This window comes from Papaver somniferum, chromosome 2, assembly GCF_003573695.1.
Source record: "Papaver somniferum cultivar HN1 chromosome 2, ASM357369v1, whole genome shotgun sequence".
In the NCBI taxonomy this organism is placed as follows: Eukaryota; Viridiplantae; Streptophyta; class Magnoliopsida; order Ranunculales; family Papaveraceae; genus Papaver; species Papaver somniferum.
The window spans coordinates 126,902,994-127,029,145 of NC_039359.1; the positions used below are offsets into that span (position 1 = coordinate 126,902,994).

The following is a 126,152-nucleotide window of genomic DNA, read 5'->3' on the forward strand; positions in this document are numbered from 1 at the left end:
CTTTCAAATCAGGGTTTGCAATCAATGTTAGCTTGGTAACAAAGCATTCAATATTCACCGTTAGATGAAAACGTGATTTAGATTCAAGCTAATATCTTTCAACCGTTAGATCGAAAACTAGCTTGTTACACACAAATGAAATGCACGTTTCTAGGCTTATGTAACCGTACCCAAACTTGTACATTTGTTGGTTCAACAATAGTCAACCAAATGGTTAGCCATATGATCACTTTCATCTGAACCATATTCTTCTTTACCATAACTAGTTTAAGTGACTCAAATGAACTAGTTAGAGAGTTGTTCAATTGCAAGGAAATCTTATGTAACTACACAAGACACAATCGAAGCAAAAACGATTTGATTCACTCGAATCGGTTCATGAACTATATATCCATGGTTTGGAATTTGCATTCCTTAGTTTATATAAGAATAAGTTCACAAACATCGTTTTTAGATATAACTGTTTGTGGGTGAAAACCGTTTCTGCTGATTTCAGTAATTTCGTGTGAGTGTGGGTGAGAAACAAATCTAAACCCAAAACAATGTACTGCACGGAAGTACTTTTGATTCGAGAGATCAATCTGTACAATCCTGTCCTAAACCAAGAAATGGCCGTTCCAGGCTTGCTTCGGTCACAAAGTGAAGGAGAAGGGTTGGTCTTAGGGAGGGAAGCGAAGGAAGTGTTGAGGCCAGAATAGTTGATTCTGGAAGTGTGGGTGTTTTGCGACTTGTATCCGAAAGTTGAACTGGCGAGCTGAACGTAAATCTACCAGGTGATTTCTGGATGTGTATTGTTCTCCTGACCAAAAACTTGTTGTTTGGTGGAAATAGGTGAAATCTATTTATACAAGTCGTAATAAAACGTACCCTGGCCTCGTAAGAAGTGGAAGCGGTTGAGTGGTGGAAAAGTGGTAACGGGTAACGCCTGGAATTGATGTTTCCATAATGAAGATGCGTTTCACCACTTATTTCTTGCCATTACTAACCGCCTCACTCTTATGACACTTTCTTGTAACGGGAGTATTGCACGCCGCACGCTGTAAACCGCCAGACCAATACCTGATGAACATCCCCCAGTTTGTGACATGTTTTGATGTCTCGAATGTTTCATTGGAAAACGTGTAGCATGTTGATATGTGCGGAAAGTTAAGATAGAGAAGCTTGCCGGTTCAGTGACGACCTTCGACGGCCGAGATTTTTCATCTCAGGAGGAAGGGTAGCCGTTGATCGCGGGTACCTTCCGTTTGGCGGCCACTGGCGTGGCCGTGGTGCTGGCATGGCTTGCGCATGCCTTTGGCGTGGCCAAATTAGGGTTTGACACAAACCATGGAATTTGGCGTCGCGGCCAAAAGTTTCCACATGCTTGGTGGCGAACTTGTACGGCTGAGATCCACACCTCAGGAGGAAGGGTAGCCATTGATTATGGATACCTTCCGTTGGTGGCCAGAGGCGTGGTAGCGTCGCTGGCATGCGCGTCTGGCATGCGCGTCTGGTAAGCGCGTCTGGCATGCGCGTCTGGTAAGCGCGTTTGACATGCGTGTCTGGCATGTGCGGCATGCGCGTGCGACATGCTGGCGTTTTTGGGAAGCTGGCGTGTTTTGGGAAGCCAACTTAGTATCGAGACCTTTTTGAGGCCGTGGCAGGTTTGAAGCGACCTGATTGGTCGACGGGAAGAGGGCCGGCATGCTAGGGAGCGTCCGCACTTTTAGCGCGATGTGGCGGATTTGGTTTCCTAGCTTGTTTAAGCATGGTTTCGACCAACAGGGTACAATATACTACGCGGGGCGCGAATACCTAATTTGCAAACTAGTTGGGTTTATGAGTTCTTTTCGAGTTATCACAATAATTAGATGGATTTTGTATGCTGCCACACAAAATCTTTATCTACAGAATGCAGTGTGCTTTCTGTCTGAGCATTTCATGCAATGGCCTTAACTTTGGTACTTGGAGGTTCATGCTACTCCGTTGCGAGTGAACATAAATCCGTCATGCCATACTGATTAAGGGTTCTGCTGGTGAACATAACACAGGAAAGTACTCAGTGAGTCTCGTATTGGCCAGGTGCCGAAATTTACAGAGTGTTATGGATAAAAGTGTATTGAGCGGATCAATAAATATGTCGGTGGAGAGGTTAGTACTCGCAACACCGCTTCCTCGCAGAGTGACGTCACATATGATGCAAGGTTTTACGATTTTAACCCTAAGCTAAAAACCACCATCAACAATAACCTACTCAAGTTTGCGGACTGGGTTCGCGGACTTAAGTTCCCGGACGGAGTTCACAAACTCCAGCAGAAATTCTCGGGATAAGAACTTCCGCCAGTTCGCGGACTTGTCTCACGCCACCATGCCGGTTCTCTTGATCAACAAAGTTCGTAAACTTCGGTTCAAGGAATAAGGACTTATACATATATGTGTTACCACAACAATGCTTATATCCTCCATTGGTTATATAATCTAAACTCTCATTTCAATCATTGGAACATTCTTAGAGGACGTTGATATTCTATAGTTGTTATCCACAAACTATTTTTCGTCAAAGTAAGCAATTTCCAAAGTGGTTGAAACTTGTCATGACTTTCGTCACTAGGTAAAGATGAACTTGGTTAAAGCGAAAGCTTACCAGTACATATTTCGATAAATAGATAGGCGAGATAAACTCGGCTGGAAATAGCAAATGTGTATAATCTAAGTCTATATAGGAAAACGACTTTTGTCTCAAGATAGGAGATAAATATACTTTTGAGTGATAGATAAGTTCAAGTCTCCACATACCTTTTAGTCGATGAAGATCCACCGGTTCCTTGAGTATTCCTTCGTCTTGTATGATGATCGCCATGGAGTTCTTGAGCTCCACTACACTTTCTATCCTAGTCCGAGACCTTAGCTATAGTAGACTATAAATCAAGACTTATAGTTTTGATCACTAACATTGACAAACATGCTTGAGATAGCAACCCATGCGAGTTCGACCGAGCAATGATCTAACAATATGTAAAGCACCATAATTTAGTTTTGTCTAATTCCGACCAATATCTAATTGTATAACCGAAATCCCTCTTGGGAAACTCAATATTATCTAACACTTAACTAATATATGTTTCCATAGATATGTTTTGCTTGATGATAAAACAAAAATATACATTCGAAAATCTCAAAAAGATTCTCAAATATTTCGGTTTGAGATCTCACATTGAGTCAAGGAATATCTTTGAACAATTAATAAATAACATTTCAGCACTTGTTTAAATTACTCGTTATGTCGACACCTTGAACTTTTCCATTTAGCAAACCCAATTTCTAAAATCACACAAATCATAAAGTTTTCGTGACTAAAGAAATCAGTTTTGCATGGTGGGATCGGTTCTACCATGACTCCGAATGTAGGTAGGGATCGGTTCTACCACGATTCCCAATATAGGTAGGGATCGGTTCTACCTTGAATCCCAATATAGGTATGGATCGGTTCTACCTTGGTTCTCTATATAGGTTAGGGTTGGTCCAACCTTAGATCTTCAGTGAAAATCAGACCATCAATTCTATTGCTTTCTTTCAACTACGAAATAAGTTCGTAAATCACTTCCTTAAACTCATGTAGTTAAATATAGTGTTTCTAGATATGAATCAAACCTAAGTTTACTACGTTGAAATTAATAAGTTTAAAAGATAAGGAATATACTTCGTAAATAAGTATAGCTAAGTTGCAAAGCAACTTGTACATTCTTCCTTGACACTTTGATCATAATAAGATGAATAAGTTTCTAATATTAGAGTTTCATGTATATAACTTCGCATGTTATGTTTTCAATCAAAACGACTTGAAAGTAATGATATTGAAATGGAAACAAGTCAAGTCTTGTATTACTAACCTCAAGTAGAAAGATGATGTCTTCGTTGATGTCAATATGTCTTCGGAATCTTAAGGTCTTCAAAGTAATACTTGTATGTCTCAACATTTCTAGACTTCCTAGTCTAACCTAATGAAGTTGACTTAAGTAGTTCTAATCAAGCAACTCTTGAGTTTTGATACTAAAATATGACAACCAACCTTGACATACCAATACTTGGAAGGTTCAACCGAGCAATGCTCTAACAAGAAGACATCGGTTACTTATTATTTAGGACTTAGAATTTAATTGTGATACCTATGATACACTAAATTTAAATCCTCGTGAAGCTAAACACATAATTGGGCGGGATATTTGGATCTTCAGTTCCACAAAGGACTCAAAGTTGCGAGCAACCGGCTACTAACGCGGACAAATGAGTGAAAATATAATTACCGTAGATGATGTGTCTATTTTAATTTTTTTTTTTTTGAAGAATCGAAATCTGTTGTTTTACATATGTTGTTTTTTCCACTTCTTCTCACTAAAACACGAGGGACTATTTTTTTTTAAAGAATACGAGAATTATACGATTATAAACAGGAATAGAAGCAAAAACCTAGTTTTACCGTTGTAATAAATCAGGAAAATATCCTAATACATACCAAAATGTTAGCTCACTCTTAACTAACTCGAACTACCATACATTTCAACTACTAACACTTGTCAGTTTATTTATAGTCAGTTGTGTCTCTTCTCTAACACCCCAGCAAGTCCAAGGCCGAAATAAGAGACACGTTGAGATGGTGACGCAACAATGAAGGTAAAAAGTACACTACCAACTTTTTCGGAAACCTACATGGACAAAACCAATGCAATCACAAGTAGGTCAAAGCAAAGACCTTTGAATAAGATTGCATATAGAGTTTTTACCTTTCTCTTCAACAATCAATATGTTTAGACCAAAGGTCTGTGAACCTGATTGTGTAGAAGATTTTTCGGACGATCTCAAAATCAATATTCAAGATCAATCTAATCGTATTAAAATTAAGAGGATCCGAATTCTAGCAAGTATGAAACTTGCAATCTATCTTTCAGGATGAGAATTTAACAAGAACGAGTCTTGTTTTTTATCTCAATTAATAAGGACTTAAACTATCTAGATTGGTTACGTACTACTTGCGTTATTATAATTATAAAGGTAAAAAAAATATAATGGGGAAAAAAGAAAAATACAAGATACCAGAAATTTCGTTAGCGAGGAAAATTTCACCTGCAAAAAACCTCGGGACCTCGTCGAGCTTTTAACGCCATACTGTATTAAACTATTGCAGACACTAGCCTACTATCAGACTTCCAAAATGGAATGTAGTTGACACCGAATTCATCATCCAAGAAATTCACTACAGTCGTGTTCCTTACGCGTCTTGAGCCTCATATGATTCGGGAAATTGATTTCCTTAGATGACGTCCTTTACATCCTAAGAATTGCTTCAACCCCAGTGAAGACTTTTGATACCCATCTTCCTCTAACATACAATCCTATTTGATTTCCATTTTTATTTTCCAATCTAGGTTTGGAAATCTGTTTGTAGTAGACAAAGTCCATCAAATCTCACAATTCCGGAATACTTACACTCAGTTGGTTGAGAATCCTGAATTACTAACCACCTCTCAAGAACAATTCAAACAAATCAACGAAGAGTTTAGATATCTATATTAAGGAATCACAAAGTCTGGGACGAAGAGAACTTTGTGATTTTTATCTATCTTGTTCCTGATATGAGATTATGAAAACCTCACGGATCAATAAGAACATGATTCGGATACACGAAATATCAGGTAAAAGATAGTCTGAACGGGCTTCATGAATCCCTAAGTGGAGTCTTTAAAGTTGTAACCTATGTTTCTTAGAGTAAACCTAGGTTTTAGAGTACAACTATAGCTTTGAAACTAGAACACAAGAGTTCTAAAAATTGAGAAATCATACTGCAAGAGTCTTTTTATTTATAGGTTTTCAAAGGTCCAGGTAGCTTTCAATTAAACCTAGTGTAGCTTAGAATTCAAGCAAACACTTTCTCAGTTTAGATGAAATCTTATTAGGGATTCATGTAAGCATGTCAGAAGTTCTCCTTGAAATTACACATAAGAATAAGCATCATGGTCTAGGATTATGGAACTGTGCATAATAATGGTTCATAGTGGCTTTGTATCTTTTGAAGTCAACTTACAAGCACGTAGTGGTGGTCAATAACACTCAAGACTTAATCATTGATCCACAAACACAAAGTGATTTAGTGAATATATGTATTTGAAGTGTCTATGAAATATCTAACAAAAGCAAACATTATCATATATAATAGTTCGTATAATTCTGCTAATCTTGGAACTGGATTGGTTTGGTAACCACTGACAGTTCGTGAATTCAGGCCACAAGGTTTTGCAGACCTTGGAAGTTCGCAAAAGTCAGGCCATAAGGGTTTGCAAACCTTCGCAGTTCACGAAAGTCAGATGGTAGGGTTTGCAGACCAGGTTTGCGAACCAACCTCATTATCGAACTCATATATAAAGGGTCCAATACAATATTCAAAATTAAGAATTACTTTGGAAAAACATACAAGTATGTATACCTATCACCAAACAGTTCTTTTTCTCGCATAATTGTTTTGAAACATTCCCAATAGCTATATATAGTGTGCGATGTTGCTTGGGCGATTTCCAAAGGATCAACTTGAAACAAAAATAGTTCTTGAACAACAAATTATATTTAACTAAGATTATTAAGGATCTATCAATATCCATCGCTTGAATCATATTTTGAGAGTTTAACCAAGACAAGCTTGAACTTAAAATTTCTTCTTTGCAATATTAAATTTACTAAAATCATACGACATAGTCTCATAAGATAAAATAGTGAATGTAGTGAGTGAATAGGATATGCCAGTCTTAACATACCTCTTTGGATGACGCTCTCGCAAGTATCTTCGTTTGTTCTTCAATCTTGAATTTTCAAGGGTTATTCAGTGATGTTTGATACACAATTGTAATCCTAGTTCTAGACTTGGATTTAGTAGACTAGAAATCAAGAAATGGTTTTTTACATATAACTTTGAGTCTTTGACAATAAGCTTGAGATAGCAAAACTTGTGAGTTCAGCCGAGCATGCTCTAACAGATTTCCGCAATTTGAAAAATAGGTTGGTCGTGAGGTAAGTTGCTCCCGTATTTTCACAAAACAAAAAAGGAATTCAGGGAGAATAAATTTCAAATCTAACATCAAGATCAATTTAGATGGTGTATTTGCCAGAACTCGAACTCTGCTTTATTGTTAGATCGGGAAATAATCTTTTGCATCTTAAAGCACCATGAAATGAGATTAGGAATATATATATATATATATATATTTCTACTCCACTATTTTATCGTTTATCCATTTTTAGAGCATTGCTCGTGTTAGAGCACTGCTCGGTCGAACTCGCAAGCGTTGCTATCTCAAGCTTGTTTGTCAAGTTTAGGTGATCAAAACTATAAGTCTTGATTTCTAGTTTACTTATAGCTATGTCTCGGATTAGGATAAAATGTGTAGTTGAGATTTAGAATTCACGGCGTTCATCGATTGAAGACGAAGATCTACTGAGAAGAGCTTGGAGGAACTTCATCAACAAAAGGTATGTGGAAAGTAAAACTTATCTATCACTCAGAAGTCTATTCTATCCTATCTCCTATTCAGACTAAGTCGTATAAATATTATAGACTTTATATTATACAAATTTGATATTTCGAGCTGAGTTTAACTCGCTTATATCTTTCTCGAAATATGTGTTGAAAAGATTTTTGCTTTAACTACGTTTATCATTATTCTTGACGAGTTTAGTTGTAAACGATTTATTTGTTGGAAACTAAACAATGAGTCAAAATATGATCATGTGAAAATTGCCTTAAAACATCTTATATGATTTGTGTGAGACAATCATTTGATATAGACTCAAAATGTTTCGTACTGATCATTAGATCACTTGAAAATTACTTATAAGCTAATAGTTTGTGTGAGACAACGATTACCGTCTTCTAAGGATGTTTCAATGATTGACATGGGAGTTTAGAACAAATAACCATTGTCTGGATATAGCACAGTATGCATACCAGTATGCAAAATGTTGTAGTGTGATTCAGGTCTGGGAACCAAGTATGCATACCAGTATGCGAACGTTTTTTACTGTTAAAGTCCAGGAACCAAGTTTGCATACCCGTTTGCAAACAGTTTCACCTGAGTTGCAGTCCGGTACGACAGTATGCATACCCATTTGCAAACTGTCGGATAAGCCAAATGTCCGGAACTTAAGTTTGCATACCCGTTTGCAAACTAAGTTGGTTTAAGTTCTAAAATCGGTTAGGTATGATGTCATACTCATGAACTAATAAATATATATATATATATTAAGGAATACAATCTTTGCAAATTGTGGCTTAATGTTCATGAATCGATTGTCTTGAATCAAATCCGATTTTGTTACAATTGTGTCTTGTATACTTCTATGAGAATATAAATAATTGAACAACTCTATGAGTAATGCAATTAGATTTATTTGATTATCATTTGATCTAGAAGAGTTAGATGAATGTTGAAAAAGCGGGGGTCTAACAACCACACCCAATATTTCGCTTAGCAATCTGTATGGACTAACTCCAATATATTTTCAAGAGAATCAACTAGCAGTCAGACCCAATCTTTAAAAAAAGTGTATCCAAGAGTTATATCTCTCTTTCTCAATTCAATCTGCAATCAAACAAATAGGAATTTGCGAACCCGATTGAATATAAGAAATAACTTTGACAATATCAAAAACCAATATCCAACTGTCAGTCAATTTAATCAACAACCAAAGGTTGGATTCGCAATTGATTGAACTTAAGCATAACATGTGATATTTCAAATATATAAACAAATATAATGCGGAAAATAAATGACACAGACACACCAGAAATTTTGTTAACAAGGAAACCGCAAATGTAGAAAAATCTCGGAACCTAGTCCAGATTTAAACACCACACTGTATTAAGCCGCTACAGACACTAGCCTACTCCAAGTTAACTTCGGAATGGAATGTAGTTGAGCCCTAACCAATCTCACACTGATCAAGGTACAGTCGCGTTCCTCACGCATCTAGAACCACGTCGGATTCTACGCACTTGATTCCCTTAGCGGATATCACCCACAACTAAGAGTTGCTACGACCCAAAGTCGAAGACTTGATGAACCAATCTGTCTCACACTGAAAAGTCTATTGAATAGATAAATCCGTCTTTTAATAAATCAGGGTGAACAGGAACCAATTGATACACCAGACTTATATTCCTGAAGAAAAGCCTAGTAATATCAATCACCTCACAATGATCTTAATTGTATGATAGCGAAACAAGATATTGTGGAATCAGAAACGATGAGACGAAGATGTTTATGACTACTTTTTATCTTGCCTATCGGAGATTAAATCTCGACCAAATCTTAGAGAAGATAATACTCAATCAAGATAGAAAACAACAAGATCAGAACACGCAACTACAGAGAAAATAGTTGGGTCTGGCTTCACAATCCCAATGAAGTCTTCAAGTCGTTAACCTACCGGGTTTTGGAAAAACCTAATGTTAAAGGAGAATCGACTCTAGCCGCAACTAGTATCACACATGAGGTGTGGGGATTATGTTTCCCAGTTGCTAGAGTTCTCCCTTATATAATCTTCAAATCAGGGTTTGCAATCAATGTTACCTTGGTAACAAAGCATTAAATATTCACCGTTATATGAAAACCTGATTAGACTCAAGCCAATATCTTTCAACCGTTAGATCGAACTTAGCTTGTTACACACAAATGAAAATTGTCTTCATTTATATATGAGTAACCGTACTAAACATGTACACCTTGTTGGCTCTACAATAGTTAACCGTAGTTTCCATATGAACACTTTCATATCAACCATATTCATATCAACCATAACTAGTTCAAATGACTCAAATGAAACTAGTTCTAGTTGTTCAATTGTTTATATTCTTATAGAAGTATACAAGACACAATTTAAGCAAAATCGATTTTGATTCACTCGAATCAATCCATGAACATCATAGCCACGGTTTTCAAAAGATTGCATTCCTTTATATAGAAATGTATTAGTTCATGAACAAGCCGATTTTAGAACATAATTGTAGCGCCTTCTAAGCTAGCAAGTGATTAATCCAAGAGATTAGCTAAATAAAGAGGCACTAAGAATCTAAATCATTTACTTAAACATTAAATTTAGAACTCTGCTACAAAAACTTAATCCAAAACTAGCCCCGCTCAGAAATATATATATATACAAGGATTCCTCTCAGATGATACATATACAATAGTCATTTGGTTTACAAATAAAATATACAACATAATAAACATAGCAGAAGTTAATTAACTAGCGAACTCAACCCTTGAAGCTTTCGCTGGCAACTCTGAGCTGTCACTGAAACTGAAAGTGGGAATGGGTGAGCACATCATCCCTAAAAGGGGTTCCCAGTAGGAATAACATTTAACTTTCAAGTAATCATCGCAAGATTTGGAAAACAATGATGTTTTCCCAAATATTAAAAAGTGACCAAGTCACTGAAATAAACAAACATGTATATGGAAAAACACCTTCTTCAAACAATGTATACTATTCGTGCTAACCACACTCATTAGCTATTGATATCACCAAGACCATGATGACCCACTCTAAGCAATAAAAGCTGAATTCATGTAGGTATAAATATGAAGGAGCGTATCATATATACCACAATTGGAAATTCTCATTCCCCATAACAATTCATAATGACAAACAAAGCATTCCAAGTCCTTTCCAAATCATGGAAAGATTCACAGAATCAACAGAATTATCATAATGCAATTTAAACAAAACATGGAATGCACAACTAGACAATGCATGAATTTGATAAACATAAATCTTTGTAAAAGAAAACATCGATGGTTACAAGAGAGTCAAATGTATTCCCACCTCTTTTGATGACAAGCCACGCCTACCTCGAGATCCACGATCCACTGGTTCATCCTTTAAATCGATCGTTCTTAATAGACTAACCGTTAATCACACAAGAAGTCTAAGAATCTAGCCAAAAGGCTCACACAAGAATCATACAAGTCTATCTAATGGTTCTAAGCCCATTTATGACCTTACACCTTTTCATTCTCTGTCTTTAGCATAGCTAAGGTTTACTAATTCAATTGGGTTGGTCCTATAGCCCAATAGCTAAGTCTTATGAATATCTACAACATTGTAGAAGGAATTAATGTCGATTCAGACCATAACGGTCCAATTCATGTTCACTAGGAACACTGGCTATAAGCCCAAGTTCACTAAGTAGGCCCATTAACTAAAGTCCAGTCCATCTGAGTCAACTAACGGTCACTAATGGCCAAAAGAGTCAACTGACGGTCAACATATATTCAAAGTCATGTCCACTTGTCAAGGTCCTGGTCAAAAGGTCAACTAAGTTAAACTGATTTGACTCAGTCACATAGTCCGAGTAAGCTAAACAAAACGAGTCAGACTGAATAAGTTCAGTCAGACAGGCATAAGGTTCATGCCTGAGCCACAAGCACAAGCCAAAGATTCTACCACACCTGCAACTCTAATCCTAGTTCAATTTTACCAACCTGATTCTATCATTGATCATTATATAAATAAATTCACTATAACAGAATTCTACAATTCACAACTGAAACTAAGTTTACCTGCAAAAGCAGTATCAAGCTTTCCCCTAAAGATTCATTCAACACCTTCATCTAACCCTCATTCCCAATTTCAAATCATTCTTAAAACATACAACCCAACCGAACTCAGCTTATACGAATACAAACTCCAATTCCCAGTTCCAGTTCCAATTCCACAAATACACAAACAACATCACTATATCTGCAACTACAGTTCCATGAAATTGAACAACATTACCACCAACTCATTATATATGTACCAGTTCCATTGCTTACAATTCAACACACTCCAAAATATGAATTTCAATTTCATTACATAATCATCAACATCCATAGCACCACTTCAATTCCTCCACTAACAGTTCTCTGGCATTCTTATTAACATTAACTCCACCAGCACAAACTGAATCTGCAGTTCCACCAGAATCACAACTTACACCACCATCCATACACATTCATTCATATAACCCATTTCTCAACACAACCACCTTCATACCCACAATTATTAAACCATTCATCTTACTTCAGTTGCATTACATAACACAGATAACACCACCATCTCCAATTACCACTATCAGATCAAATATACACGCAATCCAGTCCGCTGAACCTGTAACTCAATCACACTGCAACTTCAATTGAGATCATACTCAATCCAATAATCACAGTTACTCATATTCATCTCTTGAAATCACTCATCATACAGGCCATAACAACAACAACAACAACAACAACACCTTCCTTAAACTCAATTTCTCAATTCAGATATACATAAATTCATCCCAAGTAATTCTGCACTTCAATGACCCATTCTAAAACAATCTCAATTCCTGCGTCTCAATTATTATGCCAATTAACAATCTTATAAACTCAAAATTGAACAGAAAGCTTTACTCAATTAACTAAGAAAAACCATTACCTCTGATTAGTTATACTCAAGCAATTGAACTTGATTCAGTAACACATCACCTTTTCATTTTTAATTCATCAGTTCATCACAACCAATTCTTAACTCAAGACTTCTATAATTCGAACCAAGAACAACAACCCACTTCTTCATATCAACAGAACTCATTTCCAAACAATCTTCTAAATCCTCACTTACATCGACTCAAGAACCCTAATTCCATTTAACATAAATCTATCTTCTCAATTTATCACCACAACAACTTCAGAAGTCTCAATTAAACAAACCCATCTTACAATTTTATCTAAATCTTCTCAATCTTTTCCTAATTCGAATTCTAATACAACATGCACAAAACCTAATTATCAAACTCAAATTACTCTTCGAGATAACACTAAAAATCCAATTAAACATCAACCCAATTGTTCTTAGTCCTTCATTATCACTATATTATCATCAATTCTACGCACCCTAACTTCAAAAACCCGATTTTCAATTTATAACAACTCAATCTTCTCCAACATCAATATCATATCTCTCAGTTCACCGACAGTCACTACATGATCTTTCTCCCCTTGTTTCGATCTCAAATTCATCAATTTGGTTCACAAACCATCAGAGAATGAAGAACAGAGGAAGAACAGAAGAAAAAAGAAGAAATAACGAGAAGAAAGAAGTATATGAAAGAAGAAGAAAATACAGAAGAATTTTATCTTCTCGATCGGGTGAAGATAAGATCAAGGATGATACTATTTCACCCACTCTCTTCGCTAAGGGAACTCCAGGTCGGTCTATTTGTGAAAATACTATTTTTCCCTTCAAACCAATCGGATGATTACTTCTTCGTCTGGTATCTGATTGACACGTTCGAGTAGCCTAATTCGCATAACTTTTCGATATCTATTCAACGGTACTAGTTTTGTATCTAGATCGTTGTTAGATTAATTAATATTAATTATCGTTCGCGTTAAACTAATCGAGTTATTATCGGCTAATTCGACACTTGACCGGTCTAACAGTGTTGACAAGCTTGCGGTTCTTTACATTCTCCCCACCTTATTCATTTTCGTCCTCGAAAATCAAACCATCCTTCTGGTTTTCAGAAACTTCCCACCTTATAGAATAATCTCATCTCTTGTCTAAACGCAGACGACATAAAACAAAGCACAAACCTATATGGCTCTACAACTAAAATACAAAATTTGTAGCTCTAGCTTAAATTACGCTGATTTAAGTTCTATCAAATTGGGAAGTCTAAGTTTCTTACACTAATTTATGTAATGCAAAACTATAGATTTTAGTCTTTAACCTGTCTACACAAGTTTATATTTTGTAACATATGTGTCTCTAACTACAAGGAAGAATCCTCCGGATCTGAATGCAGTTGCCCTGCCAAGGTTGGCCAAGCCCAACAATGTCTTCCTACAAACAGAGAAAACACAACCTTCACTATTCCCCAGTACCGGATTAACTAAGTATTAATTTATTAAGATCAATTAGTCTCTAGACTTTCATCGTAATTGGTGTAAGTCTGATAAATTTACTACGTAAAATATATAAATAGTTCACATCATTTTAAGCAATTTAATCATCAAAACTTATTTTTATTTATCATTATTATTGTTATTTATTTATTTTAATGAACTCGGATTTTTTTTAATTCCAAATGAAACAATATTATTATAACTAAATAATTTTTAAATTCATGTATGATTTAAAAATAACTGAATGTTATAATTATTATCCAAATATTACTGTTATTATTTCCAATGTATCTATTTCTTTACTTCGTCGTATGACTTGGTATAAGTAAATATCCGCTAACAATTTCTCATAGTTGTTTGGTATTAATATTCTATTATATTATTATTATCAACTATATTATCTCAAAAATTATTACACATCAACGACAACATCGGTGAAAGGCAAACGAGCGACAGGCTGAGTGCCTACACCCTTTTGAATAACAATGCCTAACCATAAAAGTAATTATATTTATTATTATTATTATGATTGTTATTATTATTTTTTATTATTTTTGATTATTATTACTATTATTATTATTATATTTATTTCTTATTTCTTAGACCGATAAAAGTTAATCGTAACTAATCGTAATGCAATTTCAATTTTATTATTAATACTAAATTTGATTTGATCTAACTTTATTTTCTTAAATTTATATTATTGTTAAATAATCATTAAGTTGTACTGTTAATAAAATTTACATTTTGCTATTACTATCCTATAATTATTATCCAAATGATATTTACAATAACTCTAAATTTTATAGTAAAATATTATAGTTTAATTTTATAATAGTGATGGTCGAACTATTATTCTAACTACTCTTACAAATATTATTGAGTCCCAAAATATTATTAACATTTACGTATTTATAAATTGTTGATCCTATATATAAGTCGAAGTGCTCCATAACTTTCTATGTGATTTTCAAGATTTATCAATAATACTAATCTCACTATTTCTCTAGTGTTGGATTGTGTACGTGCTAGACTAATTATTCTCTAATCTTTACTAGCTCAAGTTATTGGTGTACCCTACAATTTTTACTTCATTACATAAACAACCAACCAAACAAACAAATCAATCAGTCAATAAATCTTTTAATTACTGATACATTTTAGTTATTAAGATTTATCTCACAAACCCAACCCAGTTCTAAACTAATCTAGTTCATTAACTGGCACTGGCTATTTCTATCCTTTTCCCATATAAGATCTAATAATGAGCTCTGATACCAACACTGTAGCGCCCCCTAAGCTAGCAGCTGATTAATCCAAGAGATTAGCTAAATAAAGAGGCACTAAGAATCTAAATCATTTACTTAAACATTCAACTTAGAAATGTGCTACAAAAACTTAACCCAAAACTAGTCCCACTCAGAAATATATATATATACAAGGATTCCTCTAAGATGATACATATACAATAGTCATTTGGTTTACAAATAAAATACACAACATAATAAACATGGCACAAGTTAATCAACTAGCGAACTCAACCCTTGAAGCTTTCGCTGCGCAACTCTGACCTGTCACTGAAACTGAAAGTGGGAATGGGTGAGCACATCATCCCTAAAAGGGATGCCCAGTAGGAATAACATTTAACTTTCAAGTAATCATGGCAAGATTTGGAAAACAATAATGTTTTCCCAAACATTAAAAAATGACCAAGTCATTTAAATAAACAAACATGTATATGGACAAACTCCTTCTTCAAACAATGTATAATATTCGTGCTAACCACACTCATTAGCTATTGATATCACCAAGACCATGATGACCCACTCTAAGCAATAAAAGTTGAATTCACCATAATTGGAAATTCTCATTCCCCATAACAATTCATAATAACAAACAAAGCATTACAAGTCCTTTCCAAATCGTGGAAAGATTCACAGAATCAACAGAATTATCATAATGCAATTTAAACAAAGCATGGAATGCACAACTAGACAATGCATGAATTTGATAAACATAAATCATTGTAAAAGAAAACATCAATGGTTACAAGAGAGTCAAATGTATTCCCACCTCTTTTGATGACAAGCCACGCCTACCTCGAGATCCACGATCCACTGGTTCATCCTTTGAATCGATCGTTGTTAATAGACTAACTGTTAATCACACAAGAAGTCTAAGAATCTAGCCAAAAGATTCACACAAGAATCATGCAAGTGTATCTAATGGTTCTAAGCCCATTTATGACCTTACACCTTTTCATTCTCTGTCTTTAGCATAACTAAGGTTTACTAATTCAATTGGGTTGGTCATATAGTCCTAAGTCTTATGAATATCTACAACATTGTAGAAGGAATTAATGTCAATTCAGACCATAAGGGTCCAATTCATGTTAATTAGGAACACTGGCTATAAGCCCAAGTTCACTAAGTAAGCTCATTAACTAAAGTCCAGTCCATATTAGTTAACTAACGGTCACTAATGGTCAAAATAATCAACCGACGGTCAACATCCATTCAAAGTCAAGTCCACTTGTCAAGGTCAAGGTCCTGGTCAAAAGGTCAACTTGTTAAACTGATTTGACTCGGTCACATAGTCTAAGTAAGCTAAACAAAACGAGTCAGACTGAATAAGTTCAGTCAGACAAGCATAAGGTTCAGGCCTGAGCCACAAGCACAAGCCAAAGATTCTACCACACCTGCAACTCTAATCCTAGTTCAATTTCACCAACCTGATTCTATCATTGATCATTATATAAATAAATTCACTATAACAGAATTCCACAATTCACAACTGAAACTAAGTTTACCTGCAAAAGCAGTATCAAGCTGTCCCCTAAAGATTCACTCAACACCTTCATCTAACCCTCATTCCCAATTTCAAATCATTCTCAAAACATACAACCCAACTCAGCTTATACGAGTAAAAACTCCAATTCCCAGTTCCAATTCCACAAATACACAAACAACATCACTATATCTGCAACTGTAGTTCCATCAACTTTAACAACATTACCACCAACTCATTATATATGCACCAGTTCCATTGCTTACAATTCAACACACTCCAAAATATGAATTTTAATTTCGTTAACATAATCATCAACATCCATAGCACCACTTCAATTCCTCCACTAACAGTTCTCTGGCATTCTTATTAACATTAACTCCACCAGCACAAACTGAATCTGCAGTTCCACCAGAATCACAACTTACACCACCATCCATACACATTCGTTCCTGTAACCCATCTCTCAACACAACCACCTGCATACCCACAATTATTAAACCATTCATCTTACTTCGGTTACATTACATAATACAGATAACACCACCATCTCCAATTACCACTATCAGATCAAATATACACGTGATCCAGTCCCCTGAACCTGTAACTCAATCACACTGCAACTTCAATTGAGATCATACTCAATCCAAAAATCACAGTTACTCATATCCATCTCTTGAAATCACTCATCATACAGGCCATAACAACAACAACAACAACAACAACACCTTCCTTAAACTCAATTTCTCAATTCAGATATACATAAATTCATCCCAACTAATTCTGCACTTCAATGACCCATTCTAAAACAATCTCAATTCCTGCGTCTCAATTATTATGCCAATTAACAATCTTATAAACTCGAAATTGAACAGAAAGCTTTACTCAATTAACTAAGAAAAACCATTACCTCTGATTAGTTCTACTCAAGCAATTGAACTTGATTCAGCAACACATCACCTTTTCATCTGTAATTCATCAGTTCATCACAACCAATTCTTAACTCAAGACTTCTATAATTCGAACCAAGAACAACAACCCATTTCTTCATATCAACAGAACTCATTTCAAAACAATCTTCTAAATCCTCACTTACATCGACTCAAGAACCCTAATTCCATTTAACATAAATCTATCTTGTCAATTTATCACCACAACACTTCAGAAGTCTCAATTAAACAAACCCATCTTACAATTTTATCTAAATCTTCTCAATCTTTGCCTAATTCGAATTCCAATACAACATGCAGAAACCCTAATTATCAAACTCAAATTACTTTTCAAGATAACACTACAAATCCAATTAAACAACAACCAATTGTTCTTAATCCTTCATTATCACTATATCATCATCAATTCTACGCACCCTAACTTCAGAAACCCGATTTTCAATTTATAACAACAACTCAATCTTCTCCAACATCAATATCATATCTCTCAGTTCACCAGCAGTCACTACATGATCTTTCTCCCCTTGTTTCGATCTCAAATTCATCAATTTGATTCACAAACCATCAGAGAATGAAGAACAGAGGAAGATCAGAAGAAAGAAGAAGAAATAACGAGAAGAAAGAAGTATAGGAAAGAAGAAGAAAATACAGAAGAGTTTTATCTTCTCGATCGGGTGAAGATAAGATCAAGGATGATACTATCGCACCCACTCTGTTCGCTAAGGGAACTCCGGGTCGGTCAATTTGTGAAAATACTATTTTGCCCTTCAAACCAATCTGGTGATTACTTCTTCGTCTGGTATCTGATTGACACGTTCGAGTAGCCTAATTCGCATAACTTTTCGATATCTATTCAACGGTACTAGTTTCGTATCTAGATCGTTGTTATATTAATTGCTATTAATTATCGTTCGTGTTAAATTAATCGAGTTATTATCGGCTAATTCGACACTTGACCGGTCTAATAACGTTGACAAGCTTGCGGGTCTTTACATTCTCACCACATTATTCATTTTCGTCCTCGAAAATCAAACCATCCTTCTGGTTTTCAGAAACTTCCCATCTTATAGAATAATCACATCTCTTGTCTAAACGCAGACGACATAAAACAAAGCACAAACCTATATGGCTCTACAACTAAAATATAAAATTTATAGGTTCAATTACGCTGATTTATGTTCTATCAAATTGAGAAGTCTAAGTTTCTTACAATAATTTATATAATGCAAAACTATAGATTTTAGTCTTTAAGCTGTCTATACAAGTTTCTATTTTGTAACATATGTGTCTCTAACTACAGGGAAGAATCCTTCGGATCTTTCTAGGTGAAATTGTATCTATAAGTTTACTAAAGAATTAAACCAAACTTCTATGATCGGTCATCTCTGAATGCAGTTGTCCTGTCAAGGTTGGCCAAGCCAACAATGCCTTCCTACGAACAGAGAAAACACAACCTTCACTATTCCCCAGTGCTGGATTAACTAAGTATTAATTTATTAAGATCAATTAATCTCTAGACTTTAATCGTAATTGGTGTAAGTAAGATAAATTTACTTCGTAAAATATATAAATAGTTCACATCATTTTAAGCAATTTAATCATCAAAACTTATTTTTATTTATCATTATTATTGTTATTTATTTATTTTAATGAACTCGGATTTTTTTTAATTCCAAATGAAACTATATTATTATAACTAAATAATTTTTAAATTCATGTATTATTTAAAAATCACTGAATGCTATAATTATTATCCACATGTTGTTGTTATTATTTCCACTGTATCTATTTCTTTATTTCGTCATATGACTTGGTCTATGTAAATATCCGCTAACATTTTCTCATAGTTGTTTGGTATTAATATTTTATTATTATTATTATTTCTTATTTCTTAGACCGATAAAAGTTAATCGTAACTAATCATAATGCCAAGTTTAATTTTATTATTAATACTAAATTTGATTTGATCTAACTTTATTTTCTTAAATTTATATTATTGTTAAATAATCGTTAAGTTGTACTGTTAATAACATTTACATTTTGCTATTACTATCCTATAATTATTATCCAAATGATATTTACAATAACTCTAAATTTTATAGTAAAATATTATAGTTTAATTTTATAATAGTGATGGTCGAACTATTATTCTAACTACTCTTACAAATATTATTGAGTCCCAAAATATTATTAACATTTACGTATTTATAAACTGTTGATCCTACATATAAGTCGAAGTGCTCCATAACTTTCTATGTGATTTTCAAGATTTATCAATGATACTAATCTCACTATTTCTCTAGTATTGGATTGTGTACGTGCTAGACTAATTATTCTCTAATCTTTACTAGCTAAAGTTATTGGTGTACCCTACAATTTTTACTTCATTATATAAACAAACAACCAAACAAACAAACAAATCAATCAGTCAATAAATCTTTTAATTACTGATAGCTTTTAGTTATTAAGTTTTATCTCACAATCCTAACCCAGTTCTAAGTAATCTAGTTCACTAACTGGCACTGGCTATATCTATCCTTTCCCATATAAGATCTAATAATGAGCTCTGATACCAACACTGTAGTGCCCCTAAGCTAGCAGCTGATTAATCCAAGAGATTAGCTAAATAAAGAGGCACTAAGAATCTAAATCATTTACTCAAACATTCAATTTAGAAATCTGCTATAAAAACTTAACCCTAAACTAGCCCCGCTCAGAAATATATATATATATAAGGATTCCTCTCAGATGATACATATACAATAGTCATTTGTTTACAAATAAAATATACAACATAATAAACATAACAGAAGTTAATCAACTAGCGAACTCAACCCTTGAAGCTTTCGCGGCGCAACTCTGAGCTGTCACTGAAACTGAAAGTGGGAATGGGTGAGTACATCATCCCTAAAAGGGATGCCCAGTAGGAATAACATTTAACTTTCAAGTAATCATGGCAAGATTTGGAAAACAATAATGTTCTCCCAAACATTAAAAAGTGACCAAGTCACTGAAGGAACTATCGACTCTTTCTCTTTCCTCTTTTTCCTATCTACACCGACCAAAAAAAAAACTTCATCTGCTTTCTTTGAATCTTGATTGATTTGGTACTTTATGGATTAAATTAAGTAAGATTCATATGTAACAACTGTAATTAGTTATGAATAGGTTTTCTTTTACGGTGGATTTGCTCCTTTCATGATTAATCGATCAGTTGGTGCACCTCTTTCTAGATCTATGGTCTGGGTCTGTTAGTTGGTGGTTTCTTGGGGATTTTAGTTTGATTCTTCATGATTATGTTGTTGGGTTGCTGTTTGTTGTGTTTTTCCCTTGGTTGTTCGGTGATTTCAGCTTCCGGTGATGGTGATGTCTGTTGTGTTGCTGTTAGTTTCTTCTGCTGGAGATGATGATTTCCGGTGGTGGTGATGGCTTCTGGGGTTTGTATGTTGTTGGCCATGGGGGTGTTGCTTTGACCACCGTCTTGTTGGTATGGGATCTGTTTTTGATGTATTGGAATTGCTGGTGGTGTTTATTTTTGATGGTTGTTGTTTTGGAAGTGATCTGGTTATCTAGCTGATATTTCTCCAGTGAAATTGATGATTCTCCGTTCTATTGGTAGGGAAGATGGTGGCTAGGGTTTTTCCCGGGTCGAGTCGGGTTGGGTTATGGATGGACCGGTTCCTCTGCTGATCCATGGTCCTTCTCTGGTTTGGGCTTTTACTGATTGGCCTTCCCATCGGTGGCGATATTTTTATGTTGGAGGATTTGTATGTTGGCTTTCTTACCGTTTCTACTTTGCAGTTTGTAAACCATTGATGGTTTGCTCTCCATTAATGTTGTTGTCTCCACTGGTTTCTGTGGAATCTGTCTTCAGAGTCGGTTCCTTATGTATCGGTCTAGCTTCTTTAGTTGTCTACAATATGGATGCTAGTCGTCCTTTAGGATTTGTTCCGAGGTTTCCAATTAGTATGGATTTCCAATTAGTATTCAGTAGAAGCTTGTCGGTTTATGGGTCACCGTTTCAGCAACGGGTTTACTCTGTTTTGGGGTCCTGTAACGTTGCTCGTTAGAGCTTTCGTTTAATGAAATATACCCCCTTGTTAAAAAAAAACCAAGTCACTGAAATAAACAAACATGTATATGGACAAACTCCTTCTTCAAATAATGTATAATATTCGTGCTAACCACACTCAGTAGCTATTCATATCACCAAGACCATGATGACCCACTCTAAGCAATAAAAGCTGAATTCATGTAGGTATAAATATGAAGGAGCCTATCCTATATACCACAATTGGAAATTCTCATTCCCTATAATAATTCATAATGACAAACAAAGAATTACAAGTCCTTTCCAAATCGTGGAAAGATTCACAGAATCAACAGAATTATCATAATGCAATTTAAACAAAGTATGGAATGCACAACTAGACAATGCATGAGTTTGATAAACATAAATCTTTGTAAAAGAAAACATCAATGGTTACAAGAGAGTCAAATGTATTCCCACCTCTTTTGATGACAAGCTACGCCTACCTCGAGATCCACGATCCACTGGTTCATCCTTTGAATCAATCGTGGTTAATAGACTAACTGTTAATCACACAAGAAGTCTAAGAATCTATCCAAAAGGCTCACAAAAGAATCATACAAGTCTCTAATTGTTCTAAGCCCATTTATGACCTTACACCTTTTTATTCTCTGTCTTTAGCATAACTAAGGTTTACTAATTCAATTGGGTTGGTCCTATAGTCCAATAGCTAAGTCTTATGAATATCTACAACATTGTAGAAGGAATTAATGTCGATTAGGACCATAAGGGTCCAATTCATATTAATTAGGAACACTGGCTATAAGACCAAGTTCTCTAAGTAAGCCCATTAACTAAAGCCCAGTTCATCTGAGTCAACTAAAGGTCATTAATGGTCAAAAGAGTCAACTGACTGTCAACGTCTATTCAAAGTCAAGTCCACTTGTCAAGGTCAAGTTCCTGGTCAAAAGGTCAACTGAGTTAAACTGATTTGACTCAGTCACATAGTCTGAGTAAGCTAAACAAAACGAGTCAGACTGAATAAGTTCAGTCAGACAGGCATAAGGTTCAGGCCTGAGCCACAAGCACAAGCCAAAGGTTCTACCACACCTGCAACTCTAATCCTAGTTCAATTTCACCAACCTGATTCTATCATTGATCATTATATAAATAAATTCACTATAACAGAATTCTACAATTCACAACTGAAACTAAGTTTACCTGCAAAAGCAGTATCAAGCTGTCCCCTAAAGATTCACTCAACACCTTCATCTAACCCTCATTCCCAATTTCAAATCATTCTCAAAAGATACAACCCAACTCATCTTACACGAATACAAACTACAATTCCCAGTTCCAACTCCACAAATACACAAACAACACCACTATATCTACAACTGCAGTTCCATGAAATTTAACAACATTACCACCAACTCATTATATATGCACCAGTTCCATTGCTTACAACTCAACACACTCCAAAATATGAATTTCAATTTCATTACATAATCATCAACATCCATAGCACCACTTCAATTCCTACACTAACAGTTCTCTGGCATTCTTATTAACATTAACTCCACCAGCACAAACTGAATCTGCAGTTCCACCAGAATCACAACTTACACCACCATCCATACACATTCATTCCTATAACCCATTTCTCAACACAACCACCTTCATACCCACAATTATTAAACCATTCATCTTACTTCAGTTGCATTACATAACACAGATAACACCACCATCTCCAATTACCACTATCAGATCAAATATACACGCGATCCAGTCCCCTGAACCTGTAACTCAATCATACTGCAACTTCAATTGAGATCATACTCAATCCAAAAATCACAGTTACTCATATCCATCTCTTGAAATCACTCATCATACAGACCATAACAACAACAACAACACCTTCCTTAAACTGAATTTCTCAATTCAGATATATAGAAATTCATCCCATGTAATTCTGCACTTCAATTACCCATTCTAATACAATCTCAATTCCTGCGTCTCAATTATTATGCCAATTAACAATCTTATAAACTCGAAATTGAACAGAAAGCTTTACTCAATTAACTAAGAATAACCATTACCTCTGATTAGTTCTACTCAGGCAATTGAACTTGATTCAACAACACATCACCTAATTATCAAACTCAAATTACTCTTCAAGATAACACTAAAAATACAACTAAACAACAACCCAATTGTTCTTAATCCTTCATTATCACTATATTATCATCAATTCTACGCACCCTAACTTCAGAAACCCGATTTTCAATTTATAACAACAACTCAATCTTCTCCAACATCAATATCATATCTCTCAGTTCACCGGAAGTCACTACATGATCCTTCTCCCATTGTTTCGATCTCAAATTCATCAATTTGATTCACAAACCATCAGATAATGAAGAACAGAGGAAGAGCAGAACAATGAAGAAGAAATAACGAGAAGAAAGAAGTATAGGAAAGAAGAAGAAAATACATAAGAGTTTTATCTTCTCGATCGGGTGAAGATAAGATCAAGGATGATACTATTGCACCCACACTCTTCGCTAAGGGAACTCCAGGTTGGTCTATTTGTAAAAATATTATTTTGCCCTTCAAACCAATCTGATCATTACTTCCTCATCTGGTATTTGATTGACACGTTGAGTAGCCTAATTCGCATAACTTTTTGATATCTATTCAACAGTACTATTTTCGTATCTAGATCGTTGTTAGATTAATTCCTATTAATTATCGTTCGTGTTAAACTAATCGAGTTATTATCGGCTAATTCGACACTTGACCGGTCTAATAGCGTTGACAAGCTTGCAGGTCTTTACAATAACCTACTCAAGTAAGCAAACAGGTACGAATACCTTAGTAGCCGGACTTAGTTTGGGTTCGCCAGTATGAGAACGGGTACGCATACCTTCCAAACTCAGTCGACTTTCCGGAACTTGAACCTCATGCCAGTACCATACAGGTGTGTATACTAAGTTCCCGAACTTTGCTTAACCAACCAGTACGCATACGGGTATGCATACTATGGTTCCCGGACTTGGAATAACATGCAACAGTTAGCATACAAGTATGCATACTATGATATATCCAATCATGGTTATTTGTTCTAAACTCCCATTTCAATCATTGAAACATTCTTAGAAGACGAAAATAGCTGTCTCACACAAACTATTAGCTTCAAAGCAATTTTCAAGTGATCGAATGATCAATAGAAACATTCTGAGGCTACAACAAATGACTGTCTCACACAAATCATGTAAGATGTTACAAGGCGATTTTCACATGATCATCTTTTGACTTTCGTCAAGAATATAAGATGAACTTGGTTAAGGCGAAAGCTTACCAACACATATTTTGAGAAATATGCAAGCGAGTTAAACTTAACTCGAAATATCAAATGTGTATAATCGAAGTCTATATAGCTATATGACTTCTGTCTCAAATAGGACATAGAGTAAATATACTTTTAAGTGATAGATGAGTTCAAATATCCACATACCTTTTGTTGATGAAGTTCCAAAAGCTCCCCTTTGTAGTTCTTCGTCTTCAATCGATGAACGCCGTGAAGTCTAATGCTCAACTACACTGACTATCCTAATCCGAGACTTAACTATAAGTGTAGACTAGAAATCAAGACTTATAGTTTTGGCAACTAAACTTGACAAACAAGCTTGAGATAGCAACGCTTGAGAGTTCGACCGAGCAGTGCTCTAACAATCTCGCCCTTTATCAATTTTAGCGACAAAACTATCAATACATATGGATTACAAAATAAATAAACTTTGTAGCTTCTCATCCAAATGCTTGATTTCCTTGGTCCTCCAAAATTACTCGAAATCTTCGTCACTTCCAAGTACTCCAGTGATTTTGAACGTGTTCAACTCAACATCATAGTTGTTGAAGATCCGTAGCTATAACAATATATAAAAACAAGATGTTTTCGTATTGTTATACAGTGTCATAGTATTATTACACAACATCAAAGTCCAATTGTATCACAACTTTGACAATAATAATGTGGTGATATGTATCATCCCCCCTTAGTCAATACTTCATCTCACATGAAAACCACTCCACCTTACATAATGATCCGTAAACCATATGTATTTGTAGTGTGAACTACAAATTAATTCCCCCCCTTTTTGTCAATATAAATTGGCAAAGGTACGAAAACTAGTGGGATCATAATGAAATTCTCATAGAGATTCTTCATCACTAAAAGAAAACATATCAACTTTGTTTAGATGCAATCATATAGTCGAAACTAAATGCATTCATCAAGGAGTTAATAGAGATACAAGAAAACTCCTACAATATTCCACAGTCACACTCCCCACAAAGATTTGGCAATTAAGCACAAGTTCAAATAAGAACTCTCCCCATAAAATGTCATTCCCGAAAGAACAACAAGAGCGACCTTACTTTACAAGAAAAGAAGGATTTCTTTGGATATTAACAAATCACATGAAACATGAATTTTATCCAGAAAACTCAATTAAACTAACGACAAGAGAACCCATGTTTAATTTAATCGGAAATGATCAACATAAGAAAGCTTACGGAGCCACACAATACTTTCACATATAAGTGGATCAGGGAAAGATCAATACTGCGGAATATTCAAAGATAAATTCTATTTTTCATCAATATTTGCATAAAGACATATAATAGACTTAATCTTTGTAATCAACAGTCCATCATATCTTCCATCAATATTTGTATAATGACACATTAGGCTTAACTTTTGACGAATATGGGAAAATCATAGTTCACAGACTTAAACATACATATCCCATAATAATCTTTGCAATATATGAAACCAAAAAGATTAATACTGCAAAATCATCTTCCAAATAAACTTTATAATTTAAATAAATAAATCTAAAAACATTGCAAGATGAAAAACATTGGCAATAGCTATGTGTACTCACAATAATTGCTATTCCAAACCCTAGTTATCCTTCTTAAAACACAAGAATAAATTCTCATAAGAAGTTTCCTAGACATTTAAACCTTTGAAAAATTCTTTATCGTCCCTGAACTCCTTGTCGTCAACAGCCATTGGAACATAAGGTTCATGGAGATAGGAGTCAATTCCAACATACCTTCTTGAATGATGCCGAACCAGGGCCTTTTGAATTTCAAGAGTCCTAAAAACAATAGTCTTTATTTGCAGTATCTCCTTTCTTGTTTCCTTCAACTCTTCAAGAACACCAGAAAACTTCTGAAGATTTGAAGGGACAACCCTTGGTTTCCTCACATTCCTCCTTTTTCTTTTCAAGGAAGAGGGTACCGGAGACATATCTTTTTCCTTAATGATTGATGGCTTAACAATCATATTAACCTCTTTTCCATCAGAAGATATGATGCTTGGAGTCTCCATACAAGTATAAGATTGTGAGAGAAATTCACAAATCAAGTTCAACAAGCACCCTTGTGATAAAAAGAGGTTTTTTTACAGAAGGAAAACAGAATGTAGGGTTACAGAACCTTTATACACCTAAAAGGATTCACGTACGCAAAACTCACAACCCTAAAGAAGGAAAAATTATCGATTTTAACCCTCTTTTTAATAATCAAACAGGGAAACTCTTTTCAATATCAATTAGATATGAAAAGATGAAAAAATTCCAGATAGGCGAAAAACGAAACTAAAAATAAAATAAAACTAAAAATTTTCTTTTCCTAAAGCCTGAAGTGTAATTTCTTGTCTCTTTTGAACCAGGCACTTGAGACAAGATACACCAACAACCCAACTAAGTTGTGCTGGGGTGAACAATAATCTGTCCACCATAACCTTCTTGAGCGAAATTCTTAAAAACATGTTTAACAGACTGTTTAGACCGTATTCTTTTCTCTAGAGGTCTACTCTTATCTTTGGAAATTAACTTCTTTGGATAAGAGATAAGTTTACGTACCTCAGTCGACTTCTGAACAAGTTTGAGTTTGTTCGCTAATCGATTTTCTCTCCGCTGAGGTTTGTTAACATATCTTACTTTATGCTTGTACTTGAAACAACTAGAGAGTTTATGACCCTTGAGAGTACAATAAGAACATGTCAACATGGAGGATGGTTCAGACGCCATAGTTGTGCATGCTGCTAGACAAACGGTAGAACCTGAAAAATTAGAAATAACATATTGCTACAATTATCAAAATCAAAGAGAAATCCATTTTATCCTCCAAAGTGGTTGAAGTTTCTCCCGGAAGAATATCGAGGTTGATGTACGTATTGCTACAATTATCAAAATCAATATTTTCACAGAAGAGTGCAACACTTGATTTTTCGTCTTCATTAGAATCATAGTGATCAGATATTTCATCATGAGTTGCAGCAAGACCTTTGTTCCCAGTGTATTTTCTACGATTCAGACACTCATTTGAAAAATGACCAAAACCTTTACACTTGAAACAATGTGTCATATCCTCGTCATCAGTATCGTCAGTATCCCTATTTTTAGGAGGAACACGATTATGAGGTTTAACTGATGACTTAGGTTTATCTCTAGTGAGCCGTTTACCTCTCCTCAAAATAAGATCTCTAAATTGTCTTGTGATCAAAGAGACTGACTTGTCAAGATCTTCATCTGATGAATCAGTATCATAAGGATCATCTTCAGAGATGCCAACACTTTTACTTTTATCAAGTAATTTGGTGTTCTTTTGTGCTTTGAAAGCAATATCCTCTCCAGATTTGGATACATGCTCATGATCAAAGATCTTTAACTTCCCAACAAGAGTATTTCTGGAAAGTGTATCAAGGTTATTTCCTTCAACGATGGCCTGTTTCTTAGAATTGTATATAGATGGAAATGATCTAATAATTTTCATCACAATGTCCTTTTCAGGAATAGTCTTACCCAATGCAAAAGATGCATTAACAATTTCAGACACTTTGTGATTAAACCCATCAAATGAATCTTCATATGCCATACGAAGGTTTTCCCAGTCAGAATTTAGGTTTTGAATCTTAACTTCTTTTTCATAGGTATTCCCTTCAAATACGGTTTCTAAGATATCCCACGCATCTTTAGACCGAGTGCACGTAGTCACATGGTGCTGAAGATCTGGGGTAATGGCAGGGATGATTGCATTCAATCCGTCATAATTTTGCTTTGAAGCGAGAATCTCGCTAGGCTTCAAAACCTAAATTCTGATTGGGAAAACCTTCGTATGGCTGATGAAGATTCATTTGATGAATTTGATCACAAAGTGCCTGAAATTGTTAATGCATCTTTTGCATTAGGTAAGACTATTCCTGAAAAGGACGTTGTGATGAAAATTCTCAGATCGTTGCCAGCTAGATACGATTCTAAGAAACATGCCATTGTTGAAGGAAGTAACCTTGAAACTCTTTCCAGAAATACTCTTGTTGGAAAACTAAAGATTTTTTTATCTTGAACTGAGTAAAAGAGAAAAACTTCACATGTCTTGCAATCATGTTGCTACATCTAATATAAAGTCTTTATGTTCTTAATTGATTGATACAAAGGATGAAAATTGCTTTAATCCAACTCTTTTATTGTTTGTACAACAGTTAAAGAAAACTCTTAGACAGAGAAAAAGAAAGTCTCAAAAAAATTCGTCGTCAATCAATAAGAAGGATGAAAAATTTCACAAATACTATGATAATGGAACTTGTTCCAAGTTCTATCAAAGTATTCATAATATCTCTGGTTATCCTAATAAGGAGGTTAGTGAGTTAACCAAAGCATGGATGGAAACTTTGGACTAATGTCCTAAGGAAGAAGTCTGTGAAAGTTCTCTCACCTACTTTGCGGATAATCACACTTGTTTTTCTAACAGCTCTGATTGTTCCACGATAAACGATCTAACTTCCTCAGAAAAGAAAACTGATCTTTTGACCAAAGATCTGTACTCAATGAAGAGTATGTTTCAACTAGATAAGGAAGCATGGATTAAAAGGATTGATGATCTAGAATGTCAACTGAAAAAATTAAGACAAGAAAATGCGACATCTCGCAACCGTGATTTTAAGAAGAAGAATCAATTATCTTTGAAAAACTCTTTTAAACCCAATCAGCATATTACTCACGAAATCATGTCCTTTTCAAACCTCTCTTGTAATGAGAAAGATATGGTAACATATAATGACACGACAAATCGCTTGTCACCCTTGTATAAAATCCAGGATCATCCAGAGATGTTTTGCATAAAGGTTCTTGAAAAATCTTCTTCTATTAATTTATGTTACCAGAATGAGAAAAGAAAATCTCATAAGAAATCTACATCACCTTCGAAAGAGATATTCATAACCATTCATAGTTTGCGAAAATCGATAAACAGGGTTTTCGGAACATTGCAGGAAAGGAAGACGTCTACTCTTGATCTTTCCTCCATAAATAGAAATCAGAAACAAGGAATAACGAAATCATCCTCTTCTCATAAAAATCCACCCGATCCTTTATTGGATGGGAGAAATTACAATTTGTAATAGGATTTAAAAGTGTTCTTGTTTTCCCTTGGACAAGAACCATAATCTTCAAGAGGGATGTGAAAAGATTTCTGTTACTTCTCTGCTAACATGTTTCTGCTTTTCTTTTTTATGCTCTAATTTCTGTTATTGAGCTGAGAACCGTTCCCATGTATAAACGGTTTATCTAATAATGTCCTTTCGGGATATCCAAAATTATGTTAAGGTTTTAGGCAAAGGTCATTTTGGAAATTTATCCCATAACTTCCTTCTTTTTAAGTTGGAAGATTTTTTTTCTGTAAGCAAGCATTTCATTTATCTTCTTCTATCATGTCGTCATCAAGTCTTTCCAGTAAAGAAGATGATGTCTGGACTGTTCTCTTTCCTTCTAAGAAAGTTCATTTTGATTCTTCTGATAATGAGATGTGTCATTACAAACGTGATTCCCCCTCTGATGTGAATCTCACTGTCTCTCATTTTGATAAACTCTCATTAACCATGAATCTCTTCTTGGAACAAGTACGTGCTTTGAAGAGTGAACTCGAATCTTCATCCAAAAGACTTGAGGACAAGATGGATAATCTCGAATCCAGAATTGATCTAATCGAAGATGAGCTTGATGATTATAGGGAATATGAGAAGAGTCTTCAAAGTAAGTGAAATGATCTTTTGTTTCTTGCTTAAATAATGTCTAGGAAACTTCTTATGAGAATTTATTCTTGTGTTTTAAGAAGGATAACTAGGGTTTGGAATAACATGTATTGTGATTACACATAGCTATTGCCAACGATTTTCATCTTGCAATGTTTTAGATTTATTTATTTAAATTCTAAGTTATTTGGCAGATGATTTTGCAGTATTAATCTTTATAGTTTTATATATTGCAAATTTTTTATGAGATATGTGTGTTTACGTCCATAAACTATGATTATCTCATATCACAAAAATTAAGTCTATTACATCTTCATTCAAATATTGATAAAAGATAGAATTAACTCTTATATATTCCGCAGTATTGATCTTTCCCTGATCCACTTCTATGTGAAAGTATCATATGGCTAGGAGCGTCTGGATGAGTAGCTTATGGACTGAGTGATGAAGATCCCCCCTATTTACTTCAGTGATAGTAGTTTCTTGTAGCCGCAGGTCGAGTAGCGGAATCTTTATATGAATATTTGACCTCGCGAGTATCACCACAAATTTATTTCCCCCATGTAGGTTCGGCTGCAAAAATATTATCCTTTTCCGTTCTGGGTGAACTGAGATCTAATCTGCGAATGAAACTAAATAGTCCTTGGTACAGTAAGATGGAATCTCACTGAGACTTGTTCGCAAATTCCTAGGGCTAATTCCTCTCGTTTCTGACAGAACGGGTGTTAAGGTAGCATATTGATCAACAACTTTACGTCTTCGGATAAGGCTGAGCTTTGGTTGAGATTTATCTCGCGATCTAGCCTCGTATTATACTTTTTCGCGTTCTGGTCATGACCCACTAGAGCAGAAAAAATAACAAGCTGTATCTTGGATGGATATGGTAGTTTGTGACAATAGGTGGCTCCGCAACATTTTTGATTATATCGCGAATTTTTTGAGAGCCTTTCCAAGTGTTTGCTAACTTAGACTATGAAAATGAAAATACGAATCCAATGGACAAAGAACGAGGTTAATCAGATACAGAATGAAAGAGTGATGAGTAAAATAACGAAGTGTAGTAACTAAACTTCCTAAGTCCGTTGTGATATGGACGAGGGGCCCTTGACCTAAACGAATTTTGAAGCAAATATTCGTCAGAATATTTAAGTTTAGAGCGTAATCTGGTCCTTGAGAGTGATGAGACCACATGGATGGTTGCTCCTTGGTTTTGTCCTGTTTTTTATGAGCTTCATCTTCTCATCTTCTCCGGCGAGGCCGTTTGCAGAGTGGATCCCGTCCGCATTATTCCCAGCGGTTTTAATGCTCATTCTTTGGGAAATGTGTACTTGATTTGGATTTGTTGGATCTATCCTTATTGGTCATTCTACAAGTGTTTTCAGATAAGTCAGGGTGTCGATCTGAGTTTTTGCAAGATTTTGTTGTGCCCCCATGAGCTCGCCTTGGTTCTTACACAACGTTTTCAAGGGTTAATAGTAGATTCTTATAACGATATATTACTGAGACGTTTATATTTTTCCTATGGAAGGAGAGATTCAAGTGATCCAGAACGTCACTACCCTATTCACTAAGGTCCAACAATCGTCTGAGAGAGAAAGGTGCTGGTAGGGATAACCTTCTCGACTAAGTCTACAATTGATTAACAAAAACTGAATCAACAAAAATTTTTGTATTCAGATTTATGGAATTGGCTTTTGTAATTAAGTGGACAACCTCCCACTGCGATCGCCAAAATTTAGTTACCAAAAGTCGGTGAAAGGCTAAAAGTAAGATTCTAGGGTTTTTGAAAGTGAGTTATGGGAGGTTGATCACGAACAGTCTTCGCCTAAACCACGCATAGTGGCCGTTCAAAGGATGCTTCAATCACATGCGAGGTTAGGGACGGTCTTAGAGAGGGAATCAGAGATGAAGAGAGAGATTATAAAATTATAGGGTTTAAAGAAGAATTTCTCTAAGAGTTTATGAGAAAGTTGTGTCTTAGCTTGGAGAAATAAAGAACCTATTTATAGCTGAATTCTCTAATCTTAAGTCGGTGAAGATATGAACTTGCCGTGCGGACCAATTTTCCCGTCTCTTCATTCCACTGCCTTTACTAGGTTGTCTTTTATCACTTTATTCCAATGTTTTTACTCTCTTTAGCGGTGAGAAATAAGACCGGTATTTCTCAGACGTACCGTACACCGCAAGACCAGAACCCTAATTTATATCCCCCATTTATGTGTGGATGAGTCAGCTTTTGTGATGATATATTGAGGGAGAGAAATATTTTCAATAGCTGGTGTTGGCTAAGATAGAGAGATATTCTCTGACTTGTGAGAGTGACTAGGACAAGCCACGTGAAAAGGCATGAAATGCCTCAGAAATCATGTGTACAATGTGAGAGGAGCTGAGATTGGGACCCCCCCCCCCCTCTCCATGGATGGTCACATATGTCATGTGGAGACCGTATTATTGCTTGTGGGTCTCTTTATTGAGCACGAGGAGCTCAAGGGAGCTTATACATGTTTTTGGATAGACATGTACAATTCAGGCTCAATTTACTAGTCGTGAGTGTGTTTGAGATGCCGAGAAAGAGGCCCGAGGCTTAGGTGAGGCTCGTGTCTGAGTCTTATGATTGTATACAACTTCTTCAGACGAGATGTTTCAGCTTGGAGTTGCATGAGGCCATCCGAGTTTTGGCTCATGCGCTTGATACCGTATGAGGTTTGGCTCACGAGATTGAGGCCGTCTGAGGTTTGGATCACATGATTGAGGCCATTAAAGGTTTGGCTCGCGCAACTGAGTCTCTCCGAAGTCAGCTCGGACATGTTTGAGAGAAAAAGGAGGCTTGCATGCTTGATAACGTCTCTGAGATACCTTGACTTATTTGTGTTTGACCAGCGTATCCTGCAAAATGTGCTAGGAGTCAATTGTGTTTGTATAATGGGGCTGACATGACCAGTGTATCTCCAAAGGATGTTCTAGGAGTCAGTCTAAAGAACTAGTGTATCTTACTTAATACATGACGCCGTCGAGGTGTTTTATTTTGAAAAACAAATTTAGTGAATAATGTTGTTACGAGGTAGGTGGATGACAGTGAAGATCTAAGATATTTGTTTGAGTAATAAAAAAATTTATCCATCAAAAAGAACAAATGAGAAAAACATTCTATTTTTTTTTGGTCCATAAGATGTAAAAGACAATTGTATTACTTTTCTTCTTTTCCCCTCAAATTGTTCTGCTTGTCTTGTAAAGACAAATAGTATAGACTTGGAAATGGTATCATCATAAAAGTTGTGGATGTTATCGCACTACTCACTCTTGTATGGTCAATTATGTCTTATTAGGCTTCGGGTTGTTTTAGTCTTTCCTGGCAGTGATAGTGTTTGAACAAAGAAGAAAATGAAGGATTCTTATTTCTCGAAGTAAAAAACTTCGAAAAAAGAATTACAAGAAAAACATACAACAAACCAAGGTTTCCCCATCACAACTTGTGATATTGTAAATCAACTATATGGTAGGTAAGAAAGCTAACTTTGTTACTATTTTCACAATGTGTTTAAGTTCATGAACGTCGAAAGGGTCAATGCTTTGCATTTCTCTGGTTTAACTCATTTCAGTAATCTGAACGTGCAAATGTCTGGCGGCTAAGTTGTTTAGACGCTTGGTTGTTCCATCAGTACGTTCGAAGTTCTAATCCTACGAAAATGTGCATTATATTTCAATGTGGCACATGAATTATGTGAAAGCAAATGAATAATATGGCATATTTGCAGCATTTGGAGTTAAGTTTCACAGTGCTCAAGCTGTAGATTAGAGTGCAGATACTCTTGAGGATAAGAAGAGCCAACTTGGAATAACTTCCGGCAAACTTAACAGGACAGACATGGACACTATACATTAGCTGTATCTGCATTAACTCTTGTTTGTAATCAAGTGAATCTAATGCACTGTCAAACTAAACAAAACAAAATTCCAACTCAGTTTTGAAACCATAGGGACCTATATAACCTACAAGTTGCACTAATATCTTTCAATCAAGTTGCCTAAGTGGTCATATGCTATCTTTCCGTCTCGGGCAATTGTCATTGTTGCCGATACACAATGGTTTCACATGGGTCACTTTTTCGGATTTTTATCCTTCTCAGAGCCTCAATCCTATCACTAACTCCATCTATAAATACCCTGTCTCCTGTATCACTTCAACATATCCAGCAGACACAAAATCCTCTTTATCTCAAACTTATTAGCAGCTTAAGAATCTCCTGTTAAGATATGGCGGCTTCCATGACACCAGCAGTCCTCTTTCTGTCTCTAAACATACTGTTCTTCACCCTTGTGAGTTCAACTTATGTTCCATGCCCACCACCTCCAAAAAAGAGTATGACACCTAAACACCCTCCAATGAAAACACCATCAAAACCCTCCACACCAAAATCGCCGCCATCAAAACCCTCATCACCAAAATCCCCGCCATCAACTAAACCTGTTAGCTGCCCAAGGGATACCCTAAAATTGGGTGTTTGTGCTAATTTGCTAAATGATATTGTGCACGTTGTCGTTGGAACCCCAGCTAACACTCCTTGTTGCAGTCTCATTAGTGGTTTGACTGATCTTCAAGCTGCTGTCTGCTTGTGCACTGCCATTAAAGCTCAAGTTTTGGGAATTAACCTTAATGTTGCCGTCGACCTCAGTTTAATTGTTAATACTTGTGGCAAGAAGATTCCATCTGGTTTCAAATGTGCCTAAATTATCTGCAAACCCCAACGGCTGAACCAACAGCCGCTGGTTAATGTTGGCTCAGTTTTATTTGCTGTCCGTATATTTCTTCCATATAGAAGACCTTTCACTTCGTTGTTGAATTGTATGTCTTCCTCATAGTACCGTATTGGCGTGTATTCCTGTTCTGTAAACTGTTTACAATATTTGTTGCATCATTTTTATTTTCATCTAAAATAAAAGAAATATCCGTCACATATCCCCTGTATTCAAATTTTCAAATTTGAGATCCATACTGCATTGTCTATCTATATAATCAAGAAAATTTCCTCCAACAGCAATTACGTACCTTTTCATCTCTTTTGCTGCTTCAGTTGTCCAAAGTAGCTGCATTTTCTTTTGTTCAAAAGTTTTAATTTCTTCCAATACCCAACCTTAGACAGCTGACCAAATTAAGAAATAGAATCAGTTACAGCAAATAACACATCCTGGTTAAGTATATTAAAAGGAAACTTAGAGGAGGGCAGTTGAATTGGCTAAGAAGGCCTGTGCCTGCCATCACTAACTCAATAATTCAGGACGTGGCCTCCAATAGTTTTTTATGCTCCGAGTCTTTTAGTAGTTTTACTCTAGCTCCTGATAAATACATTATAGTTCCTTCATTGCTTCACCATATCTTCTAGCACACACAATTTCATCTCTGTATCTCACAGGCATCTCAAACTAATTAGCAGCTTTAGCCTGTTAAGATATGGCGGGTTCCAAGGCTTCAACATCAACCGCCCTCTTTCTATCTCTATACCTACTTTTCTTAATTTCAGTGACTTCAACTAATGTTCATGCTAGCTGCCCAACCGATACCCTTAAATTGGGCGCTTGTGTTAAGTTTCTAAATGGTTTTGCTGCTGATATTGTTTGGGGAACACCACCTACCAATCCTTGTTGCAGTCTCGTTGATGATTTATTTGATTTTGAAGCTGCCGTTTGCTTATGCACTGCCCTTCAAGTTCTAAGAGGAATTAACGAACACGTCGTTCCCATCAAACTCAGTTTAATTCTTAGTAAATGTAACAGGGAGATTCCACCTGGTTACCGATGTCCCTAACTTATCTGCACTCCTGAAACAACTGGTTGATACCGGCTCATCGTATTATTTGTTGTCCCTATGTTTCTTTCATAGTCGACCTTTCACTTCAATGTAAAATTGTGTATGTTTTCCCCTTGGTCTGTATGTATTTCATCAGTTTTGTGATTCTGCGTCAGTTGTGCAATGCAACTGCAACCTGGTTTGTCTATCATTGCGTTTTTTCTATAATAACATGAAATTCAATTGACTTTCTTTGATCAAAGTTTAATAATTAATCTCGTTCCCAATTATTTATGATAACGACGATTATTAAGGGATTGTTTTTTATGATAAATGACAGGCAGCTAGTTGAATAACGATGGTGATTTAAAATGGTTACGGGGTTTTTCATTTAAGGGCTTCTGGTCAATGATACAGTGCTGGAATCCATTGTATTTTATGCCAATATATTTTGGATAATCAGTATTTGTGAACATCACAACATGATAATCAGTAAAGTATTTGTAATCCTAGTGATGACTCGTAATTAATTCTACTAAAATTTTGTTGGCCATTGTTATCTTATCTCCATCCGTTTCAGTTTAGATGAAGGTTTTAGATCTTTTACAAGTCCCATATTACTTCAAGGTTTTCTATTTTCTCCAAATATAATATAAGCTCAATATAATAATATAATATAAATCATATACAAATTAAAATATAATTAGATTTTGTGTTCGTGCTACGCCCGGGCAGCTTCGCAAACTTGGTTCACCAATTCAATCTACAACTACAAACTACAAATACAGTGCATCACAATTCACAACCTCTTTTTTTAATTTAGTAAAGCTCGGCTTTGCCTCTCCCAAGTCCCATTTGATTTGGTAAAGCTCGGCTTTGCCTCGCCCAAGTCCCTATTTGATTTGGTAAAGCTCGGCTTCGCCTCACCCAAGTCCTTCCAAGATGTAAAACATTATTCAAAATAAATGCGTCAAAAGCCAACACTTTGCCGATGCCTTGTTTAATTTGCACAAATTAGAAGCCTACAGACTATGAATAGCTACATTATGAAAGGAAAAAGTAAGAAAAACTGCGGTACCTTGCCAGTTTTCTTGAAAGGAAATCTCCTGTTTGTACGAACAGAAGTATAAAGACTTCCTCTCTGCCTATTCCGCTCTTTGGCTCTTTGCCTATAATAAAAATAAATTTACTAAACTACATATGATATACAAAATCCTCGTACCTACAACCCGCGTTATGGCAAACAAAGATGGATCAAATTAACCAACAATAACTAATGACTTGCATAAGTATTCAGAAATTGATCAATGTTTTTGCAATCTTTAGATAACGGCAGCAGTAGCACTTAATAATCCATTGTATTCAGAAATTAATCAACAATAGCCGAAACCATAATACAAAGTATGCGACTGGAAGTATATCATATTACCTTGACCTGCACCAGAGGATTAAGTTGAAATTAGATCAACGAAAATGGAATGCCATATGTCACATCCAAGGCTTCTGCAAACTGTCCAGCATTCTAAGCTGACGTACAACAAATTCTATTTGCTCCAACATGACAGAGAAAGTACTAAACAAAAAATTGAAACAAGAGATTTTACATTTTTACAATACCAAAAGAGGGTTCACGCATTTAAAAAGAAGAAAATGGATATGGCTGCCGCAATACGCGTAAGCATAAGAAAGAAAAATGAATATTAATATAAGGTTAAACGATTATCCTTATGTGCAACTAATTATCGCTCTTGCTTTTCCAACTCCCACACAATCTAAATGCTTACACTATAAAATGTTACCGGTTTCTAGAGCTAAAAAAGAGATCTAAATCGTTGGCATATATTCACAAAATGTGTCGCCATTTACCATGGAAAAATAAAAGGACTGGTACGTACCCTGGTGGGCTGGTAGCAATCTTCCTCCTTACACGGAAATGAATATTAGGACTAACAGGGCATCAGTGAGTTAAGTCTAAAAAAAAGTATGCACTTTCTTGCGTTAGTCATAGATATGGGATCAAAACGGGATGGAATTGAATTAAAGTTCCAGCATGATCGACGCAACTAATGTAGACATCCACTTAAACATTAGTTATAATGTAAATCATAATAACATGTCCATATAATAATTAGACACCTTGCATTAGATACATTCCTACTGGTAATCACAGACAACATAAATGCAAAAATACCCTTACCACATCAGGTCGAGGGAATAGATATGTGCAAATTCAAACAAATCTAAAAACAACTTGAATATTCAATTACACCATCACAGACTGCACATTATACATATTGAAAAATAATATAACCTTTTTAATGAATCTCAAACTCGTATTTGCTATCTCGATTTGTGCTTGGCAGGATTCATATGCACCGACGGAATGCTTAACATGACAGCCCACCCTGGTTGTCAGAAAAAGCAACCTTACAAAAACCAAAACACAAACAAAAAATCAAATATGATTAAACAAAAAATTATGATTGCGACAAAAAAATTAATTAAATCAGATTAAATAAGTAAAACCCAGTCTTCGAGGATATAGATGAAACCATGTTTCTCAGAGATGGGAGAAGAAAGGTGGAGGTGGTAGTGTATAGTTGATTATCTATCTTGCCTTATTCCATCACCTCATGTTTTAGGGTTTAGCTCGACCCCCATATGAGGGGAAGTAAAATTTTAGAGTATATCGATTTCAACTTTTGAACATATACCAAAAACTGAATTAAAAACTCGAATTAAGAAGCATAAAAATCTTACCCGGATTACCTTCATAGTATAACCATTGTCATTGATGTAGTACTTAAGATACATCTTTATCTTCTTTAAGTGATTGAAAAGAAACCTGGATTTACATTGATAAAACCATAAAAGTTTTAAGTTAGCAAGTAAACATTATTGAACTAATTGATCAAGCTTAAAGCCAAAGTCAATGGAGCCTGACAGATGATGCCTTATTGTTCTACTTAGTTAAAAGATTAATTAAAATCAAAATACTATCAATTAGCATCTGAAGACTTGAAACAGTGCAACATGCAAGACTTATTATTTCAACAAACTTATTACATAAGGTCTATGAGCTCTAGCTAATTGGGATTTGGAAATTCAAATTAACATGCAACCGGAAACTCTACTTATTTGCTAACTATAAAGCTTGGAATTTTTATTAAATTTAAGCTACCAATTATCTGGAGTATAAATATAGTTTCAGCATCCACTGTTTTGTACTGTTGGAGCTACTACGATTTTAACAGAAGCAACTCTTCATCGTTTCTCAGTAATCAGACTTAGCCTTTGGTTTAGGATCATTCAAATCTAGTGGAGCTTCTGCTGGTCCAGTTAATGACGGCATGCACAACTTCCTCTACCACTTTTGTATACAAACTTTCAATTCTCTCTTATTTCTCACTTGATCACTTGATTTTATCCTCCACAGATATAGTTTGTGAAATGGAAGGCTACAGGAGACATGAGCACTGAAAAATGGCTAGCACTTACACATCTGCTTGAATGTCATAGTTCTCCCTGGACTCTTCTACATGCCCAGCACTTATACTTCAACGCTATAATATATGGAACACTCCTGCAAATTTTACCCAAGAATCCATATTAGGCAAACAAAATTTATGCTTCCTAATTAACTTCCTAATCGAAAGTCATCAATTAAAGCATGTTAAAAAGTTAAAATGTGAATAGGTGTCTCAACAGTAACAAAAAGTGATACCAAATATTCACTTGCACATTAATAATTCTAGAGCTTTGGCTAACAATGAAAAATTGTTAATGTACGTGCATCTTAAATCAATGTTATATATGCTATGAGATTTCTCATTTTAGTTCTTATATTTCCAATTCACATATAACTTTTTGTCCGGTGCCTGAACACAACAGAACATTGGAATTGTTCAGAAAAAATCAAATGACAATGGATGTGATGATATTATTGTATGGCATTGTAACATCACATGAAAAAGAAAAAAAAAACTAAACCAAAAAATTACCAGTATCTAACAGGCTTGCGCACCTGGAGCAACAGGTGGTAGCATGACCAAAGCATCTGGCACACGGATGAAAATTAGGTTTTGGAAAAATGTTAACAGGAAAATCAACACTGGCCGAAAATTTGGTGAGAAGCAAAAGTTCGTTCAGTTACCTGGACAGGGGCTTACTATAGCTGCAAAGACCAAACTGAGGACAACAAAGCCATCACTTGACAGTTGCGAATTGAGGTTCAATATTGCTGCGAAAAAAACTCACATAATTAAAACATATTAATTAGACCTAGATAGCAACATTGTAAATAAATTGTGAGCGACTTCAACGTGATGCCACAACTTCCCTTCATTTCTAGGAAGCCTCAAGCAGATGAAAACAAAATGACTAATTAATTAGACATGCATATACTGTTATGTCTAACTACTTGAAGCATTCTCAAGAATGCTCCATATCTAAGGGACTTGTATTCTCGCTCAGCCTAAATGTACAGTTGTTTTACCTCCCCTCCTTGGTGGTCTTGACATTTTCCCTAGTGCTGGTCTTGACATATTTAAGGGACTTGTATTCTCGCTCAGTACCTAGTGCTGCTCCAATAGTAAGTCCAAGCATACACAACTCTGCAGACCTGTAGAGAAAAGGCCGAAGTGCAAATCAAATGTTCAATAAAACTCTAGAATCACAGAAACAAAAAGAACAGTTTCAATAAAACAAAAATGAGCTAATGAATTTGAATCCACAAAAGGGTTTGAGCTGTTAGATGGAAGCTAGGAGCTAATATGCAAATGAAGTTGCAAGTTTACCTCTTTGAAGAAGTCGAAGAAAAAAAGGTCGCCTTCAGAGTGACTGTCTGCAAAAAGAAAAACTCTGTCAAACAATCTGGTGTTAACAGCATAAGAACCCCATCCTATATGTATAAAGTTCTTAGCTTTCGTACTATTTCATAAAGTTGAACAAAATAAACCCAAAAACAATCAGGACAAAACCAAAACGATTAGGAGGCCAACCTGGCATCAACAACCCAATCTCTACCACCGGCATTATTTTACCTCTTAACTTTATGCTCTGATTATTGCAACGTACCTGTCGAATAAGAGTACCAAGTACTCAAAATCATTTTCATCCTTTTGATCCAGACTCTAGTCCATGGTTGGTCGACCCTTTTCTGAAACTATTCTTAAAATTTCAAATCAGATCCAAATAAATTAAGAAACAATTCGATTATAGAGTTGATGCAAAATGGAATCATATACATTTAAGTTTTTTCTGGGCTCATATGACATTAAACAGAACTAACTCTCGTTGTAGACCCATGTTTTCATCCAAGAAGTATAAATTAGACAACAACATTTCTGAACCCAGTTCACTCCCACTAATTGCACCTAATTAATAAGGGTAAAAACAATGCAACACTGAGAAAAACATGAGGTGTAAAATTTTTGAAATTTGGCAATACTAACTGAGTTCATCTAGCTTTTCCCTAAAATTTCTGTCCAAAACTAAAGCAAAGATAGATAAACTGCCAAAATTTACTAATTAATTCTCCTAGACAATTAGACAATTTTTCCCTTAATTCTATTCCCTTATCTATTAGACATTTTTTCGAGCAAACCATATATGACCTAAACTCAGACAAAGTAAAGTTAGTGCTGACTTAACATGACCTAAACAATCCAGTTGTATCTCAGGAGGAAAGAAAATCCAAGGTCTAGAATTCTTTAACGTATAACCATAATTGTAAAATCACATCTGTAAATAATCAATATTGATTAGTTGTGAACCCTATTCTTTTCGCATATCTTAATGAATAAAAATCCAAGGTCTAGAATTCTCACCAAGATGAATACATCCTAAACAATCGAAGGCACAATATTGGACAGAGAAAAGGCTATATCAAGCATTGAAGTATATGTTGTTGTAGGAGTTAAATCCATTAAACCCCCAAATCACACTTGATTGCATCACCTACAGATTCAGCGAAAAAAAAAAGAACAATCAGTGCAAAAATAAAAGAAAAAGCACGAAACACTAAACCATATAAAAGTAATCAGATTCAAAAACCCTAAGCAAAATAAATTTCTAAAAAACTGCCTGAAACTCGAGAAATTTACATGTTGGAAAATTGCTGAAACTTTAATTGGAACTATAGAGTCAATTGGTATTCAATTGGCCTTGGTTTACCCTTATAGCTCTTTGGAGAGTCATATGAAAATCAAAACTTTTTATAGGAATGCTACAGTTTCTCTATAGTTGAGAATGGGGAAGAAGCGGGAACAGAAAAAAGGGTTAGATTTAACAATCATGTAAATAAAGCTTCAGCCAAAATCACATCTGTAAATAAACTGGACAAACAATTATTAACAGAAAAAAATCAACAATAAGAACAGTATAAAGAGAGAATCAAAAAGAAAACCTAAAAATATAGCAAATACCTGAAGTATAAATAAATAAACCGATAGAAAATCTCAGAAGGATGATGCTCTTGAAGATTAGAGCTAGGAAACAAATAAGATTAGAGCTAGGAAACCAAACCCTAGTTTCTGAAATTATTCAATTCTCCTAAATCATCAATCTCAGTTCTCAATAACCCTTATCTCGAGAAACCCATATCAATTTCAGCTCGGATTCCTGTTCATCTGCAATTTCTTCTTAAACCCTAAATCACCAAACACCGATCGAAACATCATCCATAAGACCATCAACTCTTTAATCGAACACCATCGAGATGTTCAGAATTTCTGATTAACTCTTAATCTGTCGCTTTCATCTCTCAATCTCTGCCTATTTCTCGATCTGAATCAGCAGCAACAACCACTGCTTTTATCACGAAGACGAAGATTTTTTTTTAGGTTTTTTGTCTCTCGATTTTTTTTCGTTTTGTTTTTTTGTTTCTATGTTTTGTGAGCCAAACACAAAATTGGTTATATTTTGTGAGGGAATTCCTCTTTTTTCTCTCCTCGAGGAAAAGTGAAACGGGGCAATTCTGTGAGAGGGTGACGGTCACCGTTCAACGTGGAGCCTAAGGAGTTTAAGATTTTAAAGAAGTTAGATATAAGCTCAATTTCTCAAATGAAGTTCTTAAATAATCCATTAGATTACAAATTTACAGTAGAATTTATGAATTAAAAACTATACTTTAGGAAGTATTAACGATGATAGATTTGGAAAATTTATAATCGCTTTGCTTTTTCTTAATATGTGTGAAAACACATAAACCTTTATTTAAAGTACTAGGACTAGTATAAAGGTTAATGAGGCGTTAATGAGTTACTTTTTATTTTGGGATTCATAATTTTTATTTTCAGTTGTGGTTTTTTTGGGACAACACAATCCATTTGCATGTCAGAAACTTTTTGCTCAGCTATTACCCTTATCTCTGTATAATAGTCAAATACCAGTTAAAACTGGTTATTAATTATATAATCCCACACGTGACTTAGGCTAGGTTATAACCTTATAAGTTATAGGTTGGAAATAGACCTTTTTTCTTCCATTGTTTCCGACTTTCTTTTTCTTTTTAATGTTTATTTACTTCTCTTTTAAGTACTTATGAGAGTATATGAAATCTCAACCCACAATTAAAAGAAAAACTCAAACCAATTAATCCCACCATTATAATCATCATGTCTATACCTCTGCAGGAACCTGAAAAAATCAAAAATCTAATATTGATCCTCTTTTTCTCACCATAGAAATGGAATTTTCCATGATGATAAATAAATTCACTAAATCAAAGAAGCTTTTTAACAATTTAAGTTTTCAATCTTGATAAAAATTTATATCTACCAAATTATAAACCGAAAAATAATAAAAATTGGAATGGATTACCCTTGTTTGGGGGACATGAATTTTGGCATCAAAAAAAGAGAGGGTGGTAATGAATTTATATTTTGATTCAAACTAGGTTGAGTTTTAATAAGATCAGATTAAGATTAAGATGAAATTATATTAAAGTTTTCTAGAGAGAAAACAATATAAATTGAGAAATATTTAGTTTAGGGTTTTACATTAGAATAAAAATGGAGAAGAAGAAGATGAAATGGGAAAGAAGAGTGAGATGAACGAGGAGAGAATGTCGTGATTGTTTGACTATCTTTACTTGTATTTTTTACATGAACAAAATCTAAAGGGTATTATCACTACCGACCTCCATTATATTGGAAGTATGCACGATTTTGACAACCTGGGATGATGTTTCTTGTATTGAATCATCTGAAGCATTAACCTGAGAGAGACTTTTCTCACATCTTTTGCTTCTTCTTAAAATATCCTTGATCTTTTGTGTAATCAATGATTTATCAAAATCAACATGATAGGAACAACATTCATCAGCCCAAGACAAGTTACATAGACTTCTATTATACACATTTGATATTTCGAGCTGAGTTTAACTCGCTTACATATTTCTCGAAATATGTGTTGGTAAGCTTTTGCTAACCAAGTTCATCTTATATTCTTAACGAAAGTCAAAAGATGATCATGTGAAAATCGCCTGGTAACATCTTACATGATTTGTGTGAGACGGTCATTTGATGTAAACTCAGAATGTTTCGTATTGATCATTCGATCACTCGAAAATTGTTTTGAAGCTAATAGTTTGTGTGAAACAGCTATTGTCGTCTTCCAAGAATGTTTCAATGGTCGAAATGAGAGTTTAGAACAATCGGATATAAGCATAGTATGCACACTTGGATATGTGTAATCCAAGTCTGGGAACCATGGTATGCAAACCCGTATGCGTACTGATTGGTTTAGTAGAGGTCCGGGAACTAAGTACGCATACCGGTACGTGTACTGGCGTGTGGTTCAAGTTATGGGACTTTACTGAGTTTGGTGGTATGTGTACGCGTTCGCATACTGGCCAACCCAAACTTAGTCTGACCACTAAGGTATGCGTACCCGTTTGCATATTTGAGTGGGTTATGTTCTAAAATCGGTTTGTTCTTGAACAAATACATTTATATAATAAGGAATGCTATCTTTTGCAAACCGTGGCTATAATGTTCATGACTTGATTCGAGTGAATCAAAATCAATTTTGCTTTAATTGTGTCTTGTATACTTATATGAGAATATAAACAATTGAGCAACTCTAGAACTAGTTTCATTTGAGTCATTTGAACTAGTTATGGTTAAGATGAATATGGTTGATATAAAAGTGTTCATATGGCTAACTTCGGTTAACTATTGTTGATCCAACAAAGGTGTACACGTTTAGGTATGGTTACTCATATCTAAATGAAGTCACTTTTCATTTGTGTGTAACAAGCTAAGTTCGATCTAACGGTTGAAAGATATTATCTTGAGTCTAATCAGGTTTTCATCTAACGACGAATATTGAGTGCTTTGTTACCAAGGTAACATTGATTACAAACCCTGATTTGAAGACTATATAAATGAGAACTCTAGCAACTGGGAAACCTAATCCCCACTCCTCCTCTGTGATACTATTTGCGACTAGAGTCGATTCTCCTTTAACCTTAGGTTTTTCCAAAACCCTGTAGGTTAACGATTTGAAGACTTCATTGGGATTGTGAAGCCAGACCCGACTATTTTCTTTGTAGTTGTGTGTTCTGATCTTGCTGTTTTCGATCGTGATTGAGTACCATTTTCTCTAAGATTTGCTCTAGATCTAATCTCCGATAGGCAAGATAAAAAGTAGTCACAAACTGAAAAAACAGGGGTCTAACAACCTCACCCAATATTTCGCTTAGCAATCTGTATGGACTAACTCCAATATACTTTCTAGAGAATCAACTAGACAGTCAGACTCAATCCTAAGAAAAAGTATATCAAAGAGTTATATCTCAATTTCTCGATTCAACCCACAATCAAACAAGTAAGAATTTGCGAGACTGATTGAATACAAGAGAAATAACTTGAACGGTACCAAAGACCAATGTTCAAGGATCAATCAATTTCAATCAACAACCAAAGGTTGGATTTATCAATTGATCGATTCAACACATAGTCTGTGATATTTCAATTATATAACAAAATATAATGCGGAACAGAAATTACACATACATCAGAAGTTTTGTTAACGAGGAAACCGCAAATGTAGAAAACCCCCAGGACCTAGTCCAGATTTGAGCACCACACTGTATTAAGCCGCTACAGACTCTAGCTTACAACAAGTTAACTTTGGTCTGGAATGTAGTTGATCCCTAATCAATCTCACACTGATCAAGGTACAGCCGCATTCCTTACGCCTCAAGAACCACGCCGGATTATGCGCACTTGATTCCATTAGCTGATTTCACCCACAACTAAGAGTTGCTACGACCCAAAGTCGAATACTTGATAAGCAAATTTGTCTCACACTGAAAAGTCTATTGAATAGATAAATCTGTCTCCCACAAATAAATCTATGAGTTTTTTTTCCGTCTTTTGATAATGAAGGTGAACAGGAACCAATTGATATACCAGACTTATATTCCCGAAGAACAGCCTAGAAATATAAATCACCTCACATTAATCTTAATCGACTTACGAAACAAGATATTGTGTTATCACAAATGATGAGACAAAGGTGTTTGTGACTACTTTTCAATCTTGCCTATCGGAGATATAAATCTCAAACCAATCTTACGATTGTACTCAATCACGATAGAAAACAGTAAGATTAGATCATGCAACTATAGAGAAAATAGTTGGGTCTGGTTTCACAATCCCAATGAAGTCTTTTAAGTCGTTAACCTACAAGGTTTCGTGAAAAACCTAAGGTTAAAGGAGAATCGACTCTAGCTTATGAAACTAGTATCACACAGGAGGTGCGGGGATTAGGTTTCCCAGTTGCTAGAGTTTCCCTTCATATAGTCTTCAAATCAGGGTTTGCAATCTAAGTTACCTTGGTAACAAAGCATTCAATATTCACTGTTAGATGAAAACCTGATTAGATTCAAGCTAATATCTTTCAACCGTTAGATCGAACTTAGCTTGTTATACACAAATGAAATGTAACTTCATTTAGGTTTGGGAAACCGTACCTAAACGCGTATACTTAGTCGGTTCAACAATACTTAACAATGGTTAGCCATATGAGCACTTTCATATCAATCTTATTCATATTCACCATAACTAGTTTAAATGACTCAAATGAAACTAGTTAGAGAGTTGTTTAATTGCTTAGATCTCATAGAAGTATACAGACACAATTGAAGCAAAATCGATTTTGATTCACTCGAATCAATTCATAAACATCATATCCAAGGTTTTGCAAAAGATTGCATTCCTTATTATATAAGTGTTTTAGTTCATGAACAAACCGATTTTAGAAAGTAACCTACTTAAGTATGCAAACGGGTACGCCTACCTAATTAGCCGGACCGAGTTTGGTTACGCCAGTACGCGTACGGGTACGCATACCAATTCACATTCCAAACTCCAGCAGAAATTCACGGAACCCAAACTTCCGCCAGTACGCGTCCGGGTACGCAGACTTATATTCCGGACTTTCAACAACCAACCAGTACGCGTACGGGTACACATACTTAGGTTCCCGGTTTTGGATTTATACACAAATATGAATACAGACTATGCTTATATACAAACATGGTTACTTGTTCTAAACTCTCATTTCAATCATTGAAACTTTCGTAGAGGATGTCAATAGTTGTTATCCACAAACTATTAACATCAAAGAGATTTTCAAATTATTGAAATAATCAATCATGACTTTCGTCAAGAGTAAAGATGAATTTGGTTAAAGTGAAAGCTTACCAACATATATTTCGAGAAATAGATAAGTGAGTTAAACTCAGCTCGAAATAACAAATATGTACAATTGAAGTCTATATAGCAATACGACTTTTGTCTCAAAATAGGAGATAGAATAGATAGACTTTTGAGTGATAGATAAGTTCAAGTCTCCACATACATTTTTTTGATGAAGTTCCACAAGTTCCCTTGAGTAATTCTTCGTCTTCATTCGATGAACGTCATGGAGTCTAAAGCTCAACTACACTTACTATCCTAATCCGAGACTTAGCTATAAGTAGACTAGAAATCAAGACTTATAGTTTTGGAAACTAAACTTGAAAAACAAGCTTGAGATAGCAACGCTTGCGAGTTCCACCGAGCAGTGCTCTAACAATCTCCCCCTTTGTCAATTTTGCTGACAAAACTATCAATACATATGGAATACAAAATAAATAAACTTTGTAGCTTCTCATCCAAATGCTTGATCTCCTTGGTTCTTCAACATTAATCGAAATCTTCGTCACTTCCAAGTACTCCAATGATTCCAAATGTGTTTAATTCCACATCATTGTTGTTGAAGATCCGTAGATATAACAATGAGAAAACAGTAGCTCTCAATCATTGTTATACAATGTCATAGTATTATTACACAACTTCAAAGTTCAATTGTATCACAACTTCGACAACAATTCTATGGTGATATGTATCACTCCCCCTTAGTCAATACTTCATCTCACATGAAAACCACTCCCTCTTACATAATGATCCGTAAACCATATGTATTTGTAGTGTGAACTACACATTAATTCTCCCCATTTTTGTCAACAAAATTGGCAAAGGTACGAAAATTAGTCGGATACTAATGAAATTTCCATAGAAATACTCATGACCAAAAGAGAAGCACATATCAACTTGTTTAGATGCAATCATATAGCCGAAACTAAATGCATTCATCAAGGAGTTTATAAAGATACAAGATAACCCCTATAATATTCCACAGCCGCACTCCCCACAAAGATTTGGCAATTAAGCACAAGTTCAATTAAGCATCCCCCCCCCCCCCCCCCCCATAAAATGTCATTACAAAAGGAATAACAAGAGAGACCTTACTTTTACGAGAAAAGAAGGATTTCTTTGGACATTAACAAATCTCATTAATCATGAATTTTGTATCCAAAATACTCAATTAAATTAACCACAAGTGAACCCATGATTAATTTAATCGTAAATGCTCACTAAGAAAACTTAGGGAGTCCTAAACACAAAAGCCTTTATTTGCTGCACTTCCTTTCTTAATTCCTTCAATTTTTCAAGAACACCAGAGAATTTCTGAAGATTTGAAGGGACAACCCTTGGTTTTCTCACATTCCTCCTTTTTCTTTTCAGATTTTAGTGTAAAGGAGAAATGTCTTTTTTTTTCATGATTTGTGGCTTAACAATCATATTAACATCTTTTCCATCAGAAGTCATGATGCTTGGAGTCTCCATAACCATATGGGTTTGTGAAGAGAATTCACAGAATAAGCTCAACAAGCAAACTTGTGATAAAAGTTTAGAGAAGGAAAAAGGAATGTAGGGTTACAAAACCTTTATACACTAAAAGTATTCACGTATGCACAACTCACACCCTAAAGAAGGCAGAATTATCTATAATACCCCTATTTTTTATTGATATAACATAAAAATCTTTTCAAAATCAATTAGATAAAAAGGGATGGAAGAATTCCAAAACAGTTCAAAATCAAAATAAAAACACATTTTTTTTTCTTTTTAAAACATGTGAAGTGCCAACTCTTGTCTCTTTTAAACAAGACACATGAGACAAGACGCTTAACCAACACAATTACGTTGTGTTGGGGTGAACAATGATCTGTCCACCATACTTTTCTTGAATGGAATTCTATTTCTCTGTTACCCAGACTATTCAGACCGAAACCTTTTTTCTAATGGTATAGAAACATCTTTGGAAACTAACTTATTTGGAGAAGAGATAGGATTACATACCTCAGTCGATTTCTGAACAAGTTTTAGCTTGTTAGCTAATCGATTTGCTCTTCGTTTAAGTTAGTTGACATATCTTATCTTATGTTTATACTTGAAACATTTTGATAACTCATGACCTTTGAGAGTACAATAAGCACATGTCAACCTGGAGGAAGGTTCATACATCACAGCTGTGCAGGCTGCTAGACACATGGTGGAACCTGCAAACATAAGAAGAATTTCCCATGGGAAAAGAGAAATCCATATTATCCTCCAAGATTGTTTAAGTTTCTTATGTAAGTGGGAATAGAACAAAAAGTTGCTTTCTTTTTCTTGGTGACAGAATCTTTACGTTACCTACGATGTCCCTTTTGAAATTTGTTTTGTCTTGAAAGTAACTAATAGTACCCATGTTCATTATTGCATCCTGATACAATTACAGGAGATATTGTTATGGTGTTGCAAAAGAAGGGGCACCCTAAGTTCAAACGGAAGTTTGATGATCTCTATGTTGAACATTCACTGAGCTTGACTGAGGCTCTATGTGGCTTCTAGTTTTCCATAACCCATCTCGATGGCAGGCAGCTTCTGATCAAATCCAATCCTGGCGAAACCAATCCCACCAGTGAAGTTCCTAGAATCTGATCTGTAAATACATTGGATTGTTTTCGTACGTGTTTTATGAGATGGTTGTAGAAAATTTTTTTTCATTATTTGATGATAATGGGGTTTTTGATATGCTATCAGGGATTTTGGAGTTGGTAATTGTGTAATTGTGTTTGGATGCAGCAGGGTGGTGAGGCTGTCAATTGCACTGGATCTTTGGAAAAAGAAGGTGCATGCTATCAGGTGACGTGTGACTAAACATCAAGTGCATTTTATTGCTTTGTCATGTGAAAATTACTCGGAATCTTCTCATTTTGGATATTGTGTATTTTTTACTCGGCTAGGTCATCCATAAAGGACGAATAAATACAATTTCTATGTTATTTATGTCATAGTAAGGTTCCTTATCTTAGATTCTTTCACTTCCTTATCTTAGATTCATTGCAAGCTGGAGCTGAATGTGTAAACTCTGCAGATAACATGTGTCCGTGCATCCTTGGATTCGTATTGATAAACTTCTGTTTGTTCTTCTTTTTCATTAGATTTCAATGACATGAAGATAATTTAATAAGTGCTAACATGCTACTTTTTGCATTGTATCCTGGTATAACAAGTATCTGGACCAGGTCCTGATGAAGAAGGGAGAAGCAGAGTCCCGGGATGATAAATGAATGTCATCATGGAACTTAGACAAGAACCACTAGCTACACAGATGGTCCATCTTTTGTTCTTTTATTTTATTTTTTGTTTTCATGCCATCAGGTGTGTTCTTATCATGTTCCAAACTTTACACAAGTATTTTGGATATTGATAATCTTAGTTACCAGGTTTTTTAATTCTCTGGGTGTTGTTCTGTTTCCCAGATTCGTGTTTTTTAAACAGTTAAACATCTTACTGTCAGATATGTAAGTTTCTATGGTGCAACAATGTAAAAATTTGTTATGAATGGTATAAGTTTTTGTTTCAGTGTGAATGATGCGAGTTTTGAAAAGCTTTTTAATTTTTATGTGAATGGATTAAGATTTCTGAGAATTTCTGTAATTGTGAGAATCTAAAATACGGCACCGGAGAACAATAACCGTTTACCGATGGAGGCAAGAAAACAATTTATGACGGCTTGACTAGACGTCACAAATAGAATAATTATTCGTGACGGTTGACCAAACGACACAAATGATCTCAAACCGTCACAAAAACTTTTGTGACCCCAGTAGTAACGACGGGTTGTCGCCCGTCATAAATGAGTTTTTGTGACGGTCTTTTTGTTATTTGTGATGGTTTTCTGTTATTTGTGACGGTTTAGAAACCGTCACTAAAAGCCCTCTGTTTTGTAGTAACGTATTGCTACAATTATCAATATCAGTATTTTCACAAAAGAGTGCAACATTTGATTCTTCATCTTCATTAGAATCATGATTGTCAGACATTTCATCAAGAGTTGCAGCAACACCTATGTTTCCAGTGTACTTTCTACGATTTGGACACTCATTTGAAAAATGACCAAAACCTTTACACTTGAAGCACTGTGGCATATCCTCGTCATGATTATCGTCAGTATCTTTTTTTCTAAAAGGAGCACGATTGTGAGGTTTAGCTGATGACTTAGTTTTATCTATAGTGAACCGTTTACTTCTCTTCAAAAGAAGATATCTAAACTGTCTCCAAAAAGGAGATATAATTTTAAACGAGATGGTGAAAAATTTCTACCTCTCTTGTCCGTGACCGGTGGTATGTGCAGAAGTTTATTGCCATATGCCCAAAACCCTAATAGCGCGTTTAGATACAAATATGATTATGACTTCTGCTTTTCCAGAAGTAGAATTCAAACGTAGAAGTCAGAACCAAACAATTTTGCTTCACCAAAAGTTACATTTTCGACTCTTGATGTCGTTTTGAAATTCGACACCCAAACTGATTTCTTACTTTCGACTTCTATAAGTCGCAAAACTACTTCTGATGTATTGTTTGGCTATAGCGCGTATAGATACAATTCTGCGCATATTGTTTGACTTCTGACTTTCCGACTTAGGAATGATGAAACTTTTCCTGGATTCTAACATTTTTGCCATGTGCAATGTATTACAATGACATTTGCAAAATGATGAAAACATGTCCAATAAGGCTAATCGATCCAACAACCACCTGGGAGGCTGGTAAAAGCTTTACATTCCGCGGAAGTAAACAGCAGCAAGAAAACATAAAAAACACTCACAACCGTGGAATTCAAAATCACCTGAGAGCAAAAACCTAAAATTACTTTTAGAAAAAGCACAAGTGGCAGCCAAAAGTCAAATTCCTCCCTTTACTCTTTTCGGTAAATCCACGGAGGAGGAGTTACGTCTAATATCCTGCTACTCCAATAATGCAGTTAGGTACACAAAAATCATTTCTCCACTCACCCAGAAACACCAAATTCATAATAATTTCAATTTTACACCGCCCAAAAAAAACCAAATTCCTGATAATTTCAAGTCTACGCCGCCCCAATCATCTCCTCTCCGCCACCACCACCACCGCCACCATGGGTTGTGCACAATCAAAAATAGAAAACGAAGAAGCAGTAACCCGTTGTAAAGAAAGAAAACAATTCCTCAAAGAAGCTGTCAAGAATCGGAACTACTTCGCTGCAACACACTCTGCATATATCGTCTCTCTCAGGCATACTGGTGCTGCTCTAAGTGATTATGGTGAAGGTGAAGTTGATGCTTTTCACCGTGATACTTTACTTCCATCTTCATCTGCTTTACCGGCAGCCCCTCGTGATATTCTTCCACCGCCACCACCCCCGTTGCCCAATTTCGGTCCACCAAAACCCCTTCAAAGAGCTGCAACTATGCCTGAATTTTCAATCCCTAAACCTGACCTGAAACCCACTACCAGTGATACAATTGAGGAAGAAGAAATTGATGTAGAGGATGAAGATGATGATGATAGGAACGGTCTTTCTCATCGTAGACGAAGCCGGAAGATTGTTAATGAAGAAGTTGAAGAAGAACCACCACCTCGTCCCCGGGAACCGTCGAGAAACCCAGTCCCTCCACCACCGGAATCGAGTAATACAACTTCGGTAATGGACTATCTTTTTGCTCCTATTCAAGATATGCCCATGTCTTCTTTAAGTGAAGTTGATGAAATTCAGTCATTTAAAGATGATAGTAGAGATGGTAGAAGTAATTATGATAATGGGTTCAAGAAATCGAATGAAATTCGTGTTGATAGTAGTAGTAGTGATGCTGGAAATGCTAGTACTAGTAGCAGTACAATTGAGGTTCAAGTACCAGCTGAGAAGGAAATTGAAGTGAAACCAGTGAAAAAGACTAAGCAATATGTACACTCAAGTTCTATGGATGTAGAGGGCAATAGAAGTGGGAAAGTGCTTAATATGATGGATTTACTAAAGGAACTCGATAACCATTTTCTTAGTGCCTCTCAAAGTGCTGCTGAGGTCTCAAAGATGCTGGAAGCGAATCGATTGCACTTCCACTCTAATTATGCTGATAATCGAGGTAATTTTGACATGTTCTCGAAGTCTTAAATGTAGATGGTCAAATCCGGGATTGAGCTCCCATCTCTTGGTATTTTAGATATTTCAGTTTTAGGCTTATATATTTTATTAACCGACTTTACATTGCTTGGCTATCATAGGCGTCCATAGTTGTAGGTCAGTAGCACTGGTAACATAACGCCTCTTCGTCAGAGTACCCACTCTAACAGCCAGTGTTGAACCATGGAAAACTTCTTGTAATAATTTGGAGGAAGCTTGCAGATTTAAAATATCATAAGCTGTTAGGAAATATGGTCTAAATAGGAGAGGAGATTAGGATATGTTTCCAAACTAAATTTTCTAAGTGAAAAACAAAAAGCCTCTTCAATAAGTGATTGATGATTCATAACTAGAAAAATAGTTAAGTCCGTTTGATAAATTTGTGGTTCCTTTCACATACTCTTGTCATAATAGTTTTGCTCTAGGCAAGCCATTTCCAACAGATATTTATGGTTTGTTACTCTTATGGTACAGGGCACATAGATCATTCCAAAAGGGTTATGCAGGTTATTACTTGGAACAAGTCTTTTCGGGGTTCACAATATGCAAATGATGAAAAAGATGAAAAAGATGAGGATGAGACAGATAAAACTCTGGCAAGTGTGTTGGATAAAATTTTGGCGTGGGAAAAGAAGCTATATGATGAAATAAAGGTATGCCCATTGGTGGAAGTCCTTGTGTAACTTCTTAGTTCAATCTTTCACAATTTAATTAGGTGAATTTTGTATGTTAGTTTTCCCGTGACACAAAAATATAGTAGCATGAATAAAATAGGACGGCTAAGTACTTCCTTGTGTTTGGAGTTTACGATAATTCCTTTTATGCTGGACAGGTAGGAGAAGTAATGAAATTTGACTATCAAAAAAAGGTTGCTTTGCTAAATAGACAGAAGAGCCGTAACACAAGTGATTTGTCGTTAGAGAAAACAAAAGCAGCAGTAAGTCATCTTCATACAAGATATATAATCGACATGCAATCCTTGGATTCGACTGTATCAGAGATAGACACTTTGCGCGACGAACACTTATATCCAAAGCTCGTATCCCTTGTTGATGGGTAAGTTTCCTTACAGAAGTTGTAGATTCCTCAACATAGGAACTTAGCGATGTTTCTTGTGATAGTGTATGAATTTTGTCATCTATCATTTAGTCGCATTCCAGTGTACAAATTTGCTGCCCATGCAAGCTTTCTCATGTAGGATGTTTTGATTTGTTGCTTTCATATATATAATGCTGCAAAATCTCTAGGTCTTTGGTAGTGATTATGGCGTGTTCCTTGTTGCCATTTGCATTTAAACCGTGCAACCTAATCTTTTTGCAACTCTTCCAGGATGGCGAAAATGTGGGAAACCATGAATCAACATCACAGAATTCAGTTGAAGATTGTCACAGACGTGAAATTCCTTGATACCTCCAATGCCCCTTTAGAAACCTCCGATAAACACCATCAATGTACCGTGCAGCTCCATGATGTCGTGGAAGACTGGTATGTACAATTGAAAGCGGTCATGAGCCATAAGAAAGCATTTGTCAAAGCCTTGAACAGCTGGTTGAAACTGAATCTCATCCCTGTAGACAGCAGCTTGAAAGAGCAAGTTTCATCTCCACCTAAGGGTCGTCCGCCAGTCCAGTCTCTCCTGCTTGCTTGGCAAGAATACCTAGAGAAGATTCCAGATGAGCTAGGCAGAAGTGCGATATCTAGTTTCGCTCACGTCATGAAAAACATAGTGATGCATCAAAAAGATGAAATAAAACTGAGGATGACTTGTGAAGATACCCGTAGGGAATTATTTCGGAAAACCCGGGCATTCGAGGATTGGTACAATAGGAACAAAGATATAGAGAGACCTGAAGATGCAAATCACAAGGACTCGATTACAGCTAGGAAGATTCAGGTGGAGCTTGTGAAAAACAGGTTAGAAGAGGAGGAGGCTGCTTATCGAAAACAATGCAAGCAGGTGAGGGACAAGTCAACAGTGAGCATGAAGACTCACTTGCCTGAGCTTTTCCAGGCAATGTCGAATTTCACTAATGCAACTGCTCTGATGTACCAGAAATTGCAGTCGATTGCTCACTCACAAAAGAACCCTCAACGCACCTGATTTTACTGAGTGTCAGAGATTGCTGAACCCCAATAGCAGCTGGTATTTGGCCTCTTGGTTAAAATATGCATGTATGGAAGTTGTTTTTGTATGTGGTGTATAAGAAAATTTGTAGATTCCTGTCAAGTAATTTTCGGTTTGTTTGGTAAGAACGTGCAAGCGGTGTCTGTGTGTGATTGATGTTTGTAAATTTGTATAATTGTAGTCTAATTGACAGTGAGTGTGTGCAGTATGATTTTGATGATTGCGATGAATTTAGGTTAATGTACAGGAAGGCCAGGTTTATTTTCTCTTCTTTGGAAGAATTTTTGATGAACTAATAACTTAAGTAAATTTGTGCCGGAGTCGGGGACCGAATCATATACTCCGAGTTAGCGAAAAACAAATACGCTGTAAACATTTTGAAGAGATGAAACATGACCAAGGTGTGTATATCGTTTTGGTTAGAGGTTAACTCAAGCATTAGAAGAAAATTTTCCATTGAAGGGCACAAAATTTTAATATTTTTTTTGTAGAACCGAAAATGAGCAAAATTGGAAAGAAAAACAATCTGACATCTGACTCGGCTCAAATCGCGAGTCAGATCCATGCAGATCAGGTGTAAGCCACAATTATGGATTAACATGACGCATCACTTGCAGGAATACCCCTACGAGAAATACAAACCGTTAAATTATCTGAAGAAAAGCAAGCCGTTAGATCATCCGAAAACGGTGTTATTATAGATCAGTGTAAACTCTTTGTAAGAATAAAACCCCAATTTCTTCTTCTTCATCTCCTCTTTGTTGCATTTCTCGACCGATTAACATCTTTGTATCTTCAGCGGGAACTTTTTCCCGCTCTCTCCATAAGAAGCTGCTGCTGTTGCTGTTAATCTGCAACAGTGAAAGATCTCTTGATTTATAGGATTCAATCAACAATTAGGGTTTATTTTTATGTATTCTTCACCAGCAAAGATATCAGCTAAAAAAAGGTATGTCCTTTTTCATTAAATTTTGGATATTCATATTAAGAAAAAGGAAGGGGTCTAAGGTTGGAAGTAGGATTTTATCTCACAATTGTATTGTATTTGTTTTCTTGATGAGCATTTTATTTATTTTTATAATTTTGGGTTTAAAATACTTCTAATTATGGTAAAAAATGCGAACTTTTGAATTTGTTCATTTAGAATTTGGGTTTTACCTCACAGAATGCCGTAGACTGATTTAGAAAGTGAAGGGCAGTTTGATGGTTTAGATGATTGATGGTTGGGCTCCGATTTAAACAAGCTAATTCGATATGTTTTGTTGGTTTGATCTCCCCGGTTTGGTGTTGTTATGTTGTAAGCTTACTGTCGAGTTTTCCAACTCATGAGCTGTTACATGTTTAGGTACACAACACAGTATTGAATCGGTTCTTAGTATGAAAGGTTGGAAATTTAAGCTTGGAGTTGGATTTGGGTTACCGGTTAAGGGTTCTTTTACTTAGGTCTCTCTCTTTCTCTACCCGGAGACTAGTCTAGTAATGACTAGAAAAGCCAAATAGTTATAATTTATCAGACTTTTAGAGAAACTAGTCATTGTTATGAAGTCAATAGATTATGCTGTTCTGGCCATCAATGCTCTGATGAGTAATGTACATGCGCGGAGTAAAAGGTCATCTGGAGGTCCTTAAGTAGAATGCTGCTTTGAGAGTCTACAAAACCCCCGAACTTTAGTAGCATACTTAATTCAGGTTCAAACCGTATTTGTAAGAAATGACTAAAGCTTCTCCGTTCTCTGTTCTGTCTCAACGTTCTTTGTTATTTTACTAGTTTAGTGCTCAACTCCTCAACCAATAAGTTACGCTGAAAATAAATATACGATTTTCTCAACAGTCGGTTTTTGAAATCAAGTGTTCACACTTGTTTTCTGAGCTTTACCTCAAAGGGGCACTTGGTGTTGGGTAGACTATCTCTGAATAGCTTATTGACAATGGAATCTACCACTTCCATATGCACCATAGCTTTCTTTGGGGTGACTTCATATGATTGTTGAAGACACTCTGTTGCAACTTCACGACAAATAAAGTTCAGGCATTAGCCTTTATGATTCCATTGCAAGTACAAACACAATGCCTTTTTCAGGCTTAGATTGTAAACTTTGGGGAGCCAGAAAACTGGAAGTACCATTTACATCATATTTACTTGTGCATTTTCATTGTTGAGTATTTTCTCCAATACCCATGGAAGGTTGTGAGTGACCAAAGAAAGCTTTCTTTAGACCATTTATTTGTTGTAGGTTACAGAATAAATCACATACGCACTAGCTTTCATGCCCGAGGAAAGCCGCAAGGTATGAGAGAACTAGGTTTTTAAAAACGGATCTCAGACATAATTGAGAAACAATAGCAGCTGTATTAGCTCAGTAAATCATTCTTAACATCTATATGACAGAGTCTTTATCCAGTTCTTTAATAAAGCAACTATTGCTGAAGCCTGCTTAACATGCCATATTAGTGAACTGCTCTAGTGAACCAATTTTGATATTCTATGACATTTGGCTGTGCTGCAATTAGCTTAGAATACTATATTTGTAAGTTCTAAGATGTCTAAATCTTCTTGGTAAAAATTTACTCAAATTAGATTTTGTGTCATTGCTAATTTGCCTCAATATTAATAGGATATATTTGTGGTCTGCAAACTGGCAATCAAAAGTTTTGAGATGATAAATCTCTGTTTACTATCTCTTGGCGAAATGATATTTCTTATTTAGGAATAGATCGGGTCGCCTTAATTAAAGCCAAGCCATACCATAGCTTGAGCAGTGTTTTTGCCACTATTTTATTGACCGCTTGATTATGTGATTTCTACAGACAGTAACTAACCTCTGTGAGTAAAAATTTTAAGCTAAGGGAACCTGTACAGTAATAATGACGAAGTTAGCTTGTAAGCATAAGGCAGTTATAAAAAAAAGGTATTTGGGCGGTATTTCAAAGTACAGGGTAGTAAGTGTTTCACAGTCTTCGAAACCTTAGAACTTTGAATAGTCGACTCATTCAACTCCGTGAGTGCATTTTGGCCCAGTCTTCTACTGCTGCATATGTTCATCTCATGCAATGAGGAAGGTTGATTATTTAGAAGTACTTCATGTCGTATTTGCTTGTCTTGTTGTTCAGGTGACTTCAAAATATTAAGTTAGCTTACATTTCCTGTTTATTGCTGCTCTAGAGAATTATTAGTTGCATAGACTTTTCAGCAATCGGCATAACTGGTCCGAAAAGATATTTTGATTGCTAATATTAGGACGTTTGGCGAGTAAATGTTTTATTGCTAAAATCCAGATGTATCTCTTTGAAGTTGACTGAAGTTCACTAATTGATGCAAAATATGAGATAGAAACTTTTGTGAGCAAAATATTTATTTTGGTTAGATCACATGGAAACCTGATTTCCCGGAATTGCTCATCTCTTGTATTGTAGGTTTCTGGCTCACATGACGGCTGTTCAAAACACAGAAACTGATATGACAGAAGACATTGGCGAGACAACTGCTGAAAACATTGAAAATAAGGCAGCTGACAGCACTGAAAGTAAGGCAGATGACAGCACTGAAAATACTGCAGATGAAGATATAGAAAATACCACATCTGGAAATGTCGAGAATAGAGGTAATGAAGACAATGGAAGCAGGCCTGTGGAGAGCATAGAAAAGATTAATGAGGCTGAAGGCCATATTGTTCCCTTCCCAAGTAGTGGTACCAAACCCAAAAGACCATATGTAGGTATGATTTTTTCTTCTATACGAGAGGCAGAAGTTAGTTACCAAGACTACGGTAGGGAAAACGGCTTCATAATACGTAGAAGGTCAACATATAAAGCTCAGCGTGGACGTAGAGTAACAAGAGTCCTATTCACCTGTTCTTGTGAAGGACTGCATAAGAAAAAATGTAGTGTAGATGATGAGGGTAAAACCAAGAAGGCTAGGTCAACAATGAGAACAAACTGCAAGGCTATGATGCGAATCATTTGGGATAGAGATTCAGATGACTGGGTGGTCAATGATTTCACTGATGATCACAACCATGTTATGGTCACTCCGACCAAGAGGGTTCTTATGGGATCTAACAAGTATATGCCTCACTCCATAATGACAAAGTGGATGAAAGATGCAAACCGGGATGAAGCTGATCTTCCTAACGAATTTCTTATGCATGACCGACTTGTTGGAACAGAAGCCATGCGGATTAGTCATCTCTGTCGACGATCAACACAATTGGCATATTTAGCAGGTCGATCAGAGGATGGATACAAAGTTGTGATGGATATTCTTGACCAGGCATTTGAAAAGATTAAGCAATTAGACACTGCTGTAAATGAGAAGGCTGAGAAACCTGCTGATATTATTATAGCTGATGCTGTAATACTCCCGCCCATCTCTCAAGAAAAAGGCACAAAGAGGGTTCGGAAAGGAAAGGACAAAGCAACAGAGGTTACTAGCGAGACCTACCAATCGAGGAGTGGGATAGATACTTCTGTAGGATATAAAAGGCCAAGAGTTTGTAAAACCTGTAGTGGGCAAGGTCATGACACTCGAAACTGTAGGTTCGCTGAAGAGCCTATATGCAACTGAAGGATCAATAGCTGCGTTTATCCAGAAGGTCCTGGATTCTCCAGCTCTGTTGTTAAGCTCTGTCAGGTTCAACCTCAAATAAAGAGATGGTGCATGTGTTGTGCACCCGGCCCTTCATACTTCTGATATATTTTGTTTTTTGTTGTATATCTTAGTTTTCCAGATTTATTAAATTAAATCATGATTAGTGTTGAAATTATTAGAATCATTAACAAGTATTAACGTGTTTGTGTTCTAGGTTGAGCACATTTTTAATTGTAGGCAAAATGTTCCAATTCCTCCGTACATTGATCCTTCAGTGAAGGGGTCGGTGTAGGCAAATAGTTGAACATTTTGGGTAGACATAAATCTGTACTCTTGGATAATGTTAACTACGGTACTAATCAGTTTCACACGTGACTCCTAGCTAGATTTTTTTTTAAATAATTATCCACATCAGGTGACCAAACTAGACAAACGAGCCTAATTTGCATCACTGCTCAGGGATCTTGGTTAGATCCAACTGACTCTTGCTAAGGACATGTAAATCAAAGTTACAAAAACTAAAGGTTCCTTTTCATATAATTTTCACTTGATGGGTGTAGCGCGTTTGGATATCATCCCAGAAATTGCTTTTTAACTTCTGGAAGTAAAAATAATTTCTAGAAGCAAAAAAAATAAATTTATTGATTCTGCTTCTGGTATCCAAATATGATATCACTGTCGTGCTCGCCTCTTTTGTGTGTGGATGCACATATTCAGATTATGCAATCCACGTCCTTAAGTTGTACCAGGAGCCATTTGCCAGGTTTTTGGAACATGTTATGCCTGAAAATCTGATATGCGTAGAAGCCCAAGATTTCAGCTCTCTCCTTTACGTAACAGATAAGCTCGGAGGTTGGGGTTGCTTAGAAATGACCTTAGCTACATAGATAGGGTCGGCAATAGCTAGTTTTATTAACCTTAAGAAGACAAGAATAGCCGCTCAAATGTCGAGATTATAATGTCGAATCCAATGAAAATCTTATTCATGCACTACATTAATGCTTTCCAAAATATACAAAGAGGTTCACTGCACAAAAGTGAGTTGAAGTAAGGATAACTCCAATGCCGAATGCTAATCCCAAGAACCCTTATTGTGAACTTCTATATATATAGAGCTATAAACTAACAATGTACCATACAACTACCACATCAATAACCACTTCATTCTTGCATTTGCATTCTAGTGTTTGTGAAAGAGGGAGATAAACAACTTTTGTTGTAAAATTGGCATTCAAAAATCTAGCTCTCTTTGCCTTGCCATAATGGGTACTGGTTTTCTTTTATGCCAATCACTATTCGGTTGTAGAAACATCAGTTCAGGCCAAAATACGTTTTTGATGGCAGTCGGGGATGATTTGGCTACAGTGACGTTTAACTATAATAAGCTGAACCATCGTTCGTTATCAAGTACGCCAAAGTGGAGAGTGCTACTGAGAAGAATAATCAAGGAGAAAAAGAAGGTATTTGGTTCTTCTACTTGTTCAACTCGAGCCTCATATGATCCATCTAGTTACTCGAAGAACTTTGATAACGGGTCTTTTTATTGTTCGGATGAAGAAGCCGACAGTGTCTCAAGACTCTTGACGGCTCGATTTGTTGACATGTCAACGGTGTCCGGAAGGAAAATACTTGGTTGATTATTGTACAGCTAACTATTTAGGATCCAAGAAATGAAGAAGAAAGATTATTGATCATCAATATCTTTTCACCTTGATGAATATATTGTATTAAACTTCGTTCAAACATGTATATTACATATTCAGAAGAACTTATGTTTTTTTTTAAGTTCTTCTTATTGTTCAAAACTATAAGTTTCGTACTTCGCAAAATCTTTTTCTTAAATCGTTCTCGGAGAGTGTTTCAAACTCGGTCACTTTAAAAGTAATTTTTGACTAAATTAAGTTGAAAAGTCAAAAAGTAGATGGAAAATGTATATTTCAGAATAACATTTAGAAATTAAAAAGTATTACTAATTTTTTGTGAAATAATTATTTTTATAATTTCTGACTTCCGTAAGCCATTTCTATTTCATGGGAATCAGAAGCACTTTTACTCTTCTTGTGGGTAGATATAAAAATATTTTTTGAATAAATAAAATCAAAAAGTAGACGGAAAACATAAATTTAAGAATGACTTTTATAAATAAGAAAGTAATCTATTGTTTTCTCTGATTGGCGAGATTGGGGTATACCCAGATTTATATGGACATAGTGCCCTTACTAAGGGGACGTCAAATATGGGTGAAGTTACAATACTACCCTTACCCTTTATAATTCTAATTACCCTAAATCAATTTTATTCTTTTCATTTCATCTTCCTTCTTCTCCTCCATAACCATATCGACTCTCCATCACACCACCATCAAATCTCGTCGATTAATTCGTCGTAATCGTCAATTTGAAAATTCCGATTAATCTTTAAAAATGGAGGCACTACCGCCGAGGACTAGTAAGATGAAACAAACAAATAGAAAGCGCAATGAATTTAACCCCGGAATTGCAAAATTAGTTCAACAAAAAGAGAAGAAAAAAGTAGTGAAGAAGAAGAAATCAACGCCGCTGAAAAAGGAGAAATGACGCGATTGAGAAAGTAAGGGCCTAGTTAAACTCACTCCAGTACTTCAATTTCATGTTTGCATATTAAATTAGGTCAGAAAAATCAAAATTGTGAATCTGCAGTTATTTAGCCGGCAAGGTGTTTGTTCCACGACCTTGCCGAAATTTCATAGCTAGGTTTAGTCGGCAAGCTCTTAGGTTGAAGATCTTGCCGGCTGTTTAGTATCTGTAACTGCTAGTTACAGGGTCGGCAAGTTATTCAACCTAAGACCCTGCCGACGTCAGTTTATTTTTTTTAGCCGGTGGGTTATAAATTTTTACCCTGCGGGCGGTATTTCAATTTTTTATTATCTCCTGATGCCATGAATTTTGAAAGTCGGAATGGTATTTGAATACCACCCTGCCGGCTTTATGTTAGCTGGTATTGTTTTGATTATAGAGCCTGCCGACTATTGATGTTGAAAATCCCGTGTTCAAGTTGTTATAAGTCGGAAGGTTATTGGAATAAGACCCCGCCGACTGTACTTTAGCTGGCATGTAGTTTAGATACCGACTCTTCCGACTTTTGTGTCGCCAGCAAGGTTATATTTGTCGACCCTGCCGACTGTTGATTTTTTTTTTTAAATTGTTCTTGTTTAGGTCGCAAAAGGGAAAGAATAAAACTGTTACTCCTCCTTCAAGACCTCCTAGTGTTGGTGAAAAACTCTTGGCTGCAACACATCGAGGGGAACTTGTTGAGCCGGGGACGCTCAAGATCCGTGTACGGAATGATTCTCAACCACCATCGGAACCAAGTGATTCGGATGAAACTCCAGATGAAGACCAATCAATTCCATCTGGTAGAAGAGGTGATGATGATGATGTTGATGAAAAAACTCCGGCTGCTGGAGGAGGTAACAATGATGATGATGATGGTGATCAAGACATGCCACCTGTTGGAGGAGGTAATGATGATGTTGATGATGATGGTAATGGAGATAAAGATAAGGATATCGAAGATGAAATTGTTGAAGAGGCAGTGGAACAAGAATAAGAAGAAGGAGGAGATGGAGAACAAACTCAAGCTAACGTTCAACAAACCCAAGCTTCAACTTCAACTGAAACCGGAAAGAAGAAGAGGGTTATCACTAAACCAGCTGATTCCCACATGCCTCCCCCTCACTTGAAGGTTAGAATAAAACCAGGTGATCCTCCAAAGGGAACCTCATAAGATGGTGGAGATGTGCTTTTTGGATACAAAGACTCATGGGCATGTCAAATCCATAATACTATCGTAAGTAATCTCAATTCGTCTTTATTTTTTATTCAAGTGTATCTATATTAAATTTGCGTCAAGTGTTTGTATTTTTTTTTCATTTTGTATTTTTTTGGTATTTAGGATCACAAGCATGCCATCCATATCATGAGGCGCCAAGCTTCATGTTCAGTGACTAAGAATTGGAATCTTGACGATGAATTTGACGAGGTGAAAGCGATTGTCAAGAACTCCGGGTTGTGGCCTGCGGTGGAGAGTTCGAATATTGAGCATGATAGAGCTACCGTATCTGCATTCTGTGAGAGGTTCTATGAAGATACTGATACAATGTTATTCCCATTAGGTGAGATGGCGATTAACTCCCGATGATGCTCATCAAATTCTAGGCCTCGAGGTTGAGGGAAAAGCAATCAGTGAGGGCTTCGATAATGGCATTTCTTGGGAGAACATCTTCAAATTGACCAAGAAATTGTTCGGTTGGGATCAGATTGAGACGGAGTCAATGCTTGTGATGAAGAATGGTCATCTAAGCAAGAAGTTTAATCTGAAGAAGTTGAGGGACACATTATCTGGGACCAAGAAAATAAATGATGAGGAAGGAAGGGTGGACTTGGTGCGAATCAATGCTACCGCGTCAGCTTATTTGCTCTACGTCCTGGGAAAATGTATCTTCCCCGACAGTTCCGGAAGCTTTATCGATGTCAGGTATATATTGGATCCCTTAAATAAGATGCATGAGTATTCTTGGGGTACTGCGGCGGTCGCCTTCTTGAACAATGAGTTGACAAAGGGTTCAAGGGCACTCACTGCGCAAGTTAACGGAAATATATGTCTCTTCCAGGTAATTTTATTGTCTAAATCATTTATGTTTTCAAAATTATCGTAAGAAGATTCTTACTAAACTTTGTGTTTGCATAGGTTTGGATATATGAGCACTTCCCTACTTTGGTGAAAGCCAACTCCTACATCAAAGTGAGTGAGAATGTTGCGATTGATAAGCCAAGAGGGCAAAGATACAGTTTTAAGGGTGGTCAGGATAAGGAAATGCGGCAACATCTTATCAAAATCCTAATCGCCTTGGACAAATTGACTGCGGATGAGGTAATATTTGATCCGTATCGAGATGCTAGAAATCAAGGTTCAATCCAAAGGAGAGATGATGTTGCATTATACTACGAACCCTTGTTGTTCTCCCATGGATTTTGAATGTACGATCCACATCGGGTAATGCGGCAATTGGGTTATACATCCAAGAAGAACCTCATTTCGATGCTGAGCCGTTCTTTCAAGTGTTAAGGGATGACTGCAGCACGTCCCAAAAAACTATTGATGTCGCTTACGCTCCACCGCCAGTTCTAGAACATTGGAACGGAAGACGTGGTCGTAAAGTCGATACGAGTCTTTTGGACGAGGTGACCGAAGGTCATGAAGCTAATGAGAAATACATGACGTGGTACTTGGGTTGGGCTCGTCCTATTGTGATTAGGGAACCGACTGCTGAAGAATTGGATCGTATGAGGAAGATGACATCGAAAGACCCAACAACAAGTCTTAAGTTCTTTGTAAATATTTTTGGGGTTGCACTTACTATTTTAAGATTACGTTATCGAATCATTTTATTAATTGTTTGTTGTTTAATTGAAAATAGAAGGAGCATTTGAAGACCTTTGTGAAGGTGTTGTGTTGCGCGAGAGACAGATGAGGGCCTTTGTCGATTGAAGAGCGAAGCAAGCACATTGACTATGCTAGAATTGTTGACAATGAGGATGCCTATGAATTGTTCAAGCAAGCTGATGCTGAAGTAAAGAGGGAAGAAAAATCCAGGAGGGAAGCACAAGCCAAGATGAATGCTGACAAAAAGAGGGCTCGTTCCCGTGGTGATGATAGTAGTGGTAGTGGTGGTGCTCGTGATAATGCTAAACGGGGCCGTGGTCGTGGTCGTGGTGGTGAATGAATGCAGTCTCTAGTTTATTTCTTTATGTTGTGGTAGACAAATGTTAAGGTTAATGGTTGGACAAATGTTTTTATTTAAGGTTTATGGGACATGTTTTCGTATTTTGGACAAAAAATGTTGGATTTCTAGTTGTTGAATGAATGGTTTGTTTAGCTATGTAAAGTTTCAATACTTTCGCCGACATGCTTTTGTAAAGTTACATTGCCGAATAAACCAGGGCCGGAAAGGTTGTGAATTGTCAGACTGCCGGCCCTGACAGCGGAAATGGTGTAGTTACTAGGGTCGACAAGGTAAGCATATTAATACCTAGCCGGTTGTTTTACAGCCGACAAGGTATAATTTTATCGACCTTGCCAACTATGTGTTGCAGAAAATACCTTCTCCTGATGCCTAAAAGCATAATAAGGTCGGCATGGTTATAAATCACGATTTTTCTGACTATACGATAACCGGCACGCTAATGACCAAATACCTTTCCGACGGTTATACAGAAGAAAATGAACTCCTGATGCCTAAAATCATCATAAGGTCGGCATGGTTATAAAATATGACCTGCCGACTATATCATAGCCGGCACGCTAGTGACCAAATGCTTTTCCGGCGGTTATACAGAAGAAAATGAAATCTTGATGCCTAAAATCATCATAAGGTCGGCATGGTAACAAAATTTCGACCCTGCCGGCCAAACTTAGTCGGCATATTGGGGAAACAAAAACCTCGCCGGCGAATTCAAAATTCAAATTTTTGCAAGTACAATTGCATTGATTAACTACCATAACGGCCAAATTTGGGCACCATCCTACAAATACACCACTTCTCTCTACAAAACAACACACAACTATTTGCACATAATCTCCTAAGCTCATATCATCATACACTCTATCTAACTCACCCAATAACTCTCTACATACAACGGTGGCATCATTTGATTTAAATGAAGATTTGACAATCACCAAATCTTGGTACGCGGAAATTCGAGTTAGACATCAGTCCTCCGTAAGGGTGGATGCCGTAACCTTTTGGGCTAGGGCACACAACAAATTTAGGCAAGAGTTTGGGAATCCTAATGGAAGAAGTATTCAACAAGTCCATGATAGGCACCTAGTCGTCGAAAATGCGATACTTGCTTATTTATCTCTCCAACCACGGATTTTCAACGCTACCAACTTCAACTTGTCCATTGAACAATTTTAAGTGTTTTTGTGGTTTATTTTACGTGATCCATGTTGTTTGATCTTCCTACTAAACACCACTAATAAATTAAGTTTGTGTTTTGTTTTTGTAGCATGAAGTTGTCAAAGTGCGGTACTTGGAGGAAAAGGGGGAAGCATTCGCATTCGCTGCAAGCTATGAATTCATGGTCTCCAAAATCCCGGAGTATGCCTCGGACTTCACGCAGGCCGGAGATGACTGAGATTCCTCCAATGAAGATTGATGGTTTTAGTGTAGGTTTTGTGGGTAGATCTCTATGTAAACACTCACGAGACTATAACTCGTCCACTAGGGTTGCCTAGGGGTTCAAAGGCTTGATGCACATGCTAAGTGCATTCATTTTTCCGTCGACAAAGAGTTATATTTTATGTTTCAATCAATGTCAGCGACGGAACCAGGAATTTATGTCTGAGTGGGCTAATTTTTTTTTTATGAACACCGTAATTTTTCTCAACTCAACTGTAATAATGATAAAAACGTCAAAAGTACATGAAGTGAGCAAGATGCGTCGTGTTGCATTTTTTACTTTAAATCAAGTATCAGATTTCTGCTCGAGAGTTTTTCATTTGAAACAATGTATAAAATCATACATATTCACCTTACTACTACCGCGAACAAAATAATAAGGGTTTTGGGTTCAACACTCTCATCGTGAAGAAGTGAAGAGACACAATAACCAATATCCATGTAATACATAGAGTGATAAATTCGTTGGGTGATGACACTAGTGACCTGAATTCGACACTCGTCAGCACCATTACCAATTCAAAAAAAAGGGAGACACGGTAAGAAGTGGAAACAAAAAAATGATAGTGGTTATTATAAAAAGATTAGATTTTATGATCTCTCACAACTTTCAATCCTTTTTACACTGAAAAATAAAACAATGTGATCATTTTTAAGTTTTAAATCATATTGTACAAAGCTAGCAAGTATTCAAATTTGATAAAGAAGTTATAACTCTATGTATTTTTACCATTAAAATGAAAACAACTTTATAACAAGATGCTTTTCTCTTCTCCATCTAATGTAGGATCTCTTTTTGTGGGACCGTGATCCTATCTCTTTGAACGGCTAGATACAATTCATTCATATAATATCGCAACATAAGATTTAAGAATAGAAGCATCAGAATGTTTCAAGGTTGTAGTTGGGCTATGTTAGTACTTGGGCTAATTTTAATTCTTACCTGGGCTATTTTTCACAAAATCTGAAAATCACAAGGGCGTAACGAGTTTTTGCTAGTTTTTTTTTTTTTTTGGGTGGGTGGGGTGGGGGGCTCAGTCTAGGTAAGTCACCCCCAATACCGTCCCTGATCAATGTAGTAATCAAAATTGTATGAATAAAGTGAATTACATCTTTCCATACTCTGTTTTTTGGTGGGTATAACTATAGGTCGATAAGGTTACATTGCCGACTTTTCAACAGCCGACAATGGTAGAAATTATGTGCATGCCGACTATATGATAATGGGCATTGTAGGAAATATTACATGCCGACCGTAAGATTGCTGGCCCAAGATAGTCGGCATATTCTTCATTCAAAGACCCTTTCGGCCTAAAAAATGTCGGTGTCTTCTTCATCCGCGGACCATGCCGGCTATACTTAGTCGACACTTTATTCAAACGTAGACCATGCCGACGAAACTTAGTCAGCACCTTATTCAAACGTCGACCTTGCCGACCTTTCACATTTTCAAAACCAAACTTTTTGATCGAAATCGAACTCATAAGATAGATTAAAGGTTTAATCTACTGAATTCATAATTTCAAGATTTTAATCTAAACTCAATTAATTAACCAAATCAGAATTTTTAGTGTTAATTAAACAAGGATATATTAGCCATTTAGAAAATACAAAATTAAGGGATAACTTTTTTTATTTCAAAATGTCTTAGGTTTTGTCTCATTAGATATACCCGAATTAATCTGAGTATACCACAATCAAGCCAAGATTTTTAGGATCGCGCCTATATACAGGGCGGCAATCTTGTTCACACGTCGGTTTTTTACACACGGCCAAAAATAAACAAGTGTATTTTGTATGTGATAGATACAGGGCCAAAAACTAATACCGTCCACCACCGTCTTCTTCCTCTAATTTATTCCTTTGTTACTGCTCCTCCACCCGACATGTCTATGGCAATAAACTGCAAACCTCACACCTTTATTTAATCAAGCCCTTGTTTGTGGATTGGTATTAGCTTTATGTTTATAACAGTAGTAGAGCAACAATTTATCACCTTGTCATAGAAAATCAAACCTCCCTGATTAAATAGAAAGCCTAGTTCAGATGGAGCGACCAAGAAAATTAAGTTTGAATCCATGACCTTCTATTTTCTTTTCCTTAAAGAGATTTTTTCCATAATTAATTCGTATCAATCAAGTTTGAAGTATTTTTATCTGTTTTTCATGGATTTAAAAATTCAAATATAGGATTTTCCAAAAATTATTATGGACTGTCTGCAGAAAATTATTATGGAAAAATAGGATCTTCCGGATTTCTTTAGGGTCCCCTTTTATGTTTTCTTTATAACATGAAGAGAAATAGTAATCAACGATTGCACAAACAAAACTAGATAAAAAAAATTTCTTTCAAAAACCTTCGTCCATGGCAGCTGATAATGGTGGTGGTGTGTCGAAGAATGGTGGCAGATATAAGAAAATAACAGAGAAGGGAAGAAGAACATAATTAGATTATCATTCGTTCAAGTTTCAACAAACCCCTAGTTACATTATTCTTTACATGTATATCTCATTGCCAACCAAAGATAGAAAAGTATATCAGAATGGTGGTCATAGAATAAATATGTTTTTGGGCTTTTAGATAGAAAAGTTGAAGAAAATTTACTTGAGATTCAAAGGCTGGACAGACTGGAGCAAGTTGTCGGCACGTCTGATAGTCTTTCTGGTGAGCAGTTGAGAGCCAAGGCTGAGTTTCATAAGCTCTCGAAGATGAAAGCTATTTTTTGGTGGCAACGTGCTAGAATCCAGTGGGAGGAAGAAAATGAGAGAAATACTAAATTCTTTCATAAGAGAGCCACTTCAAGACAAAGATGCAACTCTTTCTCCCAACTGAATGTCAATGGTTCCCTCACGTCCGGTAAGTCTGTAATTAAAAAGGCAATTGTTGACTACTACACAAATTTGTTTGAGGAAAAGAGTCATTCAGTTGGATGACCTTCTGCATCCAATGTTGGAGAGTGGTGCGGCAGAGGAGCAAGAAAAACTATGTACGGTGGAGGAAGTTGTTAGTGCTATACAAGATCTAGGGAGTGACAGATCCCCTGGACCCGATGGTTTTCCTATAATGGTTTTTAGTAAATGATGGCATTTTATGAAAGACGACATCCTTGATGTGGTGAATGATTTAATGGTGAATGCTCATATAGATTGGAGACTCAAATCAACCTTTCTTTTTCTGCTTTCCAAGCATAATGAAGTGGTAAATGTAACCGATTTTAGACCGATTAGTCTCATGGGAAGCATGAACAAAATTCTGGCGAAAATTTTGGCAACCAGATTGAAAGGAGTGATGAATGATCTTTGAGCAGTAATCAAAGTGCGTTTGTTAGTGGAAATAGACAGCTCTTTAATTGCTAACGAGGTCATTGATGCTTACAACAAGATGAAGAAGTCTGAAATTCTTTGCAAAATCGACTTCCAAAAGGCGTATGATAATGTTTCTTGGGAGTTTCTCGATTATACACTATTGAGGATGGGATTTGGTATTAAATGGAGACGATGGATAAAGCCTGTACCCATCATGTCAACTTCTCTGTCTTAATCAATGGGTCATCGAATGGTAGGTTTGAAACCTCTAAGGGGTTGAGACAAGGTGATCATTTATCTCCCTTTCTCTTCCTCTTAGTTGTTGAATCCTTAAATCTCCTTTTCATTAAAGCTTGTGATATTGGTTGGTTTAAGGGGTTTGAAGCAATTCAAAATGAAACTGTGGTAAGTCATTTACAATTTGCAGATGACACGTTAGTGTTTCTTCAAAATTCGTCCAGTCAAGTTATGCATCTTAAAAACATTCTTTTGTGGTTTGAAATTAAATCTAGTTTAAAGGTAAACTTCAAGAAGACATCTTTAGTTCCAGCGGGGAGGTTTCACAAATTCATTCTTATGCCTTGTCTTTTGGTTGTAAGGTTGAACAACTCCCTATTTCTTACGTAGGTTTGCCTTTAGGGGATAAGTATATGTCCAAGGAAAAGTGGCATATAGTGATGGAGAGAATAGAGGCTAGGTTGACTATATCGTCAACTATTTATCTTTCTCGAGGAGGTAAGCTTATCCTAATTCATGCGGTTCTACAAGCTTTGCCGATGTACTTTATGTTGTTATTCATAGCTCCTATTTCCGTTATTAAGAAGATGGAGAAGCTTTTCAGAAATTTCTTGTGTAATGATAAGTGCATATATAATTCATATGATTTTAGTGTCCATTCCATACTTGTTTTAGCTATTATTCTTGCATGTATTCGTATTATTACTCTTGTTTTCTCTTATTTTCCTCTAATAGGTGAAGCATCCAAAAAGGAGCTACAAAGTGCTGAAAAGAGCTAAGGAAAGAAGTATTACAAGTATCCAAGTGCCCAAGTCCAAGAGAAGTTGAAGAAGTGCGACGAAAAGGAGCAAAATGCTCAAAATCAAGAGATGGGCCAAAGAACGAGATTAACTCATTCAAATTAAGGATTTATCATCAACATATTGAAGAGAATTGAAACATAAAAAGAATGCAACAAGAATGAGGTCATTCCGTGTTCGGACGAAGAAGTTGTGGCCAAAACAAGCTATTATCGAATACCGAAGACAGTAAAGTATGCAAACGGGTACACATACTTTAATTCCGAAAATTTCTGCCGGAATTTATGGTACGCGTACTGGTACGCATACTTAGCAAGTAGGAAAACGTGTATTCATACCTTGGAAGGCTTAAGGTCACGTTTGGGGTCGTTATTTCGTATTTTCGGGTCGGGTTCTTGAGCCGAACTAGATACTTGATGGCCAAGCAATGTAAACCTATAAAAATAGGTATTATTCCTTTCACATGGGGAGGATCAATCTCATATCACAAATTTTATATCAAAACCTAGGGGTTAACCACTTTAGGGGGAAACCGCCATTATTCACCTTCTTTGTAATATGAGTAGCTAAATCTTTTGTTGATTAAGGATGAATTCAATGTTCTAAGCGTGAAGCTTTATTAATAATATAAATCTATTGAGAGTTTTTATCATCACCATTTGTCTTTACCATATCTAGAGTTTATGAGTGATTCTTAGATTGATTTGGGATGCATACTAGATTAGTCTATTGACTGCTCTATTGCTAGTAGAAGTTATGAGATAAGTAATCGTCGATTAACCCTCTACACAAGTAGAAATCGCGAGACCTTACAGAGGGATTCTGTGGAGCAATCGTGTGTGAAGACAACACCAGCAAGTAAACCTTGATCTAAGAGTTTAACTACTAGGATCAACCTAAATTCACAAAGATTATGGCGTTCGATTGGATTACACCTTGAGTGATCTACTACTTGGTGGTTCGTTGGATATAATCTGGTAGTCGAGAATTTTCGTATCCAGTGATTGAAGGATTTTTGGGGATAACACTGATCTAGCTGTTATTCAGCGGTTGGTGATGAATGGTTCATACGAAAGATAGATAAATATATTAATCTTGTTAACGCTTGGTAACGACGAAGGATTCCTTGATCATCCCTTTCTTCTTATTGTCTCTCTATTTATCTTAAAACCAAAACCCCCTTGTTATTTACTTTATTTTTCTAATACAAATAATTTATCAATTACACATCTCTCTGTGGGAACGATCTCTTACTACTGCTATATTACCAGTTAATTATAGGGAAATATATTTATTAATTTGTTGCATTAACGACACGCATCATGAAATGATATGGAAGATAAGCATAAAACTCATCTTGTTAGATGCGAGGTGGTGAACTGTGAGAAGGATTATGGTGGATTAGGAATTAAGAAGATTAAATCTCTTAACGTAGCTTTGATTATGAAATGGTTGTGGAGGTTTGGGTGTGAAAAACGGCCCTGTGGAGGACTATTGTTGCTGAAAGCTATGGGGAAGATATTTTAGGGTGGTACACTAATAAACCTAAAGGAGCTTACATGACCAGTATTTGGAAAGGGATTGAAAGGTTTAATGAACTTTTAAAATCCCATTGTCATATGTAGGTGGGTGATGGGGTCGCGACAAGTCTTTGGAACGACAAATGGTTGTCTACGCTGTGTTTGAAAGATCTTTTCCCCTATTCTCATGCAGTTTCAGAAGAAAAAGATGCTACACTCGCTCAACTAAGATACGTTAATAATGATGTTGTGGAGTGGAACTTGGGAATCACGAGAAGAGTGCAAGACCCGGTTATTGCTGAGCCCTCTTCCTTATTGCTTATGTTGGAAAATTGTCCACTTGGAGATGTTAACTCAAAGGATAACCGAATTTGGAGTGGTGAAACATCGAATGGGTCTTTTGCGGTAAAGTCTTGCTATAAGTGGTTGCAAATTTCAGAGCCACGTCCTACTAAATTTATCACCCGCCGAAGACCGTGGTCTAAACATTGGCCAACAAAAGTGAGTTTTTTTCTTGTGGGATGCAGGATATGGAAAGATATTTATTCAAGATGTTTTGAGAAGACGGGGATGGCGTAAATAATGGGTTAACCACTGCTACCTTTGTGTGCAGGATGAAAAATCAGTGAATTACTTCTTAATCCATTATAAAACGTCTTGGGAAATCTGGTGCTATTTTACCAAAGATCTTTGTGGTGTGGACGACGCCTCCGGATATAATTACTTTGGTGAGTTCTTGGCATAATATTAGAAATTCTTCTCGGAAAGTTCTGGTTCTTAAAGTTTTACCGGCTGCAATTGTTTGGTCTATCTGAAAGGAGCATAATGTAAGAGCCTTTCAAGATAAGAGTAAGGAGGTGAATGAGATTATTGAGCGAGTAAAGTTTACAGTGGCGAAATGGTTGTATAATCGCGGTGTCTTTAATGGTGTCACCATCCCGCAATTCACAATTAGCTGGAAAGAAGTGATCTTTCAACCTTCCTGATTTGATTTTGTTTTTGTAAGGAGATTTTGTAGAGTCAGATTTGAGTTGGTTCGGCGTTTTGTGGTATTTTTCTTGTGACCTTCTGTTTTTTTGTTGTATGCTCGGGGTCGCTTCTTTTTTCACCCTTTTCTTTTCGGTTGGTTCTCTTTGGGTTAGAGAACATATTTCATGTACTTTAATCCTTCATCTATAAAATCTTTAATTTACCGATCAAAAATAAAAAATATCTCAATGACAGCTGATTTTTAACATGCAGTTGCAAATGTAATTAAACAATGTTCTTCTTAAGATCCATCATAGACAGAATGGGAGTTTTGCGATTTGCAGTGGTGGGAGACAGTGAACAACGGTGGGTTTTGTTTTTCAAAGTAATTACTTTTTCGTCCATTTGCATTGACACTATTCATCACAATTTTGACCCTATATATAGCTTTAATCGGTCATGTGTACAGCTGCGGTCATTTTTAAAAGTTATTTTTGCTTCCTGAAAATTTGATTGTAAAATCTATTTTTATTTCCCGATAATTAGAAGCACTTCGACCTTTCATCTGGATGCCCTTAAAAGTAATTTTTGACTTAATTAAGTTAAAAAGTAAACAGAAAACATAATGACTTTTATAAGAAAGAAATACAGTAAAAACTCCTTTAATTAATATTCGACTTTTTAATAAATTATTTTAAATAATATTTTTAGTCGGTCCCGAGTCGGGGACAACGTGCCAAATTAATAATTCGCTAAAACTATTAAATAATATTTTTTTGATTACGTATGTAGTTCCCATATGAAATATAAATTAATACTACCTTCGTCCCACTATTAGATGACCTAGTTCAAGTTTGCACAATTTTTAAGACAAGGAAGGGAAATGAGCATTATTAAGTATTTTTTTACAATTATACCCTTATTGATAATAAAATGTAAAAATTAGAAATGATTTATCTCTGAAACTATACCATGGATTTTCGTAAACTTTCTATCGTTGAAAAACATTTTAAAGCACCTGCTTAATGAATATAAACATGGATACCAAATTATACATATTTCTTATCCTAACGAAAATCACTTAAAATGATAATTTTAGAAAGATCCCCTTGTTTAATGAGATAGGTCAACTAATAGTGCGACAAAATTTTAAACTAAGTAGGTCATCTAATAGTGAGACAGAGGGAGTAATTCATTATATCTTTGCAATACGTTAATGACTTATGGATTTTTTTTTAAATGATTCATTTGTCTTCTGGTTTTTGCTAAAATCAATATCATATTGAATTTTATCCCTAAGTTTTGTTATCACTGTAAAAATTTCTGGTGTCGTTTCTCATAACTCAGCAAGAAATTATTTAATGTGCTTGCCGCTTTAACAACCTCGTTTCGTGAAGGGGAATCTCTTGTAGAACCTTCATCACCTTCTTTCCCATCTTTATCAGTTCCACACCGCTCTCAATTATTTTTCATCAATCAACAGTTGCGTAACTTCATTTTCTTCTGGATATTCAGGACATTTTGACATTCATTGAATTGCGATAACCCATCTTTTTGATCATATTTTGCAAGACTTGAGTGAACTCACCGTCTAACCGTTGATCTGAATTATCTAAACTTGTTTTATATGTTGATCGAAGTTTACAATTAAGGAAAGTGGGAGATTGAGGGGTGCTTTGAAGAATTTAATATTCTACGATATTCAGAAAATAATTATCTGATAATAAATTTCTCTATAAGTTAATAAAATATTAATTAGTAATTGATCGGTTAATTGATAACTCGCTTAATTGATAATTTTTGGTGGTCCCAACAACATTAATTTATAGACTTTATACTGTATTTTGTTTTCATAATTCTTGACCTCTAAAAGCTACTTTTGCTTCCCGAGAATCATAAGCACTTCTACCTCGGTTGCCAAACTGGCTATCAAGAATCAAGATAGCGCCCACTTTAAACTCCTCTGTTTTGCTGGGTCCTATAAATTTCACGTGTGACCCATCATATTCAAAAACATTATTCTCCTTTCTAGGGCTTACGCCGCATACGATACAGGACCACTGTTTTCATAATTGCGAAAGAATTTGGGTATGCAAAGATGAAAAGAGATGCTACTGGCAGAGTTCTTGATGATAATAATCAATCAACGTCTTGCAGCAATACCAGATATGTTGGGTCTTCGTCACCAAAGTCTTTGCAGGTCTTTGTGAGATATTCTGGTGGTAAGACACAAGTAATACATGCAAATACCGATGATACAGTTGAATATGTTCATGAACAAATTACAAAAAAGACTAAAATACCTGTGCATGAGCAAGGTTGTATATATTACAGAGGAAAAAAACTTGAGATGGATAAAACCCTAGAATATTATTCGATACAGAAAGATGCACAGCTTCAATTGGTTGCAAGGTTGAGGAGTACTAAAAATCCGAAAGCATGGCAACTTGTAAATAAGTTAGTCTCCACAGTAGGTAGTCTGTGTAGAGGTGAATATCGTGGTGCAAATACAGTTGTTGTTAATGATGTTAAGCTGTTCGTTAATATGTCTTCGGGATTGACTGCGACTATTTTTGGTCATAATCAAGTATTTGTAGACGGTGGTGCTGCGGCAGCTCTGGTTATGCTGTCTGTGTCACCAATTACAGGTAACAAAGAGTGTGCTGAAGAGGCAATCCGACTTTTTTTACAGCCTCTTAGTTCAGCAACAATTACAGCTCCTATCGTTTTAGAGTTCTGTCAATTGCTTTATAGTAAAACACCTCAAGACAATCCGCTTTTTATTTCTTGCCTAAACACTCTAGGGGAAATTTTGGCTATTGCGGTGATTAGAAATAATGTAGGCATAGAACATGCTAAAGGAACAGTTGCAAATATGGGGTTGTCTGCATTTGTATCTGAGCTGGGAAGTAAAGTGATAAAGGGTTTAGACTCTTGTATTAATCCGCAACAAATTGCTGTAATGTCGTTGTCAGATGATGTTCGTAATTTTATTGCATTCTTTAATCCTTTGTGTAAAATAATTGAGAACGGGTTAGGCAAGATGGTTTCTGTACCTATTTGTTTGACTGATTTACTCCTATGTTATAACGTGGAGCTTGGAACGCTGCACGTAATTTTCTTAGAAATGCTTGGAAAAATTGATGAATGCTTGAAAACATTGGAGATTTCGGTTGGCAAAACTGATAGTTTTCGGACTCAGCAGGGTCAATACCTTTCTATATTAAAGACACTGAATACTTTATCTAAACTTTATCAAGGTGCTGAAGAAAATATTCTATCTGTCCTGCGGTCAAGGAAGGTTGCTTTAAACACACTAATTTTGGATTCAAGGAGGAGCGATAATCATCATCGTTGGATTCTTGAGCATAAGGATTTGACAACTTCTGAATCTAGGAGGCATTTGACGATGATGCTGTTGCCTGAGGTGAAAGCTAATGGACATTTGTTTGAAATGCTTATAAACAGGGAACAGTTATTGGCTGAATCATTTGAGTATATAAGTAAAGCTAATGTAAAGGATTTGCGTTATGGTCGACTTTTCATGGAGTTTAAAAATGAGGTAGCAACTGGTCCTGGCGTTTTAAGAGAGTGGTTTTGCGCAGTCTGCCAAGCAATATACAATCCACAGAATGCCCTATATCTAGCCTGCCCAGACGACAAGAGAAGGTTTTTTCCTAATCCAGCATCCGATGTACACTCACTCCACCTTGAATATTTTCACTTTTGTGGCCGGGTAATTGCGTTGTCACTGGTGTACAAAGTGCAAGTAGGAATCCTATTAGATCGCACATTTTTCTTGCAATTGGCTGGTAAGACCGTGTCTTTGGAAGACGTGAGAGACGCTGATCCATTATTTTATTCAAGCTGCAAGAAGATTCTAGAAATGGATACTGAATTGTTGGATTCAGATGCTTTGGGTCTAACATTTGTCAGTGAAATCGAAAAATTAGGATCCAGGACAATTGTGGAGCTCCTTCCAGAAGGAAATAGCATTGCGTTGAATAGTAAGAACCGAGTAGAGTATGTAAATCTCCTTACACAACATCGTTTTGCGACCTCGGTCTCACATCAAGTAAAAAAATTTGCCGAAGGTTTTTCTGAAATTCTAGGCAGTACAGACCTGCTTGCGTTCTTTTTTCGGAGTTTGGAGCATGAAGATCTTGATCGGATGCTGCATGGAAGTGATAAAGCTATATGTGTTGAGGACTGGAAAGCGCACACAGAGTATAATGGCTGTAAAAGAACTGATAGTCATATCATCTGGTTTTGGAAGGTAATTCGCTTATCCTAATATCCAGGTTTTCACTAAGCTCTGAAAGATTACTGTCTAAAGCAATAAAACCTTGTTGCAGATTGTAGAAGGCATGTCAGATGAGCAGCGAAGGGTACTTCTTTTCTTCTGGACATCAGTGAAGTACTTACCGGTGGAAGGTTTTGGTGGGCTTCAGTCTCTATTGCATATATACAACAAATCACACAACTCCTATGAACACTTACCTTCAGCGCGCACATGCTTCTATCGGTTATGCCTTCCGCGCTATAAATCTGAAGCTATAACGCAGAAATCTCTTCAGATCATCACCCAGGAACACTTGAGCTGCAGCTTCGGTATGGGGTGAAACACTCAAAAAAACAAAAAGGTTCAATAGGTGGGTCGCCGTTCTTTTTGGTGGGATATAACATCAAAGGTTGGTTGCTTATTGGGGTTGGTAGCAGTATGTGCAGAAACAATGGAGGAATAGGATCATAACTTTTTAAATTATTTATTTTTTATGTATATGTGTAAATTGTTAAACTGCAATCTAATTTTCTAAAACTGCTCAACATTTGGTTGCTGCATAAAAGACCTGGGTCAGAACAACAGTGGGTAAGAAAAACCGAGTATACTTGGTTGCTGCCTGAAATCCCATGTTTTCCTGCCTCTCTTCATTTATGAGTCCTAATGAAGCGCTTGATGTGTGTACTAAATTGCAGCACAAACCTAAATGCATCGACAATAATAAGCACTTTCTGGACTTGGTGATCTACGCCCTCATCAGCATCTTCAGCAGAAGGTACCAGTGTTCACGTCTACAGATCCTTGCATAACCAAAACTGGACCCATAATATCATTCCCTTTTCATGAGACCATGATATCTAGAGCAGTTGCCATCGGGTTAACAATGTGGTGCCACACCCACAATCCTCAACGCGTGGAACAGAACACCTTCATTTTGAGCTAAAATACATGCAACATCATGTGGAGTATTGTGTTCCAAGTGTTGAACACATTTTTATTTGTAGGCAAAATGTTCCGCTTCCTGGATACATTTATCCTCATGTGAAGGGTCGGTGTAGGCAAATAATTGAACATTTTTAAGAAACATAAACCTGTACTACTGGATAATGTTTTAGTTAACTATGGAGCACTAATCTGCATCACATGTGACTCCTAGCTAGAAAAACTAATAATTAATAGCTATATCACCAAAGTTGTACCTTGTTCTCAACACTAGTCCAACTTTCCATGTAATATTCTCACTTGCTTGGTGTCTAATAATCTCGCTCGCCTCCTCTGTGTGTGGACACGTACATCGCAATTGTGCAATCCGCATCCCTAAAGTATACAGAGAGCCGTTTGCCAGGTACTTGGATCATGTTATACCTGAAAATCTTGATATGCGTAGAAGCCCAAGAATTCAGCTCTCTCCTTTACGTAACAGATAAGCTGAGAGATTGGGGTTGCTTAGAAATGACCTTTAGCTACATAGATAGGGTCGGCAATAGCTAATTTTATTAACCTTAGGAAGACTAAAACAGCCGTCCAAATGTCGAGATTATAATTTCGAATCCAATGAAAATCTTATTCATGCACTAGATAAGTGCTTTCCAGAATATACCTAGTTCACTGCACAAAAGTGAGTTGAAGTAAGGATGAATCCTATGTCGAATGCTTATCCCAAGAACCTTATTAAGAACTTCTATAAATATAGATAACCTTATGGACTTTAACCATGTACAACAACTACCACATCAATTACCATTTAATTCGTGCATTATCTCTGGTGTTTGTGAAAGAGGGAGATAAAACAACTTTTGCTGTAAATTTAGCTCTCTTTGGGTTACCATGGTGGGTACTGGTTATCATTTATGCCAAGCCTTATTCGGTTGTAGAAACATCAATTCAGGTCAACATATATTTTTGATGGCATCCGGCGATGACTCGGTGACATTCAACTATAATAAGCTGAACAGTCATTCATTATCAAGTATGCCGAAGTGGAGAGTACTATTGAGAAGAATAAACAAGGAAAAGAAGAGATTATTTGGTCCTTCTACTTGTTCAATCCGAGCGTCATATGATCCATCTAGTTACTCAAAGAATTTTGATAACGGCTCTTCTTATTGTTCCGATGACGAAGCAAACAGTGTCTCAAGACTCTTGACGGCACGATTTGTTGACATGTCAAGGGTGTCCGGAAGGAAAGTGCTTGGATGATTATTATAGCTTACTATTTTGGAGCCAAGAAATGAAAAAGAAGTATTGATTATCAATATGTCTTTTGATCTTGCAGAATATATTGTATTAAACTTAGTTCAGATTTGTAAGTTACATGTATTTAGAAGAACTTTTTTCTCTTAAACTCTTTTTAGAGGGTGTTTCGAATTCATTTTTAACAATTTTTTTTCTTAATTCATAGGGGTGCTTCGAATTAATTACCATAAAAGTAAATTTTAATTAGATTAAGTCGAAAAGTCAGAAATTGGATGCAAAACAAAATTTTGAGAATAATTTTTGAAAAATAAATAAAAAGAATTATGAAATAATTATTTTTTTTTGTTATGAAAAGAGAAGGAGACAGAAAAATGGAGAATAAGATGACAGAAATAATGTGCATGTTTACAAATTTCACCGTAAGAAAAGTCATGGAAGAAAAATCTGATGTTGACACTTGATAAGTTTATTAATATACCTATCTATTTGCATCAAAAAAAAATGTGCATGTTTACAAAGGTTTAGGACTCTATTTATCGAACGAAAATTCTCGATGAACCGTGTATCTATGCTACCCAAAAATAACCCACTCACAACCTAAAAAATTCCTCGCCACCATTGAAGCTTACTACTCACCATACCTAATCCTTTTTTGGACTAGATCTGAGAACAAGAAAAAGGAAAGAAACCTGCTCAGATCTAGCCCAAAAGGGAAAGTTCAAGTGCGGTAATAGAGATTTTGGTTGGAAGTTCAAGTGCGATAATCAAGATTCAAGACACTTGGCATATGATTCTCATACTTATGAGAAGATATCAAGAAGAAAATACTCTATCAACATGGTTGGATTATAATCCCAAAATTATTCTTTCAATATTCAGATTGCTTGGTACTCTTGTTCGTAGTTTGTTACTTCTCTTCACAAATTACTCTTTGTTTGTACCCTTTAATTATATCTCGATTCTTGATCTTGATGTTCTTGAAGTCCATGTAATCTCTAGATTTCCTACTCCCTTGTACTCCAGCGGATAACATACACGAAATGAATCATCGAAAAGAAGATACACATCCCGGTTTTTAGGGCAACTACCTACACTCACATAGAGGAGAAGGATGGGTTCAAGGTTGAAGTTAGACGTTAGGGCTATGATCCCATAATATCCCGTCAACACTGTTTGTAATTTTTAACTCATGAATGACTAGCGTCTCTCCCGTCTCAACGAACAACAAGAAGTTGGATGCTGCTATCCCATGTGTACTGAAAAGATAATACTTGTCTATTTCATATCTATCAGGAACTAATGACATGGGAGATATCTCGATCATGACTGTTGCATTTCAGTTATTTGTCCACTCTACCCCCTTGGTGTACCAATTGGAGAGCACACATAAGCGCTTTCAGTTTTATGATATTTGTTCCTTGGAAGGAATGGTTGTGGTAGTTGTAGGCCATGTCTGGTTATTGGTAGGGTCGAACAAATGGATTGAGTAATTTCGCTTCCCCTGAAAATGGGTCTGATACTGATCACTCTGTTGCAGCAGGGCGCTAGGGCCCGGTAAAATTACGTTTGTCGCTTAGGTGTTACCATGCCGCGAATATCTGAATAAGGACTAACGGGCGGTCAGTCGTATTTACATGAGCCTCATATCATGCGGGGAAATTATTCTTGCGTAACCTCACCTTAGGACAGTCTGATGCTTTGGACTCCAAAGAAGATTCTGGACAGAGGCCTTTCAAACTTAAGAACAGAACAGTAACTAGGTCGCTTGTCAAGTGGGTGAGCCTTCCAACAGAAGACGCAACTTGGGTTAGCGCAGAAGCCCGCTACCCCGATTTCAACGCCTGAGGTGATCAATAGGGAGGGAGGGGATTGGTAACGCATCATTTCTCATTAAAGTATCCCAATATCATTAGTTAATCCTATATCATCCTCTGCTTCAAAGTTGAGCGGGGAAGTTGGGAAGGGTAGCAAAAGTTGTTGAAGGTGTTTAAGATAGGTATTGGCAATAGCATGACAAGGATGACCATTAGGTTCTTAGGTTAATAGGAAAAAAAAAGATTTAAAACAAAAGACATTTGATTACGACGAAAATAATGACTCTCAAGTAGACCGAGATCCAACTACGGGTCATTTCTTGGTGAACATAATCCGTCATCATTTCTTCTATTCCTGCATTTATGTGTCAGAATAAAGAGAGGTTCAGTAGGGAAATAAAAGAGCCGAGAATCAACGAAAGAGCGGGTTAGTTGACTTTAAGGGTGGGATTTAGGACTCACTCGTAACTAAGAAGTGATGGTACGGAAACAGATGATGTTATACTTTGTAAACTCCCACTTACTTGTAAATTAAGGGAGGAACTCACTTTCTTGTCCCAAAAATAGGTCCGAAGATTCGAAAGAACTCGATCGTAGATGCCTCTCCTTTTAGTCGAGTAATTGAAATTTACTTAACCTAGGTTGTTTACTTACTTGTTATACGTATAGATTCATCCCCTCTTCGAGCTTGAATTGCTCAAGCTTCCTTCATCTTCATATGATCCCAACCAATAGATAGAGACAAATGGGAATAACCAAACACATCTATAAAATTCCAATACCATGTAGATGCTTCAAAGCCAACATGATGCTCCTGGGTTAGATGACCAAGATATTGGCGGAAACCACCAACGATCGAGAAGAGAGTTCCTATAATCACATGAAAACCGTGGAAGCCAGTTGCTAAGAAAAAGATAAAACCATATACACTTTCCGAGATCGTGAAGGGTTCTTGGTAATAATATTCCATTACTTGAAAGATAGTGGACACTAGAGCCATTAAAATGGTAGCTACTAAAGCATAAATTGTGCGTCTTTCCTTCCCCTCGAGTATAGCATAATGAGCCCAAGTTACAACATCTCCAGATGAAAGGATAATAAGGGAATTAAGAAAAGGGATTGCCCAAGGATCTAAAACAAGAATCCCTTTCGGCGGCCAGCAATATCGGATCTCTATCGTAGGTGACAAAGACGAATGAAAGAACGCCTAGAAGAAAACGGAAAAGAAGAGAACCTCTGACACTATGAAGGGAATAAAACCATATCGAAGTAATGAGAAGACTTGCACCCACTTTACATGAATGCATGTACATCACAATGATCACACCTCCTATGGTAGGTTCTAAAGCCCCGAGTGAACCTGAAATAGGCCAAGGACTTGGATCTACCAAATGAAAAGAATGTCTCTGAGATTCAATCACAACAACTTTGACTCATTGTAGTAAACCTTCCCACTTCCCTCTTCAGAATACCTTCTAAACTGAAAAGGGCTCTTTGGGATCAAAACTTTCTCTCACACTACAAGGAGGGAAGGTTCTTTCATTATCTTGGTAGAAGTCTTTCTCGACTCCTTTCAGTTGAGTCTCTTTGAGCCTCTCCCTGCCTTGTACAACAAGACAGTAAGTGAATTCCCATAAGTCGAGTGTCTAAGGTCCCTAAAGGGCACCTCCTTTAAGAAGCTTCGATGAACGATGTGAAGGATTCATTCTTTAAAGAACAATGCTTCCTTGACCATGGAAAACGTGGCATTAGGTCCTTTTTACAAGGCATTTCCCATACAAGATTAACATAAGTGCTAAATGAAGTCTTCGAGAGAAAATAGAAGATGTTTCTTTCCGTTTCTCGTGAGACATTGATCTCTTTGAAGCAAGAAATTAACATCATTTTCCTCCATTTTCCCATTAAGTCCACAAAGTGGCACCATTATTGTGAGACTTCCGATAAGTTTGAGTACATGTAGGACAGACCGGTGCTAAAACCTTTACTATAGATCAATCCTCCATTGGATGCCTTACTACGGATCTTGGTCCCCCGCTGTGAAAGCAGTTCGTTCCGTAGTTTGAGAATCATGTTGATCCCTAGAAACCTATTGGAATCATTAGTTATGGAAACATAAAAAGTAAAGAGGAGAAGGCATGACCAGAGGAATTGTGTAAAGGGAAAATTAGGCGCAGGCCAAAAAAAAATAATATTCTCATTGTCAGGCCCACAATTAATTTTAGGTACCGTGACACCCATAATTATTTCCGTGGCCCCCATAATTATATGAAATTATTTAAAATGCCTGCATGACGGATTATGCATCCGCATGACGGGTTATGCATCAGGGGTATAATTGGCAACGCAACTTGGATATAACATATCTAAAAATCCGCGCCTTGGAATTTTACAAATTTTATATCGTTGCAAATCTTTTTAAGAGAGCTACGCAACGAGTACAAACAAAAAATCAATTTTTTGTTTTTCACGAAAAAATCGGAGGTGATCATCATTTTAGGCAAAATTTTCGAAAACTTGATACATAACCATTATGCAGCCACCAAAAAAGATGCATAACACATTCTGCAGACGCATAACGAATTATGCAACAATTTTCTCGACTGCATAACAAAGTTATGCATCTATAACAAGTTATGTAGCCATTGTTTTGGTTGATTTTAGTGCGTACATAAAAAATTGATGCATAATGCATTAGCCATATTTTCGAATGCATAACAAGTTATGCATCAATTTTCTCGATGCATAAAAGATTATGCAACAATTTTCTCGATGCATAATGAATTATGCAGCCATATTTTCGGATGCATAACAGGTTATGCATCAATTTTCACGACTGCATAACATGTTATGCAGATATTATTATTGGTGCATGACAAGTTATGCAGTCTTTGTTTTTATTGGTTTCGATAGTGACAAAAAGGTTGCTGCATAACATGTTATGCAACCATTTCCTGGACTGCATAACAAGTTATGCAACAAATTTTGTAGATGCATAATAGGTTCTCGCAACTAATCTAAATATCGGTTTTAACTTTTGACTTTACATATCACATGGTATATTGTTGTGCATGATTATTTAGTGATTACAGGAAAAATCTGCACCTAATTCTCTATGTTATCTGATATTCGTCCTTGGTAATTCCAGAGCCAGATGCTACTGCGGCTAAAGCATCCGTTGGGTTGGCAAGTGTTTTACAGGTTCCAACTGATACGAGCTCCGAGATAAGAAACCAAGTTCAAATTGAAATACCTGTCGAAGAAGGTAACTTTCTGCTAACAAAGAAGAGGATACTAGTAGTTTTAGAATTCCCTATTTGGTAGTATTGTAAATTGAAATACCCGTGGATGCAAAAACAGCTGAACAACCTAAGCCAGTAGAGCTCACAAAAGCCGAAACCTTTTTTTATGAATGTAAACAAGAAGAGCCTGCTGCCACACTTGGTGTGATACCAGAATCAAGTCATGCTGTCCAAAAACCAGTTGCAAAAGCAGAGCCAAGCATTGTTGTCGAGACACCAGTTGCAAAAGCAGAACCAAACGTTTCTATCGAGAAACCAGTGGCAAAAGCAGAAACAAACGTTGTTGTCGAGAAACCAATCGTCAAAACAGAACCAAGCGTTGTTGCTGAGAAACCAATTGCAAAAACTGAAGACCCATCGAAGGACCTGGAGAAACCAGTTCTCTTTCTTGAATGCATGGAATGATCCAATGGAGATCATATCTGAGAAGTAACTGGTTGGAGGAGGTCCTAGAGAAAGAGAAATGATATCGACTTCATCCTCAATGGCATCATCCATAGCGCGAAGTACGTCTGCACCATTACAAAAGCTGAACCAACATGGTTTCTATATGGCAAGTCTAGCACAGTGAACCACCTTTCGGAGTTCCTCTAGCAATCACAAATTCGATACCATTCGTTGAAAAGCATTATAACCTATTCACGGAAGCCATGAGGGTCTGTTGTCATAGACTCAACATTACTGTAGTCATCCCCCTACTTACAGATGAACGTACAGATGGAGCCTTTTTAGATTGATTTGCTTTCTCGTCGTTGCTCACCAACAAATCAAACTCACTGTATCACTAGTTCTATTTCTGCGATTCAATTTCTTCTCCAATTCATACCTGCAATTACTCAATTTCATCATAGATCCGATCAAATCTTCATCCCATGATTTCTTATCTGTCAAACCCTAATCCCTGCCATCGACTCAAACCAATTTCTTCACTCAAATTACTTGAAACCCAACACAGATCTGATCCATCTCAACGCTTTCAATCAATTCAAGTTAAAAACTAACTTAAACCAATTCAAGTTAAAACTTAAAAATAAAAAAATCCATCTAAACTGAACGAAAAAGAGAAAATTTGATAAGATTGAAGAGTTGAAATCGATAGAACTTGAAAGGAATCTGAATATCTCATCCATCTTGACGCTTGTTCTTCTTCTCCTATCGCCTTTCGTCTGGTTTTCTAAATATCTCATCTCTCAGCGAAGGAAAGAAATCTCAATTTTAAGAAATATGGGCCTGCTGATAATTTTGTCTGAAAAAATGGGTGCGCGCCTCACATTTTCTGAGCGTGGGTTTCACAGTGGAAATAATCCGAAAAATGGGTTTGTCTGTAGTTTTCACTTGTGTAAAATAGGTGAATTGATCCAATGGGCCTTTTCCACATAAAAAGGGAGTCTTTTGTTACAATCAAACCAGAAGTGACGTGGGTTATTGAAAAATCGAAGACGGTTTGAAATTTTATGAGATTTACCAACAACAAAAAAAAACAAAAGCCCAATGAAAAAAATCTCAATTTTAAGAAATATGGATCCCAGAATTATTACCCTCTAAATCCTGGGGCGGCAGGACCCAGTATTTGTAAGTGAATGGTTTTTGAGTAATCTATGTACCTAGCGTATTTAGAAGAATCATTTTTTTGGGGACCATGGGTTTTTTGAGGGGACCATGATTTGATTAGGCCACCTTCCCTATAATTATAAGGGGTGTCCTAAAAGGTGGAGATGACTAGTTTACCCTTTTACCTAATTAAAATTATAACTAATCTACAACTTCTTCTTCCTCTATTCTACAATTTTTCTTCTTCTCTTCTTCATCAATATATGATCATCTAAACCTGATCGTATACAAATCTAATCAAAATCATCAAAATTTCATCGTCGTCGATTCATTGAGTTTTCATCGTCGATTAATCAATCTTTTATAAACAAACCTATCCATAAATATTTTCCCACAAACCCATTACTTCTAATTCATTTTTGATTGAAATTTTGAGCCGTAGTCATCAAAATATGTTGAATTTGGAGGTTACAGTAGTAAGTTCGGTTAGGATAATTTTGAAAAAAACAATAGTTTTACAACCGAACTTTTAAAAATGAAGAACAGTTCGGCTAAGAATTTTTTTTTGACTAACCGAACACCTGAGTTCGGTTGAGTCGCAAAAATAATTTCAAAACCGAACTCTTCTCTATATAGCCGAATGTTGAGTTCGGTTTAATCGCAAAAAAAAATCCTAACCGAACTTTACTCAGAAAACCTATATAATGAGTTCGGTTAACTCGCAAAAATAATTTCAAAACCGAACTCTTCTCTGTATAGCCAAATGTTGAGTTCAGTTTAATCTAGAGCTGTCAAACGGGCGAGCTAGGGTCAACCCGGACCTAGCTTGCCAACCCGTACTAGGGTTAGGGTCAACCCTAGCCCTAGTACTATTCACGAACAAGCTCAAAACCCCAACCCTAGCCCTAGACGGGTCAACCCTGACGGGTTGGCGGGTTGGCTTGTTAATGTTATCAATTTAAAAATTAAATTTAAAATTTAGGATTGTTTATGATTATTCATTTAGTAAAGGTCGAACCTAGGTCAATTTGGTGTTTAACTAGAAGCCCCACCACTGAGTTGTAAAGTGGACGTTTTTATTGCCACTTAATCAACGATATAGCCGGTTACGGCGCTTTAGTTTTCTTAGGCAGAGAACCCTAACATCAATTAAGCATTTTACTTTTTTTTTAATCATTTTATAAGCTTAAATTAATGTGAGTAAGACTAACTCACTGTTTAAATTATGCTAGTCCTTTTATCAATTTAGGACATCCCGAATAAATATGTGATTGATGAATCTAAGTTGTAATTTAATTTATTGATTGATTATTTAAAATCTAAAAATTGTTATATTTGTTTGGGTAGATCCAAAATTAGCTTTATTTATTGATTTAAAATTAACTAATTCTAATATATGTTTGCAAATCATGGATTTTAAAGAGTTGGTGGGATTGAGGGATATATTTATTAATTTTGACGGGTTGACGGGTAACCCGCGGATTGTCCCTAGCCCGGCTTGTTTTCTAGTAGGGTTGTATATGCCAACCCTAACCCGGCCCGTTTAGACAACAAGCCAAGCCAGGCCGGGTTGAAACAAGCCGGGTTAGGGTCAACCCGCAAGCCGGGTTATAAATTGACAGCTCTAGTTTAATCGCAATTTTTTTTTTTGGCGAACTTACCGAACTCTGTTGTTTAAAGTTCTGTTACAACGTGGTCGAGTCGACTGAACCGAACAAACTCTGTAAACTCAAGCATAGTAGTTCGGTTACATTTGATTTTTCATCAGCTAGCCGAACAAACAAAAACTCCATTATAGCTCTGGTTCGGTTGCCTGTGATTTTGGATTTATTAACCGAACTGCATTTGCAGAAAGTTCGGTTACATGTTTTTCATATAATCTAACCGAACTTTGTTGACCTGGTTGAAATTTTTTTGTTACAATTTTGATTTTGAAGATATTTTAGGCCATTTATAACAACATTCACTAAGTTACAAGCATACTTCAGTACCCAGAGGGTGTTTTTTCTCCATATTCACCCATCTCAAAATAATTTTTTTCTCCATCTTCTTCTTCTTCTTCTTCTTCTTCTTCTTCTTCTTCTTCTTCTTCTTCTTCTTCTTCTTCTTCTTCTTCTTCTTCTTCTATCACTTTAGTCACTCAATAATTCTACTTTAAAAAAAAACAATCTATTAATTTAACCTTAATCAATGATTAATTACACTAACTAATCATTATACAAAAATAATCAGGAGGGTAATTTTGGTATTAATATAAATATTTAGATAAGGGGTGACCTAGAATTACTTCTAATGTCTTACCCAAAATAAAATAATGATCCCGAAAAAAAAAGGCTGGTCCCAAAAAACCGTTCGTTTAGAAAGACTCGAATCTTGATAGAGTTTTAATACTTGGGCCCAATAGTAAAATCACGTCACGTGATGGACTCTCCGTTTATAACATTTTTCCTAATTTGTGACTTTTCATTCGTAATAGACTTGCCAAACTGGCTATTAATGAACCGCCCACTTCAAACTCCTCCAAAAGCGCTGTTGTTTTGCTGGGTCCTATAAATTTCGTTCGAGCTCATCATTTTCCAAAAAATAAAAAAAAGAACTCTTCGTTCTTCTTTCTAGGGCGTACGCCGCATATTATAGTCTTTTCGGAACCACTGTTTTCTTAATCGCCAAAGATTTTTGTATATGCAAAGATGGAAAGAGATGCTACTGGCAGGGTTCTCAATGGTAATAATCAATCAGGATCTTGCAGCAGTAGTGATAGTACTAAATATGTTGTTGGGTCTTCTTCATCAAAGTCTTTGCACTTCTTCGTGAGAAACTCAAATACAAACGTAATACATGCAAATGAAGATGATACGATTGAATCTGTTCATGAACAAATTAGAAAAAAGACTAAAATACCTTTGCCTGAGCAAGGTTGTATATATTACAGAGGAAAAAAGCTTGAGATGGATAAAACCCTAGAATATTATTCGATACAGAAAGACGCACAGCTTCAACTGGTTGCAAGGGTGAGGAGTACTAAACATCCGAAAGCATGGAAAATTGTTAATAAGTTAGTCTCCACAATAGGCTGTCTCTGTAGAGGTGAACGTAGAAGTACTGGTGCAAATAAAATTGTTTTTGATGATGTTCAGCTGTTTATTAATATGTCTTCGAAACTGAATGATGGTGCCAGTACTTTTAGTCATAATCAGATATTTGTATCTGGAGGTGCTGCAGCATCTCTGGTTACGTTGTTTGTTTCACCGGTTACAGGTAACAAAGAGTGTGCCGAAGAAGCAATCCAACTTTTTTTACACCCTCTTACTTCTGATACGGTAACAACTGAATTACAAACTCATTATATTTCTATTATTTTAGAGTTCTGTAAATTGCTCTCTGAAAACACATCTAAAGACAATCCGCTTTATACTTCTTGCCGAAACACACTAGGAAAAATGTTGGAAATATTGCAACTCGTGCATGGTGATAAAGGAACAGTTGTAATTCAGGGGTTGTCTTTGTTTGTATCTGAGCTGGGACGTAAGGTGATAAAGGGTTTAGACTCTTGTATTAATCCGCAACAAATTGCTGTAATGTCGTTGTCAGATGATGTTCGTAATTTTATTGCATTCTTGACTCCCTTGTGTAGCGGTTTAGGCATGATGAATCTTCTACCTATTTGTTTGAGTGATTTACTCCCATGTTATGTCATGGAGCTTGGAACACTACATGTTGTCTTCTTAGAAATGCTTGGAAAAATGGATAAATGCTTGGAGGAATTGGAGATTTCGGTTGCCCAAACTACAGGGAAAATTCATATTCTTCGGAGTGGATGGGGTCAATATCTTTTTATACTGAAAGCACTGAATACTTTATCTAAAATTTATAAAGGTGCTGAAGAAAATGTTCTATCTGTTCTGCGGTCAAGGCAGGTTGCTATAAACGCTCTAATTTTGCATTCAAGGAGAAGTGATGATCATCGGTGGATTCTTGAGCATAAGGATTTGACAACTTCTGAATCTAGGAGGCACTTGACGATGATGTTGTTGCCTGAGGTGAAAGATGATGGGCGTATGTTTGAAATGCTTATTGACAGGAAACGGTTACTGGCTGAATCATTTGAGTATATAAGCAAATCTGATGTTAAAAAATTGCTTGGTGGTAGACTATTCATGGAGTTTAAAAATGAGTTAGCAACTGGTCCTGGCGTTTTAAGAGAGTGGTTTTGCGCAGTCTGCCAAGCAGTATGCAATCCACAGAATGCGCTATTTGTAGCTTGCCCAGACGACAGTAGAAGGTTCTTTCCTAATGCAGCATCTGATGTCAACTCACTCCACCTAAAATATTTTCAATTTTTTGGACGGGTAATTGCATTATCACTGGTGTACAAAGTGCAAGTAGGAATCCTATTTGATCGCACATTTTTCTTGCAATTGGCTGGAAAGACCGTTTCTTTGGAAGATGTGCGAGATGCTGATCCATTATTTTATTCGAGCTGCAAGAAAATTCTGGAAATGGATACTGAATTGTTGGATTCAGATGCTTTGGGTCTAACATTTGTAAGAGAAATAGAAAAGTTAGGATCCAGGACAACTGAGGTGCTCCGTCCAGGAGGAGATAGCATTGCGTTGAATAGCAAGAACCGAAAAGAGTACATAAATCTCCTTATACATCATCGTTTCGTGAAATCGGTACAATATCAAGTAACATCTTTTGCCAAAGGTTTTTCTGAAATTCTTTCCGGTACATCCCTTCTTGAATTCTTTTTTCGGAGTTTAGAGCATGAAGATCTTGATCGGATGCTGCATGGAAGTGATAGAGCTATATGTGTCGAGGACTGGAAGGCGCACACCGAGTACAATGGCTGTAAGAAAACTGATAATCATATCAACTGGTTCTGGAAGGTACATTCTTTAATCCCAGAGTTCTATTTTCTCCAAGTTGCAACCAGTGGTGTTGTTTAGTTTATAAAATAGATAGATTTTTTGGTGTAAATAAACTGTCTAAACCAGTAAAACCATGTTGCAGAATGTAGAAGGCATGTCGGATGAGCAGCGAAGGGTACTTCTTTTCTTCTGGACAGCAGTGAAGTACTTACCGGCGGAAGGTTTTGGTGGGCTTCAGTCTCGATTGTTTATACACAAATCACTCAACTCCCCTAAACGACTACCTTCAGCGCACACATGCTTCTATCAGTTATGCCTTCCGCGCTATAGATCTAAAGCCACGATGCAGAAATCTCTTCAAATCATCACCCAAGAACACGTGAGCTGCAGCTTTGGTATGGGGTGAAAGACAAAAAAAAAAGGTTTAATAGGTGGGTCGCCGCTCCCTTTGGCTCTTTTCTTTCTTTTGGCCGGATATATATAATCAAAGATATATTGCATCTAGAGATTGGCAATTAATAGGAAGACTATTATTTTATATTTCATGAATTTATGCATGTAATTTTTTTTAACCGATATATAATTTATTCAGTATACTCTTCACTTGTAAAAGTATACGAGTCTTTACCAATCCAAGTAAGAAACTATATGTTATTTTCGTTCCTCTCAAGGTAATACAAGTTCAGTTTCACACGTCAAGAAGTACTATTTAAAAGTTAAAACCTTACTCTTTTTATCTTCGAAGTGTATTTTTACACAAGGAGGATGAATGAGGGGTAAAACAGTGATGCTCCCTCAGTCCTTATTCAAACACCATAGATCTTAATCACCCCGTCTATCTTGTTACGGCAAACAGGGCAACCCCAGTTGTTTGCTTTTATTTCTTTCAAACAAGACACACATCCAACCATGTGACCACAAGGAATACAGGCCCCCTCGCGCGGAGCATCATAGCATATTATACATGAGGTAGTACTAGTACCACCTACATCATTGCTCGCTAATCCAGTTTTTGCTGGTTTAGGTAGTGAATTCATCTGGTCATCTTCTGTGCCTTCTGGAATAGATTGAGGTGATTGGATTGCTAAGGTTATTGATGTTGAGACAATAGAAGGTTGGCTACTCTCGGACGGATTACTAGAACTTGATCCAGCTTCAAACACTGAACTCTGATAGATAATTGAAGTGCTTCCTCCCGAGCTGATCTGGGTATCAGGACATTGCGGCCGTGCTTCCTCCACAGTGTACTGAGAAGAGGCACTTAGTGCCATAGCCAATTCTATGTCTTCGTATTCTGAAGTAAATGGTGGTGCATTTGTTGGAGGTACTGGAATAGTGTGACTATATGGTTGTGGAAAATCTATTTCCTGCAATATTCAGTAAGCTATATATAATACTTACGGCTATGCTTATAATGAAAAAAACGAGGACCTTTGGAACACACAATACACATGATGCATACGTGTGAGTACGAATTTGAGAAAAGGAAATGGACTACACTCTACCTGTACCTGAGGAATTCCCTTGCATGCACTGAAAAACCACCGAAGTAGTTGCTTGTCCCCGTCAGATGCAGAGAAAACTTTATGCTCTGTCAATCACGCATAAAGAAAAAATTAAGGTATTGCGGGAAACATTCAAGAGATACTTCAGTATCTTGGAAGCATTCATCTGCACTGCATCCGACCTCACATGCGGGGGGCACGCCCGGAACCACACACGAGCACGCACACCCTTTGCAGATGACAGAAACATATATATTTGATGTTTGTACATTCAAAGTTAAAATTGGTGGCATTTTAAAAGCATCCAACTCAATTATATGATTTTCAAAACAGACTTACTTGAGGACTTGCGGACAATGACTAATGAAGGATCCGTATGATGAAAGTTTGGCTCCTCAATCTTGGCCTCCCAGAGTGAAATAACTTCACGAGGATGGGCATCCTGCATGAAAAAGCTCTTATATATGTATTAAGAAATACATGAAAATTAAGAGAGAAAAAGATAAAAGATATATAACATCGTATTGCCTACCCGAAAGGTTAAATGATCAAAACTCACTATGATTTCTGCGTTAGTTGGCTATGCCTTGTATTACCCGCGCACTATAATATATACGAAGCTCCAGCTTATCACGACAGCCATAGATAACCACAGCCCAACTGATGCAGAATAAAATGAAAGCATGAGGAGCACAAATGTCAGTCAATCTACTCCACAAGCTAAACCGAGACCAATAAAAAAAGATCAAGCAGATAACCACAAATTGGCGAATCTGTTGAAATTATTAGTCCCACATTGTCTGGGTTATCTAAGATCCTGCGGTTTATAATCTATAGGGCCACTCCACTCATTATCAATTAGTTTTAGTTGAATGCCCGCAGACTTTAACATGATATCAGATCAGGCTATTTTCGAAATTATTAGTCCCACATTGTCTGGGCAATCTAAATCCTGCTGTTTATAATTCTTTGGGCCTCTCCTCAAATTGATTTTGAGTTGGATGCCTGTATTCTAACATAATCTAGAAAATAGAATGACCAGTTTACCTACATTTGTCCAGATAACCATGGAGGATCGACTCCTTCACGATATCTTGGGTAATATACTTCACGGAGCAATCCAGAGAAAAGGCATGTATGATTCTAGAAAGCATTCCGTTGAAAATGCAGGAGAAAGCATGTCATCAGAAAATAAACTGACAGTCATTAATTAACAGAAGCTCGAGCACAAAACTAGTACCTCAATTACACGAACAACATTGCCGAACGACCATCTCCTTGCGATATCAAGTGCAGAAATTGTAAAATTGGTCGGAGTTGAGACGATTGCTGAGAGAATTACAATCTAACACATCAAATGATTATCCCAAATAATAATGATCTGGCAGCATCTGTTCCAGTTAGAGGGACATAATTGAAGTAGGTATACGGTCGCATGCATTAATATTGAATTCTGTTTGTTATAAAGATGTCAATACATACCTCCATGCGAAAGAAGTAAGTTAACAGTTTTGTCAAGGCCTCTCACTGCCGCGTTACATATAGGAGTATACCCACGAGAGTCTAAAATAATCAGCACAATTAATTAAATTCAAAATATAATTACACAACCATTTTATTAAGCATTAATAATTACACAAAATTGGTTAAAAAGACCAAAATCAACAATTCCTGGATGAAATGGACAGTTAGATTTTGATACTGTTTAAATGGAAAAAAATGTAAAAAAAGGAAGATGTAACCAGTTTCATCGTGCCTATTTTCAAATATTTTTTCTTATTTTTAATTTACACATGATGTATCCAGTTTTATCCTTACTATTTTTTAAATTTAAGCTAAAATGAAACCAGTTTCATCCCTACTATTTTTTTTTGGTCATTTCACCCAAACTATATTTTACTCGTCCATTTGAACCGTGATTTAAAAATATTTGGACAAATGACCCATTTTCCTTAATAATTACATCAACTTAAGTATTTCAATCTTTGGTTTGTAACATAGACCACTAACTACCAAGTATCTTTCCAGAAGAATAAGCTACCATAGCCTTAGTATTTTAGTTTACTAACAAATTTCACATTATAGGTATTTGCATATATATAAAATGCAGTATCTTACTAGGGGGAGCGGCGTTCACATCAGCGCCAAGTTCAATTAGTGTTCTGGCAACATGAATAAGTTTAGGATACATGCATGCAACCATTAAGGGAGTATCTCCTTGTTTGTCAACCCACTGCAATTCAAGTTGAATATCCAATGAACATATAATATGCACGGTTAAAAGGATAAAGAATCTACAAGACAACCAAGAAACTACATGAAATCTCAACTGATAAATTAGTACAAAACTATATCGATGATGAGACGAAATCACACAAATGAAAAGAAAAGAATTAAAAATCCCTTTGATATTCATAAACGTTCCATACCTCAAGTCCTACACCTTTCCCTCTAAGAGCTCTGATCTTTACGATATTCCCTATTCTGACTTGCTGATATAGTAACTTCTCTTTTGATTGTTGCTTCCCCATCGTTCGTTTCAGATTTAACACCTGCACTTATTTTAGAAGTTAGAACTGTATGTTCTTTTTAATTCTCTCAAGGCTTTGGAGGGGGTTACTTTGAAAGCGCTTGAAGAATTCTAGCTAAAAATACTTGGAAAATTTTGAAGTTTCAAGGAAAGAAATCGCATAACAGTTTATATTGGTTCTTAATAGATAAGTATCATATACAAGTCTTCCTTTGGAAAAATCACCAGCCGGCCAGTTTACTATGTCATTTTATAGTTTTCATGCATTACACAAGACTAGCACATTATATTCCAAAATGTCAAAAGTAGGATCGAACTGTAGTCGACTTCAATAGCAGCGCACAAAAGAAATCTGTATTCAGCTCAAACAATTAAAATTCAATGAAGGATAACATTTTTTTTTTAACATAATAGGCTCATCTCCCTAAATAAATACTATACGCACTACGCTAGCCACCATCTGAGCCAACATCCTGTTTAAGGCTTTTTACTCCTCATCCTTGAGTAGTCCTCTCCAGATCAATTGCTTCTTTAGTGAAAAACCTATTACCAATAGTGTCATATTTGTGCAAGTGGGAAAAGGACGGGCCTTTACAGGAGGAATGTAACCTGCTTTTCTTTCCACTTCTTTGCAAAACGCGATCTTTTCTCGTAATCATAGTATTTCATGCTAAAATAATTTAACACGTTGCGATGAATCCTATCTTTTGCCTTCTCGTCAAAACCTTCCCACTCATCTTTCCGTAAAAGCAACATATAAGCCCTGCCTTCTTTGATATAAAACTCATCTTTTTCTTTTAATTTTTCCATATCAACATAAGCATCCCAAATTGACTTATCCATTTTGGTGATCGCCTGTCTTTTCTTGTATTTTAGAGATCAAACAAACTGATAAAACACAGATTTGAAGCACAAAGATACAAGAGAGACCACCCTCTTATTTATAGGTGCGTACGCATCCAATAGGAGATAGAAATGGTAAACCGAATCCAGTGAGAAGGCAGACGTTATTGACATAACTGTACGAGGAATCATAAACCCAGTACAACTCTTGCCTGATTACTCTAGGTGGGTAACGAAAGTTGGAAATCCTTCGAAATGGTAGTATGTCATTTTTAATCCCCACTGCTAGATTGTCATTTTTCCGCAAGGCTTGAAACGTCCCCGCGTCCATGCATAAGTAGTCTATGCGGCAAGCCAAAATACACCAAAAGGCACATGCAAATCACCCGAATTCTGGAAAATTTATGTTTCGTACAGAATCTAAATTTCTTCAAATTGATCAAACTCGTAGCTAGAACTTGTACAATTAATAATTGTTACACCAAATTAAAGTATAAATTGTTTGAATTCTTACCAATAATCAGCACATACCAAACCTAGCCTAACAATTTAAATTTTCAAAATGATAAATGGTGGTGTTATACGTCACCAACATACTAATGGTAATAGTGCTCATTTTTAATTGAAATGCAACGTCCTATAAGAAAAATATATTACTAAAATATTTGAGATTTATGTAAAAAATGACGTTGAAATTGTGATACATATCAACAGATCCTTCACCAACCTCAATATTCTGGTCAATACTAGGTACCAAAATCATATGGGTTACATTTAGTTAAGGCATGACTAAAAAAGTATGGCATTTTTAGGGGCCACTCAAAAAAAATTAGGGACCAATAATAAAACAAAAAAGGTCACCCAAACCTAAATTTTGTTCACCCCATCTCCCGTATTTCGTAATGACAAAATTATCCTCAATATTCGGTAGTTTGAGTAGGATTTGAGTGATAAAAAAAAATTTGGGGTTTTTTTTTTTTTTTCGAATTTTGGTACAACCATAATCGGTCGTAAAGTGTGTTACTTTAGTTTAACTTCCGAATGTAGATTGGTCCCAAAATGAGATTTTGCCAAAATCCTTCAATTTTCGACTTTGGTACAACCATAATCGGTAATAAAGTTTGTTACTTTAACTTCCGAATGTAGATTGGTCCCAAAATGAGATTTTGCCAAAATCCTTTAATTTTTCGACTTTGATACAACCATAATCGGTAGTAAAGTGTGTTACTTTAACTTCCGAATGTATATTGGCCCAAAATGATATTTTTCCAAAATCCTTTAATTTTAGAACTTTGGTACAACCATAATCGGTAGTAAATTGTGTTACTTTAACCTCCGAATATATTCAATTTTCGAATTTTAGTACTACCATAATCGGTAGTAAATTTAACTTCCGAATGTATATTGGCCCCAAAATGAGATTTTGCCAAAATCGTTTAATTTTCGAACTTTGGTACAACCATAATCGGTAGTAAAGTGTGTTACTTTAACTTCCGAATTTATATTGGACCCAAAATGAGTTTTTTCCAAAATCCTTCAATTTTCGAACTTTGGTACCACCATAATCAGTAGTAAATTGTGTTACTTTAACCTCCGAATATATTCAATTTTCGAATTTGTGGTGCTACCATAATCGGTAGTAAATTGTGTTAGTTTAACTTCCGAATGTATACTGGCCCCAAAATGAGTTTTTGCCAAAAATCTTCAAATTTTCGAATTTTTGTACTGCCATAATCGGTAGTAAATTATGTTCGTTATCTACCGATTGTGCTTAATTTTAGTACGGAAAATTTGAAGCAGTAGCAGGAACACAATCGGTAGATAACAATCAATTTATCTAGCGATTATGGTCGATGTTCTTTAGAAATGAAGAACATCACCCATAATCGGTAGATAACAATCAATTTACCTACCGATTATGGTTGATGACTTGATGTTCTTCATTTCTAAAGAACATCAACCATAATCGGTAGATAAACTGATTGTAATCTACCGATTATGTTCCTGCTACTGCAAATCTTAGAAAATTTTCGATTTCAAGCAATCAAATCATAATTTTGGATCACAATTACTATCATTTGTATGTTTTGTTTGTTTATAACTCGTTTTTTTCTTTTTATGGATGTTCTAAGTTAAAGGTTAATGAATTTTGGGTTTTAAGTTTAAACATCGATCATAAAATTTGTTTGATCGACGATCTTGGGTTTCAACCAAAGTTAAAACAATGAAAAAAAAAATCAATGGTAGAAAAGAAGAAGTAGAGGAATGACATGATTATGAAAATAAAGAATATATGTTTAGATTTAGTATAAAGGTGAAGAATAATATAGACAATTTCTATGTTTTTAAGATACCCCTTAACCTCCTTCAATGGGTGGGAATAAAAGAGTGGCCCCTAAAAATGCTAGGCAAAAAAGATGTCAAAGAAACAAAAAAACTGGCACATAATATATCTAATGTAGTTGTTAATTTTGACTAACAGTTTAGAGATGTATCAAAAATCAACATGGTTTTCTCTTTTTCCAACTATTGTCGGGGGCATAAATTTAATACCCCTTCGTCCCAAATTAATTGAGCTAATTGGTTTTAAATTTTGTCCCACAAATAATTGAGCTATCTCACTAATCAAGGGATATTTTTAAAACTACTTTTAATTGATTATGGTTACTATAAGAAATATGTATAATTTGATAGTCATGTTTATATTCATAGATAAGAACGTAGGTGTTTTAAAATGTTTTTCAATGGCATAAAATTTACGAAAAAACGTGTTATAGTTTAAGAGATAGATCATTTATAAATTTTACTAGTTATTACTCGTAAGGGTATCCATAGATCATTTTTGTTTAATGTGATACAAATATTTCAATTTATTTGGGACGTAGGGAGTAACTTTTTACATGAAAAGAAAAGTTATGTTCCAATTAGTATAGGGCCAGGACGTACTAGTACACTAAAATTGGGATCCATGGATCATTTTTGTTTAATGTGATACATTGTTGTTTATTAAAAAGAAATCGAATCGCTAAGTGTACCTTATCGGATATGATCTCCTAATCAGTCCACAAATAAAATGGTGGGAAAAATTGATCATCCTCTTAACTTTTAAAACTGCATGTAAGACAACTTAAATGCATGCATTAAAGCTAAGTGACGAACTATGTGTCGAAGCAAGCATTCAAGTTTTTTTCTTAAAGCAGCTATAGACCTATAGTTCATTATGATTCAAATGTTAAAGCTCGTTGTGGCACGACTATGGTCACCATGTGACTTCATCATCCACGTAAATAAAAGAAAAATATAAAAACAAAGTTCTTAACCAGCATCAGCTGACAATAGCTTAATACAAATATATTTAGGGTACTCTATTCAAACGCCGATCTACGTTGTGGTCGAGTGGCCGTGATCATTAAAACAATAGGAAGAAAACATTATCCAAAATTGCTGTAAAGATCTTATCTTTTACTTTATCAAACCAGTCAACAAATAGATGACAAGAATCCGAGTCATGATTCATGATTCACCAGTAACTTCAATGCAATACTACTTTTAGGAAAGGCACTAAAAGTCATGACAAGCGTCTCTCATCAGTTAGCACCATGTTCGGCGCAAGTACAAATAAACATACCAAAACTATAGCAAATCACTACTACTTCATCTTAAGCTCCAACTTCCCCAAAACTCAAGAATATAACCGTAATACTACTCCTAGTGACCTTCTTATCAAGAAAAACTATACTGCAAGTTCATTTTATGGCTGTGGAAGGTATTCAAAATTGGTGCAACAAACCATCATCATGCAACAGAAGTATTCGGTTAGGCCATCAAAGAGCATCATTCATGACATTGTCAAACCACAAATCTTCAGCAAAAACAATGGCCGCGGTGAGTTATATTAAGATGACAAGATCTTCCATAACAAAGGAATGGAGAGTGAAAATATGGAGAAGAATAAAGAAAGAAAAGAAGAAAATTTTCTCTATAGGTCATGGTGGCACTGATGTGGACCGGGCAAGAGTTACATATGATCCAACTAGTTACATGAAGAACTTTGATCAAGGGTGAACCAGATGATTACTGTAGATCATTCTCAGCTCGATATGCTCACCCTTCAACAATTTGATCAAGCGTATTACGTGAACAAATTACCCAGTTGTAAATAGTTAGCCATTTTTAGACAGTTTTCTGTTGAATGATGATATTGAGTTTCATCATTTTGGTCTTTAGTTTTATTTAAATGGTATACACTAGAAAGATGCAACAGTGGCACACTAGTAAAATTTAGGATACACCATATAGTGTACTAGTTCCATGTAAACCTAGTGTAATTTTTTTTATGAACTAAATGCACTAGTATTTTTTTTAAATGAAAAAGTTACACTCTCGTTCTATTTTAGACAATGTTTGGAGAGTTTTCACGCGGATTAAGAAATGGAGACAGACATGAAAAATTTTCATCTATGTCCTTGAAAAAAGTCTTTTATCGTTAATTGTTGTTAGTGCATTTAAAAAGAAACTTATAATTCCAACACAAAATGTTAGGGTATTGTTGATAGTTTTGTGGAAAAATATAAAAACCATCGAGTAATGTGGAACAAAAAAATAACTCTAGACACTCATCTAAGATATAATGGAGGGAGTATAAAGAAAAGAAATAGGCAGAGCCTGTAGAATCAAAAGTTACAAGATCAAAACTACAGTTTCCCAGTTATGTAAAACTGAGTTTGCATCAACAAATTAAAATGCATTTGCATCACAACTCCAAAGGACCAGCATTTGTTTAATCATAATGATGATCTACTCCACTGAATGCAGCCTAGACCCAAACACCCTGTTGTTCCTATAGGCTCAGTTTTACATAACTGGGGTACTACTTTATGTTTAAAATTGTCGACTTGAATGGACCTTGTAGAGATATCCAGAGAGGCACTCCTTTAAAATAAATGGAGAGGGAGCTTATCGTCTCCCCCTCATCCCAACTAGGCCAACCCGGATACGAGACTGAGACATATTTTTAAAACTGACATTCCAATTTATACATCGATAAATAACATTCAAACGAGATAAGGTTGGTATTAACCTCGAAATTTGATTTTTTAAAATTTACCAATTATTGGTAAGAATATAAAGCTTTGTAAAAGGAACACTACCAAAAATTAACGTGAAAATAACCATGCCATAAGACGAGTCCTGTTATTAAGAGGTGTTAGGAAACCAGCTGTTATTCTGTGTGAATTGTACGTGTGCCTCTCAAAATCATGTGTTGTGTGTGAGTTTGTGTCAACCGGCAGGTGACAGCTATATTCAGTTAGTAACCTGCTGTACCAGTCTTAATTCAGGTGTTTAAATAGTCAACAAGAGAGTTGAGTCTGTAATGAAAAATATCAAGTCTAGAATTGAATCTGTAAGAAACCATTAATGGAGATTGTCTAATGACACAATGTCTTCCAACATGGTATCAGATATCGTCTCTTCGATCTAATTTTCGATTTTGTATTCTTTATTATCATCTTCAATGGAAAAATCTGATAAACATATCCCATTAACATTCAGACCCCCATCAAAATTATCTGCAACAAATTACCCTCTCTGGAAATCTCATATAGCTCCATTGTTGAAAAGTTATAACCTATTTCGATTTGTAGATGGATCCTTTTACTGTCTTGTGAAGTATTATCGTCGAACATCTGCTGAAGGAATTAAAATTGTAGCTGATTCTGAGTTTGTTGATACAGATCCTGAGAATGAATTTGTGTTGAATCCAGCATACAACTATTGGGTAAATCAAGACTCTGCTCTCTTATCTTGGTTATTTTCTGCTTGTACTGAAGAAATTCATTCTCAAGTTATTAATTGCACTTTTTCTCATGAGATCTGGAATAGATTAGAACAAAACTATAATTCATCTACCAAATCTCGTCTGTTACAACTTAAAACTGATTTGATTAGTTTAAAGAAAAGTTCAGACTCGATGTTAGTTTATTTCAATAAAACACGTTCAATCTCACATCAATTAACACAGATTGGTAGAGCAGTGTATGATGAAGATTTGATAATTCATGTTCTTCAAGGTTTGCCAACTGAGTTTAATGCCTTTAAAACCTCAATATGTACTCAACAACTCAAGAGTGAAAAATCTCATCACCTCATCAGAACTTTTAGGCCTGTTACTGTCTGAAGAAGCTAGAGTTAATTCTGATTCTAAACTTGATCTTACCACTGCTTATGCTAATGTTACACAACTACAAAAACCTCAACCAAATTCACATCAGTTTGAGCAATAATATTCAGGATCCAATGCTTATCCTCCAAGTACCCAATCCTACAATGCTTATCCACACCAATCCTGGCATAATTCTCCTTCTGCAAATTATGGAAGAGGTGGTAACTATGGTTTCAGAGGTAATAGAAATGCTGGTAGATTCAGAGAAGGCTTTAGAGGTGGCAGGAATGGTTCCAGATTTGGCCATCAAGGCAATTCCAATAATTTATTTCCTCCATCAAGATACAATAACTACATTGAGTGCCAACTTTGTAAGAAACCTGGTCATGAGGCTCCTGAATGTAGGTACATATATGCACCAAGTAACAACTCCATGATGCAGGCTTACTATACTTCTTCCGATTCTTATGGTGATGCATTTGATGATTATTGGTATCCTGAACCTGAGGCTTTTGATGTTTATCATGATGATTATGTCCCTTCATCTTCTTCTTCTTCTTCATCTGGTTGGGTACCTGACTCTGGAGCTACACATCACATCACTTCAGATTTGTCTAATCTCAATATACATTCTGAGTATCAAGGTTCTGCTCAAGTGAAAGTTGGAAATGGCTCAGGTTTGCCTATAACTCATGTTGGCTCTTCTACTTTACATAATGACTCTGTTAAGTTTACAATTTCCAATGTTCTTCATGTACCATCTATTAACAAGAACTTAATCTCTGTGCTTCAATTTACTAAGGAGAATAATTGTCACTTTGAATTCTCCTCTGACAAATTTCTTATCAAGGATTTGGTCACCAACAAGATTCTTCTTACTGTCACTGTTAAAGATGGACTGTATCACATGGAGTTCACTAAAGAACTCCTGAAGCAAGCTTTCTCTTCTGTCATATCTTCTTCAACTAGTTGGCATAATACACTTGTACATCCAGCATACAAGACTTTGAAGCATGTTCTATCTTCAGTGAATGAGGTTATTGACTTTCATTTAAATTCAACACTTTGTTCTTCTTGTCAGTCAGCTAAAAGTCATGCACTGCCTTATCCTTCTAGTTCACCTAATAATCATATGTATAGACCTCTGGATTTAATATTTTCTGATGTATGGGTTTCACCACTCTGTTCTTTGAATGGATAAAAATATTCTGTGTCATTTATTGATTCCTTTAGAAAATTCACATGGCTGTATCCTCTTGCTTATAAATCTTAAGTGCTTCCCACTTTTATTAAGTTTAAGACTCTTGTTGAAAATCAACTTAATAGAAAGATTAAGTTTCCAGTCTGATTGGGGAGGTGAATATAGAAATGTCTCAACCTTTCTTGATTCTTGTGGCATAGTACATAGAGTATCTTGTCCTCATGCTCATGCTCAAAATGGCACAACATAAAGGAAACACAGACATATAGTTGAAACAGGCTTGGCTTTACTTCATCATGCTTTATTGCCATTATCCTTCTGGTCATATACTTTTGAAACTGCTAATTTATTGATTAACAGATTGCCACCATCTACACTTAATTAGTTATCTCCTTAAAAATGCTTATTTCAACTCAAACCTGATTACTCATTTTTACACACATTTGGTTGTGCTTGTTATCCCTGCTTAAGAAATTTTAATTATCATAAATTAGAACCTAGATTTGTACAGTGCATTTTTCTAGGCTACAGTGCAATGCACAAAGGGTATAGATGCTTCAATCCTAATACCAATAAGATTATAATTTCTAGAGATGTAAGGTTTGATGAAGGGAAATTTCCATATGCTTCTTTATTTTCTAATGAACCAGTTGGTGTTGATTTACCTACAATGTCCATCACATCATCACCTCCAGCTACATCTGAATTATCAAGCATTCCTGTTATTTCCAATAAGGTAGATGAGTCATCCAACATTTCCAATGTTCCTCTACCTACATCAACTACTACTTCAGTTCAACAACCCATTCCTTCTGCAGTCACTAATGCTCATCCAATGAACACCAGAGGAAAAATGGGTATCATCAAACCCAATGCAAGAATTTATGCTTCTGAAGTCCAATCAGTCTGTGAGGATATTAAAGTACCTACATGTTACACAGAAGCTTGCAAAGATCCAAACTGGAGAGCTGCTATGGATGAAGAAATAAATGATTTGATACGAAATAGAACTTGGAAATTGGTTGTTACTACTGCAGGATACAATGTCATAGGCTGTAAATGGATATTTAGAATTAAAAGAAGTGTAGATGGTTCATTTGAAGGAATTGATTACCAGGATACTTTTAGTCCTGTGGTTAAACCCACAACTGTCAGAATTGTTCTTTCTATTTCTCTTCACAAGAACTGGCAGATCAGACAATTGGATGTCAAGAATGCTTTTCTTCATGGTCATCTATCTGAGGATGTGTACATGGTACAACCACCACGTTATACTGATAAACTACTTCCAAATCATGTGTGTCAACTGAAGAGATCTTTATATGGTTTAAAACAAGCTCCAAGAGCTTGGTTTGAGAGATTAAGTCAATTTTTATTCAAGAATGGTTTTTCTGCATCCAAGACTGATACTTCTTTATTTTTCAGAGTAACATCCACTTCAGCTATTTACATTCTGATATATGTTGATGACATTTTAGTCACAGGAAGCTCTCCATCTGCTGTGGACTCACTGATTACAGCTTTAAGCAAGGAATTTGCCATCAAAGACTTAAGAGAATTACATTTTTTCCTTGGAATTCAAGCAACTAAAAATGCTGCAGGTGTGCTCTTATCTCAAGAAAAATATATCACTAATTTGCTCACCAAAACAAAAATGCTTAATGCTAAGATCTCTGCTACTCCATTTAATTCTTCTATTGTTGCTGACTCAAGACCTTCTTTACAGAAGCACAGTTGGTGCATTGCAATATGCTACCATCACCAGACCTGATACTGCTTTTGCAGTTAATAAAGCATGTCAGAAAATGCAGCTTCCTACTATTGTTGATTGGTCTGCTGTTAAGAGAATTTTGAGATACTTGGTTGGTACAATCTCTTATGGCTTGCATTTTAAAAGATCGATTTCTCTTCAGTTACAAGCATACTCTGATGCTGATTGGGCAGGAGATATCACTGACAGGATATCCACTGGTGGCCTAGCAATCTTTCTTGGTTCAAATATAATATCATGGTGCTCTAGAAAACAGAAAACTGTCTCCAGATCAAGCACCGAAGCTGAATATCGTGCATTAGCAGATGCAACCTCTGAGTTAGTCTAGGTTCAATCTCTTCTCACTGAACTTCATTTTCCTTCTCCAAGGGTACTTGTGTTGTGGTGTGATAATATGGGAGCTACATATCTCACAGCAAATCATATATTCCACAATAGGATGAAACACATTGAGATTGCTTTCCACTTTGTGAGAGAACTGGTTGCTTCCAAAGCCTTGATTGTGCGTTTCTTATCTACTCAAGACCAGCTAGCAGATATATTTACAAAGTGCTTGTCTAGTACACGCTTCTCTTCTCTAAGACTCAAGCTCAGTGTCTCTGCTCCTGCATAGACTCTGATCTTGAGGGAGGTGTTAGGAAACCTGCTGCTATTCTGTGTGAATTGTACGTGTGCCTCTCAAAATCATGTGTTGTGTGTAAGTTTGTGTCAACCGGAAGGTGACAGTTATATTCAGTTAGTAACCTGATGTACCCGTCTTAAATTCAGGTGTCTAAATAGTCAACAAGAGAGTTGAGTCTGTAATGAAAAATATCAAGTCTAGAATTGAATCTGTAAGAAACCATTAATGGAGATTGTCTAACGACACAATATCTTCCAACATGAGGGAATAAATGGATACGAGAAGGGAAGGATTATGAGTAGGGAATCAAAAATTTTGAGGAGAGATTGACTGTCTACAAGATTGATGGAATGTCTGTAGTTTGGTTATCAACCAAACAACTTACGATTAAGAAGGAAAAAGCTTAAGACTATTACTTACATGGTAGATGCACCACCGGCTAAGGAACTGAGGTTTTCTTTTTAGCTAAGGAATTGAGGTTTTCTTTTTAGTTATCAACCGTGTGAAGATAAGGATATATACGGATCTAGAACAACATGAATGTATTAGTGATTCCTTGATCCCATACATTGAAAGTGATATTCTTGGCCGCCATGATATGAGACTATTGTGCACCAGGGTTGAAGATTTAGATATCAGTAAAAATGGCACTGCAGCTACACTTGAACATGAATTTTTTTTTTTTTTGCTATTTCATTTACAAATACTTGTTTTTGTGGAGCCAAACAGTAGTTTCAACACTTGCAGATCAATTGGTATACATTGAAAATCACAAAAACCAAGTGCAATTGGTATCATCAAATACAGAAGTATCCATTTTATTTAGTGCTGATGTCGTAAATGGTAATGGCGGGTAGACTAATTAAAGGAACTTGAACATATCACTCAACATTGGGTTTTATGGAAGGTTAGGGTTTTCAGTTTTAGACGAAGAGATAAACATGATCATGATGGACTCTTGAGAAATGAGGATTGCGAACGGTTAGGGTCATTAAGCCTTAAGGGTACGGTGGGTAAGTTAAATTTTCTTCAGTAACTTTATTGTATTAGACTTTGACCACACATTGACTAGCATTTGGCCAAAAAAAGTTCCCCCTTCGTATCCATACTTTTATTCCTAATAACAGGATTCCATAAGACCCTTCAGCAAACTTAATATTTTGGTCGATACATAATTGCTAATCAAAGTCATTTGAATCGCATTTAGTGAAGGCATGGGTAAGAAGCCAAAGAATTTAGCACACACATTATATCTAATCTTAATCTAGGTGCCAACTGTGACCAACAGTTTCCCACGAAATTCCACCAGAACAACACGGTTTTTCTCTTTCCAATTCTTGTTGGGGGATAATTAACTGCGAATGCCAATTACTTCCTACTACTAGGATAGGATGCATTTGTACACTGCAATTGGCTTTTGAGAATGTCTCACCGGAAGAAAAAAGAAAAGACTAAAATTGGTATTCATGAATCGTTTTTGTCCAATGTCATTCATCTTCAATTAGAGTTTATTAAAAAGAAAAACACACTACCCAATTGTTAAACATTTCTCATCGGATATGATCATATTAGCTAGCAGTCAACAAATAACACCATGGGTGGGAAATATTGATCATCATCTGTGAGCACACAAACCTGCGAGGGGGTCCGAACGCTCACAATCAATCTCATCTAAAGAGATTGTGATGATGATATCCTGGTGTTGATTCATTGGCTCAAAACCTTCGAGTTTATCATGGCCTCATCTAACAACTTCATGCGAGGCGTTTGCGCATGGGATATAAGTATTAAGGAAAACAAAACATATAAGTAAACATCCATGGAGCTAAATAAATGTAAAGTGCTGAAATATAAATAAGACCAAGGTTTACGTGGTTCAGCACTAAGGCCTACATCCACGGGGTTTGTTGTTTTACTATGTTCTTCACGGTTACATGAATAGTCGAATGACTTTTGGGTTTACATGTTTCTCTCTTCTAAGTGATTAACTTACCCTTGCAATCTCTCTCTCTCTCTCCTTCTCTCCCTGATTTTTCCGATCCCCCTTCCTCTTGGTGGATGCATTAACTGCTTATGTAACGGGCACGTTTCCCATTCCTCCCTTAATTTCCTTCTCTTTCTTTCGGGTATTTTAAGGATAGAAAGAAAATTTAATTTCATTCTTCCTAAACGCTCTCTCAGTTTTCATTCTTTTTTCAGCCCTTAAATTTTCTGTCTGTCTTCATTGAACCTGTGACCTTAAATTCTCTGTCAGTCTTCATTGCACCTGTGATCTTAAATTCTCTGTCAGTCTTCACTGGACCTGTGATCTTAAATTCTCTCCACCTTAGCATTAATCACGCCCGCTTCCCCTGTTTGTTTCTTCTACTGCTGTTTTTGCCGGTAAGTTTTTCTTTTCTTTATTTCCACTGTTTCACGCTGTGTTGATTTGTGAATCTCTGCTACTGTTGTTCCTTGTTTGTGATGAAGAACTTCTTCTGATGCTTGCATACTAGTTTGCCCCTGTTCTTCATCTTAAATTAAGGAAGCCACTACTTCGAGGGTGTGAATTTTATGAAATTTTGAGCATGTATACTAATTTTAGGGTTTCTGCGTTATCGTGTGTGTATTGCTATGGATGTGGTTTTTTGATCTTTGGTAATGTTTTTTGATTGTGTGTAACTTGTTCTTGATTTTATTCTTTTCGCATCCATGTCTGACTGTCCGTGGCTTACTTATCAGACTCCTGATTCTGGGCTATCGAGATCTCCTCCGCGTCGAGAGTCTCAAGATGATGTTCGTCGGAGTCGAGTTTCTTCTGGAGCGAAGGCCTCGTCCTCTAGGGAAGAGATTCCTCCGACAATTCCGTATGGTTCCCGAAGAGTCTTCGATCGCTCAGCGGCTCGTCCTCGTGATGATACTAGGAGTACGCAGGCTCCGCCCCGCGCTGTTTATTTTGACATTCCTCCTCTACGTTCGTTAGTGCCCGAGCATCATCTGCGGTCTTCTCCAACTTTTAAAGGGAAGAATACGAAGGGTGTAGCTCCTAGGGCTGAATCTTCAAAGAATCCTCCCGTGAAGAGAAAAACTTCGGAAGCGTTCGTTAGTTCATCCGGCCCCGCCGAGGAGGATGAGGCTGCTCCCTTGATACGCAGTGTCTCGGTTAGTAGGAAAAAAGTAACCTTCAAGCATATCGATCTCGAAATATTCAAGGAAAAGCATGAGCTTCAAGCCTTCGGGGTTCGTTTCTATGCCCCTGAGGATGATATTACGTATGAGCTTATCTCCAAGTATGAGTTCGATGAATTTCATTTGTTAACGATGGTTGGAGCATTCGAAGCTGGTCTTATGCTGCCGTTGTACAAATCAGGTGATTCCTTCTACTATGACGTGCTCGCTAGTCGTGAAGGCTCTTCCACCAATACTAACAGCCGTTCCGTATCCCAACTATCGGGGAATTATCTCCGCGCCCTGAAGGAATGCTATCTGCGGAGTAAGGGGGAAACGTCGATGACTTGTTACGTCCCCAATCCCATGGAGAAGGAATGGTATACTCCTGAGAATTTCAATAACTCCTTCGGTGATTACGTCAATAATAGGAATCGCAAGCCGTGGAGTGTCAGCCTTCGGAATCTCCCTGCTCCTCGGGGCGAGATTCGTCTGTTAAATGAGGTCAGCGATGCCAAGCTGAAGTATGTTCCTGGCACGGAGGCGTCTAGTCGTCGGAAACTCTTCCCCGCGCGAGAGAGGATCAAGCGCGATCATGACTATGAGTGGCACGCCACCGTTATCGAGATAGTTGGTCCGTGGGCTTACGGTTGGATTCCTGGTCCCCGCGGTTGGCGGCCTACCGAGAATAGTAAGCCGCGCGAGTCTCCTCCTGTTCGCTATGGAGATTTCTGTCCCTGGCGTCTGAACTTTGCGGGTATGAATTTTCCTTATGCCCTTGACGTCGTAGAGGGAGACGAGGAGGAAGGTTCCGGTGCTATACTCCCACCGAAGAATACCTCAGCTGCTCAGGTACGCGGATTCTAGCTGCGCTTCTTTTTTAGAACTTCCATCAGTCGGGAAAAATAATACTTTTTGTGGTGTTGGTTTCAGGTGTTGAAGAAGAAAAAGATTAGGCCGAAGCAGTCTTCTACTACTGTGATGGGAGAGGGTGAATCCCAAGAAGAAGTTACTAGTCCAGTGAACGAAGAGTTTGCTGAGGATGAGATTACAGATGGGGAGGAACGTACTGGTACCTCCCCTATCAATGTCGAAGAAGAGGTCTTCGCTGGTCATGCTGGTGATGAAGGAAGGAACAAAGCCGTGGTGGCTGATGACGTTGTTATCGGGGATGTTTCCGTCCCTGCTGGTGATGCCGCGGATACCCTTCCCGCTTCTCAAGAATTTTCTTTTGATCGGATGTACTCCACGGGGGAGTTCTTTGACGAAGCCCTCGATTTTCCCGAGGACTTCTCTTTACTTTCCCCCAATGATGATTGGGATGTACTTGGTGGTGATGGTAATGGAGACGCTACTGTAGAAGATGTTGGTGCGGAGGAGCCTGCTGTGCATGTAGGCGCGGAGGAGCATGCCAACATTTGTGCTGAGGGGGTCGTGTCAGAGAAGGTAAAATCTGTCATTGATGCGCCTGTTGATAATCTTCCCCAGTCGCCGACGTATGAGGGTGAGGACGCCATCATGGATTGGTTCAAGGAAAAGAATCTTCTATTTGTCTCTCATCCCGCCCCTGTTGTTGTTGGGGAAAAGGAATCAACCGCTTATACCCGTCGCATGATGGAGATGTCTTCTAAGGCGCGGGTGTCTGAAGCCTGGGGAAAAAGGTTGACTGTTCCCGAAGCTACCCTTGTGCCGGAGCCTCCTACTTCCGTTGCCGATATGATGGCCATCGCCGACGGGTATCAATATGGCTTTCCGCAGCAGCGTGTGCTGGAGGTAAATTTTCGTACATACTTCTACGTGACGATCAAATGCTTCGGTGAAATAATGTTTTGTCATCTTGATGTGTAGATGATGAGGATTGAGCATTGTAACCACGTGTTGTATCAGTTCTTCAAAGCGAAATCTCTGAAGCTCGAGGCTAAGCTTCGTCACCGAGAAAAGGAATTATCTGCGGCTGAGGTGGAAATAGAAGAACTGAAGAAAAGCCTTAAGGAGAAAGAAAAGCTGGGTGAAGCAGAGGCCGGTCTTCGTTCAGAACTTGTTGCTGTGCGCGCTGAGTTAGAGCAAACTCGTATCCAAGTTTCCACTTTCACAGGTTTGGTTCTTTTCCCTCGCAGTATGTCGTCATTCTTCTATTTCTTAGTTGTTCTGTCTGAGTCTCCCCACCCTATCTCCAGTGGGTGGCGTCCCCGAGATGATATGGCTTCGAAACGAAAGAGCTCGGCAAAAATCTCGTATTAGAGATTTGGTTGAGAAAATTAAGAGTGAAGCTAAGAAATGGGATGCTCGGGCTGAGGTATGGCGCGCGCGGCATGTTCAGATGGTCGACATGCAAAATCTGTACAACCATGATCGTGCTTTATTTAATGGCACACTGTTGTGGACCCGTGATAATCTGCGGGAAGCCCGTGAGCGTACTTCCTTGTTGGAATCTAGGATTCAGCTGCTGGAAGAAGAATTACAGACGGCTCGATCCATTCCTCTTTCAGGGGTCCAGGATAATATGCTCTGTCTTGCCAGAGAAAGAGATGATGCTCGTGCTGAAGTCTACGCTCTCAGCAATGCTCTTTCCGTGTCCCGTGCTGACTTAGCTCGTCATGCCGAGTCTGAGAGGAATCTTGAAGTGTGCATGTACAGACTCAGAAAAGGGGTCTCAGTGATAAATAAAGAGGTCGACCACCTTCGTCATATGGACTCGATGAAGCAGGTAGAATTAGATGCCTGTCAATTTACTCTCACCAACCTTCAACTAGACTATAAGAAATTATCTGCGGAATATGACCATCTTGATGAAGCGCGAGATGCGGTTGTTAATGAGTATGAAGAGGCTTCGGCTTGTGTCGAAGGTATAATCCCATTTCATCGAGTGTGACCATGTTTTTTTTCTACGCTAACTCCGTGGTGTTGTCTTTTTCAGAGCTCGAGGGACGCCTTCGCGTCACAAATGAAAAACTTGAAAAGGCTCAATCTTCCTTAGCGCAGCAGGAAGAACAAACCAATCACTTCAAGAATTTAGCAGCAACCCGCGAGGAGGCCGTTGGTGCTGCTTCTAGAGAAGTGAATCGGCTATCTTCCTTATTATCCCAAGCCCAACAGCGGACAACAGTTATTAAGCACAAGGCTCGTTGTCAATTGGCTGAGGAGACGAACAAGATGCTGGAGAGGATAGAACTTGGCCTAAGTAACGAACATGGTCTCGTGAAGAACTATCCTCGTCGTCCCGTTCCTTCTGCCTTGCCCAGCTCCTTGGGCCCCTCTTCTGGTGGGAGCGTCCCATCAAGTCTTCGGAATAATCCTGCAGATGGGGCCGCCATCTAGGTAGAGACCGCAGCATTCTGTAGGGTCCGCGGCATCATTATCCTTTCACTTTTTGTAATCATGTAACAAGGATATTTTTTGCTGATATCCTGTAAAAGGAATATTTTTTGATTGTGTATCCTTGAATTTGGCCTTTCACTTCTTGTAATCATCCTTTATGAAATGAATCCTCTTCTTGATATACCTGCAATGTTGGTTTGTTTTTATTTTAAGCATTTGTGAAAAAACAAAACAAAAGTTTTTAAGTGTTTGGGTGCGATACTGAAGGACGGTACCTTCGTGATCGTCTTGAGACCTGTCACCCCGCTGGCGAATCCTGGGCCAGAGGATTCCCAGACGGTGGGGGCCGGGGCAACGTTCTAGGATATGGGATTAAAATATTTACACACCCATTCCGTCGACCCGTTGCCTTAAGATTAGTTGGGTATCTTTTTCTGCTGGGTGCCTTCCCCCTGGTCCTACACTTATGGACACTGATGGGGGAGCCCTGAGAGATTGTAGATTAACTACTTTCCCCAATATTGTCGGTAGATTCCACTGACTTGATAATTTGAAAGCTTGTTTGATTGATAAGTTGAGGCCTGCAATTCCTCTTCCAGAGATAGAAACATGTGGAGCGGTCAGGCTCCCTTCTTCTTCTGGTACACTCCAAGCAGATTCAAATCTGCGTTGCTCCTATGGGAAGTATGGTTTGAGCCACTTAGCATTCCAAGGATGCCGGAGGACCTCGCCTTTTAGATTACGAAGGTAGTAGGAACCGTTACCCGCAACGTCGTGTATTATAAAAGGTCCTCCCCACGTAGGTGCTAACTTTCCCCATTTCTTTTCTTGGTGATACCGTGGGATTGTTCTCAACACATACTGTCCCTCTACAAAATTCCGCAGATTTACCTTTTTGTTGTACTCCCTTGCTAGTCTTCGTTGATAATTTTCCATCTTTTGCAATGCTACTTCCCTTCTTCCTTCCAAGTCGTCCAACCTTTCTAACATCATATCTGTTGTGAGGTTTTTCTCCCAAGCTTCGGTCTTCGTGGTTGGCATGAGGATTTCCGTAGGTATGACTGCTTCAACTCCATAAGTTAGAAGAAACGGGGATTCCCCGGTGGCGGATCTTCGTGTTGTCCTGTATGCCCATAACACATTGTGCAGTTGTTCGCACCATCTTCCCTTATGCTCGTCTAATTGTTTTTTGAGTATAAGGGCGAGGGTCTTGTTGGTATCTTCCGCTTGTCCGTTGCTTTGAGGGTATATGGGGGTGGACTTGTTCTTTCTTATTTTGAAAGTATCGAAGAGCATGTCTATATTTTTCCCCTGTAATTGCTTGCCGTTATCAGATACAATTTCAGCAGGTATACCAAATCTGCAAATGATGTTCTGGAATATGAAAGTAAACACATCCGCGTCTCTGATCCTGGCCAAGGCCTTAGCCTCCACCCATTTACTGAAGTAGTCCGTGGCTACTATCAAAAATCGTCTCTTCCCTTATCCTTCGATGAAAGGCCCGACGATGTCTACGCCCCATTTTGCAAATGGCCACGGGCTATCGACGGAGTTTAACATTGTTGCCGGCGCGTGGATCTTTTTTGCGAAGCGCTGACATTCTTCACATCGTCGGGACATCCTCGCGGCATCTTGTATCATTGTCGGCCAGTAATATCCTTGCGTTTTTGCTTTGTCAGCTAGTGATCTCATGCCGCTATGATTCCCCGCTTCACCATAATGGATATCATTTAGAATTCGATGCCCCTCTTTCCGGGACAAGCAGCGTAGTAATGGTCCAAGGAAGGATTTCCTATACAGGACCCCATCCCGAAGATCATATCTTCCCACTTTGGAGAGTATCTTCCTAGCTTGTTTCTGATCCGCAGGTAAGCTTCATTTTTCGAGAAAGGCATGTATTGTCACCCTCCAGCCATCTTCGTTGCTGAAGTCTTCGTCTTGATTTGCTCTTGACAGGATATCCTCTTCGTCAAAGTCATTATGGATGTCTTCTCCTACCTGGTCTTCGATATTTTCTTCCACCGTATCTTGATTGGTAGCGAAGGAGAATTGAGATGCAATCGAAGGCTCGTATACCCTTGCTATTTTAATAGCTTCGGCATTTTTATCCCTCAGCATGGATGATATATATGCTAGGGCATCCGCGTGCCTGAGGTCCCTTCTGCATAAGTGCCGGAACTTAATGTTCGGGATTTGTGATGCCAATGTTTGGACCAAGGCCATGTAAGCTGAAAGGGTGTCATCGTACACATTATACTCGAGCCCTATTTGCCGTATGACAAGCTGCGAATCACTTGTCAGCCTTACATCGGTTACCCCCATCTCTATTATTATACGTAGGGCATGTATGACAGCTTCGTATTCAACAATGTTGTTGGTATGCTCTTTGAATTCCAATCTAAGTGCCTTTATAATCCTTTCTCCAGTTGGGGTGATAATGACAATGCCTATTCCTGCTCCTTCCTTATTTTTAGATCCGTCGACAAAGACTTCCCATTGTCTTTGACTCGCAGGTTCGAGGATATCCATTGGATCCTTGATTTCTTCCTCGGCTTCTGGTATTCCCTTAATCTGTTCGTCGTTGTCAAGGGGGAGGTCTGCTAAGAAATCTGCCAGAACTTGGGACTTCTGAGAATGTTGAATTTTATGAATGATGTTGAATTGGTCCAGATGGGTGTTCCATTTGGCTATTCGGCCCACTTTTCCCGTCCTTTTGAGGACTGCTTCCAATGGTGCTTTGCATGGTACCCTGACGAGGTGAGTTAGGAAGTAGGTTCTCAGTTTTTGGGTAGCCCATACCAGTGCGAGGATGAGTTGTTCAATCTTAGTATAATTTCTTTCCGCAGAATTGAGTGTCTTGCTGACGTAATAGATAGGCTGTTCTACCTTTGTATTGGTTTTGACTAATACCGCGCTGACTGCGTCCTCCGTTGCTGCTATGTACAGTGCCAAAACCTCATCAGGGTCTGGCTTCTGCAGGATCGGGATTGAGGCTAGATGTTCTTTTATTTTTTGGAATGCTTCCTCGCATTCAACGGTCCATTCGAACCTGCTCCCTTTTTTGAGAATATTGAAGAAATGTTTGCATTTGTCCGAAGACCGTGCAATAAATCTGCCCAACGCTTCTATAGACCCATTGATCTTCTGCACTTCCTTTAGATTCTTTGGGGACGGCATCTCTACTATGGCTTGAATCTTTGCTGGGTCTACCTCGATGCCCCTTTTTGTTACCAGATACCCGAGGAACTTCCCCGAGGTGACACCGAAAGTACATTTCTCCGGATTCACTTTCATGTGATGTTGTTTCATTGCTTCGAAGATATTCCTCAGGTCCTGGTGGTGATTTTTACGCAGCTTGCTTTTGACGAGCATGTCGTCCACGTAGACTTCTAGGGTTCCTCCAATCCATGGTTTGAAGATAGCATCGACCATCCTTTGGTATGTTGACCCTGCGTTTCGAAGTCCGAAAGGCATTCTGGTATAGCAATAAAGGCCATGTGGGGTATAGAACGCTGTGTGTGGCTGATCTTCTTCTGCCAGGGCTACTTGGTTGTAGCCAGAATGTCCATCCATGAATGATAGTTCTTCGTATCCTTCTACTGCTTCTACCAGCTGGTCTATGCTCGGTAGGGGATAGCTGTCCTTTGGACATGCCTTGTTGAGATTAGTAAAGTCGATGCATATTCTAACCCCTCCATTTTTCTTAGGAACAATGACCATGTTGGAGATCCAGGTAGGGTACTTGACTTCCTTGATAAATCCTGCGTCTAGTAGCTTCCGAAGTTCTGTTTCTACTGCCTCATGATACTCTGGAGCCACTTTTCGTATTTTCTGCCTGAACGGGGGCGTGCCCGGTTTGATGCGTAGTTCATGTTGGATTACTTTTGGGTCAATCCCCTGCATATCTCCTAACTTCCAGGCGAACACATCCGCATACTCCTTAAGTAATTTGGTTAAGGAATGTTCTCTTCCTTCGTCCATGATGGTCCCGATTTTGATCATCTTCGGGTCTTCTTCCGTTCATATGTTGATTTCCTTTACGGGTTCTAATGGTGTGAACACAGGCTTCAGGTTTCCGAGGACTGGGACGCTCTTTAATTGCTATTTAGCGTGTTTCTGTTCTTCGCTGGTTGTTGAGGTACTTGTTTCTGTGCTTTGGACATTACCATCTTTCGTCAAGCCCTTTCCTGTAGTTTCCTTAAGGAACAGGTCTACGGCCTTCTCTTTCGCGGTTTCTTGATTTTTTACTCTTCGGATTTTTCGCTGCTCTTCTTGCTCATTGTTGATATGATCCTGAGTGGCCTGGCACTCTCGCGTAGTGATCCGATCTCCCTTGATCTCCATTATTCCCTCAGATGTTGGAAATCTGAGATATTGGTGGTATGTTGCCGCAACTCCTTTGAGCTTATGTACCCATTTTCGTCCAATAATAGCGTTGTAGGGGGAAGGGGTTTCCACCATACTGAATCGGGTTTCCAGTTTCATGGGCCCTGCGTTAACCTGTAACACGATGTCTCCCAAGGGCTTCGTGGCTGCTCCATTGAATCCGTAGATGGTGTGATAAGAGGTCATTAACTGTTCATCATGGAGCTTCATCCGTTTGAATGCATCATAGAATAGGACGTTTACAGAGCTTCCCCCGTCTATGAGGATATTTTTGAGGTTACATCCAGCTACTGGTAATGTTAGGACCAAGGGATCGTTATGGTCTTCCATATCTTCTTCGATATCTTCGGCATCGAAGATGATAGGAGATTCCATCCATTCTTCGTGTTCGTCCACCGCTATCCCATCGACCTTATATAACTCGCAGCGGTCTTCGAATTGCTTCCGTAACCTTTTTCCAATCTGCGCTGTGAGTGAGGGTCCTGTGGCTTCGGAACACGAGATGGTGTTGATTGTTCGGTTTCCTTACGGAAGTTGGACTGGTTTGGTTCGCTTGGATCTGTCCTCGGTAACATCCTTTCGTATGTAATGTTTGAGCTCTCCCGCATCAATTAATTTTTGGATCATTATTTTAAGGTTCTTGCACTTTTCGGTCTGGTGTCCGTTGAAACAGTGATATTCACAGTAATCTTTAGACTTCTCGGATCTCGGGGGACGCTTTCCCTTAGACCATGGCCACTCTAAGTTTTCCCTCCCTTTGATCTCTCGTAGGATACGAGCATAGCTAGCGTTGAGTTTCGTGTAAACTTGATCTTCGAATTTTCGGTCGCCTGTTCTTCGTTCATCCCTCCGTTCCTTCCTATCTTCGTGAGGTCTCTCCCCTGAGCAACTCCTTTTGGCCCCATTGGTTTGTTCCGCTGAATTGGTGCGGTGAGACCTCTGCGGATATGCCCTCGGGTTTTCCCGTTGAATTTCTTCAAGTCGAGCGTGCTTTTCGATAATTATTCGAAGATCTCCCTCTGTCTTGGGCACGCTCCCATGAATTTCAACAAATAGGGGACTCATTCGGTCTAATCCCCATTTGTAGCAATTGATGCTTACCACTGGGTCCACGCTCCCTATGGCTTGGAAGATCTTGTGCCATCTGTTAGTGTACTCCCTCGTGGTTTCCTTGTAGCCAATTGCTAGTGAAAAGATCTTATCCATCCCGGTGTTTACAGTCTTGTTGTACATGTATGTTCTTAAGAATTTCTCTGCGAGTTGGTCGTATGAGTGGATGGAGTTTGGTGGCAGATTATCAAACCATGATAACGCCGATCCCTTCAGGCTTGACGGGAAGTATCTGCAGAGTACGGCGTCGTTCTGACCCCATCTAGCTAAGACACGGTTGTAGTACCGAATATGTGCAGCAGGGTCGCTGGATCCATCATAGCATTCGAACGTTGGGACAGGTCATTTCAGTGGAATAGGGGTGTTGGCCAAGCGATGAGTTAAGGGCGTGGAGTTAGCTTCTCTCATGACCTCTTCTAACCTTCCCCCGCCTTGTTTATTTTTTAATTGCCTGATCTCGGCTATCATCTCATCTCGTAGTTCCTCCATTGCGCGTTGGTGCTCTAAATTCTTCGGCTCATTACCGTCTGACTCTCCATCGTCATAATCCGGGTCGGATACGCTACGTCTCCTTGTCACGTCTTCATTAGCCGCTATGACGACTCTACAGTCTCGGTTTGGCTCTGGTGTTTTGGAGCTTGCTTCATCAAGTTGTTGGCTGGTCTTCGTGCTTAGAGCAATCCGCTCCTTTAAATCTTGATTTTCTCTGGCCAACAGGGCTACAGCTTCTGCGTAAACCTGCTGGCTCTTCCTCAGTTCCTCAAGCTCAGCCATTAGTCGGTGTGATTGGTTGGACCCCTGATCGGGAGTCCCAGCGCGTGCTGCTACAGCCATGGTGCCGCCCTCCTCCATGGTCTGTACTAAAGGTGGCAGGGGTTCAGCTTCGGTTGCTGGTATTTCCAAATTGGGGTGAGCGCCCCTCTGCGGTGCTAGAGCCGCCGGTATGGTTTGATTCTGATCATTTGTTAGTGGCATTCCAAAAGTTAGAAGGTGCGCGGGTTGGAATGTTCTGGATTCATCCACCCTTTCTCTTTGTTGATTAAGTTGACTCATGGCGAAGGTATTGCTAGCCTCCGCAGCCTTCGGGACTACCGCAGCCTCCCCGTACTTTGTCGCTGCTGCTCTGAGAGCCGCCGCTGCAACTGAATTAGCGTTCATAGGTGAAGTGATTTCCGCAGTATCTTGCCTTCGATTGGTCATTTTAGCTTTATCTCCTTTCTGCTTGCTTCGGGTGATGACCGGGGTTGTCCTGGGTGTTTCTTTTGACAAAGCTTTGGATTTTCCTGCTTCCTGCGTCTTTTCCATCACGTGCCCTTTTGTTAATAATGAAATCTCGCCGAAACTTGCCTTCTTTACTCACAATACGTTCTTTCTGCATAAGTTATTTCAAACAACAAAAACGGGAATATTCGCGTGAAGCGGGTTAGTTGGCGAAATACAATCTTCCAAGAGAGAATTAATACACGCAAGTTATAATATACGGGTTAAAGTTTTATTAAAGGAGATCCTTAGTATAAAAACTACGAAAATTGTAAATCCGACGGATTAGAACAATAACTCTTATCGAAGATAAAAGGTGGGTTTTTGAACATAATACAGTTAACGAATGATCTATACGGTCCGAGATGATAAATCAGAGCAATCATATGCCATTTTAAAATGAAATAACAGGACAATATAAATCTTTTACCGGGACGAAGTCCCTGTTTCTAGCGCCAAATTGTGAGCACACAAACCTGCGAGGGGGTCCGAACGCTCACAATCAATCATTATCATCTAAAGAGATTGTGATGATGATATCCTGGTGTTGATTCATTGGCTCAAAATCTTCGGGTTTATCATGGCCTCATCTAACAACTCCATGCGAGGCGTTTGCGCATGGGATATAAGTATTAAGGAAAACAAAACATATAAGTAAACATCCATGGAGCTAAATAAATGTAAAGTGCTGAAATATAAATAAGACCAAGGTTTACGTGGTTCATCACTAAGGCCTACATCCACGGGGTTTGTTGTTTTACTATGTTCTTCACGGTTACATGAATAGTCGAATGACTTTTAGGTTTACATGTTTCTCTCTTCTAAGTGATTAACTTACCCTTGCAATCTCTCTCTCTCTCTCCTTCTCTCCCTGATTTTTCCGATCCCCCTTCCTCTTGGTGGAGATTGGGTATTTATAAGGTTAGAACGTGGGACCCATCTCTGAAGACCGCTGGAACCTTATCTTCTTGTGTCCTTGCGTCCATCACGCGGAGGTCTGCGTTTGACCCTTGATCCCGCAGAGGCATCCTCACACGTTCCACAGGTTGGTCGACACGTACACTGCTCAGAGTGTTTAATGCGGGTAGTTGAGGGGTCTGCTCGTGTCAGACAAGTGTCTTCTGCCCCTGTCAGTCCGTGTCAGCTAACTTTCTCTCCACCGTTGATCTTAGCTTCTCTTTTGGGGATGAGATAAAGTAACTCCTCGGGGTTTATTTGGTGTTTCGTGACGCATCATATTTTGATGTTTTGGCCTGCATGCTTTCCACATATCTTTTTATATACACGTGTCTGATAGTGAGATATATGTGTACACATCATCTTCTTACTTTTCCTGGTTAAATGGGGCCTATGCCACTTAATTGGGGCTATAGATTACTTCACCTATCCAATTCACAATGATAAGGGGTGTCTAATATTTATATAATATTTATATAAACTACCAAAATTACCCTCAAAAATATTAATATTACTAAATTATCCCCATCAATCCTTAGTAAACCTAACTAACAAAAATCAGTTTTTATTTCTAACATAAAAACCGATTCATCTCCTCCACTCCCTCTTTTTCCATTTTTTTGAAACAAAAAATCGTCGATGATCGACGATTCAAAAACGATTAATCGTTTTCTTTCTTCCATAAAATGTTGAAACCAAGAACTAAGTATGCTACTAACAGGAATCATTCTAGTGACGACGATCCCGGGCTTGTTGAAGCGATTCGAAATAGAACGAGGGAAGTGCAAGAACAATCTGAAGCCTCTCGTATCGCACAGGAGGAACAAATGGGTCGAATCAGGTACTTTTCTATCAACCCAATCCTCTAAAGTAGGTTTTAGTAACATGATTTAGGTTAGAAATCGAGAATTTTGAAATCCAAAAATTTCAGTGTTTACAGAATCGGATTACGTTAGTCACGAAGTAACCCGATTCTTATTAGAAACGGATTATGTTCATAAACTTATAGTCTGATTGTTCTGCATGTGAAAAAGAATCGGGGAACGTTAGTGTATAAATAGCCCGATTGTTGTAGCCAATCTTCATGGATCTTATTTTGTTGGAATCAGATTACATATGTCTTAACAAAAACTGATTGTTAATTTTAGAAACGGACTTTATATGTGTATCAAGTAAACCGATTTCATGAATAGCTTCACATTAGCACTTGCAAAAATCGGATTGTTAATTTTATATGTTTGGAATCGGATTTCATATGTATATCGAGTAAACCGATTATATACCCTGACTTTAAAAATGCATTCTATTCCATTGTTTTTTATTGCTTAAATCCGTATTCTACAGGCAAAAATATCAAGCCGAAAAGAAATATAAGAAGAAACACGACCATGCTACTCCTAAGCCTTTGGGACCTCGTCGAAAAGACGGTCAAAATTTGAATGTTTCCCACCGAAGGGGCACAGGGAGTAAATCCAAAGGGATCAACATCAATGACCCACCCATTTTGTAACCAAAAACGGAGGAGGCAACTTAGTGCCAAATGCCTGGCAATCCTTGGTCGAGAAAATATATGACTTCGTACTGAACCCTCGAGCGGTGCAACAAACACATGAAGAACCTGATTCTGATACACCTACTGAACAAGAAAGTGGCAAGGAAGGTGGTGAAGAAGAAAGTGATGAGAGTGAAAGTGATGAAGATTCCTGTGGCAAGAAAGGTGTTGAAGAAGAAAGTGATGAGAGTGAAAGTGATGAAGATGCCCGTGGCAAGAAAGGTGTTGAAGAAGAAAGTGATGAGAGTGAAAGTGATGAAGAAGAACGTGACAAAGAAGGTGGTGAAGAAGAAAGTGATGGGAATGAAAGTGATGAGAGTGAAAGTGATGAAGAAGAAGGTGACGAGGAAGGTGATAAAAAGATAAGAGAAGTCGTTCAAGAACAAGAAGGAGACCCTAAAGGAAAAGGTCAGAAGAAAGAAGTTCCAAAGAAGAAGAAAGGTGACCACAATGCCCGACGATCTGAAGATGCTTTCTCGCGGCCCTGATGATCCACCTTTAGGGATACCAGATGATGGAGGAAATGCGTTATGGGGTTACAAAGGCAGTTGGGCCGGCGTCGTCGACAATACCATAGTAAGTATCTAAACCTTGTGCCATGTAATGTAAACATTATTATCCGTTTAGTGTTTTGATTATTGTCCATCGTGGTTGTTTGGTTTTATAGGATCACAAGCATGTTGTTCGTCTTATGAAGCCTGGAACGTCAGTGAGTAAGATGAGGCAGTGGCCACTTATAGCTAATGAATTAAGCAGGGGAGAAGTTCCGGAAGTGGTCGATCTAGTCAATTCTAGGGGGTTGCTTTCTGTGGTAAACAATTTGGGCCACCTTACTTACGATAGACCTCTTTGTTCCGCCTTTTCCGAGAGATACTACGGGGAAACGGATAATTTACATTTTCCGTTTGGAGAAATGACGATAACTCCAAATGATGTGAAGTTCATTATCGGGCTAAGCATAGAAGGTAAAGTCGTGAAGCACAAAGATTACGTGCAAGAGCTTGATTAGGACACGATTTATGCGTGGACCAAGGAAGTGTTCCAATGGGATGAGGAGAAGACCAAGAAGGAGATGCTAGTAGGCAAGGAAAATCAGAGGATATTCCATCTCTCGAGGCTGAGGAGCAACTTTATGGGAACAAAGAAGCTTCGTCATGAGGGAAAAGCGGTGACGCCGCAACGTATCATTGCCACGGCCAATGCGTATGCCCTCTATATCCTTGGAGCTGTTATCTTCCCCGACGTTTCCGGTGCCCGTGTTAACGCCAACTTTATCCAGCTGTTGCAACCATTTGACAAGATACATGACTACTCTTGGGGCACTGCCATCCTTGCACACTCTTTGACGCAGTTGAGAAAGGCTTCTAAGGCTCAAAGGAACCAAATCAGATGGAATATGGCTTTTCTGCAGGTGTGGATATATTTGCACTTCCTAATATTTGCTAAAAGGGATTTTTAGAACAAGGATTGGGAAGGACAACAGTATGGAAACAAGTACACCTACAAAAGTAAGTTGAAGAAACAAAGAATGGATTATTTGAATTGGAGACGCCAGTTAGACAACTTGACGACGAAGGTTGTTGTCTTTGATCCTTACAAGGAGGATTTGTATAAAGGAAAAGGAAAGAAGGTTGGGTGCCCAGATCAAGGTGAATATCATGGGCCTTTGTTTCACCCAAGAGGATATGTAATGTACAACCCCTCGAGAGTCGCAAGACAATGCGGTTACATACAAAAAATCCTAAAGGCGCACAAGGATTTCAAATTCAATGAGCCAAAAACCAAAGCACATGGAAGTGATATTGTCATTGTGCACCGGCCTTTCTCATCATGTGATTATTGGGATAACAACGCGTTTCACAAATATCCTTTGGTTGGTCCATCTCGAACAGATGACGAGGCAATTCTGGGTTACATGCAGTGGTACCTCAATGTTTCGCATACTCGAGTGATACGAGTAGATGAGAGGCCCGTGATAGAGGACAAAGATACGGTTCTCCAATACTTGGTGCGTATTGTTACTCAATTACGATTTTGTTAATGATTTTTGCATTATATATTGAATGTTTGTTATTTGAAATTGAAACAGAGAAGACGAGTCGAATACTTGATAACCCGGGCTAAGCTAGAAATCAGGGAAGGGAAAAATGTGAAGGCCAATGAAAAGCTAATTGATGAATTGAACGATCTCGAAGATGTAGAAGCTGGTGCAAAGTTTGGGGAGCAGGAAGTGGATGATGATGATGATGATGAGGAGGAGGAGGAGGAGGAGGAGGAGAATGAGCCAAAGAAGAAGAGAAAGAGAGCCCCTACCAAAAATATGTCTGAAGGTGCATCGAGCAGCGCCCAACCTAGGAAACGAGGACGCGGTGGACGTGGTCGTGGCGGTGGACGTGTTCGTGGTGGGGATGTTCATGAATGAATGGTTATATTCATGTTTATGTCTTTAAGTATGGATAATTATGAAGTCAAAACTTATGTCTTGTCTTAAACTTATTATCGAATTATGTTTGGTTACACTCCTAGTCTATGAATGACTTAATCTGGTTTCTAGTTTATGAATGACTTAATG

The 126,152-nt window shown here is 37.2% G+C and overlaps 7 protein-coding genes, 1 long non-coding RNA gene and 1 pseudogene across 14 annotated transcripts; 5 read left to right on the top strand and 4 right to left on the bottom strand.

The window, feature by feature from the left end:
• Nucleotides 1-35,017: 35,017 nt before the first annotated feature.
• LOC113349068 (14 kDa proline-rich protein DC2.15-like) lies at nucleotides 35,018-35,858 on the top strand. Its single transcript, XM_026592986.1, has one exon. It carries the CDS (start codon nucleotides 35,080-35,082, stop codon nucleotides 35,551-35,553), a length of 474 nt encoding a protein of 157 aa, XP_026448771.1. The 5' UTR covers nucleotides 35,018-35,079; the 3' UTR covers nucleotides 35,554-35,858.
• A 1,487-nt stretch (nucleotides 35,859-37,345) lies between these two features.
• Nucleotides 37,346-43,523, bottom strand: LOC113349069. 4 transcript variants are annotated; one of them, XR_003359929.1, is made up of 11 exons: nucleotides 43,036-43,523; nucleotides 42,439-42,568; nucleotides 41,687-41,774; nucleotides 41,407-41,453; nucleotides 41,106-41,231; nucleotides 40,764-40,850; nucleotides 40,612-40,667; nucleotides 40,109-40,193; nucleotides 39,371-39,455; nucleotides 38,040-39,036; nucleotides 37,346-37,779 (listed from the first exon to the last, which is right to left on the bottom strand). It is a non-coding gene; the product is annotated as an uncharacterized LOC113349069 (long non-coding RNA). The 4 variants fall into 4 exon arrangements; XR_003359931.1 differs by lacking the exon at nucleotides 37,346-37,779 and having other exon boundaries at nucleotides 38,710-39,036; nucleotides 41,687-41,768; nucleotides 43,036-43,519; XR_003359932.1 differs by lacking the exon at nucleotides 37,346-37,779 and having other exon boundaries at nucleotides 38,710-39,036; nucleotides 39,380-39,455; nucleotides 43,036-43,519.
• Nucleotides 43,524-53,227: 9,704 nt separating this feature from the next.
• On the top strand, nucleotides 53,228-56,853 carry LOC113349070 (nitrate regulatory gene2 protein-like). Its single transcript, XM_026592987.1, has 4 exons — nucleotides 53,228-54,398; nucleotides 54,911-55,089; nucleotides 55,269-55,492; nucleotides 55,766-56,853. The coding sequence occupies exons 1-4, from the start codon at nucleotides 53,255-53,257 to the stop codon at nucleotides 56,535-56,537; spliced, it is 2,319 nt and encodes a 772-aa protein (XP_026448772.1). The 5' UTR covers nucleotides 53,228-53,254; the 3' UTR covers nucleotides 56,538-56,853.
• Nucleotides 56,854-57,302: 449 nt separating this feature from the next.
• LOC113353920 lies at nucleotides 57,303-61,377 on the top strand. Its single transcript, XM_026597391.1, has 2 exons — nucleotides 57,303-57,510; nucleotides 59,976-61,377. The coding sequence occupies exons 1-2, from the start codon at nucleotides 57,473-57,475 to the stop codon at nucleotides 61,123-61,125; spliced, it is 1,188 nt and encodes a 395-aa protein (XP_026453176.1). The 5' UTR covers nucleotides 57,303-57,472; the 3' UTR covers nucleotides 61,126-61,377.
• Nucleotides 61,378-71,859: 10,482 nt separating this feature from the next.
• LOC113351915 (E3 ubiquitin-protein ligase UPL5-like) lies at nucleotides 71,860-79,944 on the top strand. Its single transcript, XM_026595822.1, has 5 exons — nucleotides 71,860-72,081; nucleotides 72,189-72,411; nucleotides 74,427-74,638; nucleotides 77,235-79,478; nucleotides 79,558-79,944. The coding sequence occupies exons 1-5, from the start codon at nucleotides 71,860-71,862 to the stop codon at nucleotides 79,822-79,824; spliced, it is 3,168 nt and encodes a 1,055-aa protein (XP_026451607.1). The 3' UTR covers nucleotides 79,825-79,944.
• Nucleotides 79,945-84,165: 4,221 nt separating this feature from the next.
• Nucleotides 84,166-85,200, bottom strand: LOC113351916 (annotated as a pseudogene).
• Nucleotides 85,201-91,034: 5,834 nt separating this feature from the next.
• Nucleotides 91,035-93,621, top strand: LOC113351917 (E3 ubiquitin-protein ligase UPL5-like). The gene is made up of 2 exons (XM_026595823.1): nucleotides 91,035-93,233; nucleotides 93,358-93,621. Exons 1-2 carry the CDS (start codon nucleotides 91,035-91,037, stop codon nucleotides 93,619-93,621), a joined length of 2,463 nt encoding a protein of 820 aa, XP_026451608.1.
• A 390-nt stretch (nucleotides 93,622-94,011) lies between these two features.
• Nucleotides 94,012-97,390, bottom strand: LOC113353921 (probable E3 ubiquitin-protein ligase XBOS34). Of its 4 annotated transcripts, none has more exons than XM_026597394.1 (9): nucleotides 97,150-97,390; nucleotides 96,839-96,953; nucleotides 96,203-96,283; nucleotides 95,961-96,049; nucleotides 95,772-95,863; nucleotides 95,280-95,380; nucleotides 95,060-95,162; nucleotides 94,727-94,806; nucleotides 94,012-94,582 (listed from the first exon to the last, which is right to left on the bottom strand). In XM_026597394.1, exons 1-6 carry the CDS (start codon nucleotides 97,249-97,251, stop codon nucleotides 95,293-95,295), a joined length of 567 nt encoding a protein of 188 aa, XP_026453179.1. In that variant the 5' UTR covers nucleotides 97,252-97,390; the 3' UTR covers nucleotides 94,012-94,582; nucleotides 94,727-94,806; nucleotides 95,060-95,162; nucleotides 95,280-95,292. The 4 variants fall into 4 exon arrangements, with proteins under 4 accessions (XP_026453179.1, XP_026453177.1, XP_026453178.1 ...); XM_026597392.1 differs by having other exon boundaries at nucleotides 94,721-94,806; XM_026597393.1 differs by having other exon boundaries at nucleotides 94,721-94,806; nucleotides 95,253-95,380.
• LOC113351918 (probable E3 ubiquitin-protein ligase XBOS34) lies at nucleotides 94,022-95,168 on the bottom strand. The gene is made up of 3 exons (XM_026595824.1): nucleotides 95,060-95,168; nucleotides 94,727-94,806; nucleotides 94,022-94,582 (listed from the first exon to the last, which is right to left on the bottom strand). Exons 1-3 carry the CDS (start codon nucleotides 95,166-95,168, stop codon nucleotides 94,022-94,024), a joined length of 750 nt encoding a protein of 249 aa, XP_026451609.1.
• Nucleotides 97,391-126,152: the final 28,762 nt, after the last annotated feature.

Excerpts from the sequence above, each read along its gene's own strand:
- LOC113351918 (XM_026595824.1), bottom strand. The coding sequence starts at position 95,168 with ATGCAGGATGCCCATCCTCGTGAAGTTATTTCACTCTGGGAGGCCAAG. Across the intron at positions 94,807-95,059 it reads CATTGTCCGCAAGTCCTCAA|AGCATAAAGTTTTCTCTGCA; the intron begins GTAAGTCTGTTT and ends CGTGATTGACAG. Across the intron at positions 94,583-94,726 it reads CATGCAAGGGAATTCCTCAG|GAAATAGATTTTCCACAACC; the intron begins GTACAGGTAGAG and ends TGAATATTGCAG.
- LOC113349068 (XM_026592986.1), top strand. The coding sequence starts at position 35,080 with ATGGCGGCTTCCATGACACCAGCAGTCCTCTTTCTGTCTCTAAACATA.
- LOC113351915 (XM_026595822.1), top strand. The coding sequence starts at position 71,860 with ATGGAGACGATGGATAAAGCCTGTACCCATCATGTCAACTTCTCTGTC. Across the intron at positions 72,082-72,188 it reads CAATTCAAAATGAAACTGTG|TTTAAAGGTAAACTTCAAGA; the intron begins GTAAGTCATTTA and ends AATTAAATCTAG. Across the intron at positions 74,639-77,234 it reads CATCGAATGGGTCTTTTGCG|GGCTTACGCCGCATACGATA; the intron begins GTAAAGTCTTGC and ends TCTCCTTTCTAG.
- LOC113353920 (XM_026597391.1), top strand. The coding sequence starts at position 57,473 with ATGTATTCTTCACCAGCAAAGATATCAGCTAAAAAAAG. Across the intron at positions 57,511-59,975 it reads AAGATATCAGCTAAAAAAAG|GTTTCTGGCTCACATGACGG; the intron begins GTATGTCCTTTT and ends CTTGTATTGTAG.
- LOC113353921 (XM_026597394.1), bottom strand. The coding sequence starts at position 97,251 with ATGGGGAAGCAACAATCAAAAGAGAAGTTACTATATCAGCAAGTCAGA. Across the intron at positions 96,284-96,838 it reads TGTGAACGCCGCTCCCCCTA|ACTCTCGTGGGTATACTCCT; the intron begins GTAAGATACTGC and ends TGATTATTTTAG. Across the intron at positions 95,381-95,771 it reads CCATGGTTATCTGGACAAAT|TTGGGCTGTGGTTATCTATG; the intron begins GTAGGTAAACTG and ends ATTCTGCATCAG.
- LOC113349070 (XM_026592987.1), top strand. The coding sequence starts at position 53,255 with ATGCAGTTAGGTACACAAAAATCATTTCTCCACTCACCCAGAAACACC. Across the intron at positions 54,399-54,910 it reads TAATTATGCTGATAATCGAG|GGCACATAGATCATTCCAAA; the intron begins GTAATTTTGACA and ends CTTATGGTACAG. Across the intron at positions 55,090-55,268 it reads AGCTATATGATGAAATAAAG|GTAGGAGAAGTAATGAAATT; the intron begins GTATGCCCATTG and ends TATGCTGGACAG.
- LOC113351917 (XM_026595823.1), top strand. The coding sequence starts at position 91,035 with ATGGAAAGAGATGCTACTGGCAGGGTTCTCAATGGTAATAATCAATCA. Across the intron at positions 93,234-93,357 it reads ATATCAACTGGTTCTGGAAG|AATGTAGAAGGCATGTCGGA; the intron begins GTACATTCTTTA and ends ACCATGTTGCAG.